Raw genomic sequence first — 133,309 nt, 5'->3', positions numbered from 1 at the left:
GCAGAAGATGCAAAGTGTCGTGATGAGATTTCATCAAAGCGTATGCAGCAATGACAATGGCATCCGGGAAATGCAAAACCCTTGGAGATCCGGTCATCATCCTTGGCAACTCATAAGCATGCATCTCGTAAGCATGCATCTCGCAGCCTGCAACAACCAATCTCTGTTTTCTTTTGCTTCAAACAGAAACGCTTCATTTGAAGCTTTTCGTCATTTTAGAGTAGATGGAAGAAGAGTTTGTTAAGAAAACAGGATGAAAGGATGAAAGCAGGATGGACATTATTTGTTGCTAACAAAAGGTGCCAAAAGCCAAGGGAAGGGCACTTTTGGTGTCTTAGTTAAGAGCTGGATAAGTTACAACTTTTGGTACCTACAATATAGAATATTCACCACTCCTCCTCTAGAAGTGAGATTTAATTCTCTATTGAAACAAGACCTAACATATCCCTAATAGCTAGAAACTTATCTCTAAGAAGGGATTTTGTGAAGATATTTGCCACCATCTGCTTAATGGAATAATATTCCAAACCAATTTGTTCTTTCTCAACACATTGTTTAATAAAATGATGTTTTGATAGAACTTCCAAACTTTTTGGAATTTTCATATAAATGTCTGCTTCTTTAAGTTTGCCATTTAAATAAGCTGAAACAACATCAAGTATCAGCATATTCTAATTAAAGATAGTGGCAATTGCAACAAATATACAAATTGTTGCAAGGCGAGCAATTGGTACAAAAGTTTTTTGATAATCAAGACCCTTCACTTGTGTAAAATCCTTTGCAATCAATTGTGCTTTAAAATGTTCAATAGAACCATCACTAATAAGCTTTTTCTTAAAGATCTTTTTTAAATCCACTGCATTCTTACCATTTCATAAAAATGAAAATTTCCATGTACCATGATCTTTCAAAGAATCAAGTTCTTCTTTCATGGTATGACTCCACTTTTTACAAAAAGGTGAATTTATGGCTTGCTCAAGAGTCTCTTGTTCTGCATATTCATCAACATGAACTACATCCACTATTCCAATCAGCAAGTCATAATCTCTTCAAATAAAATTGTTGTGCTTTTTTCAAGGCATGCAACGCATTCTACTATTGCTTATAATATTTGTCAGGTCAATGCTACCTACATAACGTCTTGGTAGTAGCACTTGAGTGGTTGTCTCCACTTTTGGTTGATAGAATTCTACTATTTTTGTTGGTATAGGATTGGCTTCTTCTTCAATTATTTCTCTATCTAATCCATTGTGCATTTATAAACTTCAGGCTTGAAGTTGGGATATTTCTAATTCATCGTCACGGACACAGAAATACAAACTCGAGATCTAACAAGAAGTTCAAGAAGAACTGGAAAGAACTAGATTAATCAGATGAAAACAATACCAAAGAGCTAGAACTCCAAGAGATGTGTTGTCGAGACTGAAGAACTCTTCAGCCTCCATTCCAATATATACTTCTATTTAAGAAGCTTCTCAAGCAACTTCTACTAACTAAGAAGCTTCTAGAAGGTTCCAGAGACTTGCTTCTAGAAGGTTCTAGAAACTTGTCTCTAAAAGGTTCTAAGGACTATGTCCCTAACATCACCCCCTCCTTTAGCTTCGAGGTCTCTGAGAAGCAATGTTGTTGTTAATCAGTACCAATGCAAGAAAATGAAGATCTGTCGCATAACGTCTGCTATGAACTCCAACTGTTGTTCATGAGGCAAGTGGTTCATCGGCCCTTGAAGCCAATGGTAGTGGCCCACTCCTTCAACTTCTGACCAAGCATGAACTTCTGTGTCCTCATTGTGAAATTGTCCTGCGAACACGCCTTCTGGCTGACCATCGTAAGCAGGCTCGGACTCAAATACAATCACTAGTGATTGGTTACTCGGTATCTTCCGTTGTCGTCATGATGTAGGTGGTTCTTCATCTCGAGGTTGCCTTCGTGAGCTAGTCGGTTGAGATAATCTGACTGGCATAGTATCTATGTCTTGGCTATCCATATCAGAAGACCAAACTATGGCTACTGAAAAAATTCTATTTTATCTTGGAGAAAATAACTACATCAACTACGAATTTTGGTAGTGCTCTCCCCCTTTCTTATATTCTTGGGTGAGCAAGCTTCAGAAGGAAGCTTTTGTCGAACCGGCTTAGGTTTATGAAGATGTTGTTGATGAAACTCCTGTACCTTTTGTGGTGCATTGGCGAGATTTTCAGCTGGCTCCCACATTCGCTCATTAATGTTGTAGCCGCACCAATGAATAAGATATTCCAACTTGCACCACCTTTGCCGTGAATCCAGCACCTTTTCAACCTCGTATTCCTCGTGGTTCTCGATCTCAATACTAGGTGGCAGACATTGCACTCTTCTAGGAAAAGACGACTCTCGATAAGGCTCCAACAGAGAAACATGAAAGACTGGATGTACCTTCATAGAAGTCGGTAATTCCAGACGGTACGCCACTGGATTGATTTGCTTCTGGATAATAAATGGTCCCAATCTTCGATAGTCCAACTTATCATATGGTCGCTTGGTCTTGATATTCAGTCAAAGAAGCCATGCTTTATCTCCAATTTTGAAAGTAGGTGCTTGATTCTGAAATCTATCTGTAGATGCCTTGTAGGATTCTTGAGCGGATTGTAATTGAAGCTTCAACGTATTTTGAAGTTCTCATAGTTGTTTCGCAAATCCTTCAGCTGCTGGATTGTTATTTGTTGACGGACTCAATAAATCAAGCTTCGGATGATACCCATAGTTGGAAAAGAATGGTGTGTATTAAGTCGATGCATGGAGGGTGTTGTTATATGCAAACTCGGCTAGCGGCAGATATGTAGTCCAATCGTCTTGCTGATAGTTGATGCTGCATCATAAGTATTGTTCTAAGACTTGGTTCACTCGTTTCGTTTGGCCATCAGTTTGAGGATGAAAAGTCGAAGAAAGCTTGATATCCACCTTCAGTATCTCAAAGAGAGATCTCCAAACTTTGATACGAATTGGATTCCTCGATCTGATACGATATCATCTGGTAGTCCATGATATCAATACACATTATCGAGAAAGAGCCTTGCTATGACTTCACTGGACGATGTCTTCTTGCAAGGGACAAAGTGCGCCATCTTTGTAAGCCGATCTACCACGATAAAGATACTGTCAGATGAGTTCGATGATGGCAGATCCGTGATGAAGTCCATGGAAATTGAAGACCATGGTCGATGTAGGATCGGCAATGGCTGTAGGAGTCCATAAGGGCAATGCCGAAGATTCTTGGATCTTGAACAGATGTCACAGGAGAGGACAAAATCTTTTACATCCTTCCATATTTGGGGCCACCAAAAATCTCGAGAAATAAGCTCGAAGGTCTTGTTGAATCCAAAATGTCCCACAACTGGAAAATTGTGGTGAGATTGAAGAACTCGGAGTCGTGTTGGTCCTTTTGGGATATATAACTGCTCCTCAAAGTATAAAAGATCTCTCTCTACCTTGAACTTGTCATCATTGGCACGTTGCTTAATATCAATGGCTACTGAATCTTCAATGGTCGCGGCACGTACATGATTCAGGAAGTCAGCATCAATTGGCACAATAGTAGCGCAAAGTTGAAATTACTTTGGCTTCAACAATATTGTACATTGTTGATCAAATGCTGCTTCTCCAGCCTTAGGTACAAGATACGATCTCCTCAATAAGGCATCAGATAGTCCTTGCTGCTTTCCAGGTCAATAAGTGATAACAAAATCGAACCTAAATAGCAACATACTCCACCGAGCTTGACGTCAATTTAGAACTCGAGCCGACATGAAATACTCCAAATTCTTGTGATCTATGTATACGGTCACTGAGTATGCAGCTCCTTCAAGAAAGTGATGCCATTCTTGGAAAGAATCCATTATAGCAAGAAGTTCTTTATCGTGGATCTCATAATTGATTTCAGCAGCAGAAAACTTTCGAGAATAGAATGCAACCAGATGGAACTTCTTGTCTTTTCTCATTTGTGAAAGTACAGCTTTTAAAGCAAAATCCAAAGCATCAGTTTCTAAATAAAAGGCCTTTGTAAAGTCTGGATGTACCAAGATTGGAGCCATAGTAAATGCGGTCTTCAGGTCTTGAAACGCCTTTTCCGCTAGAGGTCCTCATTCCAGCTTATCCTTGCATGTCAACTGAGTGAGAGGAGCAGCAACTTGAGAGTAATTCTTGATGAAGATCTGATAGAAGTTGGCAAAACTAAGAAAGCATTATACGTCTCTAATCATCTTCGGAACCTCCCAAGACACGATTGCTTCCACCTTCTTGGGTTCCATCTTCAAGCCTTTCGTAGTCACAATGAACCCCAAAAACTCCATCTCTATTTGGTGAAATAAACACTTCTCCAACTTGGCATATAATCCTCGCTCGCGTAGTTTCTCCAAGACCAAACGAACGTGCTTTTCATGTTCTTCCTCATTTTTGGAGAATATCAAAATATCATCGAAACAGATGACAACAAAATCGTCAAGGTGCTCTCAAAAAATGTCATTCATCATATGTTGAAAGACCATTGGAGCATTGGTAAGACCAAAGGGCATGACATTATATTCAAAATGGCCATACCTTGTACGGAACGTTGTCTTCTACTCATCTCCTTCCTTGATTCGTACGAGGTTGTAAGCTCCCCTTAGATCAATTTTTGTAAAGATCCTTGCATGTCCAAGTTGTTCTAAGAGACCAGAAATCAAGGATAACGGATAACGATTCTTCTTTGTTACCTTGTTGAGGCCTCGATAGTCTACGCACATCCGCAACGAGCCATCTTTCTTCTTCACAAATAAGATGAGTGTTTCAGTTGGCGATTTTGAATGGCGGATGAAGTTCTTGGCTAGATTCTCGTCGATGTACTTCCGCAACTCCGCCAACTCCATTTGCGATAGATTGTAGATTCGGCCAAAAGGCAGTTGGGCTCCTTCTTGCAAGTCTATGGCGCAATCATATGGTCGGTGTTCCGGTAGCATGTCGGCATTCTTCTTTTGAAACATGTCTTTAAAATCTTTATATTGCTCAGGTATACTTGTTGTCGAGATCTTCTCCTCGATAGTTGGAGCCGCATAAATGACAAACGGTGTGCCTTCCTTGGACGATCTTATAAACGCTCTTGCTCCAATGAATAAGGATTTCGGGGTTTTCTACTAGGCTTGCTCTTGGGTGGTTTTGTGGGAAAGGTCATCTTCCGCAACCTCCAATCTATGGATGGGTTATGCTTTTCCAACCAGGAAAGATCAAGAATAACAGGATTTGATGGAGTTCTAATAATATTAAAAATAATATGACTACTATGGCCCTTAAATGTCACTTCTATAGGTTTTGATTCATGGTGATACTATCAGACAATAAAGGTCGCCTATCTATGACCTCAACGTGAACAGGTTTGGATTTTTGTACTAAAGGGATCTTATGACACTTCACAAATTCTTCATCTAAAAAACAAGCAAATGCTCCTGAATCTAATAATGCTAAAGTTCTCAGTTTTTGAGGGCCAATAAGCAAAGAGATTGTAAAGCAAAGGGCAGGTTGAGCGAAAAGAAAGGAACTTGGTTGTTGTTGCGATATTTCACTGTCCAGCCGCACGGTTCCTATTGCGGCTGGGCATCCTCATTTTCCTGAACAAACGCACCTCTAGTCTTGACAATATGTCGATTTTGCTTCTTGGGGCAGTTTCCAACTTTGTGGCCTTCTTCACCGTAATACAAGCATAGACCTTCCTCCATACACCGTTTTTTTTCTTCTAAGGTAAGAAATTTGACATGTGCCATATCAATTTGCATGTCTTCTACCTCTGAATGTGAATTCACGTTGCTTATCGACATAGTTGGGATGTGGCAAACCATATGTTGTCTTGAACGTTGGTCTTGGCGGTGTTGAAATAGGTGATTATCATACTTCACAGCTTGGCTAGTAGCTTCGTTGAGCATTTGTGGATCAGGAAGAGTTAACAGCAAATCCTTCACATTATCTCTTAAATCCCAATAGAATTGACTCATCAACTCTTCTTCGTCCTAATTGGTGTTGCATATTAATTGCCTGAAGTCCGATGCATAGACTGATGTAGAGCGCATCTCTTGTCGTAGTGACCGAATCTTTGTTGTAGCCCATCGAACCTTGTCGTATTCACCAAATGCTTCCGCAAACGCCTCCAAAAAGGTTTTAAAGTTGTTTAGTATAGACGATCATTTCTCAAACAAAGCAGCAAACCATAATAGAGCTTGCCATGTAAGTAAGGTTCCAACAAGCCCAACACATGACTCCTCCATTGGATAGCGTTCAGGCTGTAAAATTGTTATCAACCTGATTTAATTGACGAATCTTTGAAACTTGGAACGCGTACCATCAAACTTGTCTGGAAGGCTAACTCGAGGCTCTTTATGTTGTAGAACCACTGGTGCTTGTCGAACATGAGGCAAAGTTGCTTCTCCAAGTACAGAAGTTTGAGGCTGGTGCAACCTAGATTGTGCCATCTCAGATACTCTATCATTATGAAGCCTTGCCACGACTCCTTCAGTCTCTGTAGTTCTTTACGATAACGTAGCAAGGGCATTCATGATAGCATCCAACTTGAACTCCGAACTTTCCGTCATACTAATGTCTTGGCCTCCGGCCATTCTAAGAGAAGGACAGAAATGACTCTACAAGAAGACAATATTGGTTTAGAGGAGGGTACTCCGCAACCTCTAAAATACCTTAAGAGCTTCAAGAAAAGGGATAATCCATTCTCTCTAAGAAGAATAAGACTCCAATATTGTAACAAAAGAAGTATCAGTTTAAAGGAGGGTAATCCGCAACCTCTAAAATGCTAGTACACTTCCAAGCAGAGGGATAATCCGCACTCTAACGAGGAAGAAACTAACTCTGATATTTGAGGTGAGTGAAGTCTCGAAAAATTGTCACGGACTTAGAAATACAGACTCGAGATCTAACAAGAAGTTCAAGAAGAACTGGCAAGAATTAGATTAATCAGATGAATACAAGAACAACACCAGAGAGGTGAACTAGAGCTCCAAGAGATGTGTTGTCAAGACTGAAGAACTCTTCAGCCTCCATTCCAATATATACTCCTATTTAGGAAGCTTCTCAAGCAACTTCTACCAACTAGGAAGCTTCTAGAAGGTTCCAGAGACTTGCTTCTAGAAGGTTCTAGAAACTTATCTCCAGAAGGTTCTAAGGACTATGTCCCTAACATCTTCTACCAACTAAGAAGCTTCTAGAAGGTTCTAGAGACTTGCTTCTAAAAGGTTCTAGAAACTTGTCTCTAGAAGGTTCTAAGGACTATGTTCCTGACATTCATTTGGATGTTAGAAATTTATTGTATCAAAATTATTTCTATTATCCATATTTTTTTCAATTTTTTTTTTAAAAATTAATTAGTCACCAAATAATTCATTTTTTTAAAAAAAAGATCACATCTTGACTAAGAATCACCTTCTTCTCTTCAAGTAGAAAAATTTAATATCTTTTTTTCACTTTTGAATATCTAACAAAAATACCTTTTTTTGCCTTTACATTGAATTTTTGACATTTTTCTTTTGATATATGATATCAAGCAAGAAAACCAAAGCAATAAGTATTTTGAAGAGAAGATTTTTCACCATAAAAAAACTTCATATGGTGTCTTACCACCAAGTCTTGCAAGTAGAAGGCAATTGCAAATCCAAGTCACAAATTTTGCTACAAATATCCAATACTAATGATCCAGCTTGGCATTATCCATATCTGTTTGTACTCCTTCAAAAATGGTCTACATCATATGCTCTATCATGCCGACAATTTCATGTATATATACAGGGGTGATCATGTCCTGAATGCATTCAGCTTTAAAGTGAGAACCAACCTTGTTATTCAAGAATTCAAAGCCTTGATCAATGAGAAAAGTTTTTATCTTTCTTCCAATTCTTTTTTGTGCCTTCACTTTCTAAGTCCTATAAGCAACATATACTTGGTCTTTTATTTAAAGAAATGCAATGCTATAATAGCCAAAATATTCATCAATCCATATAACTAAGCATTTGGTACCACCAAAGTTAGCAATATCAGAATAACAAAGATCAAATATTATTACATCTAAAATATTGTTGGTTTTTTATGCTTGTGTAAAAAAGGTTGTCTATGGGCCTTGCCAATAATGCATGATTCATATATAGGTATTTTATCCTTTTTCTTTTTGATCTTTAATCCTTCAATATAATTCATGTGATTTTCTTCTCTTATTATATGCATTAAAGTATGTGCTAATGCTTGATGCAATTCAATAAGTATATGACTTAAAATAGATCAATTAAAAATTCTAGCAACCTCTTCAATTTTACAAGGCATGATATAAGCATTACATGCAAGCGTGTTTCATGTGAATAAGTCACCTGAAGATAGAATCCAATCAACTCCATTGACATCTAAGTTAAATTTTCAACCTTTCTTGCATAAAGTTGCAACTGATAACAAAATATCACATGCTCCAAGAACCCAATGGACATCCTTCACAACCACAAGAATGAGTTTCCTTATAGGGTCTAATATTGTGAGATGTATCTCTCTTAAGCGTCGTGATTTGTTAATGCCACCATCATAGCCTTGGAGTTGAATAGTTACATTTTCATCAAAATTGAAAAGCTTACTCTTGTTTACTTGGATGTGTATATCTGCAACACTATTAATGCACATATAATATTGTAATTGAGACAACAATGTGATTATTATTTTTGAATTAAATGATGTCTCTTGAACTAAAATAATAACAACAATGCCAACATTTATTACACCATTGATATTTGTATTAGGCCATTTTGCATTATCTTCCCAATGCTCTTTTTGTACACAAGCCCTATAAGTATTTCAAGACTTATTAATCTTAGTTTTTTTTTTTTTTTTTTTTTATTGTAGATGGTACTTTTTTAAGACTTGCTTTCTTTATGTATGCACTACTAAAGCAAAAAATAGAAAATTAGTCTTCTCTTTCTTTTGCATCTCCTCCTTAAGGAGAATAGATCATACTACTTTTTTGTGATGTCTTTTCTTTTCCTCGATGCAATTGACTAAATATGTAGATCTCAAGATTTTGATAATGAAGTAAGTAAAAGAAATGCTATGCTTTATTTTTTCATTTCACCACCAACTTTAATATATTGATCCCTAAGATAAAAAATCTCTCTAAGAAAAATTTCCATAGATTCTCTATCCATATATCAAAGAATATACAATTTCTTCATTAAAAATATCTTAGTAATAACATTTGAGGGGTTGTGGATCTTAGCCAATATGTTCCACATTTCCTTTGCAATATTACATTTAGGTATATGAATTATTTTTAAAGATTTAACATTGAGTGCAATCAATGCTTGTGCTTTTGCTTCACTTGATTTTTATTTTAATTTTTCATTAGTATTCATAGGACATTTTAATGTCCCATCTACATACATGTAAAGCTTACAATACACATCAAGTATTTCATAACAAATGCCTATGTGCCATAGTTTTTTTTCATCTAATCAATCAATGCAATAATCTATTAAGGATGCCATTTTCAAATACAATTAATGCAATAGCAACAAATAACTATAAAAAAATAATTAATAAATAATCTAAAAAATGAAATATTTGAGGAGTAGAAGCACCAAGTTATATTGGAGCAAAAAGACTTGTCTTTACTACCAGCAACAAATGGGATTTAATTAAGTAAAAACAAGCATCGATAGAGTTTGAATTCCAACTCTAGTAGCTCCAATAGCTCTTTGGCTTTGATAACAACTCAGCAATAATAGAGCTCTAACAAGAAATTTCATTCAAATTAATATTCATCTATCGCATTGTTCATTTAGACTAATGTTCATCTGTAACTTTATTCATCAAGACTAATGTTCATCTATGGCACTGTTCATCTAGATTGATGTTCATTTGCAACTTTCTTCATTCAACTTTGATACTATGTTACAAAAATAGAATGAAAGCATGAAAGTAGAATGCATATTATTTGTTGCTAACAAAAGGTGGTAGAAGCCAAGAGAAGGGCACTTTTGGTGTCTTAATTAAGAGCTAGATAAGTTATAGCTTTTAAGATGTATAATATGGGATATTCAATAAATTTACACTATAGCAATAAGTCAGGAAGATGGAGACATTAAAGTATCATATAAAGAAGGGAATATTTATAATTCCTTATTTGTCAAAAAACTTCAAGGATTTGTGATATAATAGCATTAGACTTTTGAAGAAAGAAGCAAGTCTAGGCCAATTCCAAAAAGACTATGTAGTAACAATAATAAATTAGAATTATAAAGAAAAACAATGATGACAATATTGAAGGAAGATTTGAAGAGACATCAACATGAAGAGTAGCAGAAGAAGAGGCAGCAAGGCCTGAGTGTACAGCAAAATAGTTCAAATCAGGGAGCTTGTTGTAGTTTGACATAATGGTGGCAAATAGTGCATGGGCGACAAAATCTATTTGGAGGTTTTAGGAAGATTGTTGATGTAGGCGCTTGCGTTATTTGGATGGTAAGTCATTGTAATTGCCATAGACATAACAATTTTTGTATAGGAAGTCTATTTCATCACTCTTTGTTTTGTTAATATATATTTTTTTGATTTGATCTAAATAAATTGAAGATCTAAGGCAATAGGCATAGCCTTGAGTAGACAAATATAAAAAAAAGGTTGCAAATAATCACAAAATATGAGTGCTAACAAACTAAATATAAGCTTATATCTTCACAATCTATAGGATTACAGACTACCCATTGCACATTCAACACTATGTAAAAAAACCATTGAGAGTTGTTTGTAGTATGGAATTCAATTTAACAAGTACACTTATGCATCAAAATCTAAATAATTTTTATCAAGTCCAATTGAACCATCAAAGACTAATTAAAATTTATAAATTATTTGACAAATAATATTCTTACCTTGCAACTTATACCTAATGTATTTATTGAAGATTTATTCAAACTGGATCCTAACTAAATGTGAGTGATATGAACAATAGCACAATTGTTCCTAGTCAAGGTTCTTAATTGAAATCCTATAAATTTATAAAAAAGTATCCAATGGACTAAATCATGTTGTAGTAATATTAAGTACTAATGTTAATGTACTTTACATATATATAGCTAGTACAATCAAATATTTGTAGGTTGAGTATAATAGTCATTTTTTTTCAAAATCCTCTTTTTTTCAATATTCTAAAGTTAATCTTGTTATAAATTTAATGTGATGACTAGAGATGACAATTTGTGAATTTGGTATTACAACAATATTTTTAGGGTAGTGAATCATATAATTGCACAAGTTTGTAATTTTCCCAAAGTACATGACCAAATAAAGTAATGATGGTTTTCAAAATATTATTTAACAACTTGTTTTGTGAATATATTTGGATGTTGTAGTCTGATAATAACATGTCTCTTGTAGAAAAATGTGCTCAACTCTTAATACCTTAATGAAACTTTTTTTCAATAATTTATCTTATCTAACTATATCCAAATTTTTTTCTTCTTAATTCCATTGATTTATTCTAATATTTATCCTAATTACATTATGAGTTATAAAATTTTGCTCACAATCTTTTATGTTTTTTTTTTGACAAATATTGTATTTGAAAGAAGAGAGATAATATAATGGCAAATGCTAGGAAGAATACCTTTTAGATCTTTATAAGACCATACAAAGATATTACAATATTCCATTAAATGGGCTTTGTATTTCTTAAGTTCTTCTTTACCTAATTGGGATCCAAACTTGATATATTTGGATTCTTTTTTATTATGATTGATTGGAATTTTTATCCAATCTTATTCCACCACATGTATAAGGTCAGTAGGTCCATGGTATCAATCTTTAGATATTGGCAGGTAAGTGAGTATATCATGTCTAATTTCAATGCTCTTGAAGGCCTTTGAAATGAACTAATTATAGATACAATTAAAACTTGCTCTGGCAAAATCCATGAATCTAAGTAGAATGCAATACTTAATATAATTAGTTTCAAAATACTCTTCTAATATATAATAGTTTTCTTTCTATTGACATGCATAGAGCTATGAAGGGTCATACATTAAAATGAGATAGGCTTGAATCTGAAGACACTCCTTACAACAATGGTAGCAATATGAACTTAGAAGATGAAAATATGTTTATCAAGATGTTTCAATTTATACTAAGCTTCCTAGTGTCTAGACTTTTGCAATTATAGTACATAATCATTTGACCACAACCACAATGTATGTTGTAATAGTAGTTATAGCTACCATGAGTTCTTTGCTCATATCTTCAATGACCATGACCTTTATAGCTATACATATCAGGGTTGTTGCATCTACTTATATACATGACTTTTTTAACACTTGATCTTAATAACTATGACCTTGATGACTAGACATTTTAGAATTGTGAAATTTGGCCATATATATGGCTTCTTCAAGTACTTCTTCATAGTTGCCATTCTTCCAATATTTTTTAGTTTGCATACATTCAACCATTGTAATGTATGCAGGTTGAGAAGTCTTAGATACATATGCATCAAACTATAAGATAAAGGTTCAAAAGATTTTGGACAATTTTTATAGAATTATATCTATAACTTTCATGGAATCCATTTCAACATTGATATTAGTAAGCTTACTAGTCAAAACTTTAATCTATTTGAGATAGTTCTCCACAAAAGTTCTTTCAACTATTCTAATGTTTTGGAGTTGTTCAAGCATCAATTCTTCCTAAAGCAAGTAATCACTATAACATTGCTTAAAATGGATCTTGCACTTAATCAAATCTATATGAAAGGCTTCAACAATAGTCAAGAGCTTGTCACGTACTATAGCAGTGTTGATAGTAATGGCTTTGACCATCTTCTTCTTTCTCACATAGACAATCAACTATATAAGAGGTTTTTTTTCTTAAAAAGAAAGAATCATCAATCCCAAGATTGCAAAGAAGATCATAGAAATTAATTGTATTGTATTGGATCAAAATACTAGACCATGATTTGAATGATACAAACAAAACTTAAGAAGAAATAAGACAACTAGAAAACTTCACTTTGATATCATGAAGATTTATACAAACTAGACCCAAATTAACTATGAAATGAACAAGAGTACAAGAGCAAAAACTTAAAGGATAGTGGAGGTCCCTAGTTGAGATATTGAATCTATGGAAAAGTATTCAACAAACTAACTAATCTTGTAGTAATGCTAAATACTAATCTTAGCATACTCTGGACTTAGACAATTAATACTATTGAATGTTTGTAGAATGAAGATAACAATCAATTTTTCCAAGATTTATCTGTAAGGACCAAAACATAATCCCACAAGGTCTAGATGGAGGATTCCAAGCCATGCATGAGAAAAAAATGTAATCAATAAACCTAATTTTTTTAACTATTAAAAGTATGCTGGAGCAGATAGTTCAAAAGCAAGGAGTTCAATGACAAAGAATTAGTCAATCAAAGTCATTATCAGCAGTTCGGCATGACAGTTTTAAAAGGTTGATGACGCTTCTGGGGTGATTCCCAATGGAAATCGCACTTATCTCACCAAAGCAAATAGTTTCAGAAAACAGTGAGTATAAAACAGAAGTATGTCTTCGACTTCCGTATCCAAAACTGAGACTAGGAACTAAGCTCTTACGCATCCTCACTGTTCGATGCTACTTATGATGAGATCAACATCCTATTCTTATGTGCTCAACTATATTGAATTTCAAACAGTACTGAATCAAGTACAGTTGATCAAAGATTTTGGTGCATCTCTCAGTTTGTGCCTGTATAGTATGATGAGAGTGAACCACCATGAATAGAAGACACGGTTGGTATTCCCGAATGAGCTGATTGATTTCCAAAGGTAGTATACTGTCCATATTGAGAACTTGGATTGTAAGGTTGAGGTGACGATGAAAGACCTCCATACTGTGGATTTGTTACAAGGCTTCCGTATGTAGTTTGAGTACCGTATGCTAGAGGGGCATAACCTGAAAAGCTTAGTGTCTGAGGGGCAGAAGTAGCCAGTTGAGGCCGGGAATAATTTGAGATAGTTGGGTTGATAGAAGAATATCCCGTTTGTACTTGAGGCAAGGATTGTAATTGCACGGACGTTGCTTGTGGTTGTGTCCTCTCTCTTTGACCCTCTGCTGCAAGCTTCACAGTCACATGCCTTCCCTACATAGCCAAATGATAGATTATCATTAAGAAAGTCATTTCATAATGATGATTTGTTAAACAGTTAATCATTTGTACCGCTGGAATAGTTTTGTGACGAATCACTGAAAGCAATCTCCTTGTGAGCAAATGGTGTCTCAATTCACGGAAGAACTTAGTAAAAGACATGAGTTTATTTAACAAATGAATCTCTACCGTGAGATCTGAAGAGCCAACTATATGCCAATAGGACACTTACTTCAATAGATTTGTTGCTGTCCTCTATGGCCCTCTTAGCTCCTTCAATTGACTTGAAGGTGACAAACGCAAACCCCCTGTTATTGTAAGGGTCCATGTTGCAAAAGAGTGCATTAATGCGCCCAGTTAGTGAATCTCAATCTGACATGAACCGTTTTGCGAGAACTACAAAGAAACCATCAAGACTGATTCTATCAACGTTACGAATCCATGAACAGCTCTCAAACGAAGACTTTTTGGAACCCTGTTGACACTCCATCTGACAAAGACATAAAATGATCTCATCTAATCATCAAAGAGTTCTTTCCCTCTTAACTAACTGAGAACCTCTATGCTGAATGTCGGTCAAGAGAATGAATTGAATCCAACAAAGGATTAGAGGGACAGCAAATGACCTGGATTTGTTAGTGTTCTTGTCATAAGCAATGGCACCTTCCTCTATCTCTCCATATTGTGAAAATATATTAAGCAGAGTGTCACTTGTAGTGTCATATGAAAGACCACCAATATAGAGCTTTCTCTGTGCCTGATCCGTGGAGGATGTTCCACTTGTACTACCAGCGGACGCCAGATTGCATACTGTGATTCGACCCTGTACATAATGTACAAATATATGAAGGTTGATGCAGCTGCAAACTACCCAAATCTTACAAATAATTCGTTGATTACTATCATCAATTCGAAGTGGGGATAGGCTCTTGTACGATGGTTACCAACCTTAATGACTTTCCTTGAATGTCACTGGACCTATGAGAACCAGCTTAAATTCATTGCTCTCTATTCTTCCGAATTAGAACTCAACCATAAAATTGTGGATATATAGATACAATTAGAGCTTGCTGTTGTCCCAAACTTGCTTACCCAGCAGTCGTCACCCATCAATCACGTTGCGTCGGAAGACTTACATCGATATTCTTACTGGGTTCCTTCAAAGCACGATGTGCTGAATCCATGTGCTTGAAAGTTATAAACCCAAATCCTCGTGATTTTCCAGTTCCTTTATCCGTGATGACACAGGCCTCCTCAACCTCGCCATATTGTTCAAATGCCTGTTTGCAAAATGAAAAAAAGCCAAAATTAGGAAGAAAAACAAAACCAAACAAACAAAACCAAAATGAGTACAAGATACTGCTGTGACAAATGATCGATCTCCCTCGTCAATCACTTTAGATAACAATCATGTGAGTATATTTGCAGCAGGACAGGAAACCTGAAAATTGACTTGCGCAATGGGACAGCTGTCACATATTAAATCTGCAACCTAAACTCTACTGTTGATGGAGAAAATATCGAATGTCTGAAAATCATACAGACAAAATTCACTAACACTTCACTCATGCCAAGTCCATCAAGGATTTCTCATCAAGCAGATTTTCTTGATTACTGCAAGAGGAAAATCTCACTTGATGCTAGTTAACAACAACAGCGAGAAAAAACCTTGTTTAAAGTAAAGTCATTCAACGATACAGAAAAAAAAGGAAAAAAAATTGAAAAAACAAAACCGAGAGGGAGAAAGAAAGAAAGAAAGAAAGAAAGAAAGAAGGAGAAGAAGAAGGAAAGAAAAGAAAAGTATAAAAAAGAGGGCATAATTTGGCTCTTTAAAATTTCAAATAAGAGTGATTTGTTCTCCACTGCGTTGGACATTTAACACCCAAGAATAAAAGCTGAGCCATGCAATGAAATCTCTAAACACTGTAGAAGTATCCTAAATCGATAACACTCGGGTATTAGCTGAGTAAGTTGGTCGATCAAACAACTTAATTTGAGGACTAGCCACCAAGTCAAACACTTTGTACCTCAACTTGGGAAGGAACGCCACCCCAGCTCTCACAAATTCCAGGAAAAGCATCAAATAAATCAACACCAACAAGCATCATGAACACTCACTTCCCGCAGAGCCATTGAAGAGGTCTCCCAAGCCAGGCCACGCACAAACAGCTTCCGGTGAACCGGGTCCTTACTAGCAATGTCTCTAATATCATCTGCCACTGCAGGAAACAGAGACCCTCTGCATGCAACAAACATTCCAGCCAAACATGCAGTACCCGGCATCCCAGTCATTCAAAAGCTTTCAGTCCAAAATAAGAAAGAATTACAGTAAATTAAAATAACGCTGGAATACCAGGCCATAAAGAGAAGAACTGCATTTCCAAGTCATGCAATCCATGTAAACACAATGGATGCAATGTCAGTCAGAGCTATAAAACCCAGGAAATGACCCAGGAATGAGCTGACTTTCTCAGAATTTCATATTAAGCGCCAAGCAGCTGCTTCAGAGCTTAAGGCACGTTTTGGCAAATTAACTAACTCAAAAAGTGACACAATAATGACTACAGCAAGTGGTCAGCCGCATTGATGCTCAGTTACAGAAAACTCTTCACAGTTCTACATACATTATTGTCAGGGAGTATCCACTTAAGGCTGCCCTGAAGTTCAAATTGCAGTTTAGCGGTCGGAGTACTCAAATTCAGCAGGGAACAGTTGAGAACGTGGTCAGAAGAGTATAGGGTTTCCCTCGCCACAACAATAAATCAGGGTAGTCAAGATTCCTTTTGCAACTAAGTCGTAAGGATCAGTCGGTCAAGAACTTGAGAGTTGAACGCTCTCAGCGAGTACATAGATGTCACTATAATGGTAGGCCCTTAAATATATAAAACCAGAAATCTTTCTACGAGCTGCAAAAGCGTGTATATTTCACAGATGTAACCAAAATGTGATGACACACTGAATTCATTCTTGTGTACTCCACATACTGCAGGAAACATAATGAAAGCTAATCTCGGCAAGAAGCACATTTATCAGCATGTTCAAGCATGTTCAAATAGTTCGGGCAATGTGAGTTGCTTACGCTTCTATTAGTAGGGCAATAAGTTGATCTTTATTAAGCGGCTCCAAAAGGCTTTTTAACTCGTCTCTCGTCAGCTGCACAGTTGATGCTCCATTGCCACTCTCCGTAACCTTCCTCTTCTTGTTGTCCTCAAACCCCGAGTAATCGCTACCCTCATAATCTGAATATTCAGTCTTCTCAGGGTAGTCCACCTTTACATTAAGAGCGTAGTCCATATCGTAACCCCTCGACTTGGCAGCTGCTCACACCTACATAGGAAAAAAAACATACTATTTAATTATAACTTTTCTCGTCCCTTTTTCTTGAACACCTTGGAACTGCTTTTTCGCCTGATTCCTAAGCTTTCACTTCGTCCCACAGACCTCCAGCAATCAGAATACAGCATTTGAAAATACCGTTCTCAAAGCTCTACAATGTGATAAAGAACCAAACCCTTATATGACAAGCATCTAAACCATATAATATATACCTTAAGGCTATTGCTTCTTGGCATTATTGTTAAATGTAGTTTACTCTTTCTACGATTGACGACCCCATCTCCTGAGAGGTTAATCTATCAGTTCTCACATTCAGCACGTACTCATACCTTGTTCACCAAAAGCTTATAAAAGAGGTTGCTCGCGCTCTGGTGCCAACTTCAGAAGGTCGAACACTGTCCACAGACAAGAAAGTACATTCCGTTAAAATAGCACGTACGCATACCAACCATAAGCATTGAATACACTAAACCTCACCAACGGCTAGTATTTAATCAATACGTCGCTGCAATACCATACTGATGTCATGCACTCAATAATATTAACTACTAAACAATATCTTCGGTTATTTACATACGGCGATTGAAACTCTGCCGTGCCCGTAGAATCCATGAATATGAACAGGTCCTCTCAAAATTAACATCTCATTTCGCTATTGATCTCTCAAAACAAATCACTTCAAATTGATCTCCTTCTGTGTAAGAACTCAATCGCCTTCAAAATAATTCTCAAACTGAACAACGACAACCCTTATGAGTATCAATAAGCCCTGGTATACTTAATCACCGAACTTTAAGTTTAGAATATATTTTCTACCCAAAATTATATACCGAATACCACGCACTAGACATTGATACAATCAATGCATAGCGGCACCGCCAATGCAACAAGAAATTCCAATGTCGAACTCGTACCTATCGTAATCGGAATACATGTATCCCGCTAATTTTCACGCCTTCCAAGCTCCGGATTAAACCCTCTCGCAACACCTTCCAGGAGCAAGAACCCGGTAGCTTATCACCAATGAAAGCAAAAAAACACTCCACGCAATGAACGATAAACAGAAACCTCACGACGATGCAATCGAGAGAGTTCACAAACTTCCCAACGAATCCCGCTTCGATACGGGCGACGCAATTGAATGCTTCGCACCTTGCAGAATGCACAATAGAATTAATATTACTTTTATAGACCTACAAAGATTTCCTCGCAAGAAAACCTCTTCGACCTAATAGAACCGAAACTCCCGATCGATTTGAAGCAGCGACGCTTCGATTCGGGCCCGCAGGTAGGAAGCATCAAGGGGCTACTGACCAAGACACGAGGCGCTGGCTTCCAGGTCTCTAACCCAGATGCTCTGCATATAACATCTCAGTCATCCCCTCACAGTCGTTTTCAAGTGCAAACTCTTGGCACCGGGACACCTTTCAGAAGTGAGTTTTGGGGCTGAAAGCCATTTCTAGACATCCAATTTGTGCGCAGAAGACCTTCACATTCTCACTACGTCAGATGCACGGCGCAATGCCACGGTTAATTCGAAGAGATTGATCATAGGTAATGCGTTGGAACGGGGTTGGAGAGCAGGCTGCGGCGGATGAGTTAAGGAAATTGTAGCTTCAACAACCAGATTGACGTTAGAATCTGCTTCAAAGATTGGGAACTTGCGTTGAGAGCTTGTTAGGTTTGTGACCAGAGAGAATAGATGGTTTGCGTGTGGTGAAAGAGATGTCCCTGGTGGTGATCAAATCAATAATTTGATCGGAGAGTGGGTACTTTGAACTTCAATGTGGAGTGCTTCGCAGCCTGGAGATATTGCAGGGGCCATTTTGTTTGATAGATTCGCAGATGAGTCCACAGCTTCTGTAGCTACGTCGTGGATGCTTTTCGAAGGATTCAGCTTCTCTACAAATCTTCTGGGGAGCTGCATGGTGTGTAGCTTTCAAAGGAATGGATGCTAGGAGTAGGCCCTGAAATCTAGTGGCGCACAGAAACCACTCGGTGAAAGGGGCAAATTGACGCTAATGTACTGCTATGTCGCAACATTGTAACGGTCGCAGTACGATCTTACGGATGAAAACTACACGGCACAGACCTCTAACTTTTGAGAGCCTAAAGATTGACTCCGAGAAATTGTTTAGGCCGAACTACATGATGATCACAACGTGTGGCGTGTATGATAGCAGGGTCTTCTATCTGTGTTGTACTACTGTAGGTGGTTGCAATCTTTCAGAATCATTTCAGGTCTTAATCATAGGTCACCAAAGGCAGGAGTAGCGGCGGATTGAAGGAAACTGTCAGGGTTTACTATTCAATCTTAAGGGCCTCGTGAATCTTTGCAGCTCAAATAACGCAGGTTTGGTAAGTTTGAATTAATTACTGCGTCCACAGAGTTGATCAGAACATCATACAAAATAACTGAGTTACTGACATAAAACAGTGCATCACATGAAGAGGGAGAGAGAGAGAAGATTGTACTCAATAGTTAGCGATAAATGGGAATGACGCTAGGGTTTTGTACAGGCTCGTGAGTGCAGGTAAGAAATGCGTGACACATGACACATTGGTAATTGCCTGGTTAGCAAACCTTTTAAATGGCATCCTGTAGGGACCAGTTCCACTACATTGAACATGTAAATACAAACATAAGATCAAAATGACACATAAATCGGCTGCGGTTGGTGGTGTCAGCCTCCTTGGCTCTCATCATGCTCCTGGCAAGTGCTCCTGCCTTTGTCACTGTAGATCCTTCGACTACTTTCAGTGAAGATCTGTCAATTTCTTTGCAAATTTTGGGCACAAATTGTATCCCTTCTTCTTTGACCCTCTCCTCGAATTGACCTAAGTTTGGACCCCAAGATTGATGTTGTGATTGTTGCTTTCAGAGATCAACGTACTCGCTCCAGTCCAGCAGTTAACACAGCAACGCACACGCCGACAGGCAGCTGGAAGAAGTCGTAGGGAGCAGTACTATGGTTTTCTGTCAAGCTCAGACAGTGTGACCTCCGCCTACCTTCCTACGTATGTCCCCTGACATGAAGCTACTTCGGACATCATCACCTCAATTATCACCTGACAATTCCCACAAACTCCATGTTCTACGTTTACTTCGTCGTAGTGCTCAGTGATTGATTGACGCCTTTGCAGATTCAAGCAGATTTCAGGCGAGCCTGAGGGGTTAACACTTGCCGCGCTCAAACACCATGTAGGCCCCTTTCATGAAAGTTTAGAGGGTTATCGAAGCTCTTCTGTGTTGTAAAGTTGCCCAATCCCGCCAAAACAAAAGATTCCATCCATAAACAAAGTGTGGTATTACACGAAATTTCTGAAGGTTGCTCATGAGAGTTTTGCAAAATTAAAAGAAAATGGATACATTCGGTTTATTTTATTTTTAAAATTTTGAATGTTATGGATAATGAAAGATAACAGAAGATTACAATCGTATGAAAAAACCAAGAGCTTTATTTTTTGATCGCTACTATCAAAATCACCCACCTAAATTCCAAGGAAAATATTATGAATGAGAAATGCAATGTTGAAAGACTGATTGGTTGAATTTCATCATAGCTGTATGTATAGATTTGTTCACAAAGATTTCAACACGTGGCGAAATGCGCCCATGCTGCCCAATGTAAGGAAACAACTTGGTAGTTTATTAACATTATTTTGTGTGTGCCATCTCAGTTAATGTGCTCAAGTTTTTTCGAAGGAGGTCGGTGTGGATTCCTTGGGGTAAGTTCGGCTTGTATACATTTCCAAGTTGGGCTTGGGTTGTTGGAGCATTCGTAAGGAACTAGCGTTGGCCGTCACGTAGCGTGTCCATCAGTTAGCCAATGTTGTTCTTGCGGTGGTGCTAGTTCCTCTGCTTGCAAGCTCATTTGCTGCAGGTTTTTTGAGCCAGAGTCGCCATAGCTGATTGTATCTGTGAGTGGGTACTCTTTCAACTCGAAATGTAGCTCAGAGGCTGATGCTTAGACTGTTGCTCCATGATTTGTGTGGTCTGATGTTTAATTTGGCAACACTCCGTAATCTTCCCACGTCCTTGAGCTCCTCGTCTTCAAAGTAGGAACCATTGCTTTGAATTTGAGCTTCTGCGTTCCCTTGGTTTGTTGACTTTTGACATGAATGGTTTTGCAGGTACTTCTATCTGGATCTATTCGGTAGTGATTATTAAGATGCAGATATCTTTTGGTGAATGAGAAGAGCTTCTTGATCGGCAAACAGAGGTTTGATAGCTCCCCAGATGGGTAAAATTAGTTGCACGAAATTTCATGTCCTCGTCGCAGTTATTTTGGCAGCTATAAGTGTCTGCAGCGCAGACACTTGCTCGTCAAGCACGGTGGAAGCCTTGTTAGCATTCCGAAGCGCATTCAACGACCCTAGTGGCACGGTCTTTACCAACTGGGGGAATGGCGGCGATTGCTGCACTTGGAAGGGCATCACATGCCAAGACGGGAATTTGGTAACGCTTGACGTGGAGGGTCCTTCGTCAAACCAGTTGACGAAAAACGAGAGCTACTCAGGCAAGCCAGGCAACACTCTGTCGAAGCTTAAAGTCTTGCAGACGCTGACATTGAAGAATCTCCAGTTTAGCTCCAAAATCCCATCGCAATGGAGTTCTCTTTCGGACGACTTGACGATTCTTACAGTCAACAACTGTGACCTCCAAGACGACTTGCCTAACGGCATAGCCAGCAACAGCAATTTGCAAACGCTAGATCTCAAGGACAACAGCCTCACAGGTGACATACCCGACAAACTATGTAATCTCAAGGATCTGAAGTACTTAGACCTTTCCTACAACCATCTTGACACTGGCAACATTCCTGATTGCATCGCGAACGGTGGCTCCGTTACAAACGTGAATTATGGACATCAGAGCAACGACAGCGGAGATAGTAGTGGCGGTAGTGGCGGTAATGGTAGTAGCAGCAGTGGCAATGGTGGCAATGGTGGAAATGGTGGCAGTGCAGGCGAAGGATCTAATGAGGCGGGGCTGTTGGTCCAGTCCAAGGTCGTTACGCTTTTTCTATCTATTCTCTGTGTTGCGGTGTTTTGATGCTGAACTTGAGCAGCAACAATAACACTTCATTAGTAGTGTTAGAAACCCAGCTTTCACGCACTGCATGCATTCTATCCAATGTGATATTATGAAGCTCAATTGGGGTTAAGATGTTCCCTTTTGAAGTCGAGTCAGACTACCGCGCTCATGGCAGTCGAGGTGGAATCCAGCTCTACATTTGTTTTCTGTTGGAAGAAAGGATCAGGATTTTCCTGCAACGTAATGGCCCTCGAATGTTGCAAATGAGATTGGATACTCACTGTAAGATTCGGGGTTGGGGTGACTGCTCCACGATTTCGAGAAATCGCTACTGTGGGATGGGATGAAACGATTACCGAAATAAGAATTACCGGACTAGCAGCTAATTTAGCATGGACAATTTGCATCTCTGACAATCGTGGAAACGTTGCTCAAATTAAATTGAACTCAATGCTGCTCGATTGACGTGTGAGTATGACCGATCTTCACTTAGAGACTCGCAAGTTCTTAAGCATATCTAGGAAGTTTTCGATTTTTAAGGCATTCACCTATCAAATAGTTGCAACCTGTGCTCCCATAGTAAATAAACATTTTGGGGAAAATCAAACAATGTATCTGAGCTGAATCTGCACCTTGACAAAGGCTTCTCATGTACAAAAGCCCTAGAGACCACAACTTATTCCAAACCAACGCTGGACGTCCACCTTGTGAACGTCTGCCTCACTCAGCAAGGCAGATTAGGAGAAACTACCTTAACCCGGCGAGTCAGCAGGTTTGCGTCCCGAATACTGACATAAAATCTTGCAACGAGCAAGCAATGTCCAAAGTCTCAGCTCCAGTTTCCTCCTGTTCCTTTGAGAACTGCGGGATATCACCCTCATTCTCCAGTGCATTCGCGCCAGCAGATGCGACGTTGCCGACGATCACACCCGATTGAGGAGACCGCGCCTTCCCTCCCCTCATCTCGCTGCGAGTTTGGTCGATATTTTCGCGAGCTCTTTCTCCAGCTGCAGTGGATTCGTCTGTTGAACTTCCACCTGCATCCTTTCCTCCGATTCCGAGAACTGACTCGTTTTCTTGGCCTCGGAGTTCAACTTTGTTGGCACCGTCAAGGAGGGATTGCGAGGTGGCATTCCTTCCATTTGGGTCCTCTCTGGCCCCTTCTTCACTTAAGACTTCGGGATTCGAATTCTGGTGCTCAGAATACTCACGGTTGTCCTCGTTCATAGTAGGCTTATCGGATTTGGCTGCAAAAGAACATCACACAAACAACAAACCATACCTGAGACAAGAAATCTCATACAACGATTAACAACCAGGGTTAGGCAAAGAGCATTTACGGGTAATGTTTGAGGTGCAGAAATTAATCCCCAGGCTATGAATTGATATTTTTACCATTAATATCTGACTGTCTAAAAAGCTCTTCACTCGCATTATGGATAGATTCTTCAGTATTCTTCCCGTCTTTAACCCCAAACTTCAACTCTGTCGTTGTTTCCCCGATCGACTGCCTAGGCTCCACAGTGCCTGATTCCGCCTTGGCTTTCTCCAGAAATTGCTCCCTAGCGTCAGACTGAAGCCAGATCCCAACATCAACTTTCAGCGCATTTCAAACATGCTGGCATTCACATGTTTCTCACAGCCCGCAATGAATAATTTAGGTTCTGAACTCCTTAGGGCGTGAGCCGGCACTTGTGAGGAAAATAACAAACATACTCGAACATACTCAACACCATCTTTGCTACCAATATCTTGACACAGCATTTACAACAAGATGCTGAAACTTGAATGTAGCGATCACAATCATGTGACTAACAAGCTCCGTCTTCCAATTCCAACATCCTTCCACTCATTTCTGAACGATTAACAGGTCTCGAAGATAGCCTCTTAACTTTTTACCACTTTCCGACATCACACTCAAATGAAGTGTTAACAACAGAGCCCTTGCTCTATCTCGATGGAAAGTGAATAAAACGCCAACCATCAAGACAGTTGGCAACGCAACAAGAATGTATATGGAGTTGGCAGATAAGTTCAAACCTCGGCTTTTTCGGGTGATCCATCAGGTTTGGCCTGCGGATACCGCACGCCATGTTGTCCCGCTCGATTTCCTTCCTTCAAACTTCCAATGCCCATGAATCTGACAGAACCAAGAGACATGCTCACATTCGGCTTCACATGGAATGAGCAACTGTAGTCCCCGAACCGAACCGCAGGTGGAGCCCACCGTGCGTCACAATCCACAACCCCGGTGATTCCCCTTTGTGAAAGCAAATTGCTCACAGGCCTTGCCACAAGGCTGGACGTGTGACCCGTTTGCAGTGCACGCAAAAGCCTCAATCATGTAGCTGCTTGACCCTGCAAAGAAATGCCTTCGTCTTCATGGCTCCCGACTTTCTGTCCCGACAAAGGTCAGTTTCTGAAGGATCTCGGAACTCACTTAGCAAGCAGCTCCTACTGAATCCTTCAAGGTAACGTTACAATATCAAAACCGTCACGAGCAGCTTTGAAGGGGCCCTCGTGTCTGGAACTATTAAACCTCGTCAAAAACTTTCTCCCACAATGCCAAAAGCGTGTACCTCACCTCTGGTCCGTAAACCTTGAAACTCCAAAAAGAAAAAAACCTTAAATCTGATCTACCTCACTATGAAACCCGACCAGCGTCACATCCACAAAGCATTGCACCCCGCAACGCGATCTGCAAACGCCTGCAGCAAATCCACCCAGGGCCAAGCTTTGAACCACCACAACCCTAAACAACAACAGTAACAACGTCAGAAACAACCTGGTGCTAGAGCAAGACTGAAGAATTGTGAGTGAAGAGCAGCGATGCACGAGGCTCTCCAACACAGCAAGGCTGTTACCGAATGTGGCCATTACTGAAGCTTTTTTGCTTCTGCATTCCAGTGGACGAAGACGCCGCGAGCCAAGTGGCATGGCCTCCTCCTCACACCGCCGCGTGGCCTTAAGGCCACGTGTCGCCAGCTTACGTGGCATCAAGGGATCTGCTCTTCGTTGCCCCAACCTGTCCAGTATACCCCTCTCTTGTGATATGTGCATACATAAGTAGGGTTGATCAGTAGGTGTAAATATATTTAACATTTAATAGTGATTAGGAGGTATTCACAATTGTTTAAAAACGATGAGTTTTTTTTAATTAGAAACTAATTATTACTTTTATTCTAGCAATAAATTAGTAATTTGTGCTGTTGATTGTCACAACATGATTTAATTGATCTTCTCTTTACATCTGATTTTGTTTATAATAGTATTGAATTTTAGCAATAATGAGCACTCCCGAAGTGGATGCCCTCTCCATCTCTGGAGCCCCAAAAGGCTGCAGCTGAGGCGATGAAGGTCTTTTGGAGCAAAACAAAGTTGTGGGTTCCAACATGGAGAATAATGTGTTGTGGTCCTCACAATTAACCGGCTTGGTTTGTTACGGGCAACAAGTCTGTGATGAGGAAGGGATGAGTGTGCTCTTGCAAGTTAGAACCATTGCAGAAATCGGAGCGTGGTCGTTAGAGGTAGAGGACTTGCTGCATTGGGCAGCACCGAGATCTGGTAGTGTGGGCTTTACTCTTCAACCGAGCTTGTTAACGCAAGAAACTCGTGTGATTGAAATACATTTGAGTACGATGGCAAATCCCAGTCCAGCTGGATTACATTTTCGTTAGGAGGGTACTGAACGAGCGTGTATTCGATTGCAGGATTTAGAGTCTCGTCAGAGTTCATGTAGTATCAGGGAGGTTAGGGTTTGTAAAAGGAGTAGTTTATAGGTTGGTATGACTCGGATTGACAAGCTGGAACTGATTTAATCGAATGTGATTTCATCATCACATAATTCAAAGAAAAAATTAAGATGCTGACACTTAGTCAATTTCATATGAAGGCGTGAGTTATTATTTCACTGGATTGAATGGTTAGAAAGAGTTTGAGCTTTACAAGTAGGAGAAAATGCAGGCGCCCAACTTTGATTGCTAATTTGTCATATTGCTGTAATTATTCTGCTCTTCCAGTAGAAGATTGCAAAGATTCATCTACCTGGCACCATCCCAAAACATTTGTTTATGTGACATTAAGATCCTTCCTCATGAACATGCATCATCGTTAATCTTGTATACAAATATCAGTGTTTTACTGAATTGAATGCTGTGCAGTTCAACTTGGATCTAGAACCAAGGACGTAGTTGCCCTGAATGGATCGGTAGGTGGGCCTCGCTTCCAATATTTGTTAGTACAGTAAACTCTCTCTAAACTAATATCCTTGGGACGGGGTGGATAATTTTAGTTTATGGAGGTTATAAGTTTGCACAATATTGTATGGGGGTATCTGTGTATGGTGGGATCGGTGTCTGTGTATTAGCTTAGTGAGGATATTAGTCAAGGCAGTATTAGTTTAGAGAGATTTTACTGTAATCAATTTGCCAAAATGGTTTCTAGTGTATTTAATCACTTCATTATTTTCCGCTACAGGCATGCGGGGGCATTGTTCATACGTGTGCGGTTTGTAGCGGAGATCTGAAAGTTCTTCGCAACATGCAAGAGCATACAAATGGACATTAGAAGAATTGCGAAGGACTTTAGATCTGTTTTGGGGCTTCTCTCTGGTTCCCTTGCCGGTTCCCTCTTGGCAGAGTGAGGGAGACATCCATAGACTCTGTTTGCATCAACCTAAGCATCCCTCTCATTGCTTATCAGTCTGCAAAGGATGTTATCAGAATCTGTGGCAAAGGAAATGTCATTGTTCTGAAGTTGAAGGTTAACTTCGCTAGCACCAGATATGAAGCAACTTGTACGCGAGATTGAGTGGCACCATGTTCGTCCAAGTAGGTCCCTTCAAAGAGACACGTGCTTGATTCCACACATGAAGTGGTGAAGGATCCAACTTTTTTATTCAATACTATCAGTTCCTGAAAGATTTTGACTCAAACTTCTTGCTTTAATGATTTAAGAGTGACCTATGTTTGTAGTTTCACAATGTCAGTGCATCAGTTTTCATGCTTGTCTCCAAGGATGCCTGCATTCTAGCAGACTATTTTGATTGAGTTGCGTATAGTGCACAATCTCCCAGCGATCGTCGGTGGTTACCCAACTCACTTATCGTATTCTTACGTATGAAGTGTATGTGGTGCAAGATGTAAACCGATTCCTCTTGCTGATTGCTCTTGCTCTGTCAATTTCCGGCTTTGCTCTTGCGTTTTTGACCGGATCGTTTCCTCTCGAAAATCCACACAAAGATGCTGAGGAGATCAAGTAATTGATTCGTTTGACAAGTTCAGCACCCAATTCTCCAGATCATCTGGATAATCTGACGTTTATCTCGGACTAGAGAACATCGGATAATTTGATCAATAAATAGAATACTGACCCATTTTCCGGGTGCAAGGGGTGCTGCCAGTCTGTTTGCTCAGTGTGCAACTGCTGATGTGCTCAAGGGGATGTGAGCTCAAATGCTCGTCTATTTTCAGAACCATATTCCGTCCTTAATCCTATTCTCTCTATGATCCATGAAATAAATCAAAAATATATTTTCAAGTTTCATTAATGACATACCAATACATCAAACAAGTGTTATTTAAACCAAATAAACAAGATTCTTTTATGTTTTCTATTTAATGTTTTTTCAAATTTTCAATAAATGTTTTTTCATATTTCCAAAATTTTGAAATTTGTATTTGTTTGAAATTAGATGATACATTTTAAAATATGCATGTTTTAAAAATATATAAAAGATTTATTTTTAATTACATTTTTTTTTTTTATAATTCATCAAATTAAAACTTAGTCTAAATATCAAAGTATTTAGAAGATGAAAAAAGATAGTATAGTCTTAAGTGGATTTTTTAAGATTCTATTAGAGTATTAAGATTTATAAAGAAGAGACTAATCATTTTTAACTGGTATAACCTAAAATTCTATTAGTATAATTTTTAGTTTTATTTTGGAAATAAATATAAATTGATAGCATTGGATTATTTTTTAGCTTATTAGATGAAAGAGCAGTGATATTAAATGTATCTTTTATATGGAAATTACAATCCTCTATTTTTTAAAATATATATATTTATAATAAAAAATATTTTAATTATATTAAAATTTACTATTATTAGGATTTCGTATTACTAAAATCAGGTCAAATTTCAATTTTAACTACATTAAAAATATAATTTTAAATAAATAAATATATTTATTTATTTATTTATAGATTAAATTCATTAAGGTAAGATTAATCTAACACGGTATTTTAATATTATTTAAGAAATGCATTATGAAATATTTAGTTTATTATAGATAAAAATAAAAATGTTTTTATATACAAGCCAAATGATGTAAAAAGATGTATAAATATAAAAATAATCTAAAAGTAATTTTTAAAATATCAATAAATATAAAATATATTTATTTTTAAATTAATTAAATACTTCAGAATTACTTGTATTAATTATTATATTTTAAATGAATTTAAATTAGTTGGTTTTTGAGATAAGAAGTAGAAATTGAACTTATGATTGTTAGTTTGAAAGAATGATACGATTCCAACTTTAAAATATAAATTACAATATTTATAAAAGGTATTAGATAAGTTATAAAAATTAAATTATTGAGACTTATTTTTAGTATTATTTATTTATTTATTTATTTATTTTATGTTAATTAGATTTAAAGTAGAATTTTGCTAAAAACATAGTTTGGTAATTTTTTTTATAAATTTTATTAAAAATACTTTAACATATAGAAGTCCTAAAACTCTAGACATACATACATATTATTTGGAATAAATTACCGAAGAATGTAAGAATAATTTGGTTTCTATTTAGCTTTTTTATATATTAGATGAATAATATATAGTTGATGGAATAAAGAATTGGGACAACTATTACTAGTATCAACAAAAAGATTTAAGTAGAAATCAACAAATAGATTTTAAATAAGTACAAACTATAAAAAATTAGAAAATTCTAAGCATTCTATATAACATTCAAGTAAACTTTTAATTACCAAAATTAAATATTAGATCAAAAAAACTTTTTTTTTTGCATTTTTATTTTTCAAATAACGTAATCACTTGAAATATAATTTTAATCTAATAAAAAGAATTACTTATTACAAAAACCTTCAATTTTTCATAGTAACATGTATTTCAAATTGTCGCTAAGGTAATTTGAGCATATCTTTGTAATAATTTGTATTTAGTATTACATTTTGTCTTAAAAAACAACAAGATCTGTTGTATGTCTTTTTAAATTGTTTTTACCTTTCACCAAAAGAGAAAAATGCAATATTTAATAAATAAACAATAGTTATTATGAATTAATGTCAATTATATTTGTAAACTATAAAACCAATAATTCTAATTGATGTCATTTTTTTGATAAAGTTTGCTTAAATGTATCAACAAAATTTCTTGTTTTATATGTTTAAAATAATCTTTTAAATGAATTTGATATATTACATTTTTATAAAAAACTTCTCTACTATTAAAAAAAATTAATATATTTAAAAAAAATTAATTAAATTATGTATATTTCAATGACAACATGACTTTCTAATTCTATGAAATTTTATATACAACAAAAAATCTATCTTGTTTCAAGGTATTTTTGGTGGTATAAAATTTAAAAATTTATCAAAGAATTTGTTAAACTTTTTGGTGATTTGTCTAAACAAAAGACCCTATGTTATCAATCTTAAAGAGTTCTTTATTTTCTACATATTCTTAAACTACCATAATTATTTCTTTAAATAGAATATATCATTAAAGTAAAAATTTAAAACTTTTGATAAGTATATTTTGTAAAATTGAATTATATATATAACAAGGTTATTTTGTATCTTATACCAAATTCATTACAAGTAAAGAAATGAATCAATTTTTAAATTGTATTTATTAAAATTATTAACTCCTGATTGATTTTATCTTTGATTAATTTATTTTTTCAAAGTTTTAGAAGAAAGTTTTTTTAACTTACTAAAATTTGATATTTAGTTTTATTTATTTATAAGAAAATTTACTAAATAAATTTATCCACCAATTTAAAGATAATTTAAAGATAATTTATTTAAAGACAATTTATTATCTTTAAATTGGTGGATCAATAGAATACATTAAATATTAAAAAAAATATTTCAATGTATCAAATATTATTACCAAAACAATCAGACCACTTCTTTGACATTCGAAAAAAAAATTATATAATAATATAATATATTAATTTCCTTAATAAGCACTATTACTTTTTCAAAATCGGTTATCATTAGTGATTTTGTTCTCTTATCTTTTTATAATTCAAAATCTAGAAGCAAATGACTTATCAAAAAAAAAACCAAACCAAACCAAACCAAAAATAAATATTAAGATATAGCTATAAGAAGCTCAAGAAGAACAAAAAAAAACCAACGTAATCTTTTATAAAAAAGAAAAACTTGTATTTAAAGTTCATAATAAAATATAATTATTTCTTTCTGTAATGAAGATTAATTGACCTTATAAAAAGTTATATGATCAAAGACTTAGCCTATTTACTGTTTAAAAATAAATTATTTTAGTTGCATATTTTTTGTAATTACCAAAATTAATAAAAATCCATCTTCTATCATATGTATATCTTATTGAGCTTTATATTACAATCAACATACAGAGAGGAGAGCGATTGCTACAATCAATTATCAAAATATATAGCAATTATGAATTTTAAGTAAAAGAGGTCTTAAATAAAAACAAAGCTTAAAAAAATAATAATATCTTGGATACTAGCATAGACATAATTTTAATAAATATACAAAGGAGCTGTTGAAGAATCTCACCAGTATTTCAAAAACAATTCTTTATTGTTAACAGCATCCAAAAAAAAACGGTATAGAAAGCTATATATATATATATATATATATATATATAAATCTTAAAGATAAATTCTTAAACTAATCTGTAAGATAAAAAATCAACAATAAAAAATAATAAATAAATAATGTCTTAAGAATTTTTATGTACAAATGTTTTAAATGAAGTATATATGTTGTCTTAACCTTCTTTATATTATAATTGAAATTAAAATTCTTAAATAATAAATTTTTAGTTCCAAATAGAAGGCAAGATTTAATACATTTGATACCACAACTTTAATATGGAGCATATCCAAAATAATCTAAAAGAATCAAAGATTGTCCAATAATACTATTGTAAGCAGACATTACACATGATTGCATTGAACATGTGTTATTTAAATGTGGTTGCAATTTTTCTAATAATAATGAAATAACTAGGTAGTCTTATTGCCTTAATATAAAAACATATTAATAATTTAATAAGTTTATCAATTTTCTTAAATAAAAATAGAATTCAAAATTTATAACATTTATAGTTGTATAAATCTTAGACTCTATTAATTATAAAACAACTAAAGTAACTATTGTAGAACTTGATTCTAGAAGGAGGAATAATATCATGGGTGTTTTATATCACTTAAGATAATATAAATAAATTTAAATGCACAAAAAGATAATATATAGTTAATATCTTCTTTTAAAAGAATTAAAGAAGTTTCTTAAAGTCAAATTGATCTTTAGTTTATTTTAGATATGCCACATAGCTATTAAAAAAATTACAAGTTTTTTTAATTTTTGAAAAGTCATATTGGAAGCAAAGTGTAGGTTGAATATCTGGGCAACAAGCCTTGTGGTTCTTCAAGAGCTTCTCTAAGATCTGTTTTTAATAGCTAGTATATATAAAAATAAGACTAAGACTATTTCGAATTTTTTCAATGTCTTTTTTATTTTTTTTAGTCTTTACTTAAGACTTTGTAGTTTCTTATTATTTAATAATAATATTTTGATTCTTTTCATATTATATCTATTTCTTCTTTGCTTTTTTATTTTTATTTCCAATAACTTAAAAATTCATTATTTTTTAATGATTTTTTATATAAACAGATTAAAATTGAAAAAATACATTAAATAAAATATATATATATATATATATATATATATTTATAGAAATAAAATTAAATTTAAAGATGACTTAGTCAAAAATAAATCCAACTACAGGTTTAACATCAAATCCATTATATATAGTATTTTTTTTGCTATATATTTTTAAATATAAATAAATATACAAATAAAAACTAATATTTTGAAGTAAATAAATATAATCAAAAGAACTACCAAGTATAAATAAACAAAGCAGATTTAAAAACAAAGGTATAAAATTAACTCTATAACAAAGTCTATTAACAACAAAGATCTCTTTTATTTTTCCTTGAGAATCTATATTTGTTGCAATCTTAGGTGGGTACCTTTGAAAGAAAATAGAACTACATGATGCAAGAGTAATTCAAAAGAAATGACTTCTTTAAATATGTTCTATGTCTAGGTCTACCAAATCTAAGTTTCTACAACAAATAACAAGTCTTGGTTCTAGTTATCTAAAGTAATAGACCAAAACCTTGACTATTGGAAATATGGCTTTTACTAATCTAGTAACAATTTTTTATAAGAATTCTAACAATCATTCAAAAAAAAAAAAAAAAAAAAAAAAAAAAAGTAAAATTGTAGCAAATTTTTAAAAATCTAGTATAATCATTTTTATTCAATAAATACACATATTTATATGTTTGTTTGTTTGTCTATCTATCTATCTATCTATCTATCTATCTATTAATTAATAAATAGATATAGTTATATGCCACCACATTTTTTGCTACCACTACTACAATTCTATAAAGAATTTGGCTAAATTCTAAGACAATTTAGTCAATTTTTTCTTTATTCTACTTCTACAACAGCCATTTTTTTATGGATTAAAATATGCATTGAAATTATTTTACAAATTTTTTTATTGAAATAAGAAAAAAAATGTTAAATAGGTGGCAAGTTGTGGTTGCAATAGCAAAAATTATGGGTGTCATTAATAATATTTATATACATGTATATTTATTTATATATTTATTTATTTCTCCAATTAAAATTTATAATATTATAAAGCCATATAATGATTATAAAAATATTGATATCAAAGTGCTTTTAAGTAAAAGATTATTTTAATCTTATAAATTTTAAAAAATATTAAAATTTTAAATATTTTTTATTATTATAGAAATAAAAAAATATTCATATATTAATAATATTTTATTTAAAATATAAAATCTTACTAGTAAGTAACTTTAAAAAAAATGATATTTCATAGAAATACTCAAAACTAAAGAATAAAAATCTTTATAAGTATATTAAGATTTATTTATTTTGTAAAAGATCCTTAAATATTTTTTTTATAAAACATGGATACATAATAAAAATATATATATAAAAAATTAAATTTAGTATATTTAAATATAATATCATTATGCAAGAAGCATTGTACAATTTTTGATAGTTTTAATACCAAATACTTTCTAAACAATTACATTTATGTAAATATTATAATTATGTAAATAAAATTCAAAGTTAATCAAATTTTTTAAACGCATGCAAAATTGTGGTATTGATTTATTTTTTTATAATAAAAAATCGTAAAATATTTTTTATTATTTTATTATATTTATAACATGTATTGCATTTCAAAGTCATGAAGTTTTCTATATATTAATAATACCATACAATAATCTCATTTCGTTTGGACAGTACTAAACTCAATAATCAATCAATAAAACTGGAACCAACTCCATTCAATAATGCCCAATTAATAACCTCTAATTTCTAATAATTTATTGAATTTTATTAAGTAAAAAAGGAACCATGTGGCCAATAGGACCACATTGCTATACATGAATAGGCAAGGCCAAGCCATGTGTAGCTTTACAATAGCCCGTCTAGATGTAGCTCCCTGTTTGGATGAATGCCGTGAGCTGAAACTTTGTTGAAAACACCCAAAATCAAACCTTATCTCTCTTTCAGAAGTTGATAATTGACTTGGCTGAAGATTTATTTACATTTCACGTAGAATAAAAAGTAAAAAATAAATAAATAAATAAATAAATAAAGAGAAAAATCCTAAGGACATTGTTATCATCTCATGTCCATCCCTACAGAATAAAGTCAAAAAGTCATATATAGATATATATATATATATATATATATAATCTTTTTTCTTTTGTATTGTATTGAGTAGTTTAGTTTCGTTATGGGGCATCCAGAAGAAGAATGTGGAGCCACCTCGGCTCCAACACCAAAGACAAGGTGGCGTTGTTACACATTATTAGATTCATTGGACTGAAAATGAGACCAAACAAATCTACAGTAAAACCAATATAATTTTAGCTTTTAGCAAAGTATTTGCTGTATTTACTGTAAAAGTATAGTGTAATAATGACGAAATTCATGAAATTATAGAAAATAGAAAGCCAAATTAAGAATTCTTTTGGAATGTATATATATATATATATTTTATTTTTTTTATTTATGAATTTAATCTGGAGACATGATGCTATAAAACAACATATGTTCTAATGTTATTGTATTAAACTATTAAAATTTAAAAAAACAATGGCACAATTTTTTTTTAGTAACTGCATGTATTTTTTGTGTCTTTGTGGTAAAGTTAAGTTACAGTTGTAATATACGAAGCCAAATAATACTATGCATGTGGATTATTAATGCTTCATAAATAAATTCTTTTGGATTTATACTTTAAAGTTTAAATAAATCATTCTATTATAAAATCTCAAGTATAGTTTAATAAATAGTTATATTTGATATTTACTAATACTAATAAATAACTATAATATATTCTTTAGTGATAAGAATAAATTCAATTTTATTATGTTTATTTTCTCATTGTACATGTTTTTGTTTTCAAAATAATATACATATATATATATATATATATATTGAATAGTATAGTTATTTTGATTAATAAAAGAACTTCAAAATTTTATTTATTGCAAAAAAAATTGAAAACAATTTTTTTGACGTATTGTAACAAAATAAAAAATAAAAAATAATATTCTTTTTACCTTTGACTGTTTCGAACAACGACCAAGAGCAAAAAGACATTTAATTAATCAATTAAATTAAAATTATACAAAGAACTTCATAATTTTAAAAAAAAAAATTGTATAGATTTCTAATTTTTTTATCTTTTAATCCATAAATAAAATTTAGAGAGATAATTAGATAATTTTTAATAAAAATATTAGTTTTTAAACTTTAAGTAATAATAATTAATAATATTATCAACAAACTAATTTTCTTTAAATATAAAATAGAAAATATTTAAATGATATATTATATTATTATCTTAGAAAAGATTTTATAATACTTAACATTAAAACATATTTGAGAATAAGAAAAAACGAGTTATTTTGAGAAAATCAAAGTCAAAAAAATTATATTTTAAAATATTTGTTGTATTATTATAATAATTAATAAATAATTTTGCTTCCTATCTGTCGTTGTTTAAAGTAAAATATTACTAATCTTTTTAATGTCTAAGATGTATTAATAGCCCAAAAGTTCGACATAATTCTATTAGAATCTATTTGTCTAAGCATATGTATTTTATTGTGAAAGAATATTACATAAGTCATTTTCTTGCTACTTTTATCATGTGCCACTTAAAAATATTTAACATGTTGCAGTAAAATAATAATTGTATCAATAGTATTACAAGACATTTTAAAATAATGTTTGTCTATATATATATATATATATATATATAGTAAAGATTATTTTATAAGCTTCTCAATAATTGTTTCTTTTGTTTATCTAAGATATTTCTGTAAAAGTTATGTTTTGTATTTCTATTTTAAATTTAATATTTGTGTTATTATTATTATTATTATTATTATTATTTTCCTTGGTATATAATAGAAGTTGGTAAAAAGATCTTAAATATTTATAGAAATTTTTTAAATATCAAAACTTTCTATTAGAAGGCAATGTAACAATTGTAAATGCTTTTGAACAATATTTTAAAAATAAGTTTTTTTTTTCTAATACTTTGTCTTTAAAATATTATCTAAAACTATGTTTGAATCATCATATGTTTACAAAAAAAGCTTATACTTTAAGCTTTAAAATTTTAAAAACTTCATGAAAAAGGACTTTATAGCTAATGTGAATCAATACTAGACTATGGTCCTGCTTAGTTCTACAAAAGCTTCACTGGTTTGTCAATGTTATGTATCTAAATAGATAGATAAATAAATAGATAGATATAATTCTTTGTTAATTTTTAAATTTTAAGTATCATAAAAAAACCTGTAATCATTTTTATTTTATTTTTGAGTTATAGTAATATTAACTTATTTCATATTTATTAATATTATAAAATTATTTTAAATTAATTATTTCATATGATTGGAGGATATAGAGATGTATATAATCATTTGAAAGATATAGTTTTATTCTAGTAGATATTAAGTAATACATCAAAAAATTTATTATGATAGATCTTTAAAACAAAATTGTTTAATTTTTTTTAAAAAAGTAAATAAATTTTCAGTTTGATTATTCCATGCATATATAAAAATTTATTAAAACAAAGAGTATTTTTTTTACTAAAATTAGATTTTAATTTCTAAATAATTCAATTGAATTATTTAGAAATTAAAATCTAATTTTAGTAAACTTAACCTATTTTTGTAAACTTATTTAATTGAATTATTTAGAAATAGTAGTTTACAAAATATATTTACTTACAAAAATAGGTTAAGTTTGTATATGTTGAGAAAAATTTTCAAGCTTTACCAAATTAAATTATATTGCAATAAGACTTAATAGATATTTAAATAAATATTTAAATAAAATTATGAATCAACAAAAATGTGTATTTTCAAGTTGTGTCTTAAATCTTTAAAAAAAAATAATACAACTATAAAAATACTAAATTATTTTAAAAGTATTATAAATATAATCCTAATTTAGAAAAATTGAATTTAAAAATTTAACTTTAAACTTCTATTAAATAAGCAATAAGAATATAATAAAATATCAAAATTAATTTTTACAATCAAATATTTTTAGTTCTTAGAGTGATTCTAATTAATGTTTTGAAAACAAATAGGAACTACTTTAAACATAACTGTTGGATTCAATCTAATGTTTTAAAAAATAAAAAAATAAAAAAATTGGAGTAACAAGTTCATATATCAAAACTAGTTCAAATTTATAAGATGAGGAAATTAATAGACTGAGTAATATTAGAAATATTTTATTGTAATGTTAATATATTTTAAAGGATCATAATACTAAAACTATAAGTATTTTTTGAAGTATGTATATTAATTTACTAATAATATGTATATGATATTATGATCTCATGATTATATTATAAAAATATAATTTTTTATAAGTAATTATTTGAATTTAAAAAATTATTTAAATACACATTTTTTAAATACATTTTTCAAGTATAAAAACATAGCACCAATTGTAGCTCAAAGCTGATGTTATTTTGTTTGTTAAATTTATTTAAGAATAATATAGATCAAATACTATTTTCACCTCACATACTTTTATGGATAGATTTTTTTGCAAATGTACTTTCAAATTATAATATAATTTAAAATATTATTAAATAGACATAATTTTTATAATATTGTTAAGCTACAAAAGTTAATAACACAACATTCTTAATTTTTTAATTTTAATAGGGAGTTAGAAATTTTGTGGCAATGTCTATTTTCTTGTTAGGTATCAAATAAGTTAAGATGTTATTAAAAATAGAAATTCTAATCCCAAATTTGTGTATGTGGATCTTGTATGACTCTTGTTTGTAAACATCTACAAATATTTTTTAAAAATTGATTTGGCATAAATATTGCTTAGTTTTAAGTAATCTAATTATAAATTTTTTTAATATTTAATAATTTATAATTGAGGAAATTATATTTAGATTGTGATTTCTGTTGTAAAACCATCTTTTTTATGAGATTCTATATTAAAAAATAATATGATTATATCTAAAAAATTAAATTCAATCTAAATAAATATCAAAAGTGTTGTGTGTGAAATAGAATTTATTCATCTAAAAAAATATTTATTTTTTATATTTTTAAAAATAATAAATGATAAATTTACTCAATAAAAAGAGGAATGATTCCATTTAGTTATTTTTACGATCACAGAATTCTACACTGACGAACTACTTGCCGAATCACTATCATTCATTCATTCGTCCACCCATCCATCAACCCATCACACACCTCCAACCAGATATTCATCCATCCATCCAATCTCAGAGTGTTTCTTGAGGATGACAAGAAGGAGGGAAAGAAAGTGGAGAGAAAGATGACAAGAAGCTTCGGAGCCTCGTCGCCGTGCCAAGTTCACTGCACGCGTGCGGAAAGACCCCTTCACGAAGCCTGGGTGCTTCGAGGGACCCCATGTCTGTCAGGATCCTGGTTCTTTCCGTCCAGACAAGGCCAAGGCGTCGCTGATTCACGAATCGCTCGGAGGTGACGCAAATTGCTCAAAATTTTGGGAGCAGTCAAAGTGTAAAGAACCGGCCTGAGCAGATTCGTGGGACCCAGGCTCACAAGTTCATGTATGTTGTGCACGCCTTATTCAGTTACAGTCTCGGAGAATGTGTCTTGGAGTTCCGCGGTCTTTTTTGAGGGCTTTGGATTCGCTGTAGGACTTTGTACGTACGCTTCAGCTGGGTGTGAGAACCGTTGGATAAGCTCGTATGCCAGATTTGGCTGATTCTCTCCATGGATGGTCGCCTCAAAGGAAAACCATGCGGGCCAGGGACTAATTACTCCAGACTGGACCCAGGGAGGATGAATATTTGTTGTATGTTTCATGTGAATTTAAAATCCAAGTTTCTTTTTCTTAGTGTGTCCCAAAACGGTGTCGTGCACAGGTGTGAAATTACCCGTATGGTTGTGTGAGAGTTCAATTTCTTAACCTTCATTAAGTCTGCAATTGTTGCTCGCCACCCCAAATTTAAGAACGAATAAAAAAAAAGGGATCCTCCTAATCTCAAGAAGCGGAAGGTGTTTCCCCGGGTGCGACGCTTGCCGCATTCCACTACAGTGGAGGTGGATTCGGAATGAAACCCTGTTGGGGCGGATATTTCGAGACGAGAATTTCTCAGGGTGAGAGTGGGCATCGTGGGATGACCTGGCACTGCAATTGTGGCGTCCTATCGACTATTTGTGGATGAGAAAAATGTTTAGGAAAGTGCAGGAGAAACTCTGGAATGTTCTGGTGGACGATGTTCAAGGCTGGGCGTAAACATCGCAATGGACTATCTCCTAGTGTAATTCCAGGGTCTCGCGGATTCGTTAGAGTTCCTGCAAGCGACTCACGAGAGATGTTCCCCAGTGGACCCACCAACCCAGGAAGTGGTTTGCTGCAGAAAATTCATTAACGTAAGCCACGCCCTGTGAAGACTGACGTCATTGCAATGTTATCGCGCCTGCAGGGTCCAGATGGATGGCATTTGTCTGCCACAGCCACTGTAATCTCACGGCTGTGGCAACCATAAAGTTGGCATGTCCTTCGATATAACTACGCATGCAGCAGCTCTTGGGTTAAAAAGTGCATGTCAACTAGAGTGAAACGTTTTGCTTCGGCAGAAGCTGCAAAACCTACCGCCATGGGACCCGGTGCTGATCCCACTCACACGGACTAGGAAAGTCACAGTTGCTATGAATTTGGGGGATCATTAATTCCATAAATTTGTCAAGTTTGAGGCTACTAGCAACCTACTAAATATTGTCAGCTACATGTAAGTGCGAGGTGCTATGACTTCCTCAGTTAATTTGTCCAAAATTCCGATTCTAGATGTTTCCATTCAGATGACGACAATCTAAGACTGGAGTAGTGTGAGCACATATATATAAATATATATATATATATATATATATATACATATATTTTCTCAATGCTGCAGTAAATTTGCAGTAAATCGCCAAGGAATCAACTGGTGCTGGTTGACATGTGAGCTGGTCCTTCGGTGCATGTTTCATCTGGCTCTGGACTCTGGTGAAGGATGCAGCACGGAGCAGGGAAGGTTTGCCTTGTCGAGCAAGAAAAAAGGAAACCTAGAAAATACTTTCTAGAGCCACGGAGAGTAGAGTGCCGGGATGAATACATAAATTCTCGATCCCAGATGTGCTGCGTTGTTTGGCGGTGTAGAAGCGATCGTTGAGAGCGTAACCAAAGCTCTTACTCACATCTAGTTGCAGGTATTGCATGGCTTCAGCGCCATGGCTGTGCACTTATCTGTTTGCTTGACTGAGGATGCAGGACAGACTTCAGTGATGTTTGATTGTGTTCATGTTCGGGAGTCAATTTGTACATGCTAGGTAGCCCGACCTTGTTCTCAACGAATACATCTATACTGTGGATACGCGTTGGCCTTGTGTCGTTTTTAGTCGAGCCAAGGAACAGTTGTTGAGAGTCATAATTCGTACACTCGCACTATACCCAAACGATGATAATTCTTTTAACATATAACTGCTTCTTGTTAATGAATTATGGAAAATCATGGATGAGTTTGAGGCTCAACTGATCAGTCCAAAGCTCTTCGATAGTCTCAAACAATTGGTCGACACTTATGAACCAACTTCCTTCCTCAATTGTATTCTGAGCGATTACCAGTATTCGACGTCTCCGCCTATTGATTCCATTCAGCAGAACTAGAATCCACACAAACCGTCATGTTTTTTTAGCGAGACTGTCGAGATTCAACGTGCCACAAGGTTGATGAGACATAGGATGCTGCAGCCAACACAGTTGCACAGATTTGCATTGAGAAGACGCCTTGTTGAGGGAGGATTCTGGCACTTCAGCTGAAATTTGGTGGCTGTGTTGTCATGTATCATAGAATTCCACGAATGGAACTATGAAGTTTGCTTTGAGCTCACAATCCTCCTCCATGTGTGCAGGGTACTTTCAGCCGGGTTGGTTAGGAGGTATTGACCGGAGGAAGATTTTTGGATTGTAAAAATGGGGACATTCATCGGTCACGTCCTGCCTGGAGCAGGCTTCCTCTTGCTCGGGTTGTGGCACCTCTTTAACACAATTGGGGCTCACGTGCGGTCACCATGGCATTTTAAAACCCGAACTTGGTTTCCTCTCAAATATCCTCGCCTCCGTCACGTTGAACTTTATTTCATCATGCTCGGATCTTGTCTCTCCATCGCAGCAGAGCTTTTCATCTGCCCTGCGGCGCATCAGCCATGGGCGGACGATTGGTCCATCCCTGCGAACCACCTCAACAACTTCGAGCACTCCACAATCTCACTGTTCATGTTCATCTACGCCGCTTCTGCTCTCGTCCTGGACTTGACGCGCCTTCATGTCCCGCAAGGATGGTTGCACGGCCTCGCCGCCGTGGCTTTCAGCCAAGAGCTACTTCTTTTCCACTTCCACTCGTCCGACCACATGGGGCTAGAAGGTCACTTCCACTTGCTTCTCCAGTTGCCCATTATGGTTGGAATCCTCACTCTCTTGGTGGAAATTTCAATCCGCAATCTCCCCGCGATCTCCATCTTTCGCAGCATGTCGATTGTCTTTCAAGGGACCTGGTTCATTCAGATGGGTTTTGTACTGTGGACGCCATCGTTACTGCCGAAGGATTGCGCTATGGTGCACACGCCGGACCACGCCACTGTGGAATGTTCAACCCATGATGCTCTTCATCAGGCGAAAGCATTAGCGAATCTGCAATTTAGCTGGCACCTCGCAGCACTGGTGGTACTTACGGGGGCTTTATTCTTCCTTCTCTCTCTTCTCGAGAAACGCCGCATGACTTACCAACATTTAGCGGTTGGGGACGACCACTCGGAAGTCCACTCTCCATCGCCGTTCAAGGTCGTGGACGATGAAGACATAGAGCGCGGAAACTCACCCACTTGTGGCGGCTCCCAAACCTCCATGGAACTGCAAACCATCTACTCACTCAACCTTGAGAGGTGACGAATTCCTCATCAATACTGGTGTGTGGGTCAATATTCTTTGGAACGTCAGCCAAATTTGTGACGATAGACCCAACCTGCTCTATCTTCATCTGTGGGCCAGTAGACTTGCTAGACCTTCACGGTACTGCAGCTTCATTCCAGGCTGAAGAATTCTTTCACGCATCGAAGGCATGGCCTGCGTTCCTTCGTACAGCTTCCAAATCGTCCTGCTCTAGCACCCAATTATTTCTACACGGTGAGAGTGCACCTTCACGATCTCTCGCTTGGATGATGCACACCAAGTATCTGCCGCACGTGGGAATCGGTTCTCAGAGGTTTTGAACTTATAATTTGAATTACACGACGACTCTGAGTAGCACTAACTCTTGACACTCGGCAGAATGTAACGGATCCTTCCAAACGGCGTTTATTTTTGTGTGTACATTGTGTATAGCCTCACAGTTTATCTAGGGTGCTAGAACTTGTCCAGTACTGTCGGCTGATTTAGGATTTTGAGTCTATCTATCGTTCTCAATTTATCAAGAATTTGTCTCCTTCATGAGTTTGCTTAAGCCTCCTCGTTTGTGTACTTTATTCGACTTGAACTCCATGTTGTAACGGTGATCAGCTTTGGGTGTCAATCCCTTAGAGTGCGTTATTTTCACGTGCCACGTTTGCGACAGAGCTTCGGTCTATGAGTATGCAATGGTTGATCAAAAGCTTTGAGGAGATGGGAATTTCAGTCACGTGTGCTTTAATAGGTATGAAAGGGATCAAATTATAACAGAAACACTGCAACCAAATAGAGCAATTTCCTGTTCATTAGTTTTGAATCTAGCAACTCGCTCCCTCACATAACATTTATTATTTTGTCCATCCCTCCCTCGCTCCCCTGAATAATTCAGTTTTTTATATTACTTGATTTCTCCTTCCTGAAATCACCGAAAGTGCGCTTTCACAAGACAATCACCTTCCTACAAGTCAATGGCGTGACGCACTATTTTGCACTGATAAAATACAGTCACAACTTTTCTCGGTCTAATAGTGAACCTGAATCACGAACACCTCCAACTAACATTACTTGTAATAAAAGGCACCGATCCGTGTTCCAGAAGAGGCTTGGAGCTGACCAAGGAAAAGCACATGGGTCTCGATAAAACTTCAAATTGTGCTCTCAAATTGTCCAACAATTAGACACCGCATCTGATGTGGGTCCTCTACGAGACGAGACTTGTCCCTGGAGCAACAGGGACTCAGAAGTGATTAACCGATTCTCCATGTGCTTAGGATTCAACGTCCATCAGGGAGACTTGGCATTCTGGTTGTGGCTAGTCGGTAGATTACCGGCAACGACGTGAAAGTGCTGAGTCAAAAAAAAAACAGTCAGGAGGAGATGAAGATGGACAAGTCTTTGCTGCTGAGTGAAGCTTCTTACGAAGCAAACTGGCAGCTTTTAAAAGAAATTCGGACTTACTTGGGCTCGTCAAATGAATGAGCTTAGGCTTCATTTTTTCATCCATGCAGCACCTCGTATGGGGGGGTGCATTTGCTGTAGCTAGTCCAAACTTTGTACTGCAGCAAATTTAGGGTTCCACAAACATTGATTGCTGGAACCTTGAGCGTCTGGTGTCCAACTTCATGATCTACCAAACTAGTGGGCGTCAAAGAAATAAAGAGAATAGGGGTGTTGGTTCTATGAAATATTTGGTGTTACTCCATTAAGGGGATTTAGATTTTGCACTTTTGCAAAACCAACTGGATTCAGCACTTGATATTTCTAGGATCACTCAAAATATCAAATTCAAAATATCACCATTCAAACTTTATTACCATCTTCAAGTTTTTGAAGTATCACTTGATATTTTGGTGATTTGGAAAAGTCAAAGAGTGATTTGGTATGGAGTCAAAGAAGGAAGAGAGTTAAGGCATGTGACACAGTTTTTGATATTTCACCCATTCATCTTTTGATATTTGGACTTCAAAATCACCCATCTTGTAAGGTGAGTGATTTAGTAAAGTATCAAGTAATACTTTGAGATCTCATCATACATGAAATATCACCCAAAAAGGCCAATATTGAATCCCTTTATTGCATTGATTTAGGCTAAGCCTCATGTTTTGTTATGTTATTCATGCGTTTTTATGTTATGCTTTGCTCTTCACTTTGCTTTTAAAGGTTATTACAATACTATCACAATTTTGCTTGAATTCTTTAAAAAATTATGTTTCTTGAGGGTTTTTATGTTGTTCACCAAATAAGCTTTTTTCTTAGCAATAAATGTTGAAAACTATTATTAATTAGATTTTGTTGATACTAGAAGAAAAATAGGTTAGCTTCTTTTGGCTTTGGAATATATGACTGTGACAAGAAGTGATGAATACTAAGCCTTTTGAAAGATTGTAAAACAATGTGAAAGATCAACTCCTCATAAATAATACATTGAGAATATTTATTGTAAGATCCATCTATAGAGTCTTATTGTAATTATTTTCAAGAAGATATAAAATAAAGTTGAATGCTTGCAAGTACAAGCTACTAACATTTCTTTGCAATGTTAGAAAATTAAGATAAGGTTGAATGCTTGCAAAGACATATTTTAATTTCTTTAAGATAACCAAAGTAATGGGTGAAAATTTTGGAATTGTTTAAAACTTTAAGCTTTAATTTTTTTGCAAGGACATTAATATATACATATTATGTGGTTAAGCACCATACTAGCAATAAATCAAAAAAATATATATATTTTATATAAAATTTTGTCCAACATAAATTGCATGTTTGATGTATGCTTTATGTAAATATCATCACTTATGTGTTAAGTGGTTTGTTGAAGTTTGTAGATTGAAGTATTAAACTTTTTTTAATTTCAATTTTTAGTTTTTTTATTAAAATAAAGTTGATCCATCTTGTGTAGTATTTATATATTTGATTTTTTTATCCATTATTTGTATAAAAAAAATTACTTCAAATGCTTAAAAATAAATAATATTTATTTAAATTGTATATATATATATATATATATATATATATATATAATAAGGTGCTTCTTATTTAAATATTTACAATTCTACATCATATATATAGAGGCTTCTATATATATATATATATATATATTTATTTATATTCATCTCATGATATTCATTAGAATAAGATAATACATCATTAATTAAATATATATATATACAATTGGCTTTATATAATTATTACTATCCTATTAATCATAATATTTTTCCTTTCAAATTCTAGTAGGATTGTGCAGAATTTTAAATCTCTTCTAATTTTTATAAAAACACTCCTTTAAGAAAGGTTTCTTTTCGGTCTACTAAAAAATATATCAGAATTCATATATATATATATATATATATATATATATATTTATATGTATATTTTAACCTAATTAATAATATTTATAAGTAAAAATATTTACAATGGTTGAATTGAAAGTATTTTTAATTTTATTAATTATTCTTATATGTCCTTTATATTATTACAAGTGAAAATTCTTGTAGTTCTACACAAAAAATTCAACACTTTTTTACTTTTAATGCATTTTCAAAAAACTTAATGCTTTAAACAAACTATTGAATTTTTTTTTCAAAATTGTAGGTTGTGTGCTTGATATAAAAAAATACATTGTAAAATTACTTAAATATTCTGATTTTAATTTTCATTATTTTTATTTAGTACTATAGTTTTCCAACCAATTATTTAAAATCCTTAAATTACCCATTTATTTTTTTAAATATGATTATTATAAAAAAAAAATTATTTTAATTTTTTCAAGTATATTTTTAGATTTTGAATATAAAAAAATATTAACACAAAAAGAATACTTATAAACTACTCAAAATTACAAATTTAATATAAGTTGATTTTAAAATTTTAGATGTTATTAAGAAAAAGAAAAAGAAAGTATAATAAAAAAACACACATATAAACACATACATAATTATCTCATAAAAAAATTCACATTTTTTTTTTTTTTTTTAAAGTCCTTAAAAAGCCAATAACAAAAGAATGTAAAAGTGACAAATCTAAGTAATGACACTAAAGTGTATTAAAATCCAATCTAATAGATAAACAAAAGTCTATTGAAATTCAGATAATCCAATGTAATTTTTTGGGAATGCAATTTAAATTAATTAAATTAAAAAAAAACACAATAAATGTAAAAATTTATTACTACTACATCTCCAATTGATGTTGCTACATCCCACATGACCTCTTCAAAAACAACTGGCTAATAATATACCTCTTTCTTTTGCGTATTTTTCTATTTCTTTGCTTTCTTAAAGCAAAAAAAGCATGATGGTTGAGAGGGAGACAATGAATATTTTATGAAAAAACAAGTTTTAAAGTAAAATTCAAAAAACAAAATATATGAATCAAAAATTGATATTGCTACACCTCAAGTGACCTCCACATGATTGAAATTGACTAAAAAGCATGCTTCTATGCTTAAGATGCTTTTGGCAACCCAATATTTAATTTTAGTATTGATTAAAAAAATAGAATAAAAATAAAAATCAGTAGCAAAAAAAAAAAAAAAAAAAAAAAAAAAAATGAGACAAATATATTGATTTTTTAAAAAATAAATAAATAAAACAGCTCACAACCTGTTTTATCATACAATATGCACTATCTTCTTCTCAACCACCACGCTTTCTCGATTCAAAGAAAGAGAAAAATGCACAAAAGGAAGAGGTATACTATTAACTAGTTGTATACAAGGAGGTCATGTGGGATGTAGCAATATCAATTAGGGATGTAGGATGAATAATTTTCTAAATATAATAATTCCAATATCAATATATAACTTTACTCATCCCAATACTTTAAAAATTATAGTGGATTTAAGTATCTTCAAACCCCCAATACTTAAATCCACTATAGTTTTTACACTATCTTCAAACCAACATCATGGTGAAAAATCACTATTAATGCATCCACCTAACTAGTTAAACAATAATAATAATAATAATGTAAAGGAGTTGGTGCATAAAGAGACAGTCTGATCACCGACAACGCACCTAACACCAAGCCCTACATTTGGCACCCAACACCGTGTAGTAGAAAATCTTGCTGCAGAAAAGTGTGATATTGTTCACATTCTTTTCTGTTTTAATTCTTTTGTCAGTATCGAAGAGGACGAGGTCATTTAGGACCATCACAAAGTGCTGAAATAGGTTGACACTTCTATACTATTCATCTATAGAACCCATCTTCACGGATCAACAAATTCGGCGGTTTGCGATGAAGCCAACTCGTAAATGAAGCACATTCATGGAGCTTCTCAATCTAGTCGGCAATGCCCCACTCTTTTAACAAGCAAATGGTGTCAAACAAAATATCATTGCTCTAGAATTCTGAATACAGCTCACCTGCAAGCAGAGGAATACAGAAACTGCTGCAAATCAATTATGTACACATTGTAATCTCTGTTGCAGCTGCTCTACTCTCTATCTGAGCACTTCGAGTGCACTGCTATCAACGCAAAGACAACAAAAACTGCAGAGATCTAAAGTGAGGTGAAGGGAAAAAAGTGCTAGTCTAGTTGCAGACCCAGTGTGAGCCTTCTTTGCATGTCCTGGCCAAGTATTGAAAAAATCATGTGAATTGTCGGAAAGCCAATCCAGTGATTGGTTCTCAAATGAATTCTTCCTCTCCACCTCCTTGTGGGGATTTCTCAACGACGTTGGAAGTTGAGGTACCTAATGGCAAGCACAAAGATCCCGGCGAATATAACAGCCCATCCTAGCAGCCCAATGGCCGTGTACTTGAGAAAGCTCTTCTCGAATCCAAAGTTATCCTCGATGTATTTGTTCACTGCTACGCGTGTTCCATCGGTACTGGTCATCATGGTGGTCACATCACCGAACTGTGAATTCACAAGACCGTTAATGATCCAGGAAACGGGGCAAATCCAGTAGTACCAAATCCACCACGGGGGAATTTTGGGTTTGACAATCAAGAAACCGGAGAAGAGATTGAAGAGAGCGTAAAAGAAGGAGGCGCATATGGTGGCGAGCTGAGCGTTGGGAGTGAGCGCCACCATCATCATGCCGTAGAATGTGAAGGCAATCACGCCGAAGAAGAGAATATAGAGATACCAGAAGAACTTGGCAGCAGTCCATTCAAACCCGATCATGGCGTAAGTAATGGATGCATATATTATCACTTGCATCAGCACGTAGGGGATTTCCACAATAACCTGCGTGCAAAAATCAAAGCATTCATCCAATTAGCACCAAAGAAAAACATATTTTCAGACGTTAGCATTAAATCGAGTTCAACAATGGGAAGTGCCTACAAATGAATGAAAAACCGAGTTTTAGATCGAGGGCTGACCTGGGCCAAGGCATAAGGCATGGCAGCGTACATTCCCGCCGCTTTCTCTCGGTAAAACACGGTCCGCTCAATGCTAACTACTGGCTGCACGGCACCACAATTGTTGAAGCACAAGAAGATCGTAGAGCCGTATAGTGCACCCAGTATGGTAATCACATCGGATGCACTGTCTCTGCAGATTCAAATCAGTGTCCCAAGATGTTAGGACATCGTTAAAATGCTCAGGTCAATTTCTAACATAAAGACGACGAATGCACGGGCTAAGGAGCTTTACGCAGGAGTTACACAGTCTAGAATTTCTAATGTGAAAAGGAATTCTACCTCTTCGATCCGATTTGCCAGAACAGACTGCCCAAAATCAACGATATCAACAGCGTGAAGATGAATCGCACAAGGTTATAATCGGGGCTACGCCAATATGTAATAAACTGCTTCCACAAGACGGTTTTGAGCTGGTTGAAGTAATTTTGAGAGTACTGTGTATCGAAAAACAAATCTTCCGAGCCTGGTCGTGGAGTTTTGAGGTCCTCCACCATCTGCTTGTTACGCCTGCCAACCCACCGGATTCCACATCAGTCACTGGACTACAACTTCATATCCTCCCTCATACAATTGACAGAAAGGGTGGCAGAGTGTGTCTGCAATGATTTAAAGTGGAATCTGACCGGTAAAGGTCCGATTTCAGGTAAAGATCGGCAAAGTCCACCCCAAGTTGGTTTTCAACGCTGCTGTTGGTCACTTCTAACATCCATGTCGCAGGATTATAACCCTCCTTGATTTTAGCAACTCCAGGCATCGACTGTCCAGCAAATAATGACCAAGTTTCATTAATCTCTAACCAACATATTGCAAAATGACCATAAAAAATGTGACAAAAGTGCACCTATAATGCGCAATCTAAAGATGTTTCACCACACAATTGACATACCTGGAAATACTCGATAAGCTTGTCAGAATTGTGTCCCAATGGTCCATTATAAATCACTCGTCCTCCACGCTTCAGAAGCAGCAACTGCAGTACATATAGGCAGGCTTGCAGGTTAGTTGAAGTGCATGCCAATCTGATCGGGCACTAGCACGTAAGAGAGATCCCATGATTCCAAACAATTAGATGATTCGTCGAGTGCCTTAACCTCATCAAAAGCTTCGAAGATGTCAATGCTAGGTTGATGGATGGTGCACACAACAGTCCTGCCTGTGTCCACCGTGTTACGCACAGTGCGCATCACAATAGCAGCCGCGCGTGCGTCAAGACCACTGGTAGGCTCATCCATGAAAATAATTGAAGGGTTTGCGACCAGCTCCACTGCAATGGTGAGACGCTTTCTTTGCTCCGTGGACAACCCGGAAATTCCAGGTAACCCCACCAATGCGTGCTCTATGGGGTTCAGTTCCACAAGCTCCATCACTTGGTCCACAAACTTTACCTTGTCGTCATCCGAGATATCGGGGGAGAGACGAAGCCAGGCGGAGTAAACGAGTGACTCTCGCACGTCGAGTTGAGGGGAATGGATGTCATTTTGCTCGCAGTAGCCTGCGATTCTTGCAAATGTAGCCTGCACTTTGGGATAACCAGAGATTCTAATATCGCCTTCGATGTACCCTCCCGTTTTCCGTCCTGCCAAGACGTCCATGAGAGTCGTCTTCCCCGCTCCACTTACACCCACCAAGGCTGTCAGAACTCCAGGTCTGAAGGACCCTGTGATGTTGTTGAGCAGCTTCAACCTCGTCTCTGTCATCCCTTCGTTCTTCATTTCAGGGGGCATGTCGACGAAGTAACTGATTTCGTCAAAAGAGATGGACAAGGGCTCAAAAGGAAGGATCATGCCTTTCTGCTCCTTCGGCACAACGAGGTTTCTATCGCTATTACTAGACCGACGGCTTCTGCTGAGCTGCACTTCCATCCTCGAGGACGTTTTCTTTGAACGCACCGTAGCTCTTCGTGAAGTGGAGCGATGTTTTCGGGAAGATGCAAAATCCATAGAGCCTCCCAATTTAGCTGCTTCCTTCATTTGGAGATCCTCCTCCGACATGATAGCTTGCGGCGCTCCAACAGCTGATTGTCGTGGCCATATTGACTAGTTCTCATCAGTCTACTTCATCAACCATTCGGAGCAGACAGCATCGCAATCCAATCAGGTAACATATCATACGTAAGACTAAAAAATTTAGTTAAGATGGGTGATAGATTACCAGGCATGTAACCAAGCGCGAAGGTAAAGCCCACGTTGTAGAGGATCGTCAAACCCAGAAGCGCGCCAAGTCCAAGCCAATACCAGTAATCATACGGATACTGGCCACGAGCTATCAGAGCAGCCACTCCCACAGTCTGGTTCGAGCCGGGGTTTGGCTGCAATTGCAAAACATAAATAAGGTGTTTAGCATTTGCAAAATTGGAGTTAGGTTGTGCAATAGAATTAGTCAGAGGGGATGGGTTCAAGGAAGAATCCTTACATGTTGCCAGCGATCTCCCAGAAGCTCATTGACACTGATTGCCTGCTCAGCATAAGTCATAGGAGAAATCCAGTAGGCCCAGATCCACCAATCGGGTATATCCGGGCGCCGGATGAGGAAGCCACCGCACATAAAGACGATGAGAATGATGACAAAACCCAGCGTGTTGGCCAGGATCATGGTTCGGCACAGGCCAGCAATGAATCGAAACATCCCACCAGCCATTTGCTCCACCATGAAGAGCAGCAGCATCTGCTTAAAGAATCGGCTGACTTCAGGCGAGTAGCCTGTCACGTAGTATGACATGCTCACCCAAACAACGGACTCAATTACTGAGCCAGGAATGCTCAGCACAAAGGCCGAGAGGGAATAAGACCAAGCTGGGAAGAAGAGAAGATCACGTTGCTTGATGATCACTGGGAGACGAGCAATCGTCATGGCGAGCTCCCCGAAACCACCGAACATAATGGACACTATTGCATAAAATGCCGCGCTCAAGTATATCGAGGCATCGTCGATAGTCTCGTGATCTAATCTCGTGCGAAAAAATACGGTCATGGAGATGAAAGCTGCCACTACCACCTGCATGGTTTTGAAAATGGTAATGATGGAGTTTCGTTTGAATAGGAGAAGCTCCTTGTTGAAGTTCGTCTTGAAAAGCTCCTTTCTATTCACTGCGTATTTTTTTTGAGCCAATGCAGCGCGATGGCTTTTCTCTTTCGGAAATGGAACAGAGAGCTCCTGCATCATTGAGGCGCCGACATGAAAGCTCTTAAACAGTTCCGCAAATTCGCGTACTGAAATGTAGCGATAGGGACGATGCGTGTCGGCCCAGTACTGTTCTTGGTCTTTAGGAGAGGTCACCTCTTGTAAGAAATCGGCAATGCCCTTGCGCTCCGGGCACTTAAAACCACAAGACTCAAAGAACTCCATCACGTGCTCACGAGGTCCGTGATACACGCACTGGCCCTCGGACAGAAGAATAATGTCATCGAAGAGTTCGAAGGTTTCGGGCGCCGGCTGGAGGAGCGAGATCACCACCGTGCTGTCCAAGGTGCGGGTGAATTGGCCCAAAGTTCTCACGATGCTGAATGTCGTGGAGCTGTCAAGCCCTGTTGAGATCTCGTCCATGAAGAGCGCTGTGCATGGCCCTACAATCATCTCACCTGTCGTCACCCGCTTCTTCTGACCACCTGAAATCCCTCGCCGCATATCATCTCCCACTAATATGTCCGCGCACACATCCAGTCCCAACATCTGCACAGACAAATTCTACGTGAACAAAGATCTAACTCGCAAAAGAATGTCAAGCTGATACACGTAAAGTGCCCTGAAAGTAGAATAAAACGAGAAATGTAGAGCTACAAGTAGACTTACCCGCAACGTGTAATCCACCCCAACGTTGTGTTGATGCCCTTGAAGTGCTGACATCTGCGTCGGTACACACATTCATCAAGTTAGGTGATTGAAGAATTAAATACATGGATTCTTACAAGTGCCTGTTATATTTTTTGTCTGAAGGTACTAAATCAAACTCAATTTACAAGGAATGACATGATCGAAAACAAGACCAGAGTAGGTTAGCCAAGTCGCCGACCTTCATATACGCATCTACGTCTGCTTCAGGATAGATTCCAGCCTCCTTCTCCCTTCGAGTGACCTCCTCCAAAAGCTCTGTTATAAATGTTCACGACCGGAAATTAGTGCAAAACCCTGAGAAACGTGATTGCAATGAACTGCGCAACGTTAGAAAAGCACGAGCATCTTGATTACCCTCGTGGAATTTCTGCACGAGAAAAATAAAATAAAATAAATAAATAAAAAATCTCCCAAACTCACCGTATCGGGTGCCAATACCCTGGCATTTGGCAGAGAAAGCTAACGTTTCGCGAACAGTCATTTCACCTACATGAAGGTCACTCTGACTGATGTATGCTGCTGTCCGCTGCGGCACAAACTCGTCATGGGTGTGGCCATTAAGCGTCACCTTTCCCTGAACACGCAAGCTTTTGGGTAGCCTTCCTGCTAGTGCCAAGAGAAGCGTCGTCTTGCCAGAGCCGGGTGGGCCAAGTAGCAGAGTCATCCTGGGCACCATCATGAACAAAGTTTGCTTAATGAATCCTGTGCTGCCAATCTAAGTTGCATGTGAATTTAGTAGCATTTTCATATCAATCTAAACTCGAATTGCTTCTAAAATTGTGGTACCTGCCGGGCTTGACCACACCATTGACATTCTCCAGGATGGACAGTTTTGCTTTCTTAGTCATCGAGAGGTGTAACGTATCCAGGACAGACTGCAATGAGAAACTCAGTACAGTGAATACACCATGGACACAGGTTACCCTAACAAAGTCGGCGACTCGAGGTACGATTTCCACTCAATTTTGTTGAGCAACTGAAACACATGTTTCTAGTTAATATTTCGTGTTGGTTTTCGTATAGTGGTTTGTCCGCTTTATAAATAATTAAAATTTACAAAAAAAATAACAATAAAAGAGGAAATAAAAAAAAAGAAAAAGAAAAAGCAAAAAGAAAAAGCAACACATCGGTTACAGTAACTAAGACAGTACCTCGAGAAAATTCCGGGCAGTATTCCATAGGGATGGTAGGGCGCGGTTTCCAACGTAGCAATCCGCCTCGATTGAGAGGTTTTCATAGCGTACTTCGATTGTAGGCAGATCAATTCCAACTCTGCAAGCGCATATTCGACATGAGGTCCAAATCTTAAAACCTTGCTGCTAAAGCCCCGACTTCAAAAATATAGGCAGAGTGCAAACGGAAGGTTCAGAAGTGTCTCAATCAGTCATTGCGCTGCTGCAAATCACTTTGCAAAACAGCTCAATCTCTGAAAAACTTCAGGTATTTCTCGAAGAAATCATCGTCTTTCTCAAAATTCACGAGATCCACGCATAAATATTTAGGTGGACACCAAACGATGAGTAGACGTGGCTAGATCATTTAATTAGCATCAGAGGAGCATCCCCATGAAAAATTTCAAAACAAACTAACAAATAAATAGTCAAAAAAATCAAAAAAAATCAGAAAACTCACACACACACGCACACACACGCACGCACACAGTAGCGCTGTTTGTATCAGCAAAAAAAATCGGACGAGTCAACAGACTATTACTTGTCAAGGCGCTGGCGCAATTTGACCAAAAGCATGTTGCTCTCGTCCTGCGCTTCAGCCATGAGTTTGTTAAGCAGCTCCTGGGTCTCCAACGGGGTTAACTCGCGCACGTCTACCTGCTTCACACTCCCGGAGGCTTTGTGGAAGACGCTCGTGCGCACGCGGTCGTAGGTAGGGAGCCGCTCCACGGCTGCCCACTTGAGCGCCTCCTCATCATCCATGCTCTCATCGCGATGCGAAGCGGTCGCTCGTTCCAGCGGGTTGTCGATCATGCCCATTAGTCCCCAGTTCCCCCGCACGTTGGAACTCAAGCTGCGAATGTTGTTGCCCACGCTTTGGGACATTGACAGCCTCCGGCTGCCGCTCTGTGAGAGATGGCGGCCATCCAGCCCATCCGCCTTCTCCGACGCCATCTTGTCTCCCCGCACTCACTTCCAAGGCCACAAATGTCTCTAAACCAAGGGATATTTCCTCACCAAGATGATATTTCCTCACCAAGATGACATTTCCTCGCCAAGTTGACCTGAAAAAATTGTTCTACCTCACCAGACGCACCTTACTCCACCAAACGTCTTCCTCCCTCCCGTCGTCTCTTCTTCTCCTCCGTCACACTACACCATGCACACTCGATTCAGCCGAAGCGTTGACGATCCACCGCTACACTACCACACTCGCTCGAAGTTCCTCGCCCTCATTCGACTCCTCCACTGCTTCAGCTCCATGATCTAATCGTCAATGGCACCAAACTAAGCATGGAAATTGACCGATACTCCAATCTAACGAAGTAGTACACTGTCTATTCCCATGATTATGCTACTTGCTCTAAATCCTTTCAAATGCGGCTCTGGCCGGACAGGCACAGCGCCTGTCTGACTTCTGACGACAGTTCCGCAGCACAATATTGGACCTCAATGCCGCTAATCAGGCCCTCACTGCGTCTTCTCTCCCCATTCTACCTCTCGTCCATTCTCCGCAGTGAGCAGCCGTTTGAGACAAAGGCAGTACGTCCTGTGAGAGACTCCGGCTGCTAAGTCCATTGTGCAGCTCTCTTATTGACTGGGGATAGGTCGATTGGGTGACTGGGTTGGACTCATGTCCTGGATATGAGTCAACAAGCGATTACTGTAGAATATAGTGCGGGCAGATTGGCCTTTTGTGCGTACCAGAGATGGGGGCGACGCCCCGGGATTTCCCCAACTTTTCCAAACTATGACCGGAAGCTTCCCACTGGCGGGACAGCCACGGCTACAAGACTGACTGCCTAGCCTTCCACGTTAGAAGCTTCTATGGCCACGCTGTGTGGCCCCAATCGTTAAGGAATCAAGACGAAAACCCGAAAACCCGACTGCCGTACTGCAAGAGAGCCAGAATGCTCGTCGTCACATTGACGCTCGTTAAAGCATAAAGACAGACAGAAAGACCGATAGAGGAGCATCGGGCTATTCACCACAACACCCCCTCCCCCTCCCAGGGCGAGCGGCCAATTGCGAGAGCTTCTAGAAGCAGGAATAAGGTGCAGCAAGATTCATCCATCCCACACCCTACGGCGAGATGTGAATGCGGTCGAAGATACAGTTCCAAAGTATGGCTGGTGACGGTATCAGATATGCCAAGTATTCAAGACTTGGACAAGCTTTATTTTCATATCTGTAATTTGGCTGGTTCCTTATTTTAACGGACAAGAATGACAAGGCTGCGTCGGTTGGGGTCGGTCATTCATCCAAAGATAATTTGAGCTTCCCGTTCGGACACATTGTCCACCTTTCACAGTATTTGAGGTATCATGGAATCTGTTTGACTGGGGTTCCCGTATTTTCTTGCGGAAGTGATTCGAACTCTGTTTACACTCGCACACTCAAAATATAGATCTTTCATTCCACTTAGGCTCATGCTTCTGCCACAATTTGACACTTCGATCTAGTTCGCACCATCTCAGAAATCTTCTGAGAACGCTGGCGTCATGCTGAGGACCCTCAACGTCATGCAGACAATACTTGCACATTCGAACTGCCTGGTTGTTGAACAATGAATAGTCGAAAATTAGCATATCAGAGATGACAATTGGATACTTTGTAGAATAAGTTCACAATATAGTTACTGATTTGCAATTCATTAAAGAGTTGATTTATGATCCAGACCACATTGTTCGGGGCATAAGAAGATTTACTTGAGTAACACCATTATTGCAATTATTTTTTGGGGGGAAACTGCAGGAGTGTAAACCCCAAGCAAGTTTCTGTCAAGCATGGTTGGGATTTTACAATCGGGATCCTTATAACAATTTTGGATACAGAAAAAAGAAGAGTGCTCAATTGTATCAAAAGCCCTGAAACATGCCCCTGGCACATATATATATATATATATATATATAAATAGAGAGAGAGAGAGAAACGAGCATATATGCTTATTAAGATTTGAAGGTTCGTTTTAGTTACTATGCTAGAGTTTTCATCTAATAATAGGTAGAACAGGGCGAGAGTGAGTAATGTTGTAGAAAAATCATTTTGTTGTTACTTTCCATGAGTTAGGATCTTTTCATCAACCTTGGAAGGTTCTTTGAAACAGTGACAAAAATTCGATTATGAAACATGACTATTCTTAACAAACATGAAATCTCCGTCGAAATTGTGCACAAATTAAAATATGAGAGAATTCCCATGTTAAGATTCGTATTGTACAATCCAAAACTCTGGCATCCGAATGTCAGGGTGTGATTCAAACCATGAGATTAATGTACGTACTCATACATTCAATTTGATTACTCAACCCTTCAATAATAGCAACTACTTTCTTTCTCGATTCTTATGGGTAACAGTTGCATCACTACCAGTTGTTTCGACAACCCACGTTTTCGTCTTCAGCGTGCTAACAGAAGCTTCTTCTAGTTGACCAAACTAATTGCAAAGCCTCCGACTAAGAACAAATGGCTCCCCAAGTTCGAACGAGTTAGGTGCTAGAAGCTTCTACTGCCGCCAAAAGCCGCTAAATGCCGTCAAGAGACATAGTCAGCCTCTCTAACAGCATCGCTCAGTTTCTCCCGTCAACTCTTGTCCTCCTGAACTACTTGGGAACCTTGTAGAGTTCCCCAAGCTCCCAATCGCTGGAGTCATGAAGCTCTCACCTGCCTTCGGAAAAGCAAAATTATCCACCACGCTTCTTTCGAACGATCCCATTTGTCCTCCCACATTAAGACACGATGGGTACGTGCACACACGTGGATGTAAACGTGTACGGTTCACGTATTCATCCATCATGTACTCATTTGTATCGTATGTCGTATATGTACGTGTTGGTTTAAGCAACGATTGGGGGACGAGCCACGTAGCCCCAACTGCTATACCCATACTGAAACTTTGAGGCTTTAATTTTTCTCTTTCCTCTTCAGCTTACGACTATAATTTCAAACTCAAATATCACCGTAATTTTATTTTTTCTACTTTTTAAAAATGATTATGATTATATAAGAAATAACATTTATTGTATGCGTGGCTTTTCAAATATTACAATAGGTTGAAGAATAGCTTTGTGTCACCTCAAAGACTCATCACAAGGTACCCAAAAAATCTTTCAGTAGGTTGGCTAGTTTGAAACCTTACCACCAAACTTCCACATACTTGTGAGTCAATAAAATAGGTCTTCCTAAATTAATGTACTACTACGAAAAAGTGCTTACAAAAAAGTGCTTTTTATTTCTATTCAACAATAGATGCTATAGACAAAATTGACATAATGTTGTCTTGTCACCATTATCAGAAATTGATTACAAAATTATTAAACTGAAGTATGCAATAATGAATAATAAGATATGAATACCACAAAGTGTTGTTAAACAATTTAATAGAATATTTTATTTAAAAATTGTTTAAAATAATAAAATCATGATTTTTTCTTTTTTACAATCTACTTAGATCTATTAGAAAATTGCAATATCTTATATAGAAAAAAAAAAAAAAAAAAAAAAAACATTGAAATATTGATTAGACAATAAGTATATGTATATAGATGCTAATGGATGTTAAACTTTAGACCTTCATAATAGTATTGATAAAAGATTGTGGTTTTTTAAATACATTTTTCTAAATTTTATTTTATAAGAATATGGATTAATTTTGAATAGTGTAAAAGTAACTTTAACACATTAAAAAATAATATGTATATACATATAAACATATATAACATAAGATCTACCATTCATAAAAAATAAAAATTCAACTCAATATTTTCGATGCAAAGAAAAATTTAATATTTTTTTTTTAATTTTATAATTCTAGTTACTGAAAAGTTACTACAACTACTCATGGAAATTATAACATGTGAGTATCCATCTATATATATTTATGTGTATTATTTGTGTAGATATATGTATGTATATATATATATATATATATATATTTATGTACATATGATGCATATATTTCTAAATTTGACTATTTATTTAATGAAATTTCATTTTCATACTATTAATATGTAATTTAGAAAGACATATATACACTCAGTATCCATATGTATGTATATATATATATATATGTATATATATGATACAAGATACAAACATCAATACTACACAAAAAAAGGGCTTATATGTATACATTTATATATATATATATATATATATATATATATATTCACGCAAAATAAAAAGTGATAAAAATGGTTAAGAAATACTGCAGCAATAACATTTAAATTGATGACATGCTAGCATCTTCTTTGAATTAGAAGTTGCAAAGTACTTTAAAAACTGAACAGAGTATGTTATCTACAAATTCTAGTAATAAAAAAGAATAAATCGAATTTATTATTTGTATTTTCTAATATTATATTCTCTAAAAACCAATTGCAATTGAGTTTTTTAGTTGTTTAATTTATTTTATGTAGTAGCTAAACTAAGGATATATATATATATATATATAGATAGATAGATAGATAGATACGAATACATACATGCATACATACACACTTGAAATTTGGATGAAAACATAACCAGAACGACTTCAAAATCACAAATGCTTTATTCAAAAATCTTGTGCAATATTTGTTTGAATTCTAAAATGACACTATAACCAGTTCATTGATTTTTGCAATAATGAAATAAATAAATAAATAAATATCTTATCTAAATCCTTTGAACATAACCAACACAATTTCTCAAAATCTTGAAAACAAATACATAAAGATGGCTTGACCGTAAACATGTGTACCACTTTTAATGCCATCACATCAAAACTACAAAGAATTCTACATTTTAATATTGATCTAATACTTTTTCTCAATCATATGTGAAAAAAACGACTTTACCCCCCCCCAAAAAATTACACTTACCAAGAGTAGTTCCCATTCCTGCCCCCTAATTTCGATCTTCATAGTTTGGAATTAGGTCTGCGAACAAAACCGGGAACGTCACTGAGAACGCGACTTGTATCCACTCTCGATCCACACCACCTGCGCGTCTACCAATACGTTGCGAGTAACGAAACCGTAGAGTACGAATCCGGACCAAGCGGAAATAGGGGGGACCTTTTTCCTGACCCGGGTCCGGGGGGGGGGATCGGTAACATAACCATCAGCCCTATCGCCGAACCTATCGGCATTTTCCAGGGGGTGCCACATTTTCCCACAATGTGTCCGACACACTATGCGGATTCAACGGGTTCGACGATGGCGGTCTCCTTCTAGAAGCCCAGCATACGCCCCGCTGGGCTCGCTATCAGGGTCCCGCTCTGCAAATGAATACAGTCAGAAAAGGAAAAAAACGAGGGGGACTTGGCGGACCAGTCCGAGCCGGGCCGGGCCAATAGGGGGGTTAACCGGGCCCCCCGCGGGAGATTCGAAACCTGACATTGTTCTAGGTCTTGATTCGTGGTCTTGCCACCACCCACTTCCGTGAGTTGAGTGCGCATGGATGGGAATGGTAGCCAATACATCGCATTCTGGTTCCCTTTCCCCCACGGGAGCAACGATTTCTTCGTTCCCAATATCATCCTCACGTTTCACTTTCCAGTCCTCCTTACTTTGTGGCTTGGTGTGCAACCTCTTCCTCAAGTATATTTCGCCTACAAGGGTTCACTGTTTTTGGGTTTAGGGGAACGTTTAGGAATGCGTGATGTCTGGGGGGAACTTTGGGAACGTGTGAATGCTCTGGGGAGCTTTGCGAACGTTGAGGGAGCGCAGAGTGCCTCGGGTGATGGGGGCGGTTTCTTTCTGGCTTTCAATGCTTGGAGAGTAGGATGAAATATGTTTCTCATTCGTTCTTGTTTTCATCTCCTGCATGACACTATGCATTGTGCTGTGAAAATGTACTCGCATGTTTAGCCCTTCTGTAGCTTCGAGTATAATGTGGTAAAAGAAAATGACCAATATATGATAATGTACAGTACAGAAATGAATCATAGTGCAAAAATGGCGCAACCAAGAGTAAAAGTAAAATGCGTTAATAGTACCACTCAGAATAGTAGTTAAAGTGATAAAGAAGAGAAGAAATGGTTCATCAAAATGATAGAAATGGTTCATATAATAATTAAACCAAAAATTACTACTTATTATTATTACATATCTATGTCTATACATATATAAATAAAAGGTCAATAGAGAATAGAAAAGTGTAATTGTTCACAATGTGTTGCCTTGAAGTGATGTGAAGCTTTTGGGTTTAACTTCATTCATAAAATAGTCATTTTCTACATCTTTGCAATTGCTAAGAATCCTTGGAATCAAAGCATGAGATAATAAATTATGCACAGGAAGAATAAAATAAAGTAAAATAATGGATTTGCAATCATTGTTTTTTCGAGGAATGCATGGTGGCCTTGCATTCTATGTCCGCGACACCAACCTTGCCAAGTGAATTGACGTGGTCATCTTCAACTTGAACAGTACCAACTACTGCTAACAATAAAACCTTACGCAGTTCTGTTTTGTATTTTTTTGTATTTTTTTTTTCTCTCCAAAACTACACTCACACACTTCCTACAGTTCCCTTTTCTCTTCAAAACTCAAAGCTTCACTCTATGTTACTGAAAAACAGAAAAATAAAAATAAAAATAAAAAATATGGACAAGGAACTTTTTGGCATTCTTATTATTAGCATCAACATGTTGAAACATTATTCTGGGAAGATTGAATCGGCTTGTTCACTTAGGTGTTGACATGGACTACAATATTGTTACTTATCCTGAGCCAAGAATACATTTATTACTAGGGTCAACATTTTTACTAGGGCCAAGCTAGTAATGCCAAATCCTCTACACACACACATACAACTTGGAAATAGCAAGGAGAAACAGCATCTTCTCAATTCTGTTGAATATGTTAAACAAAATGCTTCTAATATATTTTTGAAAAAAGAAAAAAGAAATCATGGGAAGAAACCAAATCCAAACTATCTTGAAAACCCCATCACTAAAGCAAAGGAATTAGACATGGGAACCGCCACTAAGATGTCGTAGGTGGTGGATGGAATCCTCGTGAGAGTAAGCGAGGACCCAGTGTGAGTTGGATGCTGGTGAATGAGAGAAGAAGAGACAGAGCCAAGCCCTAATTCTGACGCACTCCCTCCCTCCCTAGCTCACTCTGGGATCTCACACTTTCACCCACTGCTTGGGAGTGGCAGGGGCGTCGTCACGAAGGCCGTCCTGGTGGGCCCCGGCGGCAATGGGGGTAGCGCGTTTGTTGGGTTGTAGACCGTGAGGAGCTGGATTTGTGGGGTATGATCCATCATGGAGAGCGCTGGTGCTAAGGCGATGCCCACGTTATGCCTGACAGGACCAAAACAATTGGTGTGCCGACACCGCCTCCATCACCCTCCATGGCTGTCTGTCTTGGCACCACCTTCACTTCTGCCGCTACGTGGCCACCGTGGCTGGGATCCCAAATGCTTCGTTTCGCAGTGCTCTACAGAAGAAGATCCCTGCGAAAAGATCCATCTTTTTTCTGTATCTTCACAGCATTAGATATAATGAAACTCTTCAGCTTGTGAGCTGAAGAGTTTCATTATAGCTTCTCTCATTTTGTCTGTCTGTTTGCCTCTCTCGCTCGCTCTGCTCTCTTACATTGCATTGTCCTTCCTGCCGTACTCAGTCGATTCTACCTACAGATCCAATGCCTCTCTCCCTCTCCTCTTTACTAGAGGTGATCTATGGCTTCTTCCCTGCTCAACATCATGTGCTCCTCTGCGTTATGAAGTAACCCATCCGGTGTTGTCGTGGTCGCATTGCACTGATTTGAGAGGAATGCACTGACAAGATGATGGAGGGAGAGGTGAAAGATGCTGGCGCCGCATGCTCTACAGAAGAAGCAATGCGTTGGGTTTCTATGGGAGAATCTTCTGGCCTGGATTTGCCTCGGTTCCTGTGCAGGGGGTTACCATCACTGCAAAACAGGGCAAGCTTTCGCTTTATTCCATCGATTTTCTCGGTTGGAGGATTGCAAGTTTGTTACGGAACTGCATCGCAGTGGCAGTCTACAACACGCCAGTAGCGGGACATGAGCAGAATCGTCCGTGTGGGAGAAAGATTGCGGGGCTGATGCGAACGTTGCTAAGGGATGACAGTGGAGACGACCTGGGCACACACACATACTAATGCTGAAGCCTGAATTCCTTGCAGCGAAAGTGACAATAACTGAAATCATGGCTTCAGCCAGGTACAAAACAATCTGCCAAATTGGATCCATCATCCCCCGCCCAGTTATGCGCACACACGGCGTGTGTGCGAGAGAGAGAAGAGGTGGGGGGTAAAGACCTCAAGACAACGACCCCAGCAAGCAGCCATCGTTTCCTAATGCTCATGAACCTGCCTGTGCCCAGCTTGTTTTGTGTGGCTTTGATGAAACGTACTAGCGGAGCTTCATTTGGTGAGAAGATTTCACCTCCCTCTCAGAAACATGGTGCTGAAAGTCCGACCCGGAGTTGTGTTCAATGTTTTGTCACCTTGAAAGCTCGGATGTGGACGTGAAAATTGTCAAGACCCTTACAAACAAAACTTACATCAATTTGTAGTCGTTCAAGTCTCTTGCTTTTGACATTTTCGATGTATGTATGTATATCTGTGTGTGGGCGCGCGTTGCAACCAGGAAAATGAGGAAGTTGTGGGGAAGAAGTCACTTCTGGCAGATGAGTCTCCTTCTTTCTGTGGCTTTCACAGGCCATTGTACAGGCTGCAGCCTGAAAGATACAGTCCCATCTGGACATAGTACAGCTTTATCCCATTGGTCGACGTCTATTCAGACTGCGGCTTTGACGAACTAAGTTTGTGGTGGCGTGGAGTCTCGTAAAAAACGCATTATCGTTGCAGTGTTTTGAATCATAGCCCCTGCAAAACTATCAGGCTTCAGAACAGTACTCCGGAGGCAGGGAATATGTACCCTTTTCACACCTGTGGAGCTGATGTGTGCTCAGGTTGTGATTCGAAATACTGACCTTCCTGGCATTGTTATATCATTTCAAATTTTAGTGAAGGAATCAAAATAAACACACTGTCATGATACACTTAAACACAAATTTAATACAAGAGAGTTGAGTTATTTCACACTTGCTAAAACTTGTGTCATCGAGCTTGGGTCTTATTTGTGTAAAATCATTAACTTCTTGAAGACAATTGGTTCATGTTCTAGGTTTCAAAGTAAAAGTAATATTTTTACCCTAGCTAGACAGTGGGAGAACTTGTTTTTGTACTTTGTTTATATCCTCATCATTAGCAAGTATTAAATGAAGAGAATTAGCAAGTGGAAAATAATCAAAAGAATAGAAGATCAATAATATAGTGTCAATATGAAATCAACGAAAATGAATACAACCAAAATAAATAATTGGTTAGCAGAGGAAGTAGATAGAACATAAATAGTGGAGAAAATTAATTGAGACATATATAGCCACACAAGCTTGACTTTAATATATATATATATATATATATATATATATATTTTTCCCAACTTCAAAAGTAATGATTAGTTGAGCATATTTTTTAATAAAATAAAAATTATTTCTACTAATTGATTATTTAATGGATATTAACTTTTACACCAAGTTCTTAATTTTAGTTCTATAATGATTATATTGCTAAAATTTATTATACACAATTCTAATTTTCTTTATCTCTATTTATTTTTTTACTCAATAAGGAGTAAATCTATTTGATAATTTTGTTTCAATAGCTGATAAGACATATGTGCTATGGATGGTTTGATGGCTATTTAATATAGACTACCAAGTGACTACAATAACAAAATTCTCAACAATGGATAAAATGATTAGAGCAACCATGTCTCAATCTACTTTAGTTATGATAATTATTTTGGTCACATGAATTTTAGAGAAATTTATGATTTTTTAAAGTATTCTCAAGGTTAAATAGAATGTAAAGCTTAGTTTGAAGGGACCAAGATAAAGCTTATTACAAACATTACATAACTACTTTCTCAAATAGTCTAATGTATGAAGCCTTGTAAATATTAAGTAATTACATAAAAAACGACTTATTTAATTTAAATGCCCTCTTCAAATATATTTTGGTATATTGCAACCTTGCAACATGATTAAAAGATATCTTTGTTGCAACCTTGTTGAATTCTCTTAAAATTCAATTTTGATGTAATGAAAGCTTTTCTTCTAATAACTAAACATTATAGAATCTATAAAACAATAAAATTTTGGAATGAACAAGACATGAAGTATAAAAAAGTTAAAAACTAAGCTACAAAATAAAGAATGTGGAACTCTTAAGTAACATGATTTAATAGTTTACTAGTCATACAATAAAAATCTTTATTTTTTTACCTTTATCTAAAATTTTCTTTTAAAATATATTACTATAAATATAATTTCTAAAAAAAACTAAATAACTTAAGTAGTGGTTGGTTACATCAACAAAAATAACTTAATTTGAGATGATATTTCACTATTCATAGGTGCACCTTTAACTAAATGCCAAAGCTATATATATATATATATATATATATATATATATATATATATTGCTATAATATATATCATTTATTATTTAAAATAAAATCTTAATATTCAAGCTTTAAGATTTATAAGCATTATATTTAATTTATATTTTTTAATAGATGTATACCTGTGATATATTTAAGAATCTTTGATCCTTCTAAGTGCATGATATAAGAGATTTTGACTAAGAAGACAATACATATAATTTATACCTAAGAGGAAGGCAACCATTCTCTTTGTATAGATTTATGGACTTATACTATTACAGATATACTATATATGAGACCAAACAAGAAGCTCAACTAAAAAGTTTCAATATGAAAGCTAACAAGAACTTGATTTAACCAGATGAGTACAAAATCAACACTAAGAAAATGAGCTGGAACTCTAAGAGATGTGTTGTTGAGATCGAAGATTCCCTTAACCTTCACTCTTATATATACTAGGTATTAAGAAGCTTTACAAGAAATTTTTATATTGCTTAAAGGTGAAGCAATCTTAGAAAGCTTTTCCAATAACTTTCTTAATTTTTTTAGAATATTCTAGAACTTATTAGAATATTATAAGAATCTTTTAAAAATCTTCTAAGATTTTTTAGAATCTTTTAGAATCTAATAGAATATTTAAAAAATATTATTAGAATCTTTTTTGTTGAATGTCTATAATATCATCTCTTCTTCTAACTCGAAGTTCTAAGAGAAGCATTAGTTTCATATCTTCTTTCTTCAATATATACATCCTTGTAGTAGGTTCATAGAAATATCATCCTAAAATAAGTTTAAATTTTTGAGAATAGAATTGATGAAACTCCTATATCTTTTGCAAGACATTAATTAGATATTCTATTAATTCCCAGACGCTCTCAATGATATCATAGCTACATTGATAAATAGAATATACTAACTTGTCTCTTCTTCATCAAGAATTAAAGATTTTTTTTCACCTCATATTTCACATGATTATCTATTTTAATGCAAGGCAGTGATGGTTGTATTCTTCCTAAAATAGTTAATTTTGAATAAGCTTCTAAGTGAGAAATATGAAAGACTAAATATATCTTCATAGATGTGAGCAATTCCAATTGATAAGCTACTAGATTGATTTGCTTTTGAATACAAAATAGGTCCAATCTTTTGTAATTCAACATATAGCAAGCCTAATTGGTCTTAATATTTTGTCAAAGAAGCCATACTTTATTTCGAATTTAAAAATTATATGACTCTTTTCTAAATTTATTTAAAGATGCTTTATAAGAATCTTGAGCTACTTATACATGGAGCTTTAAAGTTGTCTAGAGGTATGACAATTGTTTTGTAAGATCTTTGGTTGCTGGATTTTCATCTTTTGATATATTTAACAAATTTAGCTTTAGATGGTAATTATAATTGAAATAAAATGGTACTTATTGAATCAAAGCATGAAGAATATCATTATAAGTAAACTCTGCTATAAATAAATACAAGATCAAATTACCTTATTGATAGTTGATAGTATATTGCAAATATTGCTCCAAAACTTCATTGACTTGTTTTGTTTGATCATTTGTTTGAGGGTGAAAGGCAAAGAAAAGTTTGATATCCATCTTCAATATTTCAAAAAAATATTCTTAAAACTTTGATATAAATTGATGTCTTTGATAAAAAATGATGTCATCAAGTAGGCCATAATGTCGATATATATTATCAAAAAAGAGCCTTGCCATTTTTTTCCCCCAAAAATTCTTTTTTTACATGGAAAAAAATGTAACATCTTTATATATCAATCCACAACAATGTAGATAGCATCAAATGTAGTTGATGGCAACATGATATATATCTTTATATGTCAATCTACAACAATATAGATAGCATCAAATGTACCTAATGAAATTGTTCTGGCTTCAAAAGAGTAGTATATTGTTGATCAAATGCTACTTCTCTAGCCTTTAAAATAAGAGATGATCTCCTTAATGAAGCGTCTAATAATCTTTCTTACTTTTTTAATTGCTATATAATTACAAAATTAAAATAAAATAATTACATACTTCAATGAGCTTGACGGTGATTTTGAATCTGAGTTAATATGAAATACTTTAAATTCTTGTGATTTGTATATATAATCACAAGATATATAGAATCTTTCAACAAGTGATGCTATTCTAAGAAAGAATCTATAATTACAAAAAGTTCTTTATCGTGAATCTTATAATTGATCTCCGCAACCAAAAATTTTTTAGAATAAAATACAATTGGATGGAATTTCCTATTCTTTTCCATCTATGAAAGTATAGCTCTTAATGCAAATTCAAAAGCATCGGTCTCTAAATAGAAGACCTTTATGAAATCTAGATGTAATAAAATTGAAGTTGTAATAAAAAGTACCTTCAAATCTTAAAAATCCTTTTGTGCTTAAGGTCCCTATTCTAATTTATCTTTATATATTAACCAAGTGGGAGGAGTAGCAACTTAGAAATAATTCTTAATAAATATCCAATAAAAATTACTAAATCCAAAAAAATATTGTATATCTTTTATTGTCTTTGGAATTTCTTACTTTATTATAGCTTAAACTTTCTTTAGATCCATCAACATGCCTTTATTGGATATAATGTATCTAAGAAATTCCACTTTTTATTGATAGAATATATATTTCTTCAATTTGGTATATAATCCTATATCTTGTAATTTTTGTAAGCTTAATCATATATATTCTTCATGTTCTTCAAGAGACTTAGAGTAGATCAAGATATTATTAAGATAATAGAGAATAAACTTGTTTGAGAATTCTTGAAAAACATCATTCATCAAATATTGGAATATAGTTGGAGCAATTGTTAATCCAAAAGGTATAACATTATATTCAAAATCTTCATATCTTGTCCAAAATGATGTCTTCCATTCATCTCTTTTTTTAATCTGCATCAAATTATATACTCCACAGAGATCTATTTTGGTGTAGATCTTAGTTTGATCGAGTTACCCTAAAAGCCTCAATATCAATGGTAATGGATAAAAATTCTTTATCATTAATTTATTGAGGCTGAAATAATCAATATACATTTATAAAGATCCATCTTTTTTATGACAAAAAATATTGATATATTTGCTGGAAATTTGGAATGTTGAATAAAATTCTTTGCAAGATTTTTGTTGATGTAATCCTTCAATGCCAAAAGTTCATTTTGTAATAGGTTGTAGATTAGGCCAAATGGTGATTGAATCCTTTCTTGAAGATTTATAGCACAATCATACGGTCAATGCTTTGGTAATATGTCAACATTCTTCTTTTTAAAGACATCTTGAAATTTCTTATACTACATTGGAATAGCTACTAGTAAGCTTTCTTCATCACAAGCTCAAGTTGCATAAATAATAAATGATATTTCTTTCTTAGCTATCTTCATAAAAGCCTTTGCTTCAAAAATAAAAGTTTTGTTGTTGATGACTTCTTGATACGTTTTGTCCAAAGAAATTCTATAAGAAAGTCAATCTTATGATACCTCCAATCTATAGATAGATTATATCTTTCTAACCACAAAAGTCTTAGGATGATAGCATTAAATGAAGTTCTAATAATATCAAATATTATTTTGCTAATATGATCCTTAAATGATATTTTTAGTGGTATAGTCTTATGAGTTGTTTGAAGATAAAAGTTGATCATATATTACTTCTACATATATAGGTTTTGACTTTTGTAATAGATAAATTTTATGAAGTTTGGAAGATTCTTCATCTAAAAAGCAAGCAGGTGCTTCCAAATCTAATAAAGCATTTGTTTGAAGTTTTTGTGGACCAAAAAATAAAAGAATAATAAAATAATAAGTAAGTTGGATAGAAAGAAAGAGACTTTGATGAATTTGAGGTATTGAAAATGTCTAGCAACATGGTCCTTATTATGGCTAGGCCTCTTTGTTTTTTTAAACAATCACACTCCTAGTCTTGATTGTATGTTATTTCTTGAGACAATTCCTAGATTTATGGCTTTCTCTACTTTAATATAGACATAGGCCTTGTTGAAATTGATACTTCTTCTTCTTTGCTGTAAGAGGTTTGAATAATATTACATCAATTTACATATCCTCAACTTTAGAGTGTAGAAATAATATATTTGTTAAACGAATAGAATAGGAATTTCTAATGTTTTGTTTAGTCAAAGTCTAGAGGCCTTGATCTTGATGGCATTGAAATAATCGATTATTGCACTTCATAGCTTGGTTGATAGTTTTGTTAAGTATTTGAAGATGAAATAATGATAGTAATAGGTCTTTTACAACATCTCTTAGTTCTAAATAGAATTGGCTCATAAAAGCTTGTTCATTCTAATTGATATCACAAATTAATTATCTAAGATCAGATGCATAAATTGATAAAAAGTGTGATCTTTAATATAATGAACAAATCTTTGTTATTGCCCATCAAGCCTTATTATATTCTCCAAATACTTCTATAAATGCTCTTAAGAAAGCTTCAAAGTTTCTTAAGATTAGCGAAATCTTCTCAAATAAAGGAACAAACCTAAATAAGTCTTATTTTGTGAACAAGGTTCTAATTAAAATAACTTGTGACTCTTTTGTTAAATAGCCCTCAAGTTGTAGAAAAATTACTAATCAAATTTGGTTAACAAATCCTTGAAACTTTGAGTGTGTGCCATCAAAATTTTTTAGTAGATTAATCTGAGGCTCTTTACGTAGTTGAATAGGTACATTTTCTTATTAAGATAGACGTGTGTCACGGACATACATATAATTACCTATATGAATAGATAAAAGTATGTAAAAGTAGGTTAATTGTGTAATACTTTCTAGAGAAGCTTCTTAGAAGCTTCATAGACGCTGCTTTGACTTTATAGGAGTCTATAGTTGACTTTTAGGTTAGAAACTTGGTCAACAAGTTAGCCATGTGCCACACATGTTGGAAGCTTAAAGAACAAGCTAACTACGTGGTCCATCCATAGAAAACTTGCCTTGCAAGCAAAGGCATGTGGCCTAGAAAGTCAACATATATTGGAGGTCTTATAGAACATCGCCACGTGGCTTCTAGTTAGATAGTATATATAGAGGCAAGAGTGAAGCCCTCTTCACTCTTGTCAACTCCTTTCTTGCTTCTAGTCTAGTTTCAAGGGTCTCTAGTTTTCTTGTATTTTGGCAATAGCCATTCCAGTTTCTTTCTTAATATACATATTTCTATTTTGTCCTATTTCTTTTTGAGAAAAGTCTCACTTACTCTTTAGCTTTCATCGAGTTCTTGTCCTTGACAGATTGACAAGAGTACACTTACAATATCAGAGCTTTGTCTTTTCTTGATTAAGAGTGGATTACCCTTTTTTCTTGATAAGACATAAGCGCATTAGAAGTTGCGGATTACCCTCTTTTAAACTGATATTGTTCTTAGTATTTTCTTTGTTATCAATTCCTCTCTTCTATTTGTTTTGAGCGTTATTAGACATCTTCTCTTTTCTAAGTGCTACTATGGCAGAGCTTGTTGAAATGAAGAGTACAATGGCACAGATGCAAGAACAATTGAGGGAGTTAATGCTTGCGATGCATCAACTCAATTTACCACCACAAGGAGCAACAAGAATGGTAGGAAGTGAAGATATAGAGATGATTGGGGCTGCTTCAACATCTGTACCAAACCATATCCCTTCTCCCAGAATGGAACACCCTTCGAGTATTAGAGAACCGAGAGTTGCCTTGCCCGAGAAGTTTGATGGTACCAGATCCAAGTTTCGAGGATTCATCAATCAGGTCCAACTAGTGATTGAACTTCAACCCCAGAGCTATCCAACTCCAGGGTCACAAGTTAGATTCATTGGTACACTTCATTCAGGATCAGCATTGTCATGGTTTTCATCTTTTCTTGAACGACGAGATCCAATATTGGATAATTTGGAGGCTTTTTTGGCGGAGTTTCGATCCATGTTTGGAGAACATGATGCAATTCGTGTTGCAACCAACAAGATCCGTATTTTGCGACAAGGCAATCGATCAGTAACATTATATACTTCACAATTTCGACAACTTGCAACTGATATCAAGTGGGATGATGCCGCACTTGTGAGTCAATTTCTCTACGGATTACAATATGAGGTAAAGAAATTGATGCTTAATTTACCTGATCCTCAAACATTGAGTCAAGCAATTGACTTTGCTGTGAAGTGCGACAATCGACTTTTTGAATTTCGATCCGAGAGTCGCACAAGTGGGCCTCAACGTTACTACAATTCAATGGCAACACCGACGTCTCCTCAACACATACCTTCAGAAGTAGAGGATATGCAAATTGATGCGGTACGTTTCAAACCTCTTACTGAGCAAGAAAAGTCTCGTCGTCGACAAAAAGGATTGTGCTTATATTGTGGAGAACCTAAGCACACTGCTCAACATTGTCCAAAGAAGCGACGTAACTACAAAATGAGGAGTACGGCTGTGAAAGAAGACAGTATGTCAGAAAACGAGTACGTCCAGCTACAATAGGGACCGTGCGGCTGGAATCTTATACAACTTCTAATGAAGGTCCTATCCTCTCCTCAGAACCATCTCCTTGTTTTATAATAGATGTGCGTTTAGGACCTAATAATTACAAAGCCTCTGCCTTGATAGATTCAGGAGCCTCAGCTTGTTTTTTAGATGAAGAATTTGCTAGATGTCATAGAATATCATTAATACAAAAAACTAAACCTGTACACGTAGAAGTCATAGATGGTCGTCCGTTGTCTTCTGGAGATGTAACTCACGAAACACTTCCTGTAGATGTAATAATAAATGGTCATAGTAGTTGCGTAATTTTTAATATAATTAGATCTCCCTCTAATCCAGTAATTTTAGGCTTATCATGGTTAGAAAAGTATAATCCTCGAATAGATTGGATTTCTCGTAAACTTGATTTTCCTCGGAGCATTAGTAACAGTTCTATTAATCAAGTAAAAAACCATGAGTCTAGTATAGTAAAACCCGTACTTATAGGTGCAAAAGCATTTATACACGCAGCAAAAGAAGGATCAACTTTTGCTATTTATGCTGCACCTATTTCTGAAAGCGTAAAGACTTCAAGTGGCATTCCAAGTCAATATCAGGATTATCAAGACGTTTTTGAGAAAAAGAATGCAGATATTCTTCCTGAGCATCGCTCATACGATTGTTCAATCGATCTCAAGGAAGGAACTCAGCCACCATTTGGACCAATTTACAGTTTATCGCAAGATGAGTTGGCTGAACTCAAGACATATATTGACGAGAATTTAGCGAAGAATTTCATACGCCATTCAAAATCTCCAGTAGGAGCTCCAATTTTATTCGTAAAGAAAAAAGATGGATCTTTACGAATGTGTGTTGACTATCGAGGACTCAACAAGATCACAATCAAGAACAGGTATCCATTACCTTTGATATCAGGACTCCTTGACCAGTTAAATCAAGCTAAGATCTATACAAAAATAGATCTAAGAGGAGCATATAATCTAGTACGGATCAAAGAAGGAGATGAATGGAAGACTGCGTTTCGAACCAGGTACGGACACTTTGAATACAATGTCATGCCTTTTGGACTCACGAATGTACCAGCTGCTTTTCAACATCTCATGAATGATGTATTTCGTGAATTCTTAGACAATTTTGTCGTCTGCTACCTAGACGATATCCTGATTTATTCTAAGAATGTTGAAGAACATGAAATACATGTTCGTCAAGTATTACAAAAACTTAGAGATGCAGGATTGTACGCCAAGATAGAAAAGTGTGTATTTCACACTACTCAAGTTGACTTTTTAGGATATATCATTTCAAATGATGGTCTTATGATGGATTCTAAGAAAGTCCAAACAATCATGGATTGGAAGATTCCAAAGACTGTAAGAGATGTCCAATGTTTCTTGGGATTTGCCAATTACTATCGGATCTTCATCAAAGACTTCTCACAAGTTGCAGCTCCACTTACACGCTTGACTAGTAAAGATAAATTCCAATGGAATCAAGAAGCGGAAGCAGCATTTGAAGCCTTGAAGACATCGTTTGTCTCTGCACTAGTCTTATATCGTGTTGACTTTTCCAAGGTATTTTTTATGGAAACAGACGCATCGGATTTTGCCTTGGGTGCAGTTTTATCACAAATGGGAACAGATGACAAACTTCATCCGATAGCTTTTCATTCAAGAAAATTCTCAGCAGCCGAGATCAATTATGAGATCCACGATAAAGAACTTCTTGCGATCGTGGATTCCTTTCAAGAATGGCGTCATTATCTAGAAGGTGCTTCTAGTCCAGTCACTGTGTATACAGATCACAAGAACCTCGAGTATTTCATATCAGCACGCGTGTTGAATCGTCGTCAAGCTCGTTGGAGTATGTCTTTGTCAAGATTCGACTTCATTATCAATTATCGGCCAGGAAAACAACAAGGTTTGTCCGATGCCCTGTCTAGACGTTCTTATTTTGCACCAAAAGAAGGAGATGCAGCTTTTGAGCAACAAAGAACGGTCCTCTTGAAACCGGAGCAATTTCATCTCCGAGCAGTGAAATCAACATTGACTGTTGATTCAACTTTTCTCAAGCAAATCCAGTCCAGTATGTCCTCAGACCCTCTTGTTCATGATATCGAGAATAATTCTTCCAAGTCTCATGATTCTTCTAAGTTCGAGTTCAAGAATAATCTATTATATTTTGAAGGACGCCTATATGTTCCAGAAGGAAAAGCACGTTTGCGTGTTCTTCAAGCACGTCATGACTTTCCAGCAGTAGGGCACTTTGGATATAATAAGACTCTGGAACTCATATCAAGAGATTTTTGGTGGCCACAAATGTGGAAGTCAGTCAAAGACTTTGTACAATCATGTGATATTTGTTCAAGATCAAAAATTCCTCGACATCGACCTTACGGACTTCTTCAGCCATTACCTATACCAGAACAACCATGGTCTTCTGTTTCTATGGATTTCATCACAGATCTTCCAAACTCAAGATCTTATGATTCTATATTTGTGATAGTAGATCGTTTCACCAAGATGGCACATTTTATGCCATGTACAAAATCTATCACAGGTGAAGAAACAGCTAAGCTTTTCATTGATAATATCTATCGCTATCATGGATTACCTAAAGATATCATATCGGATAGGGGAACTCAATTTGTGTCGAGATTCTGGAGGACTCTTTTCAAGATTTTAAAAGTGGACATAAAGCTATCTTCAGCTTTCCATCCTCAAACTGATGGACAAACAGAGCGCGTAAACCAAGTCTTGGAACAGTATTTAAGGTGTACCATCAACTACCAACAAGATGATTGGACAAACCTTCTGCCATTGGCAGAGTTTGCTTATAATAATACGGTACATTCCTCCACGCAACAAACACCTTTCTTTGTCAATTATGGCTATCATCCACGACTTGATACTTTTGATTTTTCAAAAGTTGATAATCCTGCAGCAGAAGATATGGCAAATCGATTGTCAGAGTTACATGCAATAATGAAGGCGCAGTTGAAGAAAGCTCAAGAACGACAAAAGATAAATGCAGATGTATATCGTAAAGAGCAACCACAACTCAACGTGGGTGATAAGGTATGGCTACTTCGTCGCAATATCAAGACCACTCGACCTTGTGACAAATTGGACTATCGTAGGCTTGGCCCCTTTTCTGTTTCTGAACAGATCAACCCAGTTGCATATCGGTTACATCTACCGGAGTCAATGAAGATCCATCCTGTATTCCACGTGTCTCTTCTTGAACCATATAAGACAGTGGATATACAAGGAAGAAGACAAATGCCACCGCCTCCTATAGAAGTAGATAATAATGAAGAATTTGAGGTGGAAGAGATATTAGACTCAAGGCGGCGCCGAAATAAGCTAGAATATCTTGTTCATTGGCGCGGATATGATATTAGTGAGCGCACATGGGAGCCATCCAGGAATCTAGCAAATGCATCAGCTAAAGTTAAAGTTTTTCATCAACGACATCCATCAAAACCAAGATGAAAACCTCTCTTATAAAAGAGACAAGATTGAGGCAAGATAACATTCAATTTCCTATCCTTGTTTGTAACTTCTTTGCATTTGTGACGCTAATTAGATGGAGAGCCAACAACCAGCGGATTCAACTCAAGAACCTTCGTTTGCTGACTTACCGGATGAGACATTGCGATTGTCACAACCTTCAAGACGACGCAACCGAGATGAAGATCCTCAAGAACGACATGTTCTTCCTCGAATAGATGGTGAGATACAACGCGTTTGGTATCACGACCTTGGAAGAGATTCTCGATGTTTGGTGATATTATTGGAGATAAGAACGACTCCTAATGGTGTTTCAAATGTATTATTTGAAGGAAGTTATGAAGGCCTCAACAGTGATCAAATAACAGGGTGGTCTTCTCGCCCTGGAATGGGACACTATCGATGGCTAAGAGGACCCATCAACTATCTTCGAAGAGAACAAAGATCAGAGTATGTAGCAAATACAATTCGCCGCATATTAGATTTTCTCAATATATAATCACCGCTCCTCGTGGAACTCGTCCCTAGAAGAAGGAGTAATGTCACGGACATACATATAATTACCTATATGAATAGATAAAAGTATGTAAAAGTAGGTTAATTGTGTAATACTTTCTAGAGAAGCTTCTTAGAAGCTTCATAGACGCTGCTTTGACTTTATAGGAGTCTATAGTTGACTTTTAGGTTAGAAACTTGGTCAACAAGTTAGCCATGTGCCACACATGTTGGAAGCTTAAAGAACAAGCTAACTACGTGGTCCATCCATAGAAAACTTGCCTTGCAAGCAAAGGCATGTGGCCTAGAAAGTCAACATATATTGGAGGTCTTATAGAACATCGCCACGTGGCTTCTAGTTAAATAGTATATATAGAGGCAAGAGTGAAGCCCTCTTCACTCTTGTCAACTCCTTTCTTGCTTCTAGTCTAGTTTCAAGGGTCTCTAGTTTTCTTGTATTTTGGCAATAGCCATTCCAGTTTCTTTCTTAATATACATATTTCTATTTTGTCCTATTTCTTTTTGAGAAAAGTCTCACTTACTCTTTAGCTTTCATCGAGTTCTTGTCCTTGACAACGTGCCACTACTTCCTTGGCTGTAGAAGCTTGAAAAAGTAGTTGGACAACATGTTGACTTGCTTCAAGTCTTGCATCACCACAAAACCTTTCAATAAATCCCTCAATTTTAGCAATTCTATGAGCTAATGCATTTAGTATATTTATAATAATATCTGACTTGGACTTAAGAAACTCAACCATACTAACGTCTTCACTTCCAGTCTTTATAAAAAAAAAAAAAAAAAAAAAAAAAAAAAAAATCTAAAATAATACCAATTTAGGAGGAGGATACTCCACAATTGCTCAAGTACTTGGATGCATTTAAGAAGAAGAATAATCCAATCTCTATAAAAGAAGAATTAAGTTCTAGTACTAATAAGAGAGTAGTCTCGATAAACTATCACGGATATATTATACATGAGACCAAATAAGAAGCTAAAGTAAAAAGTTTCAATATGAAAGCTAATAAGAACTTGATTAAACCAAATGAGTATAAAATCAATACCAAAAAGGTGAGCTAGAATTCTAAGAAATGTATTATCAAGACTAAGAATTTCTTTAACCTCAATTCCTATATATATTAGGTATTAAAAAGCTTCTCAAGAAGTTTTTATGTTGCTTGAAGATGAAGCAACTTTAAGAAACTTCATTAGAAATTCTTATTTTACTTAAAAATGAAGCAATCTTATGAAGCTTCTCAAACAACTTTCTTAATTCTTTCAGAACTTTTTAGAACTTACTAAAATATGCTAAAAATCTTTTAGAACTTTTTAAAAATCTTATAAGAATATTTTAAGAATATTCTGAAATCTTTTAGAATCTAATAGAATATTCTTATTTGATGTCCGTAACATACACAATATATATATAAAAATACGAACAAGATTATAATATATTGACATGTATAACATTTTTTTTTTTTTATATACTTTGTGCATAATACTTTAAATCTTCTTTTAGAGGATTCGTCAATTCAGCAAACCAAACATATATTCATTGGTCCAAATAATAATACTACCATATATTAATCAATTTACTTCTTAATAGTCATTTAAGCTTACATTGTGTATTCTTATGATTTACTATTATAGCAAGAAAATGACATTTTATATCTCTTTTATCAACATTAAAGTACTGAAATAAATTTAGTCCTTTAATAAAGTAGCCTTGCTCTATTAATTAAAAAAAATCATTATATGTTGAAAGTTATAAGCTTGTAAAGAGTTACATACTTTTGAAGTAATTATTCTTTCTTTATTGTGAAAGAATTTAAAAATACTTCTATAAAAGAAGTGCTTTGTAATATACTAGAAACCACAATAATTTTTTATTCTTATATAGACTTAGTTTTTAAATAACTAAAATCAATACCATTTGCCAAGAGATACATATATGCAAAATCTAAATTAGAAATTCACTCCATAAACAACAAATATGTCCAAGATAATCTAACCTAAAAATAATACTAAGTTCAATACTCAATTTGTTTTTGAATTGCAATATATGTTGCATATAGGTTTAGTTTTAAAAAGATTAAAAAAATAATACTTGGATATAGAAATTATTTAATAAGGACATATTTATCGAGCAATTACAAAAAATATTTGAAATCATAAATAGTATTCTAAAGTAACTTTCTATAGATTCCAAATCTATATCATTGTCATGGACATACATATCTATTTTAATAGTTACTTATATGATTAAGTAGCAATAGGTAAAAGTAGATTAATTTCATAATATCTTCTAGAAAAACTTCATAGATGTGATTTGGACTTTACACATGTTTATAGTTGATTGGCACATTAAAAACTTGGTCAACAAATTAGCCACATGTCACATGTATTGGTAGCTTATAGAACAAGCTAACTATGATGGAACATCTATAGAAAACTTGCCTTATAAGTTAAGATATGTCTTGCAAAGTCAATACATGCTGCAAGTCCTACAGAACATTGGTATGTAGCTCGTAGTTAAATAGTATATATGGAAGCAAGAGTGAAGTCTTCTTTATTCTTCTCAATACCTTTTTAGTCCATAATCTTCTTTCAAGGCTTTCTAATCTTCTTGTTTTTAGCAATAGCCATTCTAGTTTAATACTATATCATCTTTGAGTGATTTTTTAATCTTTTTGAGTGACAGAAGAAGGTATTGACCTTCTAATTTTTTTGAAGTTCATGTCCTTGATAAACACTTACATTAAGATTTAAGTAAATAAACCACAGACTAATAAGTTAGAAAGAAATTACAACACATTTTTTTCATTTGAGTGCTAAAAAATAATAATGATCTCTTTTACAAATACAAATGTGCAAAATTCCAAATAAACCAATTTTACACAAATTTTGATTAAAGATGAGTAATTGAATTTATCACTAAAAATAATAATAAACTAAAAATATCTTATCACATATTAATGATTATATTAATATATTCTATTAATTTTAATGCAATTAAAGATAATACAAGATTTAAAATATTAACATGTATTATTAGTAAATACTATTGTCAAATCCAATAATTTTTTTTTTAGGAATTGACCAAAAAATCTAAATAATTCTCTCTAATTGTTGATATATATATATATATATATATATATATATATATATATATAGAAATTAGTAGATAAAACTTCCATTCTATTTTGGTTCTAAGCATCATTAGAAGCAAATATATTATCCATATCTATGGTTGTTGGTTTTTTTTATGCTTATACTAAATATACTAGTTTTGCTCATGTTTCCAAATAGAAATGAGCCTCCAGCCACACTTAGAGTAGACCACATGCACTTTAATAAAACATCACTTTTAGCAAAGAAAGCAATATCCAATAATATATTTCTAAGGCTCTTCCTACTAAAAACTAATAGATGCAAAAAAAGATATTAAATAAAAATTATTAAAAAATAATAGTTAAAAAAGATTTATAATAATATTATGTATAGTGAGCACTTACTTTGTCATATTGTTTTAATGTGAGTAGTAGTTGTAGGATATTATAAGACTTTTATATATATATGCCAAGGGATTCGCAGAGGCATAACAATCAATGACTATATATAAAGATGACTAGATGCAATATTAATAGTTGATATTTTTACTACATAATCTATTGGAATACAATGTACTACAAGCCAACAAAAGATGATAAGAATAGTAAAATGGATTGTAGACAATTTTATCTAAATAGTAGTATGGAATATAAAATTGGTAGGTTTTGGTCCAAAAGACACAATCATCTTATGAATGTTATTATAAAAAGATCTCCAACATAATGATAACAACTTGTTCTTCTATTTTTTTTTTTTTATCATATTGCAATTCTAAAAGAGAATTAATAATGAACAAGTATTGTACTTTAAATAAAGCTCAAAAGAGTCTAACTAGGCAACAAGTTAAAAAATTATGAACCTAGGATTTAAATTATTATATTCTAATAATAAATATGAAACTAAATCTAATGAAGAAATCCTAATCATTGGCACATAAGTGTATAATAAAAAAAATATTTATTAAATCTAGTAAATCTTGGTTCAATATTTGCTTGATATTCTAAAGTGGTAATAACTTTGCTTTGATTTATGTATAATTGGAGGCATCTTTTTTTAAGAATTTGGGCTTGCTTCATAAAAATTAGCTCTTAAAATAGTCCTTGTAAAAAACTAAAATTCCAATGTAATTCTATAGAATATCACATATAGAAGTTTGATTTTTATTACTTAATTTTTAATGAATCCTAGCCTATAATTGCTAAACTAGCGTATGAGCAACTTGCATTGAAAACTTAAGCTTGAAAGTATGCTAAAAACAATGTTATTACTAGCATTACATTACATGGTAAGGATAAACTTCTAAATTGAGATTCATATTTCCAGAACCAATTTTTTTTAATTTGATAATTTGCTTTGACAAAAACTACATTATAAATTAGCAATAAAAATAAGTAGGAATTATTAACAATTATTGATACCAAAAAGAAAATTACATGCATTAGTTGATTAAGATTATATACTTCCAACATGCTACATTTTAAACTATCTTTTATATGTATATATATATATATATATATATATATATATATAGAATGTTTACTTGCCAAAAGCATTTAAAGTTTTTAGAATTTTGTATTCTATTTATTGTGTAGACTACAAAATATCATTAAAATACAAATAGATAATATGCAAATTTAATGTTAGGTTTGATATAGTTTAACTTGTAAGTACATAACTTTGAGTTTATCTTAAAGCTATGAAACAATATAAAATTTAAATACAACATATATTTAAATATCATTAAATAATAAAAATAAGAATAAAAAAATATAATTTTGATTTTCTATTTTTTTTATTACTATTGTTATTGTAAAAATCTAATAGAATGAAAATCAATATTTTAATAAATATATAATTTTTGAATTTTTGAATTTTTGAAATTTTAAATTGAAGAAAATAAATCAAAATCGAAATCAAATCATTTCTAGCATTGAAAATATTGAAATTACATTAACAAAGAATATCATAGTCAGAATAAGTGAATGAATTTAACGTCAAAAAGTTGGTCCTTGCTAAACAATAATTCTAGTGAAGGTTGCAGCAAATGTTTGATACTCATTCAACGATATTTTAAAAATGAGAAAGATTACTTTACGAATTATATTAACTGACATTCTTTCTCAGATTTACAAACAATCAGTATCATGAATTCAACAAATCATACACGAGTGAATAAGAAATTTATTGAAACAAGGCTAAGTCCAAAAATTCATTAAAATGCTTCAACTTAGGAACGGACTTTAGATGAAAAGTTTTATGATTTCAACATCCTAACTTTACTTTGTTATCTCATTCTTTACATATACCTCATTTGTATTTTAACACGTTTAATACAAGATCCAGATATGTACAATGTAAATATCTTTTGATAAATATATGAGAGAAAAATATCATGTAATTCCTGTTGAAACTGATAATACTTTTGACTATTTCATTAGAAATTAAATTACATAAAAGCTAAAAATGTTGGAACTCAAAATAATCTTTGTCGGTGAGAACAGTGGTACTGTCCTGTAATGGTTTATTAAAAAGTCTAAGCAAAAAATATATAAGGAAATCTGAGGAAAAATGCCTACATGATACTGAATGTTCCTAACTCATGAATTCCTTCTACAAAGTCGAGACTCACAGACAACCTTTTTGAAGTAAATAAACTCTTCTTTAATAAAAATTTAGCAGGTTCCAAAACCAAAAAAAAGTTGTCAGATTAAACAGTTTTGATTAGGACACAACTGTTACAGCACAATTGTGAGATCCCGTCCTTACTACTCTTTCACATGATTCCAAAATTTAGCTAGTAAAACATACAGAACCTTCAGCTTTTTAATACTTTTAAACAAAAAGTTTCAAACGTAAAATTAAAGAAGATGCATGAATTTGATCCAATCCAATGATTGATAATTAAATATCGATCACTTCTTGAAGATAGTAAGAACAATTTGAGAACATTGCACGTCAACTCAAACAAATTTCAAACTTCAATAACCTTGCAATAATTTCCTTCGTGATGGAAGGATGAATGCAATACTGACAATAGACAGAGCTTTACATGATTAAAAAGCTATTAAGCAATTCATGCTTATGAAACAATGTACTCATTTGGAGAGTTTTATAAGCTAATCAACTTCCTGAAGAGGAGGAGACACATCCGCATCAGTGAACTTGCCCTTGCCCTTGTCACCAGCACGACCCTTGCCTTTCCTCTCAAGAAGAGCCTTGCGGTCCTTGTCTAGCTTGAGCTTCGTAATCACTACATTCGATGCATCAATGCCGACATTCACAGTTGCGCCTACAAAGTTGCATCACAAGGTGAGGCGCCGAAACTAGTTGAAAACAACATGAACAAAAAGTAAAAACGAAAGTTGAAGCAATAAACTAGCTTAACCGATTTTGGCTGACTTGTTTGACCACGTATCTAGAGAGATTAACCCATACCATTGACCTTCTCACGAGTAATGCGCTCCACATGAATCACCCACTTGCGCCGGTAAACTTGGACGACCTTCCCTTCTCGGCCCTTGTATGTGCCACGCACAACCATGACTTCATCATCTTTCCTTACAGGAACAGAGCGCGCCTGTGGAGGAGGGTAAGCCTAATTAGTTGACCTTAAACAAATAAAGAAATAATTTAAGGACTTGATTCAACTGCTTTACAGACAGCTTCCGGCACTACACACACTTCGTATTTCTTGAGGCAGTTCAATTCAAACGTGCTACGGTGGATTCAGCCGTGCATGCTATTTAAAACCAATCCGGCAGCGACGGAAAAATGTAAAACATACATTGTACTTGTTCTTGAGGTCTGATGAGAGGGCAGCACTCATAAGAATGCGGCGTTCGCTGGAAGGGGCACTGAAATGTGCCTTTCGGGACTTGCGCCTAGAGCTGCTCACACCTGCAAAGGAAAACCAAATTACCTGAGACACAGTTAGTAGAGTATCTCGCAGGCGCAGCACTACACTAAAACAGTCATAAAAAACAACGAAAACACTGATTGAACTCTTTATAAAACACTCCAACGGCGGAAAAAAATAGGGTTTGTTCATGGCAAAACCCAAAGCTATCCACGTCCAGTGCGATCATTGTGCACAAAATGCGCTGGAAATTAACCTAGACTTTCCCATTATTTGTACAGAATTCATGTCAGACACCTCGAAAGAGAAAAAAAATAATCGATCCGCACGCGAACATATTTTGACACACAAATTAAAAGTCAGAACCGAAACCTAAACCTACGAAAATCAGAGTAAAGTGCAAACCGCAGCTCCAGCGCCTACTCAACCCATCCTTAAGCCTTTCACATTAAGTCATCACATCAAAAAGATAACGATTAAGTCATCCAATCGTTTTTATATTTTTCCAGGTCATGTGCTGCCTAGTAGACTCAAACTTCCAATGAAGATCTCAACATCGAATGACCGTCAACAGAAGAGCTGCTTGCCCACAAAGCGTCTCTAAACACATGTGATTTCGCAGGAAGCCGCAAGTCAGCCCAGAGAAACATCCAACAAAGCCCCGCAGACCCATGTTGCAAGAAGAGACTCGTTTCTCGAGCAGAACATCAGCCCTAAAAAAATTAAAAAACCAATATCTCATGAGTGAGGATAGAAAAAACTCACGGGGCGAGAACTTCATGGTGGCTGGCGACTCCTACGGAGAACGCAGCGTGGTGACCTCCTCGAGCACTGATGCAGGCCTTGGCTGTACTGGAAAAGATCAAAAACTCACAGCAGCGGCAGCTTTAGGTTTCGGGGACGACCTCCGAAACCATTATAATCAGGATGAATAAATGACATTCATTCAAATGAACTGATAACCAGTTATCAGAGTACATGGCGGATATATGAGACTAGAGTCCGGGTGTTTACCACAATCACGTCATGGTGCTCAAAGGGTTTCTGTCCGGGTGTCAATTCGAGAGATCTTCCCTTGCTGATGACACGGAACAAAGGGTGGTCGGTTGGCTATGGCTATGGCGGGGCGGCGACATGGCTATGGCGGAGAGTATTTTGGCGTCGCAGGGAAAGGGGATGGACGCCCGCTTGCCGCTGGTGTTGCAGCACATGTGGTCCAAGGCTGCTCACCCCGTTGAACAGGTGCCGCACGGAGGATCCCTTTTTGGATTGGAAGTGCGATGACAAAAGGCGTGGACATGAGTGTTATCGCTTCCTGGAATGCGTCAGGAAGATGATGGTGGTGTTGAAATCATCCCTGTAGATCGCTGCAGTACCCACCTGCATTTTGGGAATGCGGTTGTGCTCTCTGAGTTTGTTGTAAGTTGCTGTATTTTGTTTGTCTGTTTGTTTGTTTTTTTAATATTTTTGTAAAATCCTTTGATAGGTTGGGCGTTTTCTTCGTGGGCTTCTCAATTAAGGGGTATTTTACGATACAATTGTCGTCTTTTGCCTGCCACTTCGGGGTATCGAGTTTGGGGGTTACTGATGAATGCGGTTCTTAATAGAACGGTAGGTAATACCCTCACATGCCTTGCGCGTTTCTTTCTCTTTTCTGTCGTGACAGTTGAAAGCATATTTTAACTGAACTCGAATATGAATAAATATCTGTTCTTCATGTACGAGTTTAATCTTGGACTGCATATTTACAAGCAGTACTGAAATGACTATATCACTTGCATCATTTTCTATGCTCCAGTTCGCTTTCAGTAATAGCAGCCCATCACCAGATCACTAGTTGCTGAGGCAGATTTCTCTCCGCTCCGTATTTTGCACATACCTTCATGGTTTCCACATCATCTCAAGATTCTTGTGAGACCTACTTTACTACAGCGACTTAAATGAAAATCTAGCACACAACTACATATTCTTATGTGAAGATCTGAAGTCATAGATACAATTTCAATTCTTTGAACCTCTTGACTTAGGAACTACAAGCTTGCTACCAGAAAAACGTTCTGTTCTTGCTGTGCAAAGGCGTCAACCACATGCGCTATCACTCCTGTCCCTTCATAATGTATCCACCTATCCTTAACCTGAGAAACAAAAACCAAAGTACGAGCACATAGCAAGTAAAGTCATGTTCTAAAACTTAACAAGTAAACAATGATGTCTTTTGTTACACGTCTGTGCCAGGATGCTGAAGTCAAATTTACATAAAATGATGAACTCACAGTTATAGAATTGTGCGCCAAGAAGGGCCACAAAGCTGAGTGGAAGCTAACATCGACTTTGCGCCAGCTCACCTGCTGCAACCCCCGCACCATTTCTTCTGTATATGACAAAAGTTCGAATATCAATAATTGTTTTACTGTAGCATAGTGCCAGACCCCAGACAAGAAAACACTAAGCGGAACGAATGATAATGCTTAGAAGAGTCGGACAATGGCACAAAACCTTCAAGCGTGTCATGATATGCGTCAGCTTTCTTGCTGCTGGGAGAAGCTTGAGCCGCAGCTTTTCCTTGAGCAGACTCCTGCTGAAAACTAGGTGCATCGCTGTTCACTGCTGGATAGTAGGCTACATTTACAACATGCTTGTAACCATCCATGGAGACCCTGGGAGGCTGCAACCATCCAAATCAACTGTAAGTTTTTGTGTTATTCTACCAATTTTGAGAGATAAGGTACATTCTTTTAATCAGTCTAAATTCTAATATAAACAAGTCTACTCATTAGAAGTCCATTATTCGAGACTAAAGACATCTCTTGGCACTCTGTGTCAAGGCATAACAACCCAGAAACTACCACTGAAGAAGACAACGATCCATAACAAACCTTGGAAAGTTCGCTCTCGCGCCTGATTGAGGATGTCCGCCATCCCACCATGTCTGTCGGCAGAGTCAAATAAAACCTCCTTTCATTACGCACAAGAAAAACAGCTTGCACTAGAAAAACTGGAAAAAATATGAAGACCTGGTGAAAGAGTTCCTAAAGCCCAAAAACCAGGCTGTTATCTCTGTGATTATCACCGCTGAATCATATGCCTCCGATAAGCATGAGGAGGTATGGCTTCAGATTATTTATTTCATGATTCGAAATTTTCGGAACAGGAATGGTTTATTGGACCATCACCCTATAGACCTTCCATTTCAACCATTTTACGATTCCGAAAATCCATCCCAGACATAAGATCAACGAAGGAATCCGACCTAGCCAGCACCTAACAGCGAACATGAACTAATACTTTGCACAGAAACAATGTATGGATACGATCATAGCTGACATTCGCATATACCACTCTCGACTTGAAGGCGCGCAGCGCAGATCTGTAAATCGATCAACAATGCCACATTCAGTTTAGCTGACTTTGCACCTGACAAATACAATCCTAAGAAAGGTGTGGCTGTTCGGAAAATTTTCGCAAAATGTAACAAAAAAAATGAATAGAAACAATTGAAATTGTGTAAAGAGAGGACATACATAAAAAGACCCTCTGAGCAATCCGAGGCCATGCGCAGAAGCAGAGGAGGATCACTGGCCTTGCCGTCCGTTAAGAAAAGCTGTCTTCCTGTACGCCCCACAACAAAAGGAGCAATTGGAGCCGCAAGCTTTTCCAGCACTTGCACTCCTAGCAGGAATGGCAGCTGATGAAAGGAACTGCGGTCAGATTAACCACCTTCATCTTCTACCAACCAGGACATAGAATACCAATAAGTTGAAGGTTGTTTGAGTTGTAAGTTACCTGCTTCTTTCCACGTACACCCAAATGAGGACTGGCAAGAGTAATGTAGTTGACTGCTTCCAAACCAGCAATCTTAGGTTCTCGGCGAAGACGAAGTACGGGATGCTCCTCACCTCTGCTCTCAAAATCTTCCAAAGTGCTCATGTCTTCAGTTATATCATCTTTTGACGTATACAACATTGCCACCGCATAACGTGCAAAAAGACCGCCTAGTGAATGAGCTAGGAAGGATATACGCTTCAGGGACGGAACTTTCTCCACAATTCGCTCGATCTAATTTCAACACCCCAAACTACAATCAGTATGCCATGTTACATATCATAATAATACCCCCACCCTCCCCGCCTCCTGTCGATTGCCAAGAGCGTACATAGTATGTCGTGGGCGACATGATCATCATTCGTAGTAAACTTGGAAGTTTAGTACCTCTGAAGCGAGACGCCGCCCAGCATGATCAATACCACCAAGGGTGTTCAGGAACGAGTTTACAGCGCTTGCTGCAGGAGACACTAAATGCGCGTTCTTTAATACAAACCACAATTCAACATGTAAGAATGTTTAAAGCAACCAAATGTTATTCAATCGCTTCAACACAACGTCCACCTAAAATAGAAGCATGAAAAGAAGTGCTAATGGGAAGAAATGAGCAGAGCAGACTACCCCAACAATTACCATTAGCGGAATAGTACAAGATATTTCATCTCACAATCAGGGTGTTATCAGGATCTTACTTAGAATCCTTTAGAATATTAATCAAACATGCTGGGCGGGCGCAATGGACACTGAAAATACAACGAGGTTTGCACGGGAGGAGTTAGCACGTTACCGTGAATCAGGAACTTGTTCCCCAGGCGCCTCTGAAGCGCTTTTTGTACATACTCCCAGTCAGCAGGACTGCATTTAAGTAGACGATCATCAGGCGCTCAATGTTAGAACTGAAAGGAAAGAGATGACATCGCCTATGGTCTGCATCTGGAAATAACGAGAACTAAAGCTCCATGCAGAAACGTAAGGTCTACATAATATAGGATGTGCGAATATGAGGCATGTGCAAGATCATGAAAGGAAATCAAGCGAGGTGAGAGAGACCACCTAGAAAGAATCCCATGGACAAGTACCAAAAGATGTTCAGGCTGTATGTCGTCGCACTGCTGCCCTTTTTTACTGCGAGGCTGCATGGCGGGCAGATGTTCACTGATATTTCTGGAGCTCATCCCTTTCATATTCTCTTCATTACCCTCTCTCTTTCTGCCATACCCTGTTGCAATTTTACAGTAGCAGCTCTCATGAAGACAGTGACTTGAGAAAGATCAATGCACCAGTAAAAATGCTTGTACATTCAAACAAAAGATACTATGCCAATCTAGATGCCATGAAATATTTCGTGCCTGAATTTCATGGCAATTAGATTTTCAATGAGGGCGTTCTTATGTTCAGTTTTGTGGGACTCTGTTTGAAGTAGAAAATTGATAAGGTCAGTCTCAACTCCATGACAACGACCGTTCAACGACAAATTTGTAAATTTACCCTCGTGTCCCAAAACCTACAATGATTTGTCAATCGTCTCATTCCTCAATCAAAACCAAACGACTATCATGAATAAGAAACAAAAACTTGGTACAATTTTGAACATCCTGCATCGAAAATGTATGGATCGTCCAGTGTTCAGGTTCTACAATCGCTACCACAAATATAACCTCAACTGAATTAGAGCAGACCTTCATCGGCTGCAAAGGAGCGCCTCATTCGATTCAAACTAACCCCTGTCAATGACAGACATCCAGTCCTGCCTAACGGGAATCATCCTCTCATTTGAGTAGAGGTCAAAATGCAGGTAAGTAATGGTTGTCTAACATGTTGACCTCACAAGGTTACAAGTTAATTGCAGATTTGAATCACATGAAAAGTATAACGAGAGGTGCAATAATTTCTTGAGCATCATATGCGAGTAGTGGCGGATCGAACTAGAGAAATTCAATAAAACTCTTAGCTAATCGACAAGACAACATGGAACTACTTTGAAAATAGGTTCCTCGCCACGATTTGCTTGGGTTACACCAACGCACACCAAGCGAAGCAATCTCCTCTTCCCCTGGCCAATATAAGCAAAGCCTCTAAAAAAATATGCCGCAGATCATCATACCATATTCAAAAAAAGTACGGCGTCATAATAGAAAGGCACAGAATTTGAAACCTCTTGTGAAATGGCCGGACTTCTGTCACACTCACGAATCGTATCAAAAGAAACTCGTAAACATAGGTTATATACAGCGATCGATCTCCATCTTCAGTTCACAAGCACCTTCCACAGCGGAATCCCAGAAGGGGTTTGCTACTAATGGAATCAATTCTTCCCACCCAAATTACTTGGAAATTGGGGTTATCTCTTCTAAAGGCTAAGCATAACAGCAATCTGATACTGCTCTACACATCTTTCACAACCACAGTACCTTATCCTCGAAGATAAACTCTCATACCCAAATTAAGTTATCTCCAGCGTCCAGAAGCGAAAAGCACGCTTCACTAAAAGCGACAAACCAGGCGCTTCTCTCTCGTGCCAATCCAAGAAATTGGACTAACCGTTCAAACCCCTTCTTCGCTCCCTCCGAGCCGATCCTCACAGGTATCGAAAATTCACGAATCATCATTCCAGGACCCACCCTAGTCACGAAACCGCTGCCAGCTAGATGGGGAGAACACACAATGATGCTTTCTTTCTTGCAGCTTCGTAGGACGTCTAAATGACCTTCGACATATCGGGAATGATGCTCACCAAATCATGACGGCATCCCTGGTCCCAGCTCTGAACATTCTGAACATTCAGACGTCTGTGTGGTCCAAACCTTTCCCTCAGTCGCAGCAATGGAAAAGAAAAGAAAAGAGAAATAAAAAAATAACAGAAAAACCAAGAGATTGAAGAGTCATTTTTCATGCCTGTCAGGTCGTGCACCAGAAATCACGCCTTCTCAAAGCGTACATTAACGAGCTCCGCATTGATGGGAACGGCCCCATCTACTCCAAGTACTTAAGCATAAATAATCCCTTGGCACTGTGCCACAGAGGGAGACGGAATAAAATCCCCTCGTAATACACCTCCATCAAAAGTCCTTTCACAAGCCAAGAAATTATGAACACTAAAAACTATCAAAACGCCTGTTAAATCACCACATTGACTAACCCGTCCATCACGCATTAACGTCGCTGCAACATCGGAGTTAAGGCTACGAGCACCTTAAAAACGTGTTTGTCACTGCTTATCGTTTCGTCACTGATAAAAGCCGAAACAGAACGGCCTTGGCCGCCACTGTGGACCACTGCATTCAAGTGACTACGACGCCACACCCTGCCATGAGAGTAGTAGTGCATCCATCTTGGAAACAGGTTCTGAAGCTATCCCATCGAGACATGCGATTTCTGCGTCGGCATGGGACAATTTCAGCGCCATTGCGCGGGAGAGAGGCAAAGATCCACCGAAGCCCATTTCCACATGACCTCAGTGAAGTTTATACAGCGAATGGTGCTGATGCGGATGGTTTTGCACGTAGCGGATGGAATTTCACAGAAAGCGAAGCAAAGAAGCCAACCATGTCTGAGGGAGCCAGTTTTTGCCGCGGGCTGAAACTGGGGTAGAGACTCTAATTGGGCACGCCCCTGCAGCTAAGGCATTATCAGTCCCCTACCGATATTTATCATTTCCAAATAGTAATCCATCCAGCTTTAATGAATCTGAAGATGACCAGTCTACATTTTTATGATCATCGATGTCCTATTTGTTGGAACAATGATTTCTCTTGTTGTTTGTCATGGTATTAGAATTGCCATTCTGCCTAGTTTGCTTTTGAGCATTGTTCTTCTATGAAGTTTGTTTTGTTTGATTCTTTCCACTTCTTTTGTTATTACAAACATTGTTTGTTTGTTTGTTTGTTTTTTTCTATCAAAATTGTTTTTTCTTGTGATACATTAACATCTACAGACATTGTTTCTTCTATCAAAGTTATCTTTTTATGATACAATAGCATCTACCAGCCTTCTTCAAATCATCTCTTCAATGCTCATACCATTGTCCTTCTTTGAAATCTTATATCGCATCTGTACATTTGCAAAATAGCACATGATGAGTACTCACGAGAATGTATGTTCTAAAGAAACTATGTTGACAGAACTCAAGAACTACAAACACTAGGCCATGACGATGCAAAGTATTTAGGGGAAAAAAGATATATGGGACCTCATTGAACTTGAGAACAATTCTACTACAAACAACATCAATGACAACAAAGAGAAGGGAGTAAGAATAGAAGACATCACTGCTATATCAGTAGTGGTCGATGTTTAATGTAAATGGAAGAGAAGAATAAAGATATTCTTATGACTCCTAGATTTATGGTATACCATTCTTAACATTCAAGATATCAAAATAACCTAGAATCATGTCAAAAAAATGTTTACATGTTATATTGAACCTTACATTTTGTTATATTGAACCATGTATTTCTATCAATTCAATATAACAAAAACGATATCAAAATAACCTAGAATCATACAAATATCATTTTTGTTATATTGAATTGATAGAAATACATGAAAATAAGCAAACAATAAGATATATTTTTTCTTTTTATGCAATATAATAATCATGTTTCAAGGAATCTGAAAGCAATAAATTTGATGTAGAGTCTAGTAATTATAGTTTATGAAATTCTCAATTATCCACCAAAATGTTTCAAAAATTAATAATATATATGCAAAATGAGAAGGACTTACCATCATTAGAAGAATTAATGAGTTATTTGGATATGATAGAAACTAATGTTGCTCTCAAAAAGTCATAAGAATATGCCAAAGAAGCACTCATCATGAAAATCCAAAATATTTATCACAATAAGCTTCAATGTGGACTTTTGTATCAACAACAATAGAATAGAGGTGGAACAAGTGGCCTTCAAGGATCTCAATATTACTAATAACGATCCAAACAAGGATCAATCATTTGTTATCAATGCATCAAGAAAGAACATACTTCAAACATTTGTTGAGTACTTACCAATATGATTTTTTTAATTAGAATATACCAACTTCAACTTCAACATTCATCTTATTTTTAGAAATTTTAGTATTCTTTCCTCTATACTAATAATCCATAACAACTATGGAGTTAATATTATAAAAGAATACTATAGAGACACTATTATACCTAACTTACAAAGTGATGAAAGCATCCTAGAAGCTTTTGAATTGTTAACACTTAGTGATCAAGCCAATAGGAAATGGATCTTGGACTTCAATACTTCAAGTACTTTCTTACAGACTACTTTATCTTTTAGTAGATAGATCACTTCTTTAGCAAGACAATAATTACAACTAGGAGAAATATCTATATTATTATACAACAAGAGTCAAAAAAATTATCCATGCTTGCTAAAAAAATAAAAACACTCAAAGAAGTTTGCTATGTCTTTGGTCTTTCAAGGAACATTTTGTTTATTGGATAAATTATAGATGTTGGAAAATTTGGTAGTTTTGGATCTAAATAATATATTTTCATCTCCATTAATAAATCACATAGAATCATAAGAAAATGTAGATAAGATCATGACAATGGCTTGTACAATTAAAACAACTAGCTACACACATTTTTGATACTAATACAATTGAAATTGTAAAAAATAGAGTCACTTAGGTAGAATGTAGAACTCTTTAAACTAAAAACCTTTATGATTAATAAATTTGCTGATTCTCTCACCTCTCTTTGGAACTTGTGATTAAGACATTTAAACTATAAGAGCCTTAAATATCTTCAAACTAATGACTTAATTTTAAGACTTTCTTGCTTCTTTAGCAAAATTCAATTATGTAGTTGCTGTTATTGAGGTAAACAAATTAGAAATCAAATTTCTAAGGTGGCATCAAATTGGGCCATAAAATCTTTGTAATTTATATATACTTATGTATGTGAGCATCTACTACTCAAATTCCTAGCTCACTTTTGTTACTTTATAATATTCATTGATGATTTCTCCAAAACTAATCTAAATCTATTTTATGGTCATAAAGTACTAGTTTCTTAATATGTTTTAAAAAAATTACATGATAGTTAAAAGACAAACCTCTAATCAAATCTTGTTGCTCAATTTTGACAAAAGGAGAGAATTCATATTACAAGATTTTACCAAGTATTTACAAAACCATAGAATTATTTATCAATTGACCATTGTTTGTACATCACAACAAAATGGGATGTTAAAAAGGAAGAATAGAAACATCTTCAATAAGGTAGGAATTTTATATAATCTCATCAATGCAAGGCCAATTATTTTTTTTAACATTAGATATAATATCTATATAGAAGTTCTACAATTACGATTTTAATCTGTAATTATAAATATTATTAGTTTGAATCAATCAACTTTCTTACCTAAATAGTTTATATTGGATAACCTTCTTCTAAATAGCAAAGCTCTTTATTTTGGATTATCTTCATAAATCTATTTTTATATAGATCTTTGCTTGATTGAATTATTCAAAAAGTCTTAAAATTAAAGATAGAAGATATCTATTCTTGATGGTGATCTTTTTGAGTCCTTGATAGTCTACACACATATACAAAGATCTATCTTTTTTCTTTAAAAATAAGATAGGAGCCACAATTGGAGGTTTAGAATGGTATATAAAGTTCTTAGCAAAATTCTTGTCAATATATTCTTTAAATACAATGAACTTGTTTTGTGATACTTTATAAATTGGTACAAATGATAGTTGAGCTCTTTCTTGAAGATTGATAGAACAATCATAGAAACAATGCTTTGGAAGAATATATGCATTTATTTTTTAAAAATATCTTCATATTCTTAATATTTGCTTGAAATACTACTTGAAATCTTTTTTCTTTCAATAATAGGCATGACATATATAGTAAAAGTTGATCTTTTTTTTATGGCATGTATGAAAGCTCACGTATCTACCAATAATGGTTTAGATGTATTAATCTGATGGATTTTTACTTGCGTAGCAAAATCTTAGACTAAACTACAAGAAAAACTAAGTTTATAAGAAATCTAATCTATTTGAGGATTATATTTTTTTTAGCCATGATAATCCTAAAATAATTGAATTAAAAATAAATTTAATTATATTAAATATTATTAAATAATTATATTTATTAATTACTATATCTAAAAAAATATTTCATATATAACATCTCTAGAAATCAATGAATGAGTATCTATTACTTCTATGTGTACAAGTTTGATTTTTTTAACTAAAGATATATCTTATTTTTTGACAAAGTCTTCATCTATAAAATAGACTAAGGCTCTTGAATCTAACAAGATTAAGACTTTGTGATTTTTTAGTCTTAAATAAACTTCTATTATAAAATAAGGTAAAACATCTAAAGAAAGAATAAGACCTTTACTAGATGTTATACAAGATTCTAGGTGCATTGTCTCTATTGTAGTTAGAGAGACTTATTTTTTGACAACTCATCTTTTTTGGCAACTATGCTTCTCATTTTGTGATTGAATTATTTTTTTGGATAATATTGAGCAATGTGCTTAGGTTCTCTATAATATAAGCACAAATCTTTTTAACAATAATAAGTCTTTTCTTACTTAGTAAGAGATTTAAAATATTCGGTGTCAATTTGCATATGCTTTGACTTTGATGAATAAGATCCTAAAAAAATAGAAGGTATTATTATGGCTTGATTTGTACTTCTCCAATCAAATATTTGTTTTTACCATCTTTCAAAGAGTTGATTGTTGCATGCAATGGCTTAAGAAATAAATTGCTCCAATGATTTATCCTCAACATTGTCAATAATAAATCTTAACATTATCTTTTAATCCATATTAAAATTGATTGATAAGGTTTTTTTCATTCTAATCCACGTTGCAAGTAAGACTTTAGAATTTAGTAGCATATGTGGTGGTTGAACATGATCCTTGTTATAGTAACATGAGCTCGGTTTTTGCTTTACTTTTTTGACCAATTTTTTCAAATCTAGCCATAAATATTTCTAAGAATAAATTCAAATCATAAAATAGTTGTAAATTTTTTCCATCAAAGTGGCAAACTATGAAAGAGTACTCCCAAAAAGAAGTACTTCAATAAATCCAACTTAAGTAAATCCATTAGGATATTGAGAAGGAATCAAAGATATGAACTTCAAATAACTAAAATTTTAATACACTCTTATGTTACTTAAAAAGACTAAAAAATCACTCAAAGTTAATATAATATTAAACTAGAATAGCTATTTCTAAAGATAAGAAGACTAAAAAGTCTTGAAACAAGACTAAGGACTAGAAAGGCATTCATAAGAGTAAAAAAGGCTCTACTCTTGCTTCTATATATACTATATAACTAGGAACTATATAACAATGGCCTATAAGATCTCCAAAACATGTTGACTTTGCAAGACATACATCTTAACTTATAAGGCAAGTTTTCTATATAGATGCTACATAGTTAGCTTATTTTGCAATCTATTAGTATATCATTAATTTTTTAATCAAGTTTTTAGTCTATCAATTAATTACAAACACACGCAAAATTAAAACAACATCTATGAAGCTTCTAGAAAGCTTCTCTAAAAACTATTATGTAATAAATTTATTTTTATCTACTTCTATTTAATCATAAAAATAAATATTAAAATAAATAAATGTATTCATGGCATTATCCCTCCTTCCTTCTAGGAACAAGTTCTATGAGGAATAGTCATTATATGTTGAAAAAATCCAAAATGCGGCAAATTATATTTGCCACATATTTTAATTTTTGTTCTCTTTGTAGATGATTGATAAGTCCTTTCAACCATCAATAATGTCTCATATCAAGATAAGTAGACTATCTTATTATTTGATTGTTGTTAAATAGAAGAATATATCAAATTATTATATACAAATTTTATCAATGATAAAAAGATTGTCCAATCATCTTCATGATAGTTGATGATACACCTTAAATATTGCTCCAAAACTTGATTCATCTATTTTGTTTGCCCATCAGCTTGAAGATGAAAAGTTGAAGAGAGTTTTATATCCATCTTTAGAATCTTCAAAAATATTCTTCAAAATCTTGATAGAAATTGAGTCTCCCTATTCAATATAATATATTTATGTAATTCATGATAGCAGAAGATGTTATTAAAAAAATAGCTATTTTTTTTTTTACTTGTGATATATTTTTTATATATTAAAAAATATATCATTTTGATAAAATGATCTACTATTACAAATATAGAACATACAAACTTAAAATAGAAGATTTGTGATAAAATCCATGGTTGTTTTAAAATAAGTAATTATTAGAAAAATCAATAAGATTGAAGACAAATAATTTTTTATCTTAAAAAAATATCACATGATTATACAAGGTCTTTAATTTCCTTTTATATTTGAAGCCATCAAAAATCTCTTGATATTAGCTCAAAAATTTATTTGTAATCAAAATTTTTAGTTGCTGGAAAGTCATGACAAGTTTAAAGTATATATAATTGTGCTTTGCCTTATAGAATATATAATCATCCCTTGAAATATAATAGATTATTCTTGAATTCAAACTTAAAAGTATCATGAGATTTAACAAAATTATTCTTGATATTATTAACAAGAGGATCGAAAGACAGACTTGATTAAATTTTCTTAATAAAGGTTGAATCAATAATCAATATTTATTTTATTACTTAAAGATGAAAATTCTTTGGCTTTAAGAAAATCATTCTTTATTGATCAAAATCTGCATTGCATTCTTTTTATTCAAAATAAGAACATTTAAAAAAAACATCTAACAAACTTTGTTGTTTTCTAGATTGATAAATAATCTTGATAAAGACATCTTGTAATGAGCTTGGAAATTATTGAAAATATGTAACGGCATGAAGTACTTGAGGTTCTTTTTATTCATATACACAATATTGTATTATGTATTGTCTTGCTTAAAAATGCACTAGACACCTAAGTGTGGAAGGAGAGGTTGTATTTCACAAATATCTAAAAAATCCTAATAAATTTCATCCATATAAGAAGAATATAATCCAAATACCAATTCAAAAGTGCTAAAATACACTCTTCTTAGTAGCTTCATTGACACATAAACCTTAATTACATTATTACTATTAATTTTAATCAATTTAGATTTTTCTTGTAAGCCCAAAACCTAATTAATGAGCATTGACAAGCTGTAACTTCTAATTTGACCATTCACTTGATGTGAAATTTTTCATGCAATTTTCAATGTAAATCTTCTATATACTCAAGAATTTTCAGCCAAATCCAACTTACAGATTGTGAAAAAAACTCCAAAAACTGCACTGATGTCACTCGGACCCCAACTTGAAAGGTAAAGCAAAAATTCCAGCAGTGATTTCTCCTTCTCCAACCATTAATTTTAACTCAAAATTGATTTGCAACTTGATCTTCAAGTCTTTCAACACCGTGCCAAATTTTACCTTGATCCAACTAATAGATTTCTAAATATCATAGAAACCCTACTCAACTCCAAATTGCCAACTTCCAATATGTACTTGAATCAAAACTCAGATATCTCTCAATTTCACTATTAGATTATTACAAAATTTTGTATACACTTAGAACACCTAATTATCCAAGCACTTTTAAAATTTGAATTGTAGATGTAGAACCAATTTTATGAACTATCTCAAAGTGCTAACCCTAATTTTATTGCATAAATCCCAAATTGCCAATACAAACCTTGACTTCCAATAACAATTGCTAATTCTTCCCAAATCCTACCAAAACTAATCTTACGTCTTTGAAATAAGTTCTAACCTAACTCTCAATTTCTAATCTCTGATCTTCGAATAAATTCCTATTTTGCTCTAAGTGGTCATTTTAGTGGCCAAAGGTCTGATTTCAACCATGTCTCACAAATGGTCGAACCTTGGGTATCAATTTAATCCATTTTTAGGATTTTTTAGTCCAATCCTATCTTCAACTTAATCTTAGTATCAACTATACTAATTATTTGTCTCTTTTAATGTGATTTTATCAATTTATGATCTTTCTAAGGTAATAAAAGAGTTTCTATATCCTAGGAGGTAAAAATACTAATTAATTTTTATCTACTTGCTATTAAGACAAGAAAATAGGCTAAGAAGCTTCCATAAAAGCCTTAATAAAATATATTGAATTCTTGTTGAATTAATATAATAGAATATTAATTAAAAAATATTTTTAGTCATATTTTTATCATATAATCATGTCACAACAGGACAATGGTGACTAAACTAGAATTATATTTTAGATAATGACGCCATTCTTAGAATAAATCTACAATTATAAGAAACTCTTTTTCATTAATCTTATAGTTAATTTTGGCTATTAAAAATTCATTAGAATGAAAAGCTACTGAGTGAGGCTTGTCATCTGCTCTTATTTGTGACAAAACAACATCCATAGCAAAGTTTGATGTGTTTGTTTCTATGAAGAATAGCAAAGTCAATGCAATATAAAATTGGTATAAAAATAAATATTTTTTTAAGGCTTCAAAAGATGTTTCAACTTCTTTGCTTTACTTAAGTTTGTCTTTACATATCAAATATATAAAAGGCTCTACAACTTGAGTTTTTTTTTATTTTTTTTATAAAGATCTCGTAATAATTGGCAAATCTCAAAAAAATTTACGCATCTTTGATTGTTTTTGGGATCTTTCAATCTATAATAGTTTAGACCTTCTTAGTATCCATCATTAGACTATTGTTTGAAATGATGTATCTTAGTAAATCAACTTGAATAGTATATAATATATATCTTTCCAGCTTGGCATATAATCTTCCATTTCTTAGTTTTTGTAATACATGACAAATATTAACTTTATATTCTTTTCTATTCTTAGAGTAGATTATGATGTCATCTATATAAAAAATAATTAAATTTTCAAGAAACTTACAAAAGACATCATTCATTACATGTTGAAAAGTAGCTGACACATTTGTAAATCTAAAAGGCATAATATTATATTTAAAATATCCATACTTCGTTCAAAATGCAATTTTTCACTTATTTCCTTCTTTAATGTATATCAAATTGTATGTTCATCATAGATCTATTTTTGTATAGATCTTTGCTTGATTGAATTGATCATGAAGTCTTAAAATTAAGGATAGAAGGTACTTATTCTTGATGTTGATCTTATTGAATCTTTGATAGTCTACACACATTTACAAAGTTCCATCTTTTTTCTTTACAAATAAAATAAAAGCCCTAGCTAGAGATTTAAAATGGCATATGAAATTCTTAGCCAAATTTTCATCAATGTATTTTTAAGTGTAGCCAATTAATATTGTGATAGGCTATACATTGGTTTGAATGATAATTGAGCTCTTTCTTCAAGATCAATAGAACAATCATAAAGATGATGCTTTAAAAGACTATCTGCATTCTTTTTTTCAAAGATGACTTGATAATCTCAATATTAACATGGAATACTACTTGAAATCTTTTTCTATAAATAATAGATGTAGTGTATATAACAAAAATTGATCCTTCTTTTGGAGCATGCATGAAAATTCTTGAATTTACCAATAATAGTTTTGATGTATTAATCTTATAAGTTTCTACTTACCTAACAAAATCTTAGACTAAACTATAGAAAAAAATCAAGATTACAAGAAATCTAATTTATTTGGGGGTTATAATTTTTTAACTACAATAATTCTAAAATAACTAAGTTAAAAAGAGATTTAATCATATTAAATACTACTAAACTATTATGACCATTAATTTCTACTTTTATAGGAATATTTTTATATATAATACCTTTAGAAAAAAATAAACAACCATCTATTATTTCTATATGTACAGGTTTGATTTTCTTAACTAAAAATATATCTTATTTTTTGACAAAATCTTTGTCTATAAACCAGACTAAGGCTCTTGAATCCAACAAGGCTAAGACTTTGTGATTTTTTGGACCTAAACAAACTTCTATCATAAAACAATATGAAGGATCTAATGAGAGAATAGGATCTTTACTAAAAGTTGCATAAAATTTCAACTATATGATTTCTATTGTAGTTGGAGAGATTCATTTTCCAATACATCCTCCTCTTTGGAAACCATGCTTTTCATTTTGTAATTTTATTGTTTCTTTGGATAATATTAAGCAATGTGCTTGAATTCTCTACAATATAGGTATAAACCTTCATGACAACAATGAGTCTTTTCTTGCTCAATAAAAGATTTAAAACATATCATATCAATTTGTATTGATTCTGACCTTAATGAATAAGTTTCTATAAACTTAGGAGCTATCATCATTACTTAACTTGTTACTCTCTAACCAAATCTTTATTCTTTATGCCTTTTTAATAATCAATTGTTGCATGCAATGGCTTGAGTAATAAATTGTTTCAAAGATTTTACTTTTGGTATTGTCAATAACAAATCTTTGACGTTGTCCTTCAGCCCATATCAAAATTGATTGATAAGGGCTTTATTATTCCAATCTATATTGCAAGTGTGGTTTTGGAATTTAGCAGTATATATAGTAGTTGACTATAATCCTTATTATAAAGATAAGAGCTTGATCTTTGCTATTCTTTTTCAATTACTTTTTTCAAATGTAGCTGCAAACACTTTTAGAACTAAATTCAAATCATAAAGGAATTATCAATCCTTTTCTATCAAGGATGCAAATCAAGAGAGATCACTTCCAAAACAAGTATACCTATGAATCCAACTTGAGTAAATCCACTGCAATATTAGAAGAAATACAATCTTAGATAAAACTTAACTTGTTATAGAAATCCTTGAAATTTTGATCTTATTCCATCAAACTTCTCATGTATACTAATCCTTGTCCACATTATACTTGTAAAAAAAAAAACTTCATTGATTTGATTCTAAGATTGATCTACTTGCTTCCTTTAACTCTACAACTTCATGATCCAAACTTTGAACTTTTCCATAGGCATAGGATTAGTGTTTCTTTAATTGGCACTAGTGATGCATGATATTTTCATTTTAAGAATGTTGACAAGTTTGTGAAGATTTGTAATGGTTGCAAATCTATTCTCACTTTTGCCAAGTATAGCATCCATAATTTTTCTTCTATTTCAAACAACTTGACAAATCTACAAGTCAAATTAAAAGAAGGTAATTTGCAACCTCTAATGTCAAATAAAAATTTCTACAAAGAGGGATAATCTGCTTTTTTTAAGAAAAAAAATATTATTAAAAAACTAAATATTTTGTTCAAAGGTGGATAATCTATAACCTTCAAAATACAACAATAGAATTGGAGTAATCCACTCACTTCTAAAATAAGATAAGAACAATAAATCATGACTCTTAACAAACTGTCAAAGACATGAATCTTGAAGAACCAAAAGATTAGAATACTCTTGTATTACTCAAAAAGACTAAATAATAACTCAAAGATGATACAATATTAAACTAGAATGGCTTTTGCCAAAGACAAGAAGATTAGAAAGTCTTGGAACAAGACTAAAGATTAGAAAGGCATTGATAAGAGTACAAAAGGCTTCACTCTTGCCTTTATATATACTATCTAATTAGGAGCTATATGGCAATGGTCAATAGGACCTTTAAAACATATCGATTTTGCAAGACACATATCTTAACTTGTTAAGCAAGTTTTCTACATGTGCACTACATAGTTAGCTTATTCCATAATCTATCAACATGTGGTTAAATTGTTGACTAAATTTCTAATCTATCAATCAACTACAAAGACATGTAAAGTCAAAATAGCATCTATAAAGCTTCTAAAGATTATTTAAAATCCTAAAAAATATTTTAAAAATTCTAAGTAAATCTTAATTGCACCCTAATCAAATCCTATAGTACTTTAAAAACTTTAATATTTATTAAATTATTTCTTGATTATGATTCAATTTTTTTAAAGTTCTTAATTTCTTAATTCAAAACAAGCACACAAAATTCAAAGAAAATCCAACTTTCTAATTGAGAGAGAAAGCATCCAATCCACTTGGATATTGGTTGTCCTTATTCTCTAACTTTAATATCAATCTTTAAGTGTCAATAGCATCTATTTGCACCATTCACCATTTTTCTCAAAACAATTATAGATATTAAGAATAAAGTCAACTATTAGCTCACAATATATCACCTCAATTTAACTAGCAACTTGTACTTTTTAAGTATTAATTTAAGGTTTATCCAAATAATTTTTGATGAAAACTGATTGTTACTCTTACTTAAAGATGTCTTTAATATATTTTTTATCATCTATTTTATTTTTTCTTGTTTATGGTTCCACTAAGTAAGTAAAAATCTTTTCTTAATAAAAGGCAATATTAACACTAAATATGTTATTATCTTTCTATCTTTTACTTATGTTTTCTAAAAACCTTTGCTACTATATTTTCAATAGAATTCATTTATAATATGATCTTTTTTCTTTTTCTTTTTTTATCCAATAGGTATATTACAATACAACAACACTTTCCTTAATAAATATATATTAAAAAATATCAAATTCTTATTTGGTGTAATAATCAATAAAATTGTACCAATTTATTTTTTATAACTCAAAGATGTATAAATATATATAAATATATATATTTTTAATGTATATTTTTAAAATCCTATTAATATCCTAATTAAGTATTTAGAGTATTTAAATCCCATAACAATCATTTTTAAATTTATATCAAAAACAATTATGTTATTTTTTAAATAATAAGAAATAGTATACAATAATAAATAATTAAAAAACAACAATAAACATACAACTTCCAAATATTCTTTACTATGTTTATAATATTCTTAATTTACTCTTGATATTACTACCACATATGTATATTCTCATAGTAACAAATTTATTGAAATAAATTCAAATTTATTGTTTTTTTCCAAAGCTAATATCACAAGTTCTAGATAATGAATTATTTTGATGAGGAGCCATTTGGATACAATCATATCCTTGGAAAAAAATTCTAGAAGACAAAAATAAATTAAAATAAAATAAAAAACCAACAAGAACAATCAAAAGTACTATTCAAATTTTATGATGTGAATAGTAAAAAAGAATAAATCAATGCAAGTAGTCACGTGCTGAAGCAAAGTATTGATATTATCATCACGTGACCACATCAATGATCCATCATCTTACATCAATAAATCAATTCCATTAGCTATATGTTCTCAATAAATAGATTGGTATAAGTAGGTCCCTTGTATTGCTTCGACATCATTCTCAACACAATCAAGGAATGTTTATGCTGCAGGTTCTTCGGTGAGCAAACCCACTTGTTTAATTTCTCTCAACAGTAAAGAAATTGCATCTCTGGACAAAATGAAATTCGTCCCTGTGTCCGAGGTGAAACGGGAAGGAATTCTAGAGAGGACACGGAATTGGAAATCATACTGAGCAGAGGAAACAATCCAACATCCTGCACACTTCAGCATCTCTGAAAACTGAAAAATGAAAGGCAAAATTAAGAGGGAGAGACGCAGCTGTCTTACGGTACAAAAACTCACTACTTTCTTTGAACGGTATACTGACCTGTGCTCTGTCTCTCACAATTTGATCCAAAAAGACAAAACATATCATGAAAGGTATAAAACGAGGGCTGAGCTGGCCTGCAGCTCCTTGAACGAACTGGCGCTGGCTAGTGCTATCCAAACCTTGTGATTTGTGCATTCACAAATTTATGTTGACGGGGCACGGATATGTTGAACCTGAAGCACCCACAGGCCGGTATGTAGTTCTGTATGTTTTCTGATCAATTTGGGTCATTTTAGCAGTCTATAATATTATTACGCAAAGGATATGATCGTCTCAAAGCAGCCAAAAGTACAAGAGCTGCAGAGTCCTTAGCTTTCTTCACACTCGCCATAGGCTCCCCAACACATTCTTCGGTCCATCCATCAGTGGTGGTCAGAACCCGTACAGAGAACGTAAACTTCTTAGCATGCGCTGGTCCGCTCTCCAGAACGCATCTGTTGACACTCCGAAATGTAGATTGTCAAGAAATCAATAGCTTGTTCTCCAACATTCAAAGATAAGGTATAAACACAGGAGAAAACAACAAAAACGCAAACAATGCAAGGCAAGACTACCAGCTTGAGGGTTAGACACATATCTAAAAGAACTGCAGAAGAATGGAACAAACAAGCGAAGATTAATGTAAGCTCACTTGTACTGTGGCATCGGCCACTGTCTCTTAAGACAAAGGTCATTAATTGTTTTGCGAGTGAAGTTAGTGTGACCGTTCTTGCTCGATTTTCCAGCGTTCAAGTCACCATTCTCTGCCTCAGCTTTCACTTTGATCACCTCCTTATCCTTCAATTTGACCAACGCATTACGAGCACCTAATTTTTGGGCCATTTTCTTCTGAGCACTTTGCGTAGAACCTATCTGTACACCGTCTACATACACCTCCACGGTCGCAACGCTCTCTGCACGAGACACTTTGTACTCCAGACCTTCAGCTTCTTGTTGACAACGCTCCTGCAACCCTCGTACTGGATGGATCGGCAATGTCTCTGGGGACACCATGGGCTGCAACAAAGGCTCAAAAACCTGTGGACAGCGTGCAGTAGTGAAGAAATCAAGCCTACGTTGAGCTATCTTATGACTCTTCGGTGCACATGAAAATCAAATACTTTCAATTGATGCATCTTGAGAGACGAAAAAGCAGAACTCAGTTCCCACAAGTACAAGAGTATGCGAAATAGTACTACCCCACTGGTGCATGACAACCCGCAATTCTTCCAATCTTAAATATCAAAGCCCGCCATCCCACACATAATTGGGATCAACATCTAAGACATCTACTTGTGAACAGATAATTTTGATTCGAGCAGAGAAAAGAGCAACTATAGCTTACGCGTACCTTCCACACTTGGTGTGTGTCAAGACGAGTGTCCAGGAATAGAGCGCCTGCAATGGATTCGAAAATATCACCCAGCACTTAAGGGGCCTTAAAATCCCCTAGTCCAAAAGAGTTCACTCCAGGCTTGTCTAACTCCGAGTGTATATCATTCACGAAATTGCGAATCTGGTAAAAAGACGCATGTCATTAGTATCAACAATATCTCAACCACACTGAAGCATAATTTGAAGTCCAAAACTAAATGATGCCACCAACTTTACTTCATATAAAAGGAGGCGACAGCAATCAGATAGACAGCCGTAAGATGCTGCAATGGTACTACTAGTATCCATGACACAAAACGGCTAACAAAACAAACATTGTTCATTTCACATAAGAGAGGCGAATGGAAGCTCTCAGTACCGAGAAGTTAGACCGATCTGTTACAAACTAGTATACAATACCTGAGTTTCTAAAGCGGTTGAACCATGCCGCAAATGAAGATGATACGAGTGCTTCACAGCAACACGTGCGAAATTTTCGTTATTCACTGCAGCAGCTCGCAAATCGGTCAACCTACCTGGGGGCAAATTAGTATATTTAAAGAATAGATAACGTGTAATCAGATGGTCCAACACGGCATCCCCCCACAAACTCCAGCCTTTGGTAGCAAGGAACTCCCAACGATGGTCGAGACGCGTGCGTGATGGCCTCTACCAATAAACTTCGTTCACGAAATTCATGGCCAACGTTTTTTTGTAATGATGAAAAGTCTATGCTCCGCATAACGGTTTCAGGAACTTGGCAGCCACCTGTGGCTAAGTCTGTCTCCACGTCATCAAACTCCACAGGAATGCCTACCCAGTTCATGAAGTGAGTAGCAGCCTCCCCCCCCCCCCTCCACATAATACATTCCTATGAATACCTCTACCACGTCTGCCAAGGTTTTACTCGAAAGCACTCGATAGGAACCGGAATCACCTTCAATTTCACCGTCTTCCATATTTTCACTTTCTGTATTTAGTTCCTTAACAATTTCACCTTCCTAACCGACAATCTCCACTACTTCTCTTTCAACTTCAGGTTTCGACTCCTTATCCGAATCATCGCCATCTCTCAAGTCCTCATCGAATGCAGGAGGCACTCCCGGTGCGGCCCACCGGGACGGTGCAAAGCGGTCGGCCTGAATGTAACTCTGAAGACCTTTCTCTAGGGCATGTTGATACAGAACGGAATTGCTGACAATTTTCTGTCTCATACGTGTAAGCTGCCCCTCATGTTTACTAGGGAACTTCAGGAACAATCGATGACTAACAACCCATTCGAGGTACGCGTCGCTTAAAAGCTCTGCACGCTCATAGCTGAATGTCTCTTGACAAGACGCAGCCGTCAACGCCAACACCTAACACAATTTCATTTTGATTAAGCTCAAAATTACGGCGATGAACTCAAACTCGGCAGCTGTGGACCTCACTTTTGTTAGTAATAATCCGCATACGATGTGTATTCCAGTGGACCAAGGTATCCATCCTTTTGAGGAAAAGAGCTGTCGGCTGTCATGTCAAAGCGCACCGAATCCACATAAAGCCTCTTCCCAGAATGCACCGCAGTAACAATCCTTCCCACCAATACTTCAACTTCAACAAAACCATCCACTATCAACAGCTTACCCTCGGGAGGTACTTCCTGCACAGTTGTCTCCTCCACCATGTCTGAGGTAGGAAGTAGACCTGTGGCTTTCACAACATCAAATTGAGCTTTAGCGCCACGAGCACCATACGTTGGATGCGCTCCTTGCCCAAAGGCCAGACTACATCGCAGTTTTCCAAACCCGTACTCTCTACGATCCCCACCAAGAGCACGTTCGTCAGTCCCCAAGTTCACATCAGGTGATGCGCGCTGGAGGGGATTACTCCATGAATCAGTCTCGATCGTCCTTCTCATAACGACCCAGTCCACCAAGTCTTTAGGATCGGAGGCATCCTTATGCAGAACTGGAGCAAAGAGATACGCCTTGGCGGGATCCCAACGAGTTGTTGCCGGCTCGACATTTACGTCTAAAACAATGCTCATAAGCCTCACATGAAAACTCTTGAGCTCAGTCAACTGCGAATACAACCGGCAACCAAAGTTCTAAATACAATAAGAAAGTTCCATCCAAGATTATACACATACATATCTTGTCAGCAAAATGCAAGAAGAATAACGATTAAACGAGAGCTGTATTACCTCTTGCAAGCTCAAGTTCAAATCACCAAAAAACTTTAGAGACGCTCTAGTAGTCATCGTTCGTGCGACAAAAAGATTTATTGTCATGGTTAACACCTGCATTGAGAATAGTGCAGCAATAAAGGACGACCGATCCATATTTATCAAAAGCAGCGAACAAATACCTGGGAATTAGAGCAACAATGCCGCTTTCTAAACCTTCGAATTGCATCCAAATCCCTCTTTTTCCAGCTCATCGTGATCAGTAAAGTCGGGTTCGGTAAAGAAATCTAGTGAAATTCTGAAAAGCAACAATTAACCTCGTCATGAAGCTGTTGGCCGACAAGTAAGGTAAAGTCTGATGTCTCGGTCAAAAGGCTGTCTCTCGAGAAGCCAACATTTTCACACTTCACCGTTTACATGAATACGAGCACCTTGCTGCCTTCCTTTGTATCCGAATCTTTCTCAGCCACTATCCGATCGCCCTGCAAAAGTTTGCAAAGTATCATATTATACAGTACAAACGTGTGCACATTTCACGCACTGATGAAGACTGCAAAACCCCAACATTCTGAGTGAAGCAAGAACACTGTCCGGTACAATAGAAAATTCCAAAGAAAAATCTGCTTTACCTTCAGAATATCTGCAATCCCCTCTGGATAATATTCTCGATGACGGGATGTGCCAGGAAGAGACTCTCCCTCTTCACTACCCTCCAACTTAGCAGCTTCTTCCCTACTTCCTTTATTAGATAATAGCATGTCCGTGAATGCCCCCATTTCGTGCATTTTTTGCAAGCCTTCAAGCACACAGACTGTACCCACGTCGACAGTTCATTACATCGAAACTTAAAAGATCATACGAATACTTTATACCATGAAAATAAACCACACTCGTAACTGCTTGCACAAGAATGAGTGTTCGACCTGGCCAAATCCACCAAAAAACTTGAGAACAAATAAGTGGAAAAAACCCACCTGCTGCGCTCCTCGCATAGAATTACATTCTGGGCCTTCCACAGCTTCAAACGGAGCATTGCAAGGCAACTGCAGTCTGCACGAGTATCTTATAGCACCTCTTTGATCCTCAATTTTGTTCATAATGAACTCAGGACGCAAGAGAGAATACCTACAAGATCGTTGCAGAAACCTCCAGCACCTTAGAGCATTGATCGAAAATTAGTTCTTTTTTAACAGAAAAGGCAGGACACGGACAAGCAATCTTGATAATTACAACTTGAATCAAGACAAAAAAGTATACCTGTCACTGGGAAGCTGAGAGCAGTAGAAGTGAATAAGACCTACAGCTGAGTTCATGCTCACGACTGCCCCAGTGGCTGGCACCTGGTAAATCTCCCCTTCCCCAATGTCAATGGAGGCCAGAATCGCATTCTCCCGTTTTTCACCCAGATCAGTTCTTTCAATAGCCTCCTTCCGTAAAGTCTCCTCACTATTTTTTGCATTCCGAAAAAACGCCTCATGTTGCAGATTTCCTCTGTTGGAATATTGCCACACGAACCAATAATATTAAAAAAAATACAGTACTAACATCCTTAGACGATGTAACTTTCAAAGCACTTGGCTCGACAAGTTACATCGCAAACGGGAAACCGAAGTCGACATGCACGTAACCACCCTACAACAAAAACCATGTATAGAGATCTACATATCATAATAAACTAGTTGTAAAGAATTCAGTTTACTGCATTCCAATTCTTGTTCGAAGCTCGCAACCACTCTCTACAAAAAAAACCTGAACATTTTGGGGCCACAAGTCCGACACAAAAGATCTATGCGGACATAATCATGTACTAGATGCACGTTGACATCGTTTCAACCTGAAGAAAAGAAGCATTTGAGCCAATGTTGAGAAACTTTTGAAATACCTCTCAAGCATTAAAATATAATCTGAACCAGGCTTCCGAGCACGACCACGAGACTGGATGTAGGCTAACACGGTTTTAGCAAGATCAAAACGGATGACCACATTACATTGGCGAATATCTAATCCCTCCTCGGCCACGCTTGTAGCCACCAGCAACGTCACCTATCCCATCCATTTTTACCTTAGGCAAAACAACGAACGCCAAGAAAACTGCAGACGACAGCTGCGTATTGTATTCTAGGTCCAAGACCATCAGAAGGAAGTCAGATGCCAGTTAGTAGGATACTAGAATCACTCAGCCCTAAATAAGTGTAAATGACTTAATGAAAGTCGAAAACACTAAATCGGAACTGCATGCAAAAACAATTATGAAGACCTTCCCCCTTTAAAGGAGAGTAAGCCAGTTAAAGATGATAGGTGTGCATCATAATTGGTTACTTTCCGCTACATGTTAGTCTCGGCTAACTAACTGCCGAAAAACTAAAGCCAATGAACTTAGTCAAATTGCAAACCATTGCAGCGAGAAAAAAACGTTATGATAATGATAAGCACGTATGCTCAGTGTAGTACCCAAAAGTGTTTGTAAATTCAACACTAGCCACACGATGAAGGGCAAACCTGGATACCCAGAAACTTGGGATTGTCCGAAGGGGAACCTCCCAAAGAGACGACGTACCCAATTGGGCACCTAGGTCATCGCTGATCACAGGGGCCTTAACTCAGCAGCTGTAGAGAATTAAGGCCTTTGTAATCAAGGACTACCTAGTGATCCAAGAGGTCCTGAGTTGACAACTCAACAAAGCAATTCACGCAGTAAAGCCATGGTGGAGCAGGGTTATAGCACACCCGTCCATCTCGAAACTTGGAAATAGTCTCCTGCATCTGCCGTGTCCGCATGTCTTAGTTATTGTTGTGCCCTATCAGACTGGCACATTTCACAAACTTCAATGAAGGCAACTCTGCAAAGACCTGCAAAGCGTAACACCCAACCAGACTCATTTCTTCCTCTTTAATGACCTCTTTACAGTCAAATTAAATGGAACGGGAAGTACCACCGTAAAACTTCCGAGTCATAATCACCATTGGAATTTACACGATTAATCTCTAAAATATGTCATCATTCTTGAAAATGGTTGAAGGCACTGATGTCGATAAGACCTTCCCACATTCTGCCAAGTAAAGCATTCCATGCAAAACTCTCCAAGTAAAAGACTAAGAAAAGCTACAGGACGCAGACAGCTTCTTGAAAATGCTCTGATGACGGGCATAAGTAAACCTTGAAGAAGTTACATGGACAGTCTGATTAGAATGCAAGGTTCACGGTACCTTGGGCAGCACCTGTGCTGCGATTACTCGCTCCACAAATATAATAGCTCGGAAATCATCCGTATGCTGATAACCTATTAAAACCTTAATTAAAGACTGCACCTTCGGAGTCACTTTTCCATCTGCTACAGCGGCCCCAAGAATCTCATCCAAATGTTCACCCACTGATACCGCTGCATTCACAAAACCACATAGCCGCCAAAAAAAGTGAGCGTTTAACTAGTAGTCCCTACGTACACTATATCCAAGTACCCATAATTGGCAAGAATAATTCCTGCCCTTTTTCATGTGGTAGAATGACAAGTTCAAGAAGATAAGTTAGAAGAAATCCAAAGGATGATATGGTCATTCTAAAATATGGCAGTAATAAAGGTTACTCTCAGGTATGACAAAGACAAAGCATTCACCATGAGAATCGGGAAGCTCTCCTTCTCCCACATCCGTAGGTTCTTGTATTTTGTCATCCTCAAAATCGGCACATCCTACATGTTCAGCAGGGTCTCTACTGCCTGCAGCACCTTCACGTAGACTGCATCGCAGAAGAGTACAAACCTTCTTCAAGTACAACTTTTGAAACTTCACGTCTAACTGATGATTAACCCTTTCATCATTATGAAGACTTGTCAGATATCCCAGCGAAACCTGTGGCAATGACGACAACTATAGCATTACGCACCGTACCAAAATCAAAGCTTGACAATAACACCTCACAAAAGTGGTCTGTTATCGCACTTCATACGTTTTGCAATCTTAGCAGAACTTCAACAGACCTTGTAAGCACACCATTGACCTAATTCATCAAGTGCATAGGTAATGGCTCTAAGCTTTTGAGAAAGACTAGCTGCGCCATCGCTTTCCGTTCTCTCCGCGACACTCTACACAAGTTGCAGTTCCTCTTTAGCACCCGCATCCCGAGCGCCCATGCATTTCCATTTGCTGCGTCTGACACTTGCATTAGCAGCCTTTTCTACAGTGGCCTCCATCTGTTTTCTCTCTTTCCGCAACGAGAAAAGCAAGGCCGGCTTATCGTACAGAATCATTGTCTCTGACGGCAAAGGCACGTGCTTTTCGAGCTCTTTCCGATCCCTGATTGTACACACTATCGAATCCAACTTGCTTTCTAAATTTCGAATCTTTATTGCACAATCTTCCTGGTTTGATACCCCTGTCCAGCAAAAATACAATCAAGGATAGAATATGCATGTATCTTGGTAAAAAGAAAATCCTATATACAAGCTCAGCAAAAGTCTAAAGAAGATCAAGTCTACTTGATCCATACTGTCCGGATGTCAAATATTATGTCAAGCGTAATGTACGGCTGCAACCACCCACGTAGCAATCAAAGTGTCCACATGTTTACATACCTTTGAGGTTCACAGGCGATGCTATCATCCCAAAGACACACGGTCGCTTATCTTTAGGTGTAATAAGATAGAATTCAGACATCACCAAAGAATAGGGATGTTTCTTCACGGCATGGTGGCACTCATCGAGAATAAGTAGATGAATGGCTTCCATTTTTACAATGCTATGCCTAAGGATGTTCAAAAGAATCTGTGCGGTCATTACAAAAACCTGCAGCGAAGCAAAGGTTGCATAAGGTCCATGAATTAGCAGAAATTAATAACACATTTAAACCAAAGGTAACAAATTCGTTATCGAACACAACTGTGCATACAAGTGCAAACGAGAACACAATAGTTTCAAAACCGTGAACTTATTTTTTAAAGTATTAAAAAGCAGGATAGGGCTAGAATATGTACATCTTTGGTATCAAATTCTCGCTGCCACCCTCGGGCGTCCCAAAATCTTGACCCATCTCTCCGCAGTAGTGACCAACACTAAACTTTGTGCCGTTGCGAATCACATCTGCTTGCTGCGAGATTTACAAATATAGTAATATAAATAATTAAATAAATCAATAATGGTGGATCGACGGCCGCACACCAACAACATACAGTATGACCAAATTGGCTAGAGAGAGCAACGAAATCAGAGACGATAAAAGATTCGAGCCTTTGAACACAGCAATACAGAAATCCCAAATGTATTATGCTTCACAAAATCCGAGCTAGACAATCAGCAATTTAAACCCCCGTTATTTATGATTAAAATATCCAATATCACAACGAAAGAAAATGAATAAAAAAAAATCCGTAGTAGATTTCACAGCACCTGGTAGACGAGCGGTACTTTAGGGACGAGAACAGAGCGAGCATACGCTTGTCATACTCCCGCAACACCTGGTGCTTATGCTTCATCAACAGAATCGCAATTAGGGTCTTCCCAGCGCCTGTGTCTAGAAATGCAACCGTAATCTTCACCTTCGCTTGAGCCAGCACTTCAAGCTGATAAGTCCGCGCCTTCTCCTCACCCTCATCCTTCCCATTCAGCCCATTCTCCAGTCTCACCTTCGCGCCCTTCTCATTTCAAACACGCGACCGCTCCCACTCTCTCTCCCGATCACGAGACGACGCAACAAATCGCTCCCGAGCCTCCATCCTTGATCGCCGGTCGCAATCCCCTCTGCCAATCCAAGGTCTGTCGCGCGTCACTATGGAACCGTGGTAATCTCGATAATCTCCCAATTCATGGAAATGCCGCCCCCTCTTCTCATCGCGCCTATCATCAAAGGCATATTCGAAAGCCGACCTTCGCTTCCTCCCCTCCCTGCTGTCTCCCGTCATCTCCGCCCTCTCTTTAGGCCTCTCTCTGACCTAGACCTCGACACAGACCGCCTCTCCCTGCTCCTCCTGACGAATCCTCTCACACCACCACCACCTCTACCCTTCATTCCAGCCTCGCCAACTCTCCCGTCGCTCTCCCGGCTCCTCTTCCCTCGATCACGAGCCTCGTCATGTACACCCCTTGCTTGCGCATTTCACCCCTCCGCTCCCCACCTTGCTCCATCAAACCACTCGTAATTCAATCAATTCGCGGCGCTCTAATTGAATCGTTCCTTACTTGACAATCACCTCCGCTCCTCGAGAGGGATAGTGCTAGAAAAAGAGCCACTTCTCCACCTTCTCTCGTCTCCCAGCCATGGCGAAAATCTCCAAACGCACGCAACTCGTCCCCTTCGAAGCCCTTCCGACTGACCGACCGGCGGACGGGGAGTCGGTTGTTGATCGGTCGCCGCGCGATTCAACGCAGCTTATGCAATGGATCCTAAAAGCGTGGAGCCTCACGGCTTCGGGTCCGCACAACCTCACCGTGCAACTCAAGACGCGGGAAAAAAAAACTACCCGCCATGAGTTTATAGTCATATAAGATGAATGTTGGATGAAAACAATCCTGGAATCAAGCTCTCTCGCATCAAGGGCACGTGACAAAAGGGCGGGCTCAAAAAGCAAAAGCTTGCATTACTTTAAAAGTTTAAATGAGCTTTTTAAAAGTTGGGCCTTATCCCTCCGTCATATTTTTGCAAACAAAGCTGATTTGGCCATTTTTGCAAAATTTTATAGACTTTTGTGTGCTCCTTAATTTTAGTTTCACCCAATATGATGTACTGATGTGAAAAAACAAAGAAAGACAGAAAAAAAATTGATTTTGAAATTTAAATTTATTTAAATTTACAAAAGTAAAAATTTTAAAAAAAAATGCTTTAAATATATTCATTAGTGACCCATTTGTCAACGATTTTGTGTTTATTTTATACTGAAAGGTAACAGAATCTGACGAGCACGAGGAGAGAACTAGACTCTTTGAATGAAACAATTTATGTGGAAGAATTGATTCCACAATTAAATGTTAGGTAAGTTTTTTTTTTAATAATTTTATTAACAAAGTAATTCATGTTAGACTTGTCTGCATATACATACCATTAATAAGACTTTAAAAGCAAACATATTAAATATTAAATAATATTTATTAAAAACACGCATATTCCTTGAATTGCCAGGCAAATATTTCTTGATTCTTTCAAGGCAAGAGAAGTTGGGGCAGAAAAGGAAATTATAATTTAAAAAAATTCTGAGAGTTACAGCAATAAATGTATATATATATATATATATATATATTCACACACATGTATAAATAAAGCTTAACAAATTACTGTACTCTGGACAGAAATCTATGACCATCCTCACTTTAAAAGGCACTGCAGAGCATGGGGACCTAATTATGTGTTTTTAATGTCATTTTTCAGAGATGTGAGCCTGAAACTGACATGATAACAATATTGAGGAGCACAGAAATCTTTCGTGGTGCTTCTGTGTCACAGAGAAATTTTTATTATATTCACTTTGTGCTTTTCAATCATGCCAACTATTTTCCCAGTAACAAATAAAATAACTTACACGCCCTCGAATAAAACAAATACTGATGAATTGTGTGTTATTTGGTCTCATTATTGTCACTCCAATTTAATTATTTATTTATTTTGTGATGATGAGCTTTGCAACTTTGATTTTTGGGCACAGATGGATGGGATACACTTATGTTGAAAGAGATTGCTTAAAACATATATTCTTGTTATCCACAATTAGTCCAAATACCAAAGAGACCAATCATATGACATTCATATTTTTAATCAAATACACCACAACAATATCTAATGCATTTCTAAGGAATTGCATGTTGATAACAAAATTAGAATATAAATAGCAATAAGGATGTAAAAAATGAGTTGTTTTATTTTGTATATTTTTACATAGTTTAAATTTTAAACACTTAAAGTTTACATCTTTTTTTCTTTTTTTCTTAATGCCTACATCATAATGTTTTCAATAGGGAGTCTTTGAAGAACTTTATTTTAAAATCTTGCCCTTATTACTTCCAACCCTACCTAATCTTCCTTCATACATATTTTTCCCCATTGACAATTTTAATTCAACCTATGCCAAGTTTTCTGCACCAGTTACTAATCCTTGTATAATATTTTTGCTTGTGAATCACATAATCAGTCTTCAACCAACTAATCAATACATCAATGTCAAATAACATTAGTTTATCATTCAATTATCTGCATACTCAAAGCATTAATAATTACACAAATTCATTCTCAAATTGACAATGTGACAAATATACCTTGTTTATTTATTTTTATCCTTCCTCTTGATATTTAGTTGCCTCTCTCCAAGTCTATGCCTTTGCCGCAACTAGATACTTAGTTTGCATCATGATCTTTTCTGCCATCCACATGTATCCACCAACACAAATGTCAAATAACTACATTCAATCTTGGGAGCAGCTCACTGACAAATTTTGTAGGATGTGCAAACTCAGAGCCTTTCAATTGCCAACATGGAACATGCACAAAGGCATAGACTGTATGTCACAGAGGTATGGAGGAAAATAAAAATAAAAATAAAAATGTTATTAATTCATGTCTGAATAGTTTCAATTCTAATAGAACTTCATGTCAAATCTAACCACCAAATACACCAGTTGACAAGTGCACAACTGATTTGGATCTAGCAGTGAGACAAAGAAACCCAAAAAGAGTAATATTTGGCAATTTAAGGTAACACCAGAACACTAGAATATGACATGATGTAGATCAAAGTTTTATCATAAAGACTTTACTGTTGCAATTGTGCATTAACAGACTCTATCCTCAAGAGAAGATATGTGGTCCACAGATCAGAAGCTTTCATCATGGGTACAAAATCTGGGGACAAAATCATGGGTACAAAACCAAGATTTGAGTATTTTTTAGTAATCAAATCTGTGTTTAGTTGTAAATCTGGAGGAATTGTCATGCATGACTTTTCTCTAATACCCAAATATGTAGAACATCAAAACCAGCAGCTACTTTGAGATAGTATTGACTTGTTGCTCAGATAAGTGTTTTAATAATCTTCCTTTCATGTAGAGCAAAGCTGACATGACTTGCCTGTGAATGTACACAAATACAAAAAGTTGGAAGTCTACCTAGGCCATTCCACAATGGCTCAAACATTACTGAATGGGGCACATAGAAATGATCTACCAGAAACTTAGAAGCTGTCCATACTGTTTAGTTCAGTAGAAATTATCATGGCCAGCCCACCAAGGGGAGGCTTCATCAATGCCCTATATGATTCTTCATTGTAAGGTTCCTGGACAAAACTTAAGTATGGCAGAAAAGAATCTAGGGACCTAATTTTCTGTTCATCCCTCCTCTGTTCTTCTTTCACGTTGTCGTCTTTTCTGTGTTCCTCTTTTTTGAATTCATCCTTCGTCGGTTCGTCCAATGCCACGGGTTCTTCCTCCTTCCGTGAAAGATTCTGCTTCTTGTGTTCGTCCTTCTTCTGCGAGTAAAATATGGAAACAAGGCCATCCCAGGGTGCTCTGGTGAGTTTTGGTCTAACAGATGACGTGACCACAACTTTTGGTTCGTCAACTATCTCTTCTGGTTCTTTCCTAAAACTAGAGGATTCACCATCTCGTGGTTCAGGTGCAGTGTAAGACATGGTAATGATCGAGGAGAATGAGAAAGATCTTGTCCGAACACTGTGAATTAATTCAGGGCCATCTGACAGCTTGCCACGAGTTTGCCCTTGACAATTGTTCTTCGGACTAGCATCATAAACTGTTGGTAGAGATATGTCATTTCGGCCTGCAATCATGATAAACTGTCAGATAATTGCACCAAATAATTATGCATGAACACGCAGTGAGACATCTGCAGCTAGAGTAAATTTTAACAATACCCCCATTGTGAAAATGAAGTAGACATAATAGAAAATCATTAATAAGATTGGGAATAAGGAACTCAAGATGTATATATCAATAATTCGAATGATACATACCTTGTACAGTGGACTGAGGAGACGTAAGATATTTGAAATCGTCGGCACAAGCATTTGATGATCTTCGCGGAGCACTGTCAGAAGACGGAGACAAAGGAACAGCTTTGGAGCTCTGCTGTGATTTTAAAGTTCCTTTGTAATCTTTGGTGTAGGCAAAATGTAATTTCCCTCTCGTGGGATGGTCAACAAAAGTACACATCCCCTGTTAAATATGAAGCGTCAGCCCTCTTAAGTACGACTCATCAAGAAAAGCACTATTGCCACCAATGTAAGCATTAAAATATTTACAACTAAAATATTCACACACGTCTGTAAAATGATTATCTCACCTTCCAAATATGATAAAACATGGATGAAGCATCTACAATGAAAGCCTTCGCCAGCCTCTCTGGATAATGATCTGAGAGTATCTTCAAAGTCGTGAGAATGCCACTAGGTGATGGAGCGCTAGCTTTTGAATATCCTGTTGCACATGTCCAGAACAGTAGGGTTATTTAAAAAAAATCAATAGTATGATACATTAACAGCAACGTAACCTTTCAAGTGTACACGGCTCATCTGACTCTACATCGATCAGACCAATGTGAAGGATTCTACCTCGAGCATCAAAAATAAGCACCCATTGATAAACTCCTGGAGCCATTGCAGCCAGCGCTACTTCCATTGTGAAGATCAGATATCGAAGATATCTATTAAGAAAATGCATGGAATGTCAGTTACTGTGCCACTCGATACTTGCTCGAGAGATCCTAAGAAAGGCTTCAGCTAATAGGGATCCATCTTAGTAGACAAAGTTGCTGTTGGATGAAGCACCATAATGATAAAGATAAACAGTAAAATAATGTGAAATATATATATATATATATATATATATATATAACCTCCACGGATAACTTGAAAAAAAAAGTAACTTAATATTGAATAAATCGAGTTCATATTACATGTCGATTATTATCACTAAAGGGAGGATAAAAAAGGGAAACGAACTCTTGACATTATACCACAATTCTTGACATGCGTAGAGTGGAAGAGCTTACTGTTTTTGAGTATGATTCAAGATGTGATCGGGCTTCCTCTTGATAACCTGCACCCGTCAAGGCAATAAATTAGCTGAAGGTCCACTATTAATGTTTACGTGAACAGAAAGAATTTCTTCAAGATGTTTAGAGTGGCACCGATCATTCTATTCTACGTGCGCTCGATACAGCTTCTGGATAGGGATCACTCGACCATCTTTGTTGAGATCAAAACAACGGGGCATTCAGCGGTTGAAAAAGGTTACCAAGACTGGTCGACCGTCTTCGTCATGACCAGCTACATAAGCAGATCCTGCGGCTATGTCAGCTGGAAATTCGTCCGCTATCATGTAGCCTGCACGCACCACTCTAAAAATTATTCTGTGAAGAGGATGAATAATACCACTACATTAACACGCAAGAATGTATGGCGTCTGCATGCGAGCTGGTACTGCACCTACCAATTTCGATTTTGTCACGCCAGTTAAGGGTAGCTTTGAGCATTCTCGCAGCCCGCCGCACACTGTTTCCACAAGCTTTTAAATACCGGTCTACGCAGGCGTCATCACAAAAGTCCAACTGCAGAGAACAATAAAAAAGTACACGTTGTAATCCACCGGCATCTACAATGCCAAAGCCCCGTTTACAAATATTATGCAACTTACTAGCATGATTAAAACCTCACACACCACCAGATTAGCATTAACAGTTCGTACAAATCAAGCTTCGCCAGATGCTTTAAACTTAACGAGAGCAAGCCCCCTTCTTCGGAACCAGTGATTAGAACAAGAATAAATTTTAATGAGACGAAAGAGGAGCAAAAATTCAAGAGACAAAATCGATAACAGAAACCAAATCTGTGTATTTATATGACGGCATGAAACTAGATAGACAACGGAGGGGCATAAAACACTGCCGCTAGCAGTACCGCACCTCTTTCTTGGTAAGGGGGTTATCTTTTTGGACGAGCTGTAGCACTTCTTTCCGCTTCTCCTTTGTAGTCGATTCTGGCTCCACTTTAGCAGGGGAAGCAGCCACTGCAACTAGTTCCTGCTCCATGTTCCTTACTTCCAAACTATCCCTTCTCTAATAATGCATTTCTTCACCCGCCACAACCGTGCAGAACAGTGAAGAATATGAGCCGGCCGTCGTGCCAGCTATATATTTCTTCTCGTGTGAACAAAGCGACAGGCGAAATAAAAAAGCTTGATCGGAATCAGTGCCGGTGTCAAACTTCTCATACATTTTCCCGCGTCGCTCCAATGTCCCCAAATGAATCCCACTCTAGCCCTCCTACACAACTCCGGTGTCCTCTAGGAACCTCCTCCACTGCCTTTGGCACTGCGCTAAGCCCAGAGTGCCATTCTAGAAACTACAACCCTCTCCACGCGCAAAAGGCATTGCACAGAGAGTGATCAACCACGAGCTCTTCAATCGTGCCACTGCACTCGAAGATACGTTGACCGTCAGTATGCAAGAAAGCCAAGCATCGCAGCACCAGGAAGAGATAAAAGTACCAGGAACCAATAATAATGACCTCCCCCGACCCGCAACTCGTACACACATCAACGATCTGACAACATTCAGCAGCACCATCAACAAAAAGCTGCTATCAACAAGACACTCCATCGCAACGCAAACGCAACCAAAAACACAATATCTTCCGCAACGCCGCCCGTAACGATCACAGCTCGGGAAAGTGGCACAACAGTTGACAAGAAAACAACCCACAGCCAAAACAGAAACCGACACCACCACGAAAAGACGGTCACCAAAACCAGTCAAGCATGCGATCGGCACCTCATCCCGCCTTATAAATGACAAGTTCCGCATTGACATGATTCTAATGGCGTTAATAGCACAGCCCGCATCGACATGATAAGTAACACACACTTGCCATTGATCCATCTGTCCGTCCCTAACGTGATACCATTCTCGCACGCTTCGCGTCAGACGGAGCAACCAGGCCGGTGAAAGCGGATCATAACCTGCTGCTGCTAGCTATGTATGTTGTTGCCCAGCGCGAGGAGGAGCTCCACCAAGCCACGCTTCCAAGCTTCTAAAGCAAGGCAACAACGACCCCCCCACCCCCCCAGCGCACCATAAATTCCATCTCTCTCGACTTCGATGCTCGAGCTTCATGGAGTCAACCGCGGCCCTGGCTCCATGAAGCTTCATTTAGGGTCCCCCAATTCCTTGGAAAAGGCCACCAGAATCACATTCTATAAGTTAGTTCTACTAACTGAGCTCGATGTCACTCACTCACGCCCTTCTCTCGTCCCCCCTCTCTTTTATATTAACGTAGATTAATAATAAATCATATAAACTTATTATTATTCTTCCCCTCCTCCTCCCCTTTTTCCCCCTCCTCATACTTCGGTGCTGCTTCGGGGTTCGTTCCACATGATTGCCGCGACGAGAATAATGGTCTCTCTCACTTCCGTGGCATTATTTTATGTAGCTACGTCCCCGAAAGCTTCTCCGGCATGCTTTCCTGGTCTTTGTGTGTCCAATGGGAGGCACCATGAGAGAGAGACCCCAGCACACACGCACACACCATTTCTTATTCTCATTTCGCAATTCGACAAATTGATTGTGGTTGTCCAACCAGAATATCTTGGTTCTACTGTGTTCCCTTCCTTTTCCCTTCCCTTTAAGAAAGCATTGAACAACCTCGACATGGGGTTCCTACTCCCTCTCTCCCCCTATATCTATTCTCTGCTTATGGTACACCCTTTTTCCATATTCCAGAGTCTTCCATGCATTTGATGCGAAAGCTATGGCACGTCCACACTAATAATTTAACCACACTAACACTAATAATAATAAGGTTTAACATACCAAGAGAACTACCCCCTCCTTGGTCATTGGTTTTCTAACACCTGGTCTTTACCTGTAATAGGTCAAATTTACCTGGGAAAGGGGCTTTCTTTTTAGGCATTTCATGGTACAAGGTTAAGGCGATGAAGTAAAGTTTTAAGTTTTTTAATTTTTTTTTAAAAAATAATCACTTTGAGGTTTCAATGGACCCTATAATTGCTCATTTTGAGTAAATGAACAATAAAAAAATAAAAATAAAAGTATGTTGATTTTGAAGGATATTCTAATGTTGAAAAAAATAAAATAAAAAATATATACTCTAACTTAAAGGAGTTTCATACTTAAAACCTTGTTTTGAGAGATTGTGGTCCAAAAACCTTGTGAAAGTTTCTTGCTTGCTGATTTGATTTCTTTTTTCTTTGCTTTAGATGTGCTATAGAAAAAGAACATCAAATATGTCATGGTTTTGATAATGTCTACTTATGATTGAATCAATATCTTTGGAATGCCAAAAAAAATTGTTTTAAAATGAAATATTATCAAAACACCAAATACACACAAAATCCTAAATTGTCATCGCAACAAAAATTTCACAATGCAAAACTTTTACTTCTACATAGCACTCTCTAACCCTAACAAATGTGCCTTTAGAATTGCCAATCTAACAACAAAAATGATAATATGGGGTGGTACATCAGCTTCACAAAATTGTGTTTCTTTGGATGTAAAATTAAAAGATTGAAGCATATAGTATGAGAGCGAGGACACTCACTTACACTTTGTTTTGTTAGATTGTTTGGTCAATATTAAAATCCAAGAAAGAAATTCCCCAATATATGACCTTTAATTTTAAAAAACTATATATATATATATATATATATATACATGTATTCATATATTTATTAATAACATATCCATTGATTATTTTGTATTCAAAAACTTAAATTTTATTATTTGTAGATTTTTTAACATGCACTTAAGCATATATGTGCTTAATAATTTTTAAAAATATATCCCAAATAATTTAAAGAATATTTTTTTTAATAAACAAACAAAAATAATCTTATTATTTGAAATGTATGGAGAATCAAACTTAATACAATAGATAAAAGGGTGGGGCCTTAAGTAATTTGGAACAAGGTAATTTCTATATTTTCTGATACCATTAAGTGTGATTTAATAGGTCAAATAGCTCATTTATTTATCCTTCTTTAAAGTATATTTAGAAGATAGAATGAAAAATTTATTAATTTCAAACCCTCCTTCCAACTCTTAATTTCTACCTATATCTCCCTCTTTCACTTCATACACTTAGCATGTAATTTTAGACAATGACAAAGAATCAATAAGATTCTAAGATTTGGATACCTTTTTTTCTCAATTCCTTTGCCAAATTCAACTCTTCGTACACTTATTTCTTGTACAGCTTAATCACATACATTCTTGAAGAAATAAATAAAACCAAAGGTTTGTATAAAAGCCTTGGTGTTTATTGGTAAGAAAACCACAATTTGTTTAGAACAATTTAGCTTATAAGTTGAATAATTAATAAACACAAAAGACATAGCAATTTAAAACATATTTTATGTAAAAATAAATAGCATTGAGAGAGAAAGAAATTGAACTTGAGAATCTGAAACTCCAACTGCAACTTGAATGATTAAGTATCACAAGAGCAAGATATTAAATAGTTGATGAGAAGAAAAAATTATAAATATTTCAATTGAGTTTCTATATAACAAATGTAATAATTCATTATAAAGTTTTTTTTAAATTTTTTTACATGAAAATAAAATAAAATAAACATAAAACGTGTTGAATTGAAATTTTAAAAATTAAAAAATTAATATATTGATGTTGTATTATAAAAAATAGTTAATAAGATATTCACACTAATTTTACAAATGTAACTGTGATGGAACTAAATATAAAAAATATTTAATATTTCTTACAGATATATATTTAATTAATTCATGTATAATAAGTATTTTTAAGAGAAAATTTTTTGTGTCTTATTTATATGCAATATGGACGGAAGTACAATCACACTTTTCAGTAAAATACTGCAACTTAGGATATATGTACAATTATATATCACATAGTTACAAAATCATATGTACTATACTTTGTACATGATAAGACAAAATGCACTATGCATTGCAATTGTAATTATTGCTTATTAGAATAAAAGAAACATACTTATAAATCATATATTTAATATATAATATGCATACTGCTAGTATATCCTATATAGCATTATGGTGCTCAAACATCAAACACTCTCTATTCACTTCATCATAAAATTCTATATTTATTATAAATTAATTTATATGAAATCATCTCTGGTTTGATTTCTTACTTTATTAATTTTTTTTTTAATCATTCAAAGATTTATTTTGATAATCATGGAGTAATATATTGTGTGAAATAAATCATCTAATGTACAACATGTACATATCATTTTTGTGTTGTGGTTGTGTGCATAAATCTCAATAATTTTATAATTCTTCCTCAAATGTATTAAAAAAAATCTCAACTCTAACTTTACTGTTGTATGAACAATATGGAAAGAAGTACTTTCTATTCTTAAAAATTGTAGATGTTTACATAATCTAATAATTACAAGAGACAATAAACAAGCACTATTTGGAAACTAAGTTTTTATTTTTGAAGTATTTTGAAAATTTTGATTAAATTTAAATACAAAAAACATCTTAATATCATGTATTGATCTTTAAAAATCGGTATTTTCAGCTTATTTATTAATATTTCTTACATAATTACTTACTATGATAGAAATGATAATACAAAGTTTTATATATATATATATATATATATATAACCTTTGTCAAGATATATTAGTTTATGTGCCAATATAGTGTATGTACCATTTACAATGCCAAAAATCTACAAAACATATATATATATATATATATATATATGTATACATATATACATACATATACACACACACACTTTTAATATGCTTTATGATCCACCAAAATAGGCTATTTTATATAATTAATTAAAAATTGAATTGCAATCATGATTCAATTCAAAAAGATAAAATGTTTTTTGTTTTAATATCAAAGAGTTGAGAAATGCATTGTCAAGAAGTATCATTTCTACATCATCCAAATTGTATCCTGCTACTACAAACTAAAATTTGATCTAACCTTAATTAACATGTAAACAAATTCTTATAACTCTTACATGTCCCTCAAATTTTTCTAATAATCTATGAAAAGAAGTACAAAGAATACACAATTTTTTATAATTTTTTTTCAAACTAAATATCTAATATACTATTTAGGATATTTATTTTTGGATAAAATACCTTATATATATATATATATATACATACTTCAATTTATTTGTCAAAAAATCCTACATTCTTTGTAAAATTGTCGTAATATATTGTCATTGTTGCTTATGGTATTATTACTCCTTTTTAGAGAAGATTTTAAAATATTAATAATATTATTTAAAACATAAAAATCGTGCACTTGAAAAACATCTCACAATAAATTCACGATTAAATGCACCATTGACACGCTTGTGTAGTATTATCAAACAAATTAATTTTATTGTATACATATTTTTTAGATTTTCTAAATACATGTTTTTCAAGTGGATGATTTTTATGTTTTAATTTACTGTGTGGATGTTATACCAGTAGAGCAATATAATTTGATTCAAAATAATAGCATAAAAAATATCATCTTTTCATATTTTTACAAACGATTGGTAATTCAATCAACATTTCTTTGTATCAAAATATATTATGCTTATTTACACTCTTTTAGTCAAGAAATTGCAAAGCTAGATTTTATTTTTTCATTAGCATATATAACATTTTAAAGATGGAATTTGCAAAAGTGGTATTGAATGTCATGTCTGTTGAGGTATGTCTACATGTAATTGTAATTATAATTTTTCTTATACTTGATTAAGATAAATCATGTGCTTGATGTACTATTATTTTTTGCTAAATACAAGTCATATTACGAATCTATCTCTCTTTAAGACAACATATATAACATAAAACAAACCATGTGCAAAATGTAGCAAGGCCAAAAAAATGTGATTGTACTTGAAATAATTACAAAACCATCTACATACGAAATTGGCCTTTCTTAGATGTAGTAGGCAATATAAAGTATTGTCTTTTGACATTTTTATCAACTATAAAATATTAAAATTTAGCAATTGAAGGTTAAGTATAATTTTTCATGTAACTAAAGATATGTAAATCAAATAAAATTATAATTTATATGCTATCCAAACATCTTAAAACAAAGCTCTAGATTAAGTTTGAGAAAAAGCGAATGATTTAAATAAAAAATTTAGCCACCAAAAGACTTTTCTAAGCTTAGTGTAGAAGATCAAATAACACTGGTGAGGATTTTATTGTCAGATATATTAATTAATGCATTAGATTCATGTGACATTACGTGACTATGTAAAACATTTTAAAAACAAATCGTGTAAATAGTTAAAGTTAATCTAATATTTTGATTAGAAGTCATGTCTATTTATTATTGAATAATTAGGAATTAGAATTTTTAGGTATTTTAAGGATTTGTTAGCTTATTTTTAGATTTCTTAGATTTTTTTTAGGATTTTTTATACAATTTTAGATTTTAAACATACTATAATTTCGAATCATCAAGAGAATTGAGATTTCTTGAAAATTTATTTTTAAACAATTTGTTTTAGTGATTGTATGGTAAGTGAACCAACCTAGAATTTTTTTTCTTTTACAAACACATGCTTGGTAAATTTCTGAATAAAAATTCACATAATGCAACACTTTCAAAGAAGTTTGGTCCAAAGGGATTGAATGCCAATAATTTCTTCATGCTACAATTTAATTTTTGAAATCTGTGGGATATTATAAATTAATGTCTTTATAAGATTTTTATTTAAATGAATATTTACAATTAAAATAAAATACTCATATGATATGGCAATCAATAATGTAAACTATATTTTGGATGTTTTTCTAAAATCAAACACTGTCGATTTAATAATATTGATCACTTCTAATTACTAAAAGTTATTGTACATTATGTAAAACCTTCTAACATGTCCTTTTTTCAACCTCTTTTAGAGAAAATAATTAAAAGTAGATTGTAACTTCAATTTATAATATGCACCATTATGAACTCCTGCAAATGAATTGTTTATTATATAAAAGAGAAGATAATTTTTATTTATTAAAAAATGTTATATTCTAATCATTATTAATACATATGGTGGCATAGTCATTAGGAATAATAGAGGCAAGAAGATGTGAGTTTTGCCAATTGGAAGAAAAAGACAATCAAAACAATAATGTAGAATTAACAAATGCATTAGCAAACAAGTTTAAGAAGATTTGAATAGCAATGTAGAAAGAAATACATCAAAGCATAACAAAGCAATATTAAATAGATAAACCAATACAATCTGAAAGGGCCCAGAAATGTTTTAGGATTGATGATGTGATTAGGTGTGAGAGGATGTACCATATATTTGTGTATGTATATATATATATATATATATATTAGTAAATATACATTAAAGGGTGCAATTACAATAAGAGCAAATAAACATAATAATGTTTTGTAATTAGATTAGAAGAAGAAAAGTATAATCAATATAGTTGATAGAGATACAAAAAAATATAAGACATTACAATCAAATATATATATATATATATATATTACATCAAATAAAGATGTATTTGGATTGAAAAGCAAGAAGATATCAAAGAGAAGTTTAATTGTATTGTAAAAGAAGATGTGTAGTAATAATAGGAATTTGTTTATAATAAATGAGAGTAAATAAAGAATAAGCAAATGGAACCAAATTGAAAATATTTTACCATACAGTTCCTTGATTTGTAATTACATGAAATTACGTGAAATTATGTTATTCTTACAGAAAAACAAAACCAACAACTCAACACTACATATAGAAAATCTCCTTGACAATATGAACGAAAAAGCATTCCTTTCTACTTTAGAGGGCATTAATGGTGAAATCATAGGACAATTGATGGGTTTAACTGTCTTATAAATGACTCCATCACTTTTTTGGGAAATATTTTCCTCAACCTTTCATTTACTTTGATGGTTGACATTACTTTCCAAGAAAGAAATTGCCATAACTGGCAACAATGTTTCCACATTTCAAAGCAGGTCCCAAAAGAAACAGCATGGCCAACAACTCCGCCCGTTCCTGGATCCTCGCACCGGCCGTGGGCGTCCCCGGGTCCCGGCGAGCTCCCTGGGCGGTGCTGGGACGGGCAGGCGTGGGCCCACCTAAAAATATTTCAATTGATACCTGCGTTTTCAGGGCATCAATTCATATTCCCCATCTTCCCGCCCTTCTCCTTTCAGCACATCTTCGCTTGTATTAATTAATCACCATTAACTACTAACTCCAACATTCTATGTATATATTCAGGCAACTTCAATGAAAATCTTTGTTGCTAAATTAAACATAGTAAATACAAGTCATTAGAGTAAGAACAAACTCATTTGCATAGTGCAAGCCACTATAGGCTCAATATTCAATTTTTTATTTTATTCAAATTGTTATATAAATATGATACATCTCTATGTTCCATTCACAAAGAACATTTATGGAAACAAATGAGCTATGTTCAACACCCCTTTATGCTTTTTGTAAGTTTTGTTGAGATTCTAGATACACACACTAACTAAAATAATATTACTCTGCATTTTTCAATGAAAAGAAATCCTTGTATTATGTGCCCTTGAAATGCTTGACAAGAGGTTTATATTCACACTACAAAGAGTAGATTCTAGATTGTCTTTCAACCTTGACCATATAGAATCTAAATTTCTCTAAAGTATACAATGAATGAATCAAAGCTTTGGCTAAGGAAATTGCATCAAGATGTAAATTAGAATTCAAATTTTAGAGATGAATGAATTGAATGTCCATTGCTACAAGTAAATAATCTACAAGTGTCTCAAGCAAGGAGAGTAATGTCTATATGAGAGTGAGAATTAACCTCCATAAAAAAGAATCATTGCGTACAATAGTTGTCATGATGAGAATGGGCTATATATCAATAGAAAAAAGTTACAAATTTAGATTTTCTTGATTAAGCTATTGATATTAAATAGATTGAGTGCATTTCAAAATCTCTCAAATAAGAATCAATCTAAGAGCTTAATGAAGATATCCAATAGTTATTTCAAAGTAGAGACATATTTCAATTCCAAGCCTTCACTTGTAATTTTCTCACAAGTAAAGTGGTAGTAGGCAACAATATGACACATATATGGATTTATTCTAAGATTAATTATCATAGTAATATTGCCAATATTATTGCAATAAAGACATATTGACTTTTGAATAATAAATCGAAGATCTTAAAATAATATGATGAACCATGATGTAGGCTTGGATGCTTTTGTCAATGATCTATACTCAGCTTCGAATGAAAACAAAGCAACTATTGGTTGCTTTTATAAGTGCCAAGTAACTAAAAAAACATCTAATTTGAAAATAAAACTTGTGGTAGATTTTGAGACTTATGTGGTGTTTGCCTAATTTGAATCAACATAGCTTTATAAGATATTGTATTCTTTTTTTGCAAATAGAATTCTAAACTCTTCTATTTCTCATATGTATCTTAAAATCTTCTTTGCAGCTAAGAAGTATGGAAGTTGTGATTTTTGCATAAATTAGTTGTATAGACCAATAGAAAATTTAATGTCAAATCTTATGATGATAAGATATAAGAAAGAATCAATTAAGGCACAATAGAAAATAGAATCGTATTATTCTTCTTTCATATTTGTTACTAATTTACACATCTTGTCCATTGGTATTATTGCTTATTAATAATCCTTTATATTGTAGTTTTCATGAATTCTTTTAGCATAGCATTTCTAAATGAAAAAGATGTCTCTTTTCATGTGTATGCATTTGGCCTTGAGATAGATCATGATGTTATCTTCTAACAACTCTATCATAGGAACTTTGAGTTGAATTGCATCTTGAGATCTTTTATAATGAAAAGTGAGTTTTTAACTATGAGTAAGTCATTTATATGTAACACAATGAGTATGAAAATCTAGTTTTTTGTTTAACTATAGAAATAGTCATTGTCCATTCCTAGATTAAAATCAATATTCTTGAAAAATTTGTCTATTTTATCAAACCAAGATCTAAGGACCTATTGTAGTATATAGAGAGCCTTTTTGATTCTACATACTAAGTGTTCATTCTTGGATATTTGAAAGCCTTTGGATTATGCTATGTATACTTCTTCTTTAGAAAGACCATAAAAAAAATGTGATTATGATGTCTATGTATGCAATGATTTAGTCTTTTTGAGAGGTAATAGTTAGAAGAAATTAGATGGTTTTTCATGCTAATATTGGAACAAATGTCTCATTGACATCTATTTCTTCTTATTGTTCAAATCTTTGAACCACAAACTTAGATTTATGTTTTTTAAGCTCTCATTTTAGATTTATTTTAACTTTAAAGTTCAATCTAATTGATATCTCAACTTTTCTTAAAGATAAATCCATGAAATATCAAACATCATTTTTTACAATAGAATTATATTCATCAATGACAAATTATTTCCAATTGAGGTATCTTTAGGCATTAGCAAAGTTGATAGATTCTTAAGGTATAAAGAATGTGGTTACAATGTAATGATCAGTAAATCATCTTAGCCCATAGACAACTTGACTAAATTTCATAATCTACTGATTGTATTGGCATAGTATAGATGAACAAAAGTAAAAAAAAAATATTATTTAAAGAAAACACTATTGGAGCATGGATGATGCATTGTGGAGATGATGTATAGATTGGATCTACTATACAAGTTAGAGATTGATTAATAAATAATTTTTAAGAATTAAAGAATTATAAATCTAAATTCTATAATTATTTTTTTGGGATATCATATGATAGTACTTCTAAAAAAGATAATAAGTTTGTAGATAGTGGAAAGAATTCTTGTGAATTTTGAAGCAGCATAGATTTTGCAAATTATTGTGGACAAGAAAATCACCACAAGTTTGGTAGATAGGTCAAGATGTCTTAATTTTCAAGGATGTTGGAAAATATGGCATTTGTATTCTATTGTCTATGATATAGGTATATGGTCTTTAACTAAAGTGATTTAATTATGCTATAGATAAAATATAGTCCAATTTTAGAATCTAAATATATGAATCTATTGAGATCTATGTTGTCTTTGTTGTAATTGCTGCAATTGGTAGAATATGCTTCAAAACTTAAAATTGAAAAAGTTGGATCGTGATTACAAAATCATATTTTATTAAAGATAATGTCTTTAAAGATCATGATCTTGTTTGTTAATGGTAGATATATTGAGTAAGCTTTTGATCAATTATTGTTACCTGTTTGGTTGCCAGCTATAGATGTAGATCTTAATTTTTTTTAGCATGTAATTCTAAATGAATACATAATAAAGATTTGAAAGATTTGACGTAACTTAGATTGGAACATTTTCTTAAGAAGATTTATTCAAATAATTCAATAGAGTCATTCACCTTAATATAGGTTTTATTCAAAAGATAAACAATAATTTTAGCTGCTTTTAGCTACAAGGAGGTTGATACTTGACTTGAGACTAATATGATTCTTATTCTTTTCAAAATTATTCTATTTTTTCTCTCAAACATACCATTCTATTGGGAAGTGTGATCTTGAGTTTTTTTTCTTTGTATTACATGCAATCTACAATATTTTAAAAAAATAGTGGAAATTTTTTTTCTACCTTTGTTTTTATAGAAGATTTTCAAAAGTAGTCCAATCTAGCTTTCTATTATGGTTTTAAATTCAAAAATTTCTCAAAGATTTGGATTTTTGTCTTAAAAAATAGATTCATATTTTTTTATTTTAGTCATTGATAAATAATAAATATTATCTATTTCCTACAAGAAAAAAAACAAAAAATGAACTACATATATCAACACAGACTAATCTGAGAAGCTTGTTTGATTAAGAACTAGATTTATGTGGCATTGGTTTTCTTGTTTGCTTCCCATTAATGTAGTGTTTGCACAATATAGGATCTATTGTAAAATGTGGAACTCCATATAAGTTTCATTCTAATCCTATTTTACTGAGAATAGTAAGTCTCACATCTCTAAGTTTAAAATACCATAGTTTAGAGAGACTAGTTGGGTTGATTTAAGTTTGAGGATTTGAAATTTTTGAATTAAGTAATTGCTGATGTGAATTAATTGTGTATTATTAAAAAAAATAATTATGAATTAGAAATATTACAAGATAATGAAAAGATTATTGATACTTATGAAAAAAATAGATTGAAAGATCTTTTGAAATTGATTGCATCTATTGGATTAGATTACAATGATAAAGTTTTACAAATTTATTTAAGAGAAGTTTATGATATGATTGAATCTCTTCAAGTACCAGAGATTATAATTGAAATAAAATATAAGTCAATAGATAAGAAAGTGAAACCTGTTACTGGACCTTTACTAGAAGATTATAAAAAATAGTTGAAAGAAGCATCAAAGAAAAAGAGTTTAAAGGATCCAAGGAATATTGGATACAAGTTTATTAAAGAGACTTTTGAAGAATTAAAGATTAGTTTTGATGGTTCTTTATTAGCAAAGGAAATTGTATACTTCAAAGAGATGTTGACAAAATGAGGTAAACCATTTGTCTTTGAATCTTATAAAATTCAATGTGTAGATCTAAATATTATAACACCTATTTTTATTTTTACTATACTATATGTAGCTTAGAATTTGAGGTCAATTCTAGTGCGAAAGGTACATTTACCAAATTTGATAGAATAATTGAAAGAAAAGATGAAGATGAAGATTTTGGAGCCTTCTTTTGCACCATATTCTAGCCGATGGTTTATCATACCTAAGAAAAATAATTCATTATAATTTATTCAAGATATACAGCTCATGAATGGAATGACTATTAAGAATGCATGAATTGGACCAATAGTAGATGAATTTTTTGAAGTATTTTCAAAAAGGGCAATCTATTCAATGAGTGATTTGTATTGAAGCTATGATCAATTTTAACTTACAGAAGGGAATAAAAAGATGACAACAATGAGAACACCACTTAGATTGGTTAGAATGTGCATTCTTCTTTAAGATGCTACTAACTCAATTGTGGATATGATAAATAAGATAGACAAGGTGTTGAAGGAGTTTATTCTTCAAAAGACTATACTTTTTTAAAATGATGTTCCTATCAAGAGGTACAAAAAAAAAGACAAGAATAAAACTTTAGATAAGAAGAGATGCTACAAGTATATTATTGATTATAAATAAGATTGTAAAAAAATATTGATTCAATTTAAGAAAGTTTATCTTTCATTATTAGGTGTAAAATCTACATTTTGAGTATAAGAGGTCATTATTGATGGACATTTATGTAGATTTTATAGAAGAAAATCAAATCCAACTAAGGTTGATGCAATTGAAAGAATAAAAGAGGATCATAATTCTTTAACAGAGATGTGTAGGTTTTTGGATATATGTATGTTTTATCAAATTTGGATTTTTTATTATGTTTATATAGTGGATCCATTACATGAATTTTTATACAAAGATTATCAATTTGAATAAAAAAAATATATCAAAATAGTGCAAAGTTTTAAAATATTATTGACTTTACCTCTAGTATTGATTTTTTTTATTATAAGTGTAATAGACCATTGATTCTTATAGTGGATACTAGTTTGATTACCATTAGATGGATTACAATGGATACTAATTCAATTGCCATCAGATGGATTGCAAGACAACACTTTAAATAACCAGCAGAGTCATTTGCAGAAGTTTTCAAAATATTGATTTGGACCATATGTAGTGGTAATAGTCTATGATAATACTACATATTTATCAAAAGATTTGGATGATATAAGATTAAAGATACCTATTATTGAGAAGCAAGTAAAGATTTTCAAAAAATAAGATAAAAAAATCAATGTAAAGGATAATGTAAAGGATAATGTTGAAGATATCAATATTTTTAAAGAAGATAATTGTACTAAAATGGATGGTGAAAATAATAATGAAAGATTTGATATAAAAAAATGAAGAAATGATATGACACGACTTATGACATATGGTTCATTTGGCACATATGAGAGGATGGATGCCGTATTGTAACATAATCATATGATGAAAATATAATCAAAAATAAATTTCTAATTAACATATAATCATCTTGATTCAATAATAATTCTAAATATTTATACATAGATTTATAAAAGTATCTTAATTTATTTTCTTATCTTGATAGATAGTAGATTAAAGTTTGGTTAGTAATTTTATTTTTTAGGATATAAAAACTCTTTTATTACTTTAGAAAGGCCATAAATTAATAAAAATATAATAGAAGAAGTAAATATTAAGTATGATTAATACAAGGATTAAGTTGAAGATAGTATTGGACTAAAAAATCTCTATGATAGGTTAAATTGATACCTAAAGATTAATTGTTTGTAGAACAAGGTTGAAATCAAACCTCCAGCTTTTAAAACAGTTGCCTAGGACAAAATATAGAAGAATTTGGAAACAAAAAATTGAAATTAAAGAGCTAATTTTAAGCTTCTTTTAAACATATAAGATTTTTTTCATAGGATTTGAAATGACTTTATAATTACTGTTTAAATTCAGAGTTTGTATTTGTGACTTTGAATTTATGCAATATAATTAAAGCTAGTACTTTTGGTTAATTTATGCAATTGATATCACATCTATGATTTAAAATTTGACAATGCTTGGTTGATTGGATGTGCTAAATATGCATAAAATTTTGTATTAATCTAACAATGTGGTTGACAAATATCTAGTTTTTGGTATAAGAGGGTATCAAAAGTTAACAATTTAGGATTGAGTAGAGTTTTTATGATATCTAAAGAGATACTAGTTGAAATAGGATGAAATTTGGCATGGTGTCAGAAGACTTGAAGATTAAGCTATACAAAAATTTTGAACTAAAGTTAATAATTGG

General features: G+C 34.8%; 9 protein-coding genes, 2 long non-coding RNA genes and 1 pseudogene across 32 annotated transcripts; 5 read left to right on the top strand and 7 right to left on the bottom strand.

Annotated features, from left to right (window-relative positions):
• Positions 1-13,354: 13,354 nt before the first annotated feature.
• On the bottom strand, positions 13,355-18,951 carry LOC112288265 (UBP1-associated protein 2C). 4 transcript variants are annotated; one of them, XM_024532296.2, is made up of 9 exons: positions 18,812-18,951; positions 18,412-18,486; positions 17,827-17,892; positions 17,241-17,488; positions 16,280-16,400; positions 15,298-15,441; positions 14,788-14,984; positions 14,394-14,469; positions 13,355-14,155 (listed from the first exon to the last, which is right to left on the bottom strand). In XM_024532296.2, exons 4-9 carry the CDS (start codon positions 17,453-17,455, stop codon positions 13,751-13,753), a joined length of 1,158 nt encoding a protein of 385 aa, XP_024388064.1. In that variant the 5' UTR covers positions 17,456-17,488; positions 17,827-17,892; positions 18,412-18,486; positions 18,812-18,951; the 3' UTR covers positions 13,355-13,750. The 4 variants fall into 4 exon arrangements, with proteins under 4 accessions (XP_024388064.1, XP_073391834.1, XP_024388054.1 ...); XM_073535733.2 differs by lacking the exon at positions 18,812-18,951 and adding an exon at positions 18,075-18,230 and having other exon boundaries at positions 18,412-18,706; XM_024532286.3 differs by lacking the exon at positions 18,812-18,951 and having other exon boundaries at positions 18,412-18,770.
• A 709-nt stretch (positions 18,952-19,660) lies between these two features.
• LOC112288279 (receptor-like protein 50) lies at positions 19,661-22,686 on the top strand. 5 transcript variants are annotated; one of them, XM_090252203.1, is made up of 6 exons: positions 19,661-19,855; positions 20,018-20,211; positions 20,380-20,515; positions 20,642-20,699; positions 21,179-21,226; positions 21,632-22,686. In XM_090252203.1, the coding sequence occupies exons 2-6, from the start codon at positions 20,151-20,153 to the stop codon at positions 21,656-21,658; spliced, it is 330 nt and encodes a 109-aa protein (XP_090108329.1). In that variant the 5' UTR covers positions 19,661-19,855; positions 20,018-20,150; the 3' UTR covers positions 21,659-22,686. The 5 variants fall into 5 exon arrangements, with proteins under 5 accessions (XP_090108329.1, XP_024388102.2, XP_090108318.1 ...); XM_024532334.3 differs by having other exon boundaries at positions 19,661-20,211; XM_090252192.1 differs by lacking the exons at positions 19,661-19,855; positions 20,018-20,211; positions 20,380-20,515; positions 20,642-20,699; positions 21,179-21,226 and adding an exon at positions 21,283-21,418.
• Positions 22,687-23,093: 407 nt separating this feature from the next.
• LOC112288296 (uncharacterized) lies at positions 23,094-25,419 on the bottom strand. The gene is made up of 3 exons (XM_024532359.3): positions 24,576-25,419; positions 23,931-24,108; positions 23,094-23,782 (listed from the first exon to the last, which is right to left on the bottom strand). The coding sequence occupies exons 1-3, from the start codon at positions 24,693-24,695 to the stop codon at positions 23,301-23,303; spliced, it is 780 nt and encodes a 259-aa protein (XP_024388127.1). The 5' UTR covers positions 24,696-25,419; the 3' UTR covers positions 23,094-23,300.
• Positions 25,420-25,799: 380 nt separating this feature from the next.
• LOC112281470 (uncharacterized) lies at positions 25,800-27,468 on the top strand. 3 transcript variants are annotated; one of them, XM_024518031.3, is made up of 3 exons: positions 25,800-26,099; positions 26,696-26,742; positions 27,012-27,468. In XM_024518031.3, exons 1-3 carry the CDS (start codon positions 25,928-25,930, stop codon positions 27,099-27,101), a joined length of 309 nt encoding a protein of 102 aa, XP_024373799.1. In that variant the 5' UTR covers positions 25,800-25,927; the 3' UTR covers positions 27,102-27,468. The 3 variants fall into 3 exon arrangements, with proteins under 3 accessions (XP_024373799.1, XP_024373818.1, XP_024373808.1); XM_024518050.3 differs by having other exon boundaries at positions 26,696-26,746; XM_024518040.3 differs by having other exon boundaries at positions 26,696-26,768.
• A 13,143-nt stretch (positions 27,469-40,611) lies between these two features.
• On the top strand, positions 40,612-43,020 carry LOC112291602 (uncharacterized). Its single transcript, XM_024539250.3, has 2 exons — positions 40,612-40,663; positions 41,366-43,020. Exon 2 carries the CDS (start codon positions 41,427-41,429, stop codon positions 42,396-42,398), a length of 972 nt encoding a protein of 323 aa, XP_024395018.1. The 5' UTR covers positions 40,612-40,663; positions 41,366-41,426; the 3' UTR covers positions 42,399-43,020.
• Positions 43,021-47,713: 4,693 nt separating this feature from the next.
• On the bottom strand, positions 47,714-55,427 carry LOC112289987 (ABC transporter G family member 36). 2 transcript variants are annotated; one of them, XM_024535853.3, is made up of 14 exons: positions 54,315-55,427; positions 53,753-53,873; positions 53,388-53,476; positions 53,022-53,266; positions 52,780-52,856; positions 52,560-52,613; positions 51,183-52,439; positions 50,922-51,078; positions 49,862-50,784; positions 49,657-49,740; positions 49,394-49,527; positions 49,050-49,277; positions 48,729-48,900; positions 47,714-48,591 (listed from the first exon to the last, which is right to left on the bottom strand). In XM_024535853.3, the coding sequence occupies exons 1-14, from the start codon at positions 54,725-54,727 to the stop codon at positions 48,067-48,069; spliced, it is 4,479 nt and encodes a 1,492-aa protein (XP_024391621.1). In that variant the 5' UTR covers positions 54,728-55,427; the 3' UTR covers positions 47,714-48,066. The 2 variants fall into 2 exon arrangements, with proteins under 2 accessions (XP_024391621.1, XP_090108309.1); XM_090252183.1 differs by lacking the exon at positions 54,315-55,427 and having other exon boundaries at positions 53,388-53,577.
• Positions 55,428-62,252: 6,825 nt separating this feature from the next.
• On the top strand, positions 62,253-63,807 carry LOC149989913 (uncharacterized). The gene is made up of 2 exons (XR_016504263.1): positions 62,253-63,161; positions 63,381-63,807. It is a non-coding gene; the product is annotated as an uncharacterized LOC149989913 (long non-coding RNA).
• An 18,004-nt stretch (positions 63,808-81,811) lies between these two features.
• Positions 81,812-83,534, bottom strand: LOC112285018 (large ribosomal subunit protein uL24z). The gene is made up of 4 exons (XM_024525473.3): positions 83,451-83,534; positions 82,614-82,726; positions 82,265-82,406; positions 81,812-82,118 (listed from the first exon to the last, which is right to left on the bottom strand). Exons 1-4 carry the CDS (start codon positions 83,464-83,466, stop codon positions 81,946-81,948), a joined length of 444 nt encoding a protein of 147 aa, XP_024381241.1. The 5' UTR covers positions 83,467-83,534; the 3' UTR covers positions 81,812-81,945.
• An 847-nt stretch (positions 83,535-84,381) lies between these two features.
• LOC112284988 (lipid droplet phospholipase 1) lies at positions 84,382-89,819 on the bottom strand. 7 transcript variants are annotated; one of them, XM_024525451.3, is made up of 11 exons: positions 89,403-89,819; positions 87,561-87,726; positions 87,295-87,362; positions 86,895-86,965; positions 86,469-86,741; positions 86,207-86,370; positions 85,997-86,052; positions 85,562-85,614; positions 85,182-85,350; positions 84,959-85,056; positions 84,382-84,820 (listed from the first exon to the last, which is right to left on the bottom strand). In XM_024525451.3, the coding sequence occupies exons 2-11, from the start codon at positions 87,689-87,691 to the stop codon at positions 84,716-84,718; spliced, it is 1,188 nt and encodes a 395-aa protein (XP_024381219.1). In that variant the 5' UTR covers positions 87,692-87,726; positions 89,403-89,819; the 3' UTR covers positions 84,382-84,715. The 7 variants fall into 7 exon arrangements, with proteins under 7 accessions (XP_024381219.1, XP_024381228.1, XP_024381193.1 ...); XM_024525460.3 differs by lacking the exon at positions 89,403-89,819 and adding an exon at positions 89,242-89,355; XM_024525425.3 differs by lacking the exon at positions 89,403-89,819 and adding an exon at positions 88,663-89,271.
• Positions 89,820-102,634: 12,815 nt separating this feature from the next.
• LOC112284512 (endoribonuclease Dicer homolog 1-like) lies at positions 102,635-112,142 on the bottom strand (annotated as a pseudogene). Its single transcript, XR_016501782.1, has 19 exons — positions 111,889-112,142; positions 111,477-111,589; positions 111,078-111,288; positions 110,484-110,878; positions 110,121-110,355; positions 109,714-109,886; positions 109,234-109,356; positions 108,389-108,549; positions 107,764-107,997; positions 107,477-107,631; positions 107,136-107,317; positions 106,824-106,988; positions 106,525-106,620; positions 105,748-106,401; positions 105,362-105,697; positions 104,760-105,322; positions 104,317-104,481; positions 103,618-104,003; positions 102,635-103,420 (listed from the first exon to the last, which is right to left on the bottom strand). The product of XR_016501782.1 is annotated as an endoribonuclease Dicer homolog 1-like (transcript).
• A 1,744-nt stretch (positions 112,143-113,886) lies between these two features.
• Positions 113,887-115,455, top strand: LOC149989912 (uncharacterized). The gene is made up of 3 exons (XR_016504262.1): positions 113,887-114,996; positions 115,135-115,177; positions 115,262-115,455. It is a non-coding gene; the product is annotated as an uncharacterized LOC149989912 (long non-coding RNA).
• Positions 115,456-115,501: 46 nt separating this feature from the next.
• On the bottom strand, positions 115,502-119,817 carry LOC112285466 (uncharacterized). Of its 5 annotated transcripts, none has more exons than XM_073535684.2 (9): positions 119,361-119,817; positions 118,397-118,905; positions 117,925-118,042; positions 117,730-117,818; positions 117,485-117,531; positions 117,045-117,136; positions 116,777-116,910; positions 116,448-116,649; positions 115,502-116,254 (listed from the first exon to the last, which is right to left on the bottom strand). In XM_073535684.2, the coding sequence occupies exons 2-9, from the start codon at positions 118,520-118,522 to the stop codon at positions 115,653-115,655; spliced, it is 1,410 nt and encodes a 469-aa protein (XP_073391785.1). In that variant the 5' UTR covers positions 118,523-118,905; positions 119,361-119,817; the 3' UTR covers positions 115,502-115,652. The 5 variants fall into 5 exon arrangements, with proteins under 5 accessions (XP_073391785.1, XP_024382092.1, XP_073391788.1 ...); XM_024526324.3 differs by having other exon boundaries at positions 119,264-119,707; XM_073535687.2 differs by having other exon boundaries at positions 119,357-119,707.
• Between the last annotated feature and the right edge of the window lie 13,492 nt (positions 119,818-133,309).

Source organism: Physcomitrium patens, chromosome 1, assembly GCF_059467195.1.
Source record: "Physcomitrium patens ecotype Gransden chromosome 1, ASM5946719v1, whole genome shotgun sequence".
Classification (NCBI taxonomy): domain Eukaryota; kingdom Viridiplantae; phylum Streptophyta; class Bryopsida; order Funariales; family Funariaceae; genus Physcomitrium; species Physcomitrium patens.
The sequence above is the reverse complement of the archived record's forward strand: the minus strand, read 5'-3'. Positions and strand labels throughout refer to the sequence as shown.

Bases quoted from the DNA above. Each gene is read 5' to 3' on its own strand.
- LOC112288265 (XM_024532296.2), bottom strand. From the start codon at position 17,455: ATGGACTACGCTCTTAATGTAAAGGTGGACTACCCTGAGAAGACTGAA. The intron at 14,470-14,787 runs GTCATTTGCTGT...TTACAATAACAG, and splicing joins AAGAACACTAACAAATCCAG to GGGGTTTGCGTTTGTCACCT. The intron at 14,156-14,393 runs GTAAGTGTCCTA...TTGGCTATGTAG, and splicing joins ACAGCAACAAATCTATTGAA to GGAAGGCATGTGACTGTGAA.
- LOC112288279 (XM_090252192.1), top strand. From the start codon at position 21,738: ATGGGTAAAATTAGTTGCACGAAATTTCATGTCCTCGTCGCAGTTATT.
- LOC112288296 (XM_024532359.3), bottom strand. From the start codon at position 24,695: ATGTCTCTTGGTTCTGTCAGATTCATGGGCATTGGAAGTTTGAAGGAA. The intron at 24,109-24,575 runs GTTTGAACTTAT...ATCTGGCTTCAG, and splicing joins GATCACCCGAAAAAGCCGAG to TCTGACGCTAGGGAGCAATT. The intron at 23,783-23,930 runs GTAAAAATATCA...GTTCTTTTGCAG, and splicing joins TAGACAGTCAGATATTAATG to CCAAATCCGATAAGCCTACT.
- LOC112281470 (XM_024518031.3), top strand. From the start codon at position 25,928: ATGGAGAATAATGTGTTGTGGTCCTCACAATTAACCGGCTTGGTTTGT. The intron at 26,100-26,695 runs GTAGTGTGGGCT...AATGCTGTGCAG, and splicing joins TTGGGCAGCACCGAGATCTG to TTCAACTTGGATCTAGAACC. The intron at 26,743-27,011 runs GTAGGTGGGCCT...TTTCCGCTACAG, and splicing joins TAGTTGCCCTGAATGGATCG to GCATGCGGGGGCATTGTTCA.
- LOC112291602 (XM_024539250.3), top strand. From the start codon at position 41,427: ATGGGGACATTCATCGGTCACGTCCTGCCTGGAGCAGGCTTCCTCTTG.
- LOC112289987 (XM_024535853.3), bottom strand. From the start codon at position 54,727: ATGGCGTCGGAGAAGGCGGATGGGCTGGATGGCCGCCATCTCTCACAG. The intron at 53,477-53,752 runs GTACTGTCTTAG...TTCTCATTGCAG, and splicing joins CTGCCCGGAATTTTCTCGAG to TCTGTCCTGGATACGTTACA. The intron at 52,614-52,779 runs GTCGGCGACTTG...GTACCGACGCAG, and splicing joins ACGTAGATGCGTATATGAAG to ATGTCAGCACTTCAAGGGCA.
- LOC112285018 (XM_024525473.3), bottom strand. The intron at 82,407-82,613 runs GTATGTTTTACA...CCTCCTCCACAG, and splicing joins ACCTCAAGAACAAGTACAAT to GCGCGCTCTGTTCCTGTAAG. The intron at 82,119-82,264 runs GTATGGGTTAAT...GCAACTTTGTAG, and splicing joins TACTCGTGAGAAGGTCAATG to GCGCAACTGTGAATGTCGGC.
- LOC112284988 (XM_024525418.3), bottom strand. From the start codon at position 88,214: ATGAGGCGCTCCTTTGCAGCCGATGAAG. The intron at 85,615-85,996 runs GTATCCATACAT...CTCTGCCGACAG, and splicing joins TGCGAATGTCAGCTATGATC to ACATGGTGGGATGGCGGACA. The intron at 84,821-84,958 runs GTGAGTTCATCA...TTTGTTTCTCAG, and splicing joins TGGCGCACAATTCTATAACT to GTTAAGGATAGGTGGATACA.
- LOC112285466 (XM_073535684.2), bottom strand. From the start codon at position 118,522: ATGGAGCAGGAACTAGTTGCAGTGGCTGCTTCCCCTGCTAAAGTGGAG. The intron at 117,819-117,924 runs GTAGGTGCAGTA...TGGTGCGTGCAG, and splicing joins GCGTGACAAAATCGAAATTG to GCTACATGATAGCGGACGAA. The intron at 116,911-117,044 runs GTAGAATCCTTC...CATGTGCAACAG, and splicing joins GCTTATTTTTGATGCTCGAG to GATATTCAAAAGCTAGCGCT.